The sequence below is a fragment of the Podarcis tiliguerta genome (genome assembly GCF_965153285.1).
Source record: "Podarcis tiliguerta genome assembly, chromosome: 4".
Lineage (NCBI taxonomy): Eukaryota > Metazoa > Chordata > Lepidosauria > Squamata > Lacertidae > Podarcis > Podarcis tiliguerta.
The window spans coordinates 69,732,894-69,875,861 of NC_139537.1; the positions used below are offsets into that span (position 1 = coordinate 69,732,894).

The following is a 142,968-nucleotide window of genomic DNA, read 5'->3' on the forward strand; positions in this document are numbered from 1 at the left end:
AATTAGCCAGCAAGTCGTATTACTGCCAGAAACAGAATACAAATAATGTGCTTTTTTAAACCTGCTATTTATTTAGAATACTCATATTCTGGTCTATTATACCAAGAGTGACTAAAAATCACCTTTCAGAAGATCCTCAAAATAAAAACCACACTCAAATCTAGTACAGGAACAGAAGCATCCATGTAGAACCAAGACTATTCAGGCAGCATTTCATGCCATTTTTGTTCTTCCCTGGTGTCATAGCGAATTGAAGGCCAAATGCTAAGAGCTTCTTTGTTTCCTTTTTGTCTTCTTTCCCCATTTTATTTGGTAATGTTAAGAATGCAGTTGAAGCACTGTTGCAATCTAGTTTAGCTTCCTCAAATATTCATTTTCCTCCCAATTCCTTCAAGGAGAAAAAAGTAAAACTGACTTAGATACTAAATCTAACATTTGTATATTACCATATTACTGCACAGTAAACAAATTGGTAACTTGAAGAATGCAGTTCTTATTGACTTGAAAATGTTCATTCACAGAAAACACTAAACTGACTTGGTGATAGTGTTGGAAACAGATATGAAAACTAGGAGCTAAATGGCACCTTAAACCTAGCTTATGGGTGCAACAATGGAATGTCTAGGCACACTTTTTTATATAGTAAGAATACAAAGCTGAAAATGAATGAACTGCAGCTAAAATATTATGTTTATTTTTCATAAGGTCTAGTCCTCCCCCTGCCCACCCCCCTAATATTCTTAAAGGGGTCTCTTCTCCAGTCTTCAGAGAGTAGCTGGAAGTGGGAAGACAGAAAAAAGTCCTCCTTTCCTTCCACTCTGCATTTTTAATCTGAAATCTTAGGTGCAGTACTGCACCCCAGAGCTCAGAAACTGCTCATGCTAATGAAATTCCCTGTCGCAAAATGTGCCTAGAACAATGGGAGTTTCGAACACTGGTGACAGCAGAATGGTGCCACAGTAAGCCTTGCTCCTTCTGTATAGTCTTAAGAAGCAGTCTGGAATGTTTTGCTTTGTTTGCCATGACATCCAAATTGTGACAAACCATAGTCAACATTAATAATTAATTAATTAATTAATTAATTAATGATAGGGACGCTGGTGGCGCTGTGGGTTAAACCACAGAGCCTAGGACTTGCCGATCAGAAGGTCGGCGGTTCGAATCGCCGCGATGGGGTGAGCTCCCGTTGCTCGGTCCCTGCTCCTGCCAACCTAGCAGTTCAAAAGTATATCAAGTGCAAGTAGATAAATAGGTACCGCTCTGGAGGGAAGGTAAACGGCGTTTCCGTGTGCTGCTCTGGTTCGCCAGAAGCAGCTTAGTCATGCTGGCTACATGACCCGGAAGCTGTACACCGGCTCCCTCGGCCAATAAAGCGAGATGAGCGTCGCAACCCCAGAGTCGGCCACGACTGGACCTAATGGCCAGGGGTCCCTTTACCTTTGGTTTGTTGAAACAAGGCAACTTCAAAGTTGCATCTCTAAACCTTTTCTAAAAGGGATCAACTACATATGCTATTAAACCCAGGTAACATAACTATGTTAAAATAACTATTCAGTTTATTTACTGAATCCCTTATAAAAAAGGAAGTTGATCAGAAAGGGGAAAAAACTCCCCCAAGTCACATCACAGTAGTATTTTTCCTGTAAAATGTTCTATTTATACACTACATGCAGATACATGTACATAATTTTCTGTATTAGACTAGCCCCAAGTGGAACTAAAATTGCACAGAAAGCATACACATATTGCTGGGAACTGTCACACATTTTAGTGCTCTTCTTCTGCCCTGAAATATGCTTTAAAAATGCTTTTAAAAGTGTATTGTGAATGTTGAAATTATAGATAGTCCAGGATTGAGCAAGGCAGGACAAGAAAAGATACAAAGGCAAGTCACGAACTCAGGAATGCCCAGTAATGCTGTTCTCTGTAACTGCACTGCACGAGTGTGTGTGGCCTGTTCAGTCCTGCTCCATTCCATGCTCATATACCAGATATTTTATTTAGCCTTCTGGCAGAGCACAACAGAATTAAAAGAATAGGCAACCAATTAAAAATTATAGCTACAACACCACAAGATCATACTATCTACTGTACTACAAATGGTTTTCTTGTCTCATGTATGAAATGTACCAGTAGGAAACTCTTGAAAAGTGGTTACAGGCAGACTAAAACCTGACCTACTTTCATCTACATTCACACTAGCCCTTCAATAAAGTTAGTTTTAGGAGCTAAAATGACATGAAATTAAGGCTCACCCACACTTGACTTTCTAGCTGTGTTTGAAATATGAAAGTATAGCCAATTTGATTAGAATATATGGTTTGGCATTAGCAAAAGAGCTGCAGTAGGCAGATCAGAATCTACTGGTAGATCTCGCAGGGATCTGTAGAAGATCAGCAAGAGCTACAGACTCCCAATTATTGAACAATGGCTTCAATGTAGTATTTTTATGTAAATTAGGCTGCTGAAATGAAGAAAGCTCACAAGGAGTGGACTTGATTTAAAATCTTAATTTGTTTCTAGATGTTGGTTGGTATCCATCAGTCTCAGGAGACAATAGAAGAGTGTGTCTTCTGGGGTGAAGTCAAACTGTTGTAGAGTTATAGCACCTGCTGTGAGGCATATGAAGGCATCCGGTTGTGCTGTGTACCATGGAGTTTCTTCTTTCTGCGCTCTTCCCAACTCAGTTCCTAGGCTCAGCATGCACTCATAGGCCTGTACAGTGGTACCTCAGGTTACATACGCTTCAGGTTACAGACTCCGCTAACCCAGAAATAGTGCTTCAGGTTAAGAACTTTGCTTCTGGATGAGAACAGAAATCGTGCTCCGGTGGCGTGGCAGCAGCAGGAGGCCCCATTAGCTAAAGTGGTGCTTCAGGTTAAGAACAGTTTCAAGTTAAGAACAGACCTCTGGAACGAATTAAGTACTTAAGCCGAGGTACCACTGTAGTTCTTTAATTCTGATTACATGCCTTCTCCTTATGTCTCTGGTCCCCCACGCCACCCCTGTTCTTAGGGTTCAAGTAAAAAACCAAGTAGATTTGACAAGGCTGGTCTGCTCACTCCTGCTATAGAAGAGCTGGAGAAAATGACACTAGGAAAATTTATACAGAACTAGCCCTGAATTAATGGTGTGTGTGTGTGTGTGTGTGTGTGTGTGTGTGTATATATATATATATATACACATACTACAGAGAGAGAGAGAGATTTTAATTCTCAAAAAGTAGGTCCTCATATAGCCCAAACAGCACCACTTTGCATTTTCAGAGGAAACCATGGTTTGCACAAGTACAAAACGAAAACAAAAACTTTAGGGGAGGGGGCGGAAACCTAAGCAAGCTATGAAAACAACCCAACAAGGCCTAAACAGATTCAGAACATTGCCTGGACACTGAGGTGGGAGAAAGAGTATCTAGAAATTTGAGGTGGAGTATTCTACACAGCAGCATTTGTTGCAGGTCACACCTGTGAAGCATTTATTACAAGTCCTTCTCATCAAGTAGCCTCGTCTGCCTTAATTCCAATCCTCCTCCATCACCATCCGTTTTAAAACATATTAAACTGGTGGCTTTATTTAATCCACTTAAGAGCCTTAGGTGACAAGGGCATTTGGCCATGGTTAAATATAAATATAACCCTTAAATTTAAGTGTGTCAAGTCTGCTGCAGGTAAGTCTGCAATGCTTTAGAATAGTGATAGCACAGGGAATCAGTACAGATTAAATCCTAGGCACTCTCTTTAAAGGAAGGGCTATTCCCTGAAACACATGGGCATTCATATGCTATATGCAGTCTCAGAAAAAGAACAGACAGGCCTAAAGACAAAGGTGGGGAAAGTGTAGTCCTCCAGACGATGCTCGGCTGCACTCCCATAATCCCTGACCACTGTCCATGCTGGCTAGGCCTGTTGTGAGTCCTGCAATATCTAGAGGAGAACAGATTCCCCACCTCTATGCATGCAGGATGGCCGATTTTGGAAAATCAAGCTCAACAATAACTTCAAATGAAATGACATTTGAAATAACACACCAATTAATATTTAACCTGATCACTTCAACAGCATCCTGTATGTTTATTTCAAGGACACTGTCACTCTGAAGAATAGAATAGTGTTTCATTTCTGTATCTACGCTGGGAGACGTTCATACCCTAACATATAAGAGGATTCATCCTATGTAGGACAGTGGTTCCCCAAGGGAGCAGTGGGATGGCTGACGGGAGCAGGCACAAAGAGTCTAGGGCAGACACCCCCAAACTCGGCCCTCCAGATGCTTTGGGACTACATTTCCCATCATCCCTGACCACTGCTCCCGTTCACTAGGGATGATGGGAGTTGTAGTCCCAAAACATCTGGAGGGCCAAGTTTGGGGGCCTGGTCAAGGGGTACCAGGGGTGTAAATGACTAGAGGTGTAAATGACTATCAGACTTTGAAAAGCTGGTATCACTGATTTAAATGCATAAATTATGCTGAATGAAACTAAATAGTTTTAATTGGATTTTGAATACTGTAATTGTGCAAATGATTGTCACTGTTTTGCATTCTACTGTCTAGAGGGTGGCGCTGTGGGTTAAACCACAGAGCCTAGGACTTGCCGATCAGAAGGTCGGCGGTTCGAATTCCTGCAACGGGGTGAGCTCCCGTTGCTCGGTCCCTGCTCCTGCCAACCTAGCAGTTCGAAAGCATGTCAAAGTGCAAGTAGATAAATAGGTACCACTCCGGCGGGAAGGTAAATGGCGTTTCCATGCGCTGCTCTGGTTCACCAGAAGCGGCTTAGTCATGTTGGCCACATGACCCGGAAGCTGTACGTTGGCTCCCTCGGCCAATAAAGCAAGATGAGCGCCGCAACCCTAGAGTCGGTCACGACTGGACCTAATGGTCAGAGGTCCCTTTACCTTACCTTCCTTAGCGGGTCATGCAAAGCACTTTTCTGAATAAAGCTTTTTTTATAGGGCGGGGGGTACAGGGGATGAGTTTATGGAACCAAAGTGACAGTGGACTAAAAAAAATGGTGTCATGCAAAAAAACATTTTAGACTCCTTAGTCTGAGATCTATCAAATTGCAAACTATACTGTTTAAGGGAAGTTCCTTTCATTACCACAAGAGGAAGTTGAGTCAAAAACTACAGAAAAGCTTCCTCAGTTGAAATCACCTCCACCACCCACCAAGCACATGACCATAACATGAGTCAAGTGTTACATTACCTCCAAATTTTGAAATACCCAATGCACAGAACCAACTAAACAAAAAATAATTAGGGAACCAGGAAAATAAAGTGTATGAGACCTCAAAGAGCGGCTTACATAGTGTTGTGGAAAGAATGCAATTAGTTAGCAAACAAGCACAGAATCCTCTGCGGGAAACAGCCTTGGCTACTACCTGCACCCTCATTGCCAATTCACAAGGGGTTGTGATGGGTAGGAGGGATGAAATAAGAGGAAACCATTATGTTTTACAATCAGATACACAAGATTACAACGATTCCCTCTTTGCTCAAAATCCTAGAGCGATAACTGTATCAGCTGCCAAATACAAGCTGTGCTGAGGTACCTCAAAGGCAAATCGATTGGTGACATGATTTGAAATACCCTTCGCAGGATGCTGAGAGTGAAAGTACAAAACAGCTTATTCCACAACCCTTTGTTGTTGTCTTTAGGATCCTGCAACACTTACTATGCATAGTAAGGGCAGATTTAAGGAGTTAGATAACCACCTTCCTTAGGGATAAGAAAGGGATGCGCTAAGCGATGTTGAGCCTGCTCCGTAAGCAGGTAAGAGGATAAGTAAGACGTGCGGGAAAAGGAAGTGTACCCGCAGAGAGGAAGCAAGAGTAACGAAAGACAGAAGACGTGTAAAAAGAAAGGAACTCGGGACGTCAGTAGAGAGGCGCTGAACAGATGATGAGCGACATGGAAGGCTACACGTAGCAGAATTGCTTGCACAACATTAAGGACATTAAGGTACCCGAGCAATGTTGGACCACAACCACCACCCCAGCCTACGGAAGGGTGTCTAAACACAGATTTTTCTGCAAAAACACCCCCCCCCCCCGCTCAGGTCCAAGAAGTGTGACTCCTTCCACCCACCCTCTCCCGAAGAGGCACTTGGAAGAGACGATGGGAGGAAAAACCCAGGCTTCCGCCACCCCAAGCCGACCCGTGTCGAAGGGCGTTCACACGTGCATCCTTGGCAGAAGCAGCGGGGAAGGAAGGAGCCCCAAGGGGAGAAAGGGGCGTCCGAAAGGGAGGATCACGCGTGCAGTCAAGGGAGAAGCAACGGGGGAGGAAGAAAGGGATGGAAGAAGAAGCGCGTGCAGCTGGCCCTGGCGGGGAGTGGGCGGCAGGGCGGAGGGTTACCTTGGCTCGCTGGTCCCAGCTGTACTGCGGCTGCTTCTCGGCCTCCGAGGGCACCGCGACGTCTCCGTCCCCGCTCTCGCCGCCGCCGGGCTTCGGCTCTTTGGCCTGCTTCCTCCGCTTGGAGAAGAAGCAGCCCATGGCGGTTCACCTCCGGCCACACCGCGCAGCCCGCCTCCGGGATCGCGCAAGGCAGCGGCCACCACCCCAGCCGCGGCTCCCGCTAGCCGAATAAGCCTCGCCTAGCCCCGCCCTCCGCTTTAAGCGCCCGCTTCCGGCTTCAACCTCGCCCGTCTCCCAGGGCGACGGAGGAGGCTCCGCCCCCATGGGCGAGCGGCAGCCTATCGGCGGCTCGGGTCAGGGCCGTCAATCGGACTCGTTGACGAATCGGGAGGCTCTCCTCTTCCTCCTCCTCTGCCTGAGCCTGGAGGCAGAGGGAGAAGTGGGTTTTTTTCTTTTCTCAACTAAGAATAATAATGGAGGGAATCACTCGCTCCTCCTGTTCGTCACACTTTGCTGTCTTTCAGGGCGTGAAAATAAATAAATAAATCCCTGTATTGCAAGGGGGTTGGACTAGATGACCCTTGGGGTGCCTTCCAACTCTACAGTTCTATAATTCTAAACAGAAATGCCTTGGGGTCTGAAATATCCCCTGGGGATGGATGTGGGGGGAGTGTACTCTGTACGTGCTCAGATGCATGTGTGTGTTAATTGTAGCCAGGTTTGGCAGAAGGCAGCAGGGCCAATTTCTTGTTCATTTTCTCCCAAAACTTGGCTCTGCCCAATAACTAATGTGCTCTGGGAACTATTTTATGGCCTCTGTTAAGAAAATGTTATTGCATTTATCAGGGTTATAGGTGATGCTGTAAAGTTTATAGCATAAAGAGTCTGCCATTTGGTTGTGTACTAAACAGAGTTTGTGGCCAAGGGAACTACGCCCCATTGCTTCCCTCGATCTCACTAGGTTTTATTTCAAATTAAATGGGAGACAGATTAGAGTGCAATCCTATACACCTTTATTCAAAAGTAAACCCCTTGGGACTTTCTCCCAAGTAAGTGAAGAAAGGACTGCAGCCTTCACATAATAGAACTTACAATGGAATCCTATGCTGCTTCCTCAGAAGCAGGCCTATAAACCTTAAAATACTAGGCTGTCTGTATATTAATAAGGAATAAAGAAGCAGTGGTTGCTTTAGCTGAAAGCTAGAAGCTTCAGTACAGACAAAGAATCTACTTCTTCACAGAGTGTGTACTTAAAACAAAAGAATTTGTGACCACAGGATGTAGTGATGCCACCAACTTCGGATGGTTTTAAAAGGGGATTAAACAAATTCATGGAGGATAAAGCCATCACGGGCTACTAGTCCTGAGGGCTGTGTACTACCACCAGTACCAGAGGTGGTTTGCCTCTGAATACCAGTTGCTTGTGGGCAGTAATTGTATGATGTGTATAATAGTTGTTCTTCTGGAATCATCATTCAGGGATGTGGAAACATGTAATAGTAAGATCAATTTGTAAATGAAGAGCTTATGGGACTGATTCCCTGTGTTCCCATGTTGCAGTGCAGAATTCAGTCTATTGTGCTAGCCACTGGGAAAATGAATTGCTCACTATTTTGTATCCTTCTTCTTTTGCCTGATTTCACACAGGCTTAGGCAAGCCTAAACAAATGGAGTTCAATGGATACACAACCCCATTTTTGTGTGCATACCGGTAGTTAGTGAGAAGTAAGCTCTCCTGTATTCAGTTGACAGACAAGGGGAATATGTTCCCCACATGAACTAGAACTCCTGTCATCTCTGACTATTGGCCATGGTGGCTGGAGCTTCAACATCATTTGATAGGGCCACAGGTTCCTCACCCCTGTTCTGAGTAAACATGTATAGTATTAACATGCTTAACAAATGAATAACCTTGCTTAATATTTACCCAACAGAATATATGGTAAACATTGCAGTTCTCTTTGGGAAATGCTGCTAGTGGACTCCAAGGAATTAATTATCCCAGTTGTTGACAGTACAAAATATCAAGGGACTAAAAGGAGAGGATGTGTGAAAACAGTTACACCATAAATAATAATCTGGCTCAGATTTCCTATAATATTTAGCATTCAGTTAGAAAGCAAAGTGGTCAAATTGACCTATTAGAAAAATGTCAAAACCCACATTACAGCAGTATCTTTATTAAGCCAATGTGGCAGCATGCAAGCTTTTGAATTCTCCACAATGCTTCATTAGGCTAGAAGGTAAACAAAACAAGAGGAAGGGAGGGGTGGAAAATTTTTGCTGATATTGGAGCCAAAGATGGAGTCTGCTTTAAGTCACAGTCTTAAGATGAAATATGGGAGGTGACAGACATTTATATGAAGTTCTGCAATGTACTTTGCTGGCTTGAGGTTGCACCAAAGAGTGCTGGGAAAAAGAAACATATATAGTAATGTTGTGTGCCACCCCAGTCAGATGGGTTGGGTACAAATAATGAAATAATAATAATAAATAATCTCAAAGTGGTGCGAAATTCCAGTGGTTTCAGGTGCTTGCTCAGAATTCGGTTTCTTTGGAATGAGGAATAGTGGAGACTATGGTATCTATGATACATGGTTTTTAAATGAAGGGGCTCACAGCATTAACACCCCAAGATGTCTTGCTTCTCCCATAGTCGCAGCCTTGGATTCAAGCATAAGTCAAGCATGGTCGCACTTTCTGGCTTGTGCCTGCAATCTGCTTCCTAGCCCAGCTCTCTCTCACACTGGCCTCTGTCTTTCTCACTGCCACCCATTTGCCCTCTGGGACAGAGCAATCTTCTTTGCGATACCTTACTTTGGTCACCATGACCCTTGCCTGGCTAATTCAACAATGAAAACCTGTTAGATTTTAACACTTGCTGAATCCAGGAATTAAGAGAGGACTCCGGCATCAGATAGTAAAACTCCCCCGTAAACCCACGATAGGAATTTTTAGAGTTCACATACATTATATCGGTAATCCCTACCGCAACCCTATAAGGCAGGTCTCAGTTTAACTATCCTCATATTGCAGATAAAAGGCTGAAGCTGACTGACTTTGTTAAGGCATCAAGTGAGACAATAGTTGCGGTGGAATTTGATCTGGAATCTTACCTATGTGCAAACATTACTCCACACCAGCTCCTGAAGCACAATCTTATCTAGACTTACCTGGAAAGTACTCAATGGGTGCATTCGAGTTAAGGATGCCTAGTGTTTCTGTACCAGCATACACATTGCTATTTTTCTAGAAAAAGTGGTGCCAGAACTCACCGTGAACGCCTCCATTGTTCTCTTATAATGGCAATGGCACCCACCTGAGAGGTGCCAGAACTGTGTTCCAGCGAGTTCTGGCTGAAAAAAAAACAACCCTGGACAGCAACTTCTTTTTAATTTATTGGTTGCGTTTATATTCCACCTTATCTCCAAGGAGCTGAAGGTGGCGTACATGGTTTTAATCCTCACCCAGCGGGCTTCATGGCTGCGTGAAGATCTGAACCCTGGTCTCCCAGGTACTAGTCCAAGACTGTCACCACAACACCACAAAGGCTCTCTTGTTTTTTTGCTGGAGGGACACTGAGAATGGAACAGGCGTTGCGGCAGCCCCAAACCCCAAGCTTCCCACTAAGCTCTCTTTTCACTTCTAGGTTTGCAATTTCTGAGAGAGCAGCATCGACAAGAACTGGATGCCCACCCTCTAGCAACTCAAGGGACTTTGAGCTTTCTCTACTCAGCTTGTGGTGTACCCTGGCTGCGGAAGGAGGCGGCAGCATGGCCTGCACCACTTCAGGAAGTGGCGGGGGGGGGGGGCGCCTTACATCGAATATGCTTCTTTAACTCTCGCCCAATTAAGCACAACAACAACAGTCAGCAGCAGACCTATTGCCTGCAATGGTACGGCCGTTCTCCCGCCTGGTTGCGCTGCCGGCGCAAATCCCGCCTCAGTGCGGGAGCGCAAGGAGGTGGCGCCGCCGCCGCCGAGCAGCTGGGAGCGTGGCAGGCCTTAAAAGAGGCGGGGCGGCGACGGCAGCGGCGAGAGACGGAGCACAGTAGCAGCAACGCAGCAAGGACTACAGCAGCCGGCAAACTTTGCCTGCCGGGGCCTGCCTGGCGGAGAGGACCCGCGCAGAGGCGGAGTCTGGCGGCGGCGGCGGCGCGCGCGCCACTGGGGATGAAGCTGCTCCTGGCTTGGCGGCCACAGGCTGAGCGAGCGTAAGAGGCTGGCCAGGCATTGCAGAGGCTGCGAGCGGCTCGGTGCGCAGTTGCTGCGGGCCGGGGAAAGAGAGAAACACCGGCGGAGGCGGCCCCAGCACCCCCAGCAGCATGACGCGCCCTCCTCCGCTCCTGCTCCTTTCGCTGCTGCTGCTTCGAATCCCCGGGCCGTGCTCCGGGGAGCGGAGCAGCAGCGCCCTGGAGGAGATCGCCACGGAGAAAGAAGCCGAGGAGAGCCACCGGCAGGACAGCGTGAGCCTCCTGACGTTCATCCTGCTGCTCACGCTCACCATCCTCACCATCTGGCTCTTCAAGCACCGCCGCGTCCGCTTCCTTCACGAGACCGGCCTGGCCATGATCTACGGTGAGGCTGGGGCTGCGCGCGCGCTTGGTTCTTTCTGCTCCTAGAGGAAGGAGGAAGGAGGAGAAGGACAGGGATGGGGAAAGAGATGGGTGTGTGCGCGCGAGATAGAGATCGCCTTTGATGCAAGCGCCTGCCGCGAACAAAGGCTTGTTAGCACACTTGCATCAAATCCTGTAAGCAGAAGAGGGAGTGTGTGCGTTTGTGTGTGTCTTGCAAGGTCTTTCCGTTCCTCGCCTTGCTTTTTCTCTCCTTCATATACGATGACACAAAACTCTTCTGTATGTTGCGCGCGCGTTTGTGTGTGTCTCCCCCGCCCCCCTCCATCGAAACCTTATTTATTTGTGGAAGCGCCATGAATGTCAAGGCGATTTGCTAATTCCACCTGCCCTTGGCTGTGGAGGCGGGAGGAGGAGAAATTGCATTAGATTCCAAAGGGGCGGGAACAGCGACTGTGCCTATGGCAAAAGGATGCTCTATGGAGGTCAGGGTGGGGGGTACATGGTGGGGTATTAGATGGGCGAGGAGGCATTTGCTCTGGTTGCTTGGACACCCCCCCCCCCATCGCTTCTTTGCCTGGTGGATGCGACTCCATTCCTCCTCTGTTTTTTTCTTCAGTGCCTTCAGATATATGGTTGCTTTGTGGTGTCTTGCTGGTATCGTTTTTCTCAAGGCCCAGGGTCTGGATAAATGCAGATGCACATGTGTGAGCCTCTTCTCAAGTCAAACCTGCACCTCCTTGAAGAAGAATGAGCATCCCTCGAAATGTGTGCAAACAGCCTCTGCTGTTTCCTAATTCAGCGTTGCCAAGCTAATGGGGGAACAGAAGGTCAAATTGCTTTGGGCATCATCTGTTTTCTCTCTATATACACACCACCATCACCATATATACCGCTATCATAAGAGGCAAATTATGTAATGTGCATTTCAGAGAGGGCTTTTGGATATGCAAAAGCCCTCTCTGAAATGCACATTACATAATTTGCCTCTTACGATGGTGGTTTGCAGGCTTGTTTAGGGTCATAGGGAGTGGGACAGAGGCCAAATGTCAGTTCCTTTTTACATAATGGAAAAAAAGAGAGATGTAAACTATGTTTTCGTGTCGTTTCCCTTAATGGAGATACATTATTATGACATGCTGAAATGTCCCCTGAGGAAACCTTCAGGCCTTATTTGAATGCTGCTCGCTAATTGAACTGGTAATGTGCATGGTGGTACAGAAGTTAAATTACTGTATGGTAAACATTTCAATTGTAATCTTGACAGCAAGATTCTGTCATGTGCTACTTTTGGATTACCCTTTTGGATTGCCTTATTTTTTTTACTGGGAATAAACTGGGCATAATTTTGTTGTTGTTGTTGTTATCTTGGACTATGTACAGGAAGACTAGACACATCTTTAAACATTCATGCTCTTTAGCTGGAAGCTTGGCTGCCTGCTAGCTTTGTGTTTTTTGTTTTTTTAATCTTTGGCCCTTGATGCTTGCTGGCTCCCTCCTGATTGTGCTGAAACTCTGCACCAGGAAAGGTTACCCAATGCACCTTAAATCCTTCTGTGTGGTCATGTGATGAAATTAAATAAATACTGGTTTGGAGCTGTTCCATTTGCTGCCTCTTTTATATCAGATTTCTAAAATGGTTCAAAGTTGAAATGCACTGATGCCATGATCACTGACTTTAGATCTGATTTTTATATCTCTTGCACTAACTATTATTGTTAAACTATTATTGTTCCCTGTTGTTGTATTTACTTGGGTTTCATTCTGCTGCTGTGCTTTAGTCTGTTAGATGTTACGTTTGTGTTTAATTTGGACGTTGTTATGATCTTAACTTTTCTGTAAGCTGCACAGAGAACTTGTTCTTTGTGGGTTTTTTTGCTAAGTACTGTAATTAAATGAGAAAAGCTTGCCCTTTGAAAGGTTTTGGTGGTGGAAGATCAAAGTAAGAGTACCATACATTTGTTCCTACTATCTGATGTGGCACAGAACTGGGGAATTGTGATCAGCTCAGTAGCCACCAGATTTGATTAATGACTGGTGCAGAGGACTGCATGTGTACCTACACTGACATATATATAACCTTGTGCTATTTTCCTTTTGCATCTTCAATATCATAGCAATTCTTAAGTGTTCAGATTGTGATCATAGGTAGAAGTGTGTTGATTCTCAAACTCTGGGTTTGATTACTGTATTTGGTTCTTCTTTGCTGGTAAAAAATGAAATCTAAAAGGGCATAATGTCCTCTCAACATTCCATGGTGCAGATGTTTATTCTGGTAAGGAAGTGCCCATGAATGTTTGCACTGGGCAAAAAGCAACTGTTTCCTCCACAATAACTGTTCAACAAATCCTTAAAAGTTAAAACAGTTGAAAAGCAATGGGATTTTCTCTGCCGAGGTTTCTCAACCGCTGACAATCTTCTTAGTCATTTGTTCCCTGCTGCAGTGCTGTGCTGTTGTTGTTGTAAGTCTTTTTTTTTTTTAACACCCTGAACACTTGGCAGTAAAGATATGCAAATGTTTCCTGTGTGCTGCAATCTTGTGCATGTCTACGCAGAAGTAAACCTCACTGAGTTTAATAGGAATTGCTCTAAGGAAAGCATGTATAGGATTTCTTTCTTCGCGTAACAGCTTGCATTTGCAGCATTTTCCAGACCATACAAAATCAGTTTCCATAAGTTATGGGTATACATAAGAAACATCCACATACTTGACCTGGATGTGGATGATATGATACACTCTCACCATGGGACATTTATCTCAATAATAGGTTTTATGTTGATTTTGATATTTATATAGAATGTTTGTTTCCTCAATTCTTGAAGCTAAATGCTTGGAATACAAAACAGACCATTATAGGAAGTATAACATATGCTGGTAGGTTGTATGTACTTAAAATCTCAAGAATCTTTTTTTTGCGTGTGTCCGTCAATAAATATAACATGGTGTTTATGCCTGCTAAACTGTATATTTTATTGAGATAAATGGCAGGCTTTTTTTTTTTAGAAAAATTTAAGAAGCAAAGGTCTGTTTTGTTTCACAGAGTGCACATAGTACTGTAAAGTTACATAAGCAAAAACACAGAACCTTTCCCTGAGTTGCTTCCAAACTGAATTGACAGTGAAGAAGACAGCAGAAGGATATAGGAAAGTGAGCTGGTCCAATTATACACACTTAAACTCTGTTCAGTTAAAAAATAGGGATTAAGGGATTAATCTAAAGGCTTGCTTAATTTATGTATTCTTTCCTATGAAGCATCTCGGAAGCAACATTGCAGTACATTAAAAACTCATATGAAACCATAGCGCACGTAAAATAAAAGGGGAAAAAGCTATTGCATATAGAAGCAATTTCATGCCCGGTGTAGATACTGACCGAGATAGAAATCTCCACTTAGAAGGTGTCTTGAAAGAGACATGTCTTCAACAGATGCCAAAAAGACAACAGAGATGCGCCTGTCTGGTATGTAACACATGTGTAGGTGCCTACACACTAAAAGCTTGATTTTTGACATCACATGGAATGGACTTCCTGATAAGATGGTATCTGCAAGATGAGACTTATGTGGCAAAGTTGGGCTTTGAGGGGGGGGTTGAAAGAAAAGAGAGCTGGCGCTATCTATAAGTAGGGGACAAAACTGAAGTGTAAGACACAGCGAAAAAGCAAGGGAGAATGAATGCTGACGAGGAAGACTTACCAATTTGGGTATTAAAAAACTTGCACATCTAGGCTGAAGTCCGGTATTAGCTTACTTGAGAGCAAGCCCATTGAATTGAGTGGGACTTATTTCTGAGTATAGGATTTCGCCGTTAACTAGGATTGTATAGTATTTATCCAATCTTTCATATTGCTCCAGTCTTGTATAAAACAAGATAGTAAATATTTGACTATTTATTTTTGGTAAAACTTTGGCAGTAATGTCGTTTGTAGCGTTTAAGCAATGGCTATACCATTGTTAAGATTTAGACAGGAAGACTTTAGCACTAAGTCAGTCTTCTTTACAGCCATATAACATTTATTGCTGGTGTTTAGTTGTAAGCAGTCTCAGCCGCTCTTTATTTGCATTTCAGGGACTTAACTCTACTTCCAAAAAGCACTGAAAAGCAATACTGAAGACAACCCATTGGCCTTGTTATTTCAGCACTGCGCTAGAAAATCTAGCCTTCGGTGTGGAACATAGAATATGTCAAGCCAGTTTGGGAATAATGTTAGTTCTTTCTGCGTCATGTGTAAATTGCCCAATCACTGTGTGAGAGGAGAAAAGGGGATTTCCGGACTTACTTGAAAGAAATTTTAAAGTAAATTAATTAAACACTCAGTCCCCCACCCCCATTTTTTTTGGTAATCAAATTTAGTAACTGCTGTTAAAGCTGTTTCATGCTCATTTCCCATTGCAGGTGTAACTTACGCATGAAAGAGTATTCATCATTGTAGGTAAAGGAAACACATGTTTGGGAAGGGGGTTGTTTATGAAATGGGACAAGAGTAACTTGTCTCATGTGGTCATTTTGCTTTTACTTCCATGTGAGTCCAGAGTTTATTATTTAAAACGCAACGAACCTGAATGGTGGGAGAATAAGGATGGATGAAAAGAAGTACTTTTTCACACAGCTGGTAGGTAAACTATGGAATCTGTTAGCTTAAGACACGGTGATGATTACCACCAGCCTGGCCAATTTTAAAAGGGGCTTAGACTCAAGGAGGTGAAAGCTATCAATGGCTACCAATCATGATGGCTGTGTACTACCTCCAGGGTCAGAGGCTGCACCCCTCTGAATATCAGTTATTTTATTTATTATATTTTATGTATTTGTTGTTGTTTTCCAAAAGAAGTGTTTCAAAGTGGCTTTACAGTGTGCTGTAAAAACAACATTAACATAACGCAGGGGTCAGCAGCCTAAGGCCCATGGGCCACAAGCGGCCCATGGGGGTTGTTTAACCGGCCCATGGACCCCTGCCATCCGCCCGTGTGCCAGGCTAAACTGGCACGGAGCAGAGCAGGGACCGCCTTCCGCCACTCTGTCCGACTTCCCATTGGCTGCAGGAAGTTCCTGCAGCCAATGGGAAGCTGCACAAGCCTCCTCCATGGCGGAAGAAGCACTGGAAATAGCGTTTGCACATGTGTGTGCGCACACTCTGGCCCACTGCGGCGTCTGCGGGACCATGAATCAGCCCAAGCGACAAAAACTTTGCCAACCCCTGACATAAAGTGTAATACCAAATAAAAATAAACACAGTAAGGCTTCCGTCCCTAACCCAACTTACCTGGGAGGAAGCCTTAAGCACTGCTCACATGCTTGAATTTCAAGCCTATCTATACAGCTTATAAAAGCTAGAATTCAATTTACATTTCTTCATTCTTTTTTAAAATGAACCCTGTGGTTCTTGAGATGCTGGAATGCACATGGAGCTGGCCTATAAGACATCTTGTTTCTATTCTTTTTAAAAATATGTATTCTGCGTTGATCATGGTGCTGAATTCTGTGCCCCATGCAAAATGACCAGTGTAACCCTGCCAGCCCACTTGCTGGGTTCCTTTGAGCCTTTTTATGATGCTGCATCAATAAAACCCCACCCTTGGTTCCTGAGGATCAGTAGTGGAAGGGAACTGTTGCAGTTGAGGTCCCCGCTTGTCGACTTCCCATAGGCCTCTGGTTGGTCACTGTGGTAAACAGATTGCACATTGGGGCAAAATAAATCTTAATTTCACATATACACTCATGAGGGTCAGAACTGTTGGAGCACAACCTTGGGGTTGTAGTGGACAGCTTGAGGAAGATGTTGGTCCAGTGGGCCCCATTGAACCCAGTATGTCTTCTTTTGAGTAAACCCGTTTTGCAGTGCAATCCTACAAAATAATTTGAAGTTTTTCATCTTTAACAGCATTGCCATGGCAACCTTAAATAGTCCTCAGTTCTTAAACTATTTTGCTTGGCAGTTTGATTTTTGTTAACAGTGTTAAAATCCTTGCCTACACTTTTGTAAATGAGATAACTACAAAAGTAGCATTGCCTAGAACAAGGAACTAAAGTTCTGTGCCAGTTCTGAGAACTCTATTAGATAGGTGGCACCAATTTCCAAGAGCTTTAGTTCCTCATGAGGAAATGATCGCAATGAAAACACAGTTTTGGTTTCTTGTGAAGGCATGCCTTAATGTTGCACTCCTTCATCCTCTATCAGAAACTGCATTTATTATTATTTTAATGTTAAAGGTAAAGGTACCCCTGCCCGTACGGGCCAGTCTTGCCAGACTCTAGGGTTGTGCGCTCATCTCACTCTATAGGCCGGGAGCCAGCGCTGTCCGCAGACACTTCCGGGTCACGTGGCCAGTGTGACAAGCTGCATCTGGCAAGCCAGCGCAGCACACGGAACGCCGTTTACCTTCCCGCTAATAAGCGGTCCCTATTTATCTACTTGCACCTGAAGGTGCTTTCGAACTGCTAGGTTGGCAGGCGCTGGGACCGAACGACGGGAGCGCACCCCGCCGCAGGGATTCGAACCGCCGACCTTTTGATCAGCAAGTCCTAGGCGCTGAGGCTTTAACCCACAGCGCCACCCGCGTCCCATTTTAATGTTACCTGTATGAATTAGGGTGGTTTAAGGCAAAAATGATCTGCTAGGGGGTAAGTCTTGTCCCCAGCATCACCACAAAATTTTGTCAAGGTGTGGCAGAAATTCCTTATAGTGTTGCTCTTGAGGAAGACAGGATAAATATTACAAGTTTGAAAAAAATAAATGAAAATATAGTTAGATAAATATCATTTATAATTTTTTTTTAAAAGGCATTTTGTTCTAGAATACATTTCTCCTTGAATTCTCTACTGTGGTTCCAACTTTATTATGAAGTCAAACCGCTTTTAAGCTGATCAACTGATGTGACAAAATATGGTTCTTGAATGATTGTCAGGAGGGTAGAATGGATATTAGAAGTTGGCTTCTTGTGGTTTAAGATAAATGGAAGACAGAAACGATTGGTCTGAATATCTTCCAGTTCTTGTTTGTCTCTTGTCACTAGATATTTGATGCTGGTGCATGGGCGCATTTAAAACTTTTATGGGTAACTGGATACTGAGAAGCTGATGAAATGCCTACGTTTGAGGGACAAGGGAAGACTATTCCAATAGCGGGGTCAGTTTTGTCCAAACCTTTTTGCCTAGGAAACTTCCTAGCTTGCTTATTTGGGATTTCATAAAATTTATGCAACACTTGATTGTAAAAGCGAAACGGAACACCCCTCTCAAAGCAGTTTAAAAACCTCAAAGTGTTTTTTAGCTGACCCCCGACAGCAAAAACTGTATTGATTCCTTACGCTGCATTTTGTTCCCCAATATCGCTAACATCCGCTAGTCATCCTGACTGTAAAGTTTAAAAAGCAGAAGCTTGAAGAAACTAGATAACTAAGTGAGACTGCTGCAGTGTGTGTCTGTGGGGAAGCTACTGATTGTGGTTTGTTGGTGTCGTTGTCAGCTGGAGGAAACATTGAGTGGTGTTCTGTATTTTTCGCTTTGGTGGTTGAATGAATCTCTGCTCGGATAATTATTTGCTCCTTTTTCATTAAAAAAAGCTATTTACAGCCTCTCGGTAAGCAACAACTTATTTTTGTCAGATAGAAAATCAACCATCGGGTTCTCTTAAGCCACTGAGCAAACACCAGTCAGACACCAAATGATCAGCTCTGGTTTCAAAGCTTGAAGTTACTTGTAGTAGAAGTCTTAAAGTTCATATATATATATGGCACATGTTTGCAGAAACATTGACTTTCTGTGGCCATGCCCCTTGAGGAAGTGGTGAATATGTGTACAATAAGATCACAAAACAGTACAGAAAAAGGTTATAGGCTGTTGCTTGCAGGGCCTGTGTTATTGTCAGGGACTGGACTGAGGAGGAATGGTGGGAACCGCGTGCCCCCCTTTATCTGAACTTTCACAAGGGCAAGAGGACAGTACTGAATTAGAACAGTGGTTTGCAGAGGGACGTAGTCCAGAGGGGGAAAGCTGGGAAATACTGGGTGAGGAGCAGCTAGAGGAGGAAACACCAGGAGAGAGACAGCTGGCAGATTCACTGTCCTTGGAAAGCATTCCTGACCCCACCCCACCCCATCGCCTAAGACTAGAAGGGCTCTGAGAGTGATAAAACAGAAAGCGAAGCGGCAACAAGTTCAAATTATCTGACGTAGGAGTGGCGTAGATCAGGGGTCAGCAAACTTTTTCAGCAGGGGGCCGGCCCACTGTCCCTCAGACCTTGTGGAGGGCCAGACTATATTTTGAAGGGAAAAAATGAATGAATTCCTATGCCCCAGAAATAACCCAGAGATTTTAAATAAAAGGACACATTCTACTCATGTAAAAACAGGCTGATTCCCGGACCGTCCCCTGGCCGGATTTAGAAGGCAGTTGGGCCTGATCCAGCCCCCAGGCCTTAGTTTGCCTACCTATGACGTAGATTAATGAGGACGGAGGGGGTGGACCTTTACTGGGAGCAACGCCGTTTCTAGAGAGAGAGGCATTCCTTTGTCTCTTGCTGTGATTATTAAAGAAACTATCTGGTAAGAACACTCCTTTCATTTGATCTGCTAATTTACTGCCACCGCGGGAGGGATCTAGTTCCCCGAAGCCTGACAGTTATTCTGTTTTTTGAGCCCCTTTCAAGTGGGTTGTCTGCCACAGCATGTAAAGCTATACCTGTGTATGAATGGAGTGTGCCTGGTGTGTGTGTGGGAGCTTTAGATTATTCCCTTTTTGTGCAGATTTTGTTTAGCATGTGGACCCTGCACAATGCTATATAGCATAAGCCTTTTCCATAGTGGTTTCATGCTTGTGGAATTCTCTCCTAGCGAGGAGGAGATGATGATGATATTTACATGCCACCCTGGGCGGCTCTCAACAAAGTATTAAAAGCGCAGTAAAACATCAACCTTTAAAAACTTCCCTGAACAGGGCTGCCAATAATAATAATAATTTTGTGTAGCCCCTACTTGAACATATTCTGTAAGCTTCTGGGGAAAAAAATTCAAACTGCCTTTGGCTGATTAATATTCCACAGCCTTTTAAATGTATTTGTGGGAGGGGGTTTATTGTTTTGTTGATTTTCTTTCACTATTTATTTGTGCTTTTACCTTGTACTTTTTTCCTGTGAGCCGCCCTAAGATCTAGTGATGAACGGTGGTATATAAACTACAGAACACCACATTATTATTATTTATTAGGTTTAACTACTGCTATTTTTAATGTTGTGCAGTTTTAGGTTTATATATCTTGCCAGTATTGCTCCACGGAATTGTGTCTTGAATTTTGTCTTGAAAGGTAGCATATAGGTTTTCTAAAAAATAAATAGTGGTTCCCTGCAAAGCTGTGCTGCTTGGCATGATTTCCAAGGATGATTTAGCACATGTGTATGCCTGTTGAGTCAATATAGCTGCCTGCCTGCCTGCTTCCCATGGTTTGTTCTGACAGGCCTATCGGCACAACACTTACTTGAACTGATTTGCTTCCATTTCTCTTTTCGCTGCAGGTCCTCAGTATGCACTTTGCTGGCGATATCACACCCACAATAGACCAATGCACAGAAGCTTGCACGCTTCATATAAGGGTTAGGTAAGTGTGAATCTTTTCGCCAATATTGTATTTTTTTCGCCTGCCTCAATATTCTTATTTTATACTTGGGTCTTATAAAATAAGAATATTTTAAAGGAAAACATGCCATATTGAACAGCAACAAAGACCGTCGTCTTGTGTCCGTGAACAGGCTTTTCTGTCAATTATCCGGAGGGATATGATGTCGCCAGCAGAGTGCATCTGGGCTTGGACTGGCCAATCACTTGACAGCTGAAGGTTATGCCAGGCTGTCACTTTTCCTGGATCTTTTTTTTGGGAAAGAATTTTTTGGGGGTTGGGAAAGGTAAGTAGCTATTCTAAAATGTTGCTGGAACATCAAGCTGCTGGCAGTATGTGTCTCTGCTGGCAATTACTTTGCTATGCATATGTTTGTAATGTGTATATAGTCTGAATGTAATACAGTATCCTGATCTAAGGACATGGAATAGAATTAGACACTCAGTGCAAAAGGCAGGATTCCCAGTCCTCTAACTTGCATAATAGGGACAGGTAGGCACCTGTGTGAGAGAGAGACAGAGAGAGGAAAGGTAGAAGAAAGAGTGGTTAACCATTCTTCTACCACCTTGCTTTCCTCTGCAACATTACCTTTCTTTCCAGGATATGTTTCCTTATTTGTCTAGAAAATCCAGTCCTGCAATCAGATTTGGGGGGAAGTGGTTTGATGGGAGGAGTCGGCAAGGGAAAATAGGTGGATGGCAGGAGGCTTAAGAGCTCTCTGCCTCTACAATGCTGCAGATTCTCCCACCCACACCCTGCTACTGCTGCTTTGCATGTTTGAGGCAGGTGCCCAATGGGGAATTCTTCACCGGTTGCCAAATCATCTAGCCCACGTCTCCATTTAGTTGGAGTATGGACTTGTGCAACTTCTTTTTCTTGAGAAATGTGTCATCAGCATTCAAAGCCTGGGGGAGTTTCAGCAGCAGCTTGGGACATGGAGTATGGTGTTGGCATGCGCAAAGTCAGAGATCCGACCTAGAGACTGGCATAACTGGAAATCGGCAAGAGGACATTTAAGCTTGGCCAAGGATGGGAAACTTGTGGCTTTTCTAGGCGTTGCTAGACTCCCAGAGTACTGAAATATACGCCGTAGCCAGTGTTTGAATTTCGCCAGGTGTATTTTGCACCTGGCTGTCAGCCACTTGCGACCAAGTGAAGATGATCAGGTGCCAGGATGACACATAACGTCTCCACTGTCTGGAGGTGCATGCCTGGAGATCCTTGGATCTTGACTGTTTTCACACACTAGCAACACATCCTGTAGAATTCTACCCGTTGTATTTTATCTGCACAATCAGAATGAATTTCAGGAACCAAAAAGACAAATTGAAAAATATGACTTTTGAGCCGTTTGCCCCAAAATGGCAACTAGGCATAGGCATTCCATTTTGGCGTCTGTAACCCTGGTTTAAGGAGCCATTTGATGCCTAGCTTAAATATCTCAGTTTCTAACACTGACTGCAGCATGTCACCAAGCATCCCTGTCTTTCTTTTGGAATCGGTTTGTGACAGATCGACCAAAACTTTTGCAGCTATTGGATTGCAACAATCACATGTCAGAAACCTTTGGCGAATGGTTGGGGTGTGTGTAAAGGTAGGAAGAAGAGACCACTTAAATGCAGAAGTAACTGGCGTCTTATTACCAGTGAAATTATGGCGTTTACATTCCCACCCCAGCCCAGCCAGAGCACTGGCTATTTTAAGAGTGCTAGTACAGGAAACATCTCTAGAGTGCTGCTCTGAATGGCTGCTTTTCATTGGTTCCATTTGGCCATCTAGGGAAAGAAAGCTTCCATTGATGTGAAGAGCATCTGTGAAGGATGAAGTGCAAGTAGGAATGATGGACTCTGGCGCTAATGAAAGGACAAATTGTCTTGTTGGGCATTTTCATTGGCAATATCTTGGAGTGTGCGTATAGGCATAAAGTGTTGATGATGATCTTGGAAACCATTTGATACAATAAGGAATAATTTTGGTGCATTTTGGAGTTGTTGTTTTTTTAATTTTGCAAGGAAGGGAAAGCCAATTCAGTGTTAGGGTGTGCATGGTATTATATCCCCACCCCCACCCCATTTCCACTGATTTTTGCATTTAGATGACACATGTAAAGCTACAAATAGATTTTGGCTGGTTTCCTAGGAACTGTGTGAAATGCAACATAAATAAGGTCTGCACAAAGCAGAACATGTTATGAAACAGTTATGAATCCTAATACGTGGTACAGATTGAAGCTATGATGTGTATTGGAGAAAACAAATAAACTTTTTTATTTGTTTCTATTTTCATAAGCAGTTAGGAAAGAAATACTAGTTATTATTCCCCCTTTTTCAGTCTGTGTTAGCCAGATGGAAGCATATAGTAACAGTTGTGTGTACAGAGTTGCTATTTCTGTCTCTTAGCGTTACTAGAACAACAACATTTCCCCCATTTTGGAGACTGGCACAGGAAAAGGCTTGAAAATACTGAAAACAACTCCGTGTACAGCGACAATAAGACATTAGCTGGCCTTAATGAAGCTATCTTTTTTAAAATACAGTGGTACTTCTGGTTACGAACTTAATTTGTTCTGGAGGTCCGTTCTTAACCTGAAACCGTTCTTAACCTGAGGTACCACTTTAGCTAATGGGGCCTCCTGCTGCCGCCATGCCACCGGCGCACAATTTCTGTTCTCATCCTGAGGTAAAGTTTTTAAGCCAAGGTTCTACTTCTGGGTTAGCGGAGTCTGTAACCCAAAGTGTTTGTAACCTGAGGTGTTTGTAACCCGAGGTACCACTGTACTGTGTAATAATGGTATCTCTCAAAAAAAGCATCAAGAGGTTCGAGTATCTTGGGTACATCTGAAGATTTCTTTGTTTTTGTCAGCCTGGTGACTAACAGCTTGTAAGCAATTTGCAAAAGAGTGGCTAGAGCGATATCCCTTTGTCTTTCCTCTCTGCCAAGATCAGAATCTTAAGCCATTGCATGGCCTTAACCGGCAAGAGCAAAAACACTCTTTCATTCAGTGAGAACTTGCAGAATTCACTGCCACCAGTTATGGTGGGGTGACCACCATACCTAAATGGCCTTAAAGGGGAATTATATTCTGGTCCTGGGCGGGGTTGTACTAAACATGCCGTTTTGGACTTGGTGCCGCAAATAATGTCAGTGGCCGAAAGTTCAACTGTGGTGTTATCTTTCTTCAGCGGTACATGCTTTGGTAACATCCCGACTAGATGACTGAAGTGCACCCTGTACGGGCCTGCCCTTGAAGACTGTTTGGACACTTTAATTGGAACACAATGTGGCAGCTAGAACATTTGTTAGGAGCTAGGCATTACAACAATATTACAGCTATTCTACATCAGTTTTATGGGTCCTGGACCATTTTAAGGTGCTGTTAGTCTGAAGCACTGCCTCATCTGTAACATTGGCATCTCAGGCCCTGTTCTCAGTTCCACCGATGAGTTCTGTCAGATTGGCAGCTACAAGGGACAGAGCTGTCTCTGTGATGGCCTGTCACTCATGCAACACGCTCCCTGGAGATCTATGTATGGCTACCTCCTCGGTGTTGTGCTTTCATTATTATTTCAGCCTGTATATGGATAATATTTGGGAGCAGAGTCTTAGCAAATGTGCATCTGTTGCTATTTGTTTTATTTATTTGAAGCATGTCTGAGCCGCTTAATATTTTAAAATCTCTGATGCAATATTCAATCATACAACAGAAAAACAGTGAAGCAGCACTGTAAAAAACAGATGCCACGTTAGAAACCAGTAAAGCAAATTGCTATTATTATAGGACCCAGGCCCAGTCCAGTAATGTAACTAGACTAATTTCATATAACACATTGTTTTGGTTTGAGTTAAGATTACTATTTTCAACTACATCCACAGAGCTCCTACTGTTAAAATAGCATTATTTTAACTATGATTATAACACTGGAAGTGCCTTGTAAGTGACTGACACACTCTCTTGGGGGAGAGAACAAGCTCCATTTATACAATGGTGGTGACAGATTTAGGTTATGTTATGTCTGCATACATATAGATGCAATTTGGTAGAGCCTATTAAATACAGGTCAGTGGTTCCTTGCATATTTCCTATAAGGTAAGCTAGTTTAGGACATCTGTCCAAAAGTTTCCATACTGTTATATCTTTTGTGTGATTGAGAGAGATACTGGCAGGCAGAAATCAAGGAAAATATAAATCCTGTTCTGCTCAACAATGATGCCTGATGCTCTTTTAGATATTTTGTCAAGGGAACGGAAATGAGCTGCTTCTGCTGTAGCAGACCAAATCTGACATGAATTCATACCTCACGTTGACATATTATTATGATCCGTTGGCTTCCAGACTCAAACTGTGGCACTGGTACTGGTGGTATTATAGTAAACAATGTCTTACTTCATAAAATATGGATCAGAGAGACATCTAGGAAGATGGAGTTTTTTGTTTTAATTTTGTACAGCATCCCCCACACGTGCCATCTCAATTATCCAAATTCTAGAAACAATTTTCTGAGGCACTATGGGAAAGCTGGTTCTTTTTTTAAAGGATCCCTCCCCCTCATTGCTTGTACACATGAGGAAAGGGACTTTCCGAAGTAGAGCTGCTAATATTAGACCTCTTAAGCAAGTTCTCCTATTCTAAAAGCTCCTTTTTCAAGAGTTGGTTATTTGAAATAAATGAAGCTTAAGTTAGAAGTTTTTTAATGGTTGGATGAGGACCAGAGGAAGCCCTACACAGTCATGAAGCTTAAAGTACAATTTCAGCTGGGTAGCATGTGGTTTTATGGTGGATTATTATTATTAGTTGGAAAATCTGAAATAAATGGCTGGGGATTGGGGGGGGGGAGCAGGCTGCCACTTGGATGAGGACAACGTCTTGTGGACCACATGAGATGCACTGAATCCACTTTAAGCTGCTGCATGTACGCAGCTTGAAGTAGTTGGCAGCACTTCAGGGGATTGTGGTGCTGTTTGAGCCATAGCAATGGCATGGTTGCCTGAGTCATACACCAAAATAGACCCTGGATTCACACATCAGTATAGCCCTATTGACATTGAATGTTGAACATGTGATGGAGAGAGCAGGGTCCTTCCTTCTTGCTGTCCTCATCCGTTCTGTTCCAATTACTCACTCTTTGCTCACTTTACTAGGGAGGGTGGTGGTCTGTGGGGGAGCCTGCTGTTTCAGTCAAAAGATTCTAGAGCCTTTTCATGTTCCAAAGTTTAAAGCTTGGAGATAAAGCAGAATCCTTATCTCTAGCAAACAGCTTTCCTTGAGTCACTGCAACTCTGCAAAATCTGAAGGCCAGGAAAGTGGAATGTCTTCTTTTCTCCCACCATTGCCGCCACTAAGTCTTGTGACGTTCCAATTGTGTTTTAACTCCCTATTAAAAGACATTGCTTCTATTTCCTCAAGCTTTTTTTTTTTTTTTTTTTTTTGCTTCACATTCATCTTTTTCTCTCTTTTTTCTACAGTGATAGGTTGAAAAATGACTACATGTTGCAAAGGAGAAATGGCACAAGGCCATTGTAGTGGATGGCTTGGACCAGAGAGACATGGGTTCAAATCTCTGCTCAGCTTTGAAACTTTCTGGTTGAGCTTTGGTCAGTCACCACCTCACGTACATAACAAGGGTCTTGTAATTAGACATGTGGACAGGGAGCTATGTAAATTTCCCCGAGCTCCATGGAAGACCTCTGATCAATTCAAAGATTCGTGGACTGGCACAGGCGCCAACACCAGTAAACATACCCATTCGTGTGTCATGTGAATTGAGCTTCTGCCCACTCACAGGCATGTGAATACTGCCAATGATGTAGTACTAATGATTCTGTGCTTCAGCGGTAGCCAAATGTGTTGCCCTTTGGATGTTGTTGAACTCTCAGTACCCTAGTCATCATAGCCAATGGTCAGAGATGATGGAAGTTGTAGTCTACTGTCATCAGGAGAGAACCGAAGTCCTATCTAAGTATTTTATTGAAGTTGAGAAATAGGTAACAGCTTTGCGGATGCTTACCAGTGAACATCAGCTTACTGTGCTGAACACCTCAAGAAGACGTTGAGATAGTCATTGGGAATCTACAGGTGGTTATGGGGAACCTGCTGTTTTTATATAATAACAGGACTTTTGCCTATTGCTAAAGTCCTTTTCTCTTCCATACTAGTGGAAGAGAAGTGTGATACCACAAGACACTGTTTGCCCCACAAACCTACACCGATGATTACAACAGCTTCTTTTACCCAAGGAATTTTTAGTCCTGTGTGATGGCTTGAGAGCTTGACAGTTCTTGGTTATGCATGCATTTCACATAGACCAGTGGTGTAGCATCTGCTCAACCCAGGTTGGTTCAAGGTAGGACTGGGAGAGACCCTTATCCAAAACCCTGCAGAGCCATTGCTGGTCAATAGAGACAATACTGAGCTGAATGGACCAGTTGGGCTGACACAGTATAAGGCAGCTTCTTAGGTAGGTAACTTTGGAGAAAGCCATGATTTGTTGTGTAGATGCTCTGTCAGTCACAATCCTTTGCTTCTTTTTGAATGGAACAAGAGCCCTTTGTTCATTCTCACCCGTGTACTTAAACGATTTTGCAAACAGGGGATATAAGACAGTTTGATTAATCACTTGCATGTTTCACTATCCAGTTGTCCTTGTCTCTCCTTTCTTCTCCTCTCCCCATTTGAAAATGTGTGTGGGTACAGCGAAGGCCTGCTAAACAGGTGAGTCATGAACTTGAACAAACCGGCTGTGTTGTATAAAGGAGGAAGAAACAAAATTTCCTCTCACTGAATTATCTTTGCAGCTGGCTGACATGGCCAAGGATTCTGGCACGGCCAACCACAAATATTTTTAAAATAGGCACCAGCCCCTGCATCGTGGGATGGGTTTAGAAGCAAAACACATTGTTGCACTTCCATGTGACATCTGTTTTTTGTCTCAACACCTGTGCTTCAAGCATAATTAATCTTGGTCACAGTAAGGACTAGAACAGCATTTCTCACACTTCTGAGATGCTTGATTTCAACATACTAGCGATGTTTCTGGAGCCACAAGCGATCCCCAAACTTGAAATCGTGCATCCGTGGCTCAGTCTCCCCTTTGAAAGTATAACTTGTGTTCCAGCTTAGTGTCTGTATAAGCTATTACCTAATTATTAGGCAGTGTGCTTGATTATTTTTAGAGGCAGAGCTTTCCTGGATTTATGCTTGCTGTTAATTTGTGTTAGCAGTTTAGCTAGAAAGTGGAGCGAGATTGCACAACACTTGCCTTCAGCAATCCTTAATTTAGCTGCAATGTGCATTGGATTTTTATCTTATTTTATTTTTGCGTGTGGCATTTTGGTTTTTGCTATGTATTCAGAATTAATTTTTAAGTTGCAGGGAAGATGCATGCCCTTTGCAGTAGGCCTTTGAATCTTTGTGTGTGTATATATGTGTGTGTGTGTGTCTTGTTAGGCTTCTTCTTGTTGTTTAGTCGTTTAGTCGTGTCTGACTCTTCGTGACCCCATGGACCAGAGCCACGCCTCCCGCAGTTTGGTCAAACTCATGTTGGTAGCTTTTTCGCTTGGTTATTTGTAATGTGTCATCATGTAACACGTTCTAGTTGCTAAATTTTCTGGGGCGAGAGGGACTCGCCATCTCAAGAGTCACCGTTAACATGCAAATACAGTGAGGTTGTTTACTGTCTGGTCGGAGCAGGTACGTCATGGTCAGAATAACAAAATTCATTGTAGGCACTTTGAAAATAGTCAAAATTTAAGAAATGGGCAAGGATGTACTTGTGACGTTTCTATTTGTGTGTAACTGTATTGTGTAGCAAGTACAAACGCACCAGACTATGCATTCATTTGTATTTTAGTTTCCTCTCCCCCGAGTTGGCAAGACTTGTCTGACAGCAGCAAAAAACCCGAGCTTTTGGTGTCTTCAGCCCAGTCCTGAGGAATATTCTGCCAGTAGAAGTTCAGCAGGCGCCTTCTGCTTTAACCTTGAAACATTCACTGAAAACTTTTCCTTTGTTGTTGGAGATACCTTATCAAAGGACAAATCCATTAGCCCAAGAAGGCAGAACACACCCAACTCTTGGTTAGCACTGAATTCTGCTCTGTTTGCAGTAGTTCTTTACAACTGAACTAAAGTAAGATTGAGGCTGGACTGGTGGCATGCTGGGTCAATGGCTATTGGAGTAGGTGGAAGAGTAAGAGAAGCTTAGGAAAATCAAACAACCCTACTTCTCAAAATGTGTTTTTAGTAGCTTGTGGTGGTGTATAGACTGTGGCCAGTGAGTCACACTTCCATAAGTCAGATTATCCTATGGTTTTGGGTGTTTATTCAGTAACACAAAATAAGAGAGCAGGTGATCATGTTTCAGAGTTGCTGTGACTTATTACTTCTTCTTGATGATCTGATTTTTTTTAATGTGCTATGTTCCTCCTTTGCTATTTCTATCTTCCTCTCTTCCTCTCTTTGCACCTGTGATACCTTCAGCAAGATGGCTCGTTTTTCTTAAGGTATCTTTTAGTGAAATAAATAAGAGGCCCATACTTATATTCAGACTTGTTTTTGTTGCATTGTGTACCCTTTTTTTGTGGGGTGGACAATCTTACTTGATGGCTAGCTTCATTTTATTATATTTCATTGTTTTGATGCCATAAATAATCTGGGAGCATCCAAGCATGCAGCATACAGTATCTGAAATTAAGCAGGTATGGTCCTGGTGTGACCCTGGATGAGAGACCTCACCTCAGGAGACAAGTGTGTGTGTGTGTGTGTGAGAGAGAGAGAGAGAGAGAGAGACAGACAGACAGACAGCTTTGTGAATGTGTGTCAGTGTACCTTTCCAAACAGCTATTTAAATCAGTCAGTAGAGGATGAGACTCTTAATCTCAGAGTTGTGAGTTCGAGTTCCACGTTGGGCAAGAGATTCCTGCATTGCAGGGGGTTGGACTAGACTGCCCTCATGGTCCCTTCCAACTCTACAATTCTTCTAAATGTTAGGTGGGCAGAGGTGGGTTTGGGCTATACTGATAGATTGCTAGCTGACTTGCTGTGGGTTGACAGGAGTTTCTCACTCCTGTTTGTTCGACAACAAGAAGGTTCTGCTCTCCCTCCCTGCTAGATGAAAGCATTATAATCTCTGATCTGTAATAGATTTGTACTTCTAGAATCGGGTCATGCTGGTGTTCAGTAGGTAATTGGTTCTGACTTCTAAGCTGCCACTTTGCACCCGACTCCCATTTGATGGATTTCAGTGGTTCTAGTAAAAATCAAAGAAGGTCCTATAAGCCTGAGGTGTTCTCAGTGCTTTTGTTGTCATAGTACTCACCAACGTGAAGTACCATCACCTTTTTCATTTTCTTTTAACTGCCATTGGCAGCCATTTTGTGCTGCCACCCGCAGCAGATATGAGTTATCACACCTCATTTTTTAACACACCCCCCCCCCCAAAAAAAAGCATCGGTACAGAGAATACTTCTCTAGTTGGGCCACAGGTCTGATACAATATAAAAATCCCTTTAGAAGAACAATGTACTCGTACTCAATTGCCTGCTTCTTTTTCTTTGTGCATGTTTAATATTAAAGCTAAGTGTTCTTTCAGTGTGCCAAGCACACATTGTACCTTTGCATTAGCTACAGAATCAGTCATGTGTCCATCTTTAAAAAACACGGTCAGTTCTAAAATCAACAACAACCTGTTGACATCTGTATATGCCTGATAGGATATAAAACTCAAGATGTAACATCTTCTCTTTCAGGGCTCATTGTTGGAGTGATCTTGAGATATGGCATACCTCCCACCAGTGGTCATGATAAACCGTTAAGCTGTTCCCAGGAGGACCGGGCTTACACAACTTTGTTGGTCAATATCAGCGGGAAATTCTTTGAATACACCTTAAAAGGAGAAATAAGTCCTGGAAAAATACACAATGTGGAACAGAATGACATGTTGCGAAAAGTGAGAGCTACTTTTTTGTTAACTGTGGCTGTTTATGAATGCATTTATTTTTGTGCTGCCCTGTTTTCGCAAGTCTCTTTCAGATCTCAGTACGTGTGATAATATGTGATACTTTCATTGTAAGGTTCTGTACTTTACAATGTTGTTCAGATGTGGTAAGGAGATCCATTCATCTGGATTCCCTTACCCTTAGCATTTAAGAACTTATGCTTACTGGTTCCTCCAAGACAGTTTGGTAGTTCTGAGAAACATCAAACCATTGACACTGGACTATCCAGAATAAACATTCCCCATTCTTCCTCACTCTGGTCCTATAAAGTAGGTTGCTGGTCTCAGTGCAGTGTGGAGCAGAATATCTTGTTGCCCAAGGTTACTTACTCAGTTCAATTCCTTAGAACCTAGATTTTCTTTTTTCTTTTTTGTTCAGTCTGCTGATTTTAAAGCAGCCCTTCACATCCTTAGGTCCCTCAGAACTTGCCACACCCCCAACTACCATGTCTTATTATGACCAGGGATGGCTGGAGTTGTAGTCTGACAACATCTGAGGACCTAAGGTTGGGAAAGACTGCTTTGAAGGTCTGTGAAGGACAACCAAGCTAGTATCTTTGCCTCTTCTGGAACACCTATATGACCACTTTATTATGTGCCAAATATAATCCTGGTTCGAAAACAAACAAACAAATAAATGTCATGAGAGTGATGGTTTTCTGAATGAACCCTAGACCATGGAACACTTAAAAAGAAAAAGAAAAACCTCTCTGCAGGAAACTGAGCATGTTGATAGCTTATTGGAATGAACCTGTGTTCCCTGATCTCTAGGAAATGATTGGTTTAATATAATGGCGAGAGATCGGCATAGGAAATCTGTAGGCAGACTTCAGATGTTTTGAGGATAGCCACCTAGAAACATTGTCTTACAGCTGTTTTTTCTGTGTTTTCTTTAAAGGTAACATTTGATCCAGAAGTGTTTTTCAACATCCTCCTGCCTCCCATTATTTTTCATGCTGGCTATAGTTTGAAAAAGGTAAGCCTGAAACATTTTCTGAACAATATTGCTCTGCCAGTGTGGACTTTGGTCCCGAGAGTAGAATACTCAGCTGTTAAAATCTGCCGTATTTTGAGGCAGAGTTAAGTAACTCCTACTGGCTTGAATCCAGTGGACCATTCAAGCAAGACCATTCCTGCAGCAGCAGACCATCTATTCTTCCTCCACAAATGCTGAACTGTAGATTTTCATTCTGTGCTGTAGGTCGTTCCTATAGGTCCCCCCAAGAGATTTGTGAAGTTTGTTGGGTTGCATGGAGGAAGGCTGTCTGCAGGGAGCCTTTGTTCTATGCCAGGGATGTCCAAGAGGTAGATCATGATCTACTGGTAGATCACGGTGTGTCCATGGTAGATTCCCCCCCCCGAAAGCTCAAGAACTTTGGCTCCCTGAAAAAAAGCTCAACACCGCCAGGTTTTTTATAGTGGGAGTAGATCTCAGTCTCTTGAAAGTTGGACATGCCTGTTCTATGCCACGTAGTTTGCATAATACTCCCTGTTCAGCCTTTGGCATAAACCCCTATAGGGTTGTGCACCAAAAAAATACACCAGACAGACCTATCTGAGGATGATATTCCATAGATGAGGGGACACTATTAAAGACACTTCCCCTTGTTGCCACACACCATAGCTTTGCTACTAGGGGCACTATGAGAAGGGCCCCGTTAATCACATCAGGGCATGGGTTGGTATCCCAAACCATGTCAGTAAATTATACACACAACCCAGATGGATACAACCTGATCTTCTAACAATCCACATACTCCTATGATCTTTGTTTTCCCCTTAAGAAATAACATGAGCAGATGGGACTCATTAACCTGGGAAGGTAGCCCATCCAAGAGAAGGAAAACTCTGGTCCTAAACCTCAGCTGCCTTGTGGGATACCTTTGGGAGAACAAGATGCTAAGGAGTAAACCCTACACAAATCCAGAATGGAGTTCCTAAGATGGATGGATGGCACCTTGTACGCCTCCTTCCAGCAACTCCCGCGGCTAAGCTGGTGCCAAATGTATCACACTGATTTCCTTTGGACCACATCAGAGTAGCCAAGGGGGGGTCTTGTTGTCTGGGCAGCCCAGGACCTCCATACACACTTCTCGGGCTTGCTCCCCAGGAAGGTCACTTCTCTGCTGCTACTGCAGTGGTTTGATTTCACCCGCAGAGGCACACTCCATTGTCTCTTTGTGCCAACAATCTGTGTTCAGGTAAGCAAGCTCCTCAAGCATTTATGGTACTGTAAGACTAAACAACAACAACAAAAATAGATGCACTAAGTTGCTGATTGTTTTGAGAGCTCACTATAGTTAATGGTTGCTGAAGCCTTAATGGCTGCATTTAGTTCATGTTGGAAATTGGCTGTGGGCGACACATTACAAGCCAAGCAGGGTGTGAGAGGAGTTGAAGGAATAGGTTTCTTGTTCTGTTGCACCAAGGCATTCTTATGGATTTGCTCTGGTGAATTTGAGCCAGGTAGACCTTCATTCAAATCCCCTTTCACTCAGTTGAGTAGTTTCATGGAGAATTAGGAATGTAGCTCACTGAATTACAGCAATTGTATCTTATGCTGAATGGGGCTAACTGCCTCCCATGTCCAAGGTATATGTCCGTGTTGCTATCTGCTTCACCCAGCCCAGCATTGGGTCTCCTTAACGTCCTTTCTGATGGAACCATTTCTAAACAAAGTTATTTCCTCTAGTCAGTTTCATAGCATGGATCTCACTTTCACACACTTGCTCTCAACCAAATCTTTTTCTTAGAAATTCTCAGTCTGTAGCTAGCAGAAACTATTCTCCCTGGAGTACATGCTACATCTTCTTCTGCTCAGAAGGCTTAGGCAGTGGTTCTCAACCTGTGCGTCCCCAGATGTTGTTGGACTACAACTCCCATCATCCCTGAGCTCTGGCCTTGCTAGCTAGGGGTGATGGAAGTTGTAGTTCAACAACATCTGGGGACCCACAGGTTGAGAAAGGCTGGCATAGAGGGACCTAGATGATGTCCTCAAAAACTGCTGCCTTTTGTTATGGATTGTTTATTATCCACTGAAACATGCACCTGAAAAAGCAACCTTTTTGTTCCTTTTATTTATTTGACTGTGATTCTTTGCATTGCTTACGCTTATTGACTTCTTGGTTAAATAAACCTGTGAGCTGGAGGGAGCCGTGATTAATCTTGCCCTTATTAACCTCCGCCCTCTTAACCAAGTCCCTGAGAGGTAATATGCTAGCCCTCCAGGCTCCTTGGGTGGTTAGAGATGGGAGTCTGGCAGAGTTTCACTGGGTACCCCAATTAAATCTCTTTCCCATGCACCCACATACTTAAAAACCAAACGTGCTGTTTAGCCTAGGGGATGGTGACAGTTACTCTATTGTGTTTGTCCAGCTTGGTGAAGTGGTAGGCCTGATCCGCAGTAGATGACTCCATGTGGGCTTTAACTATCAACCCACTGAGTGTTGCTTAGGTTATTAGCTGAGGGTGTGTTGCAGCAACCTGTAATCACATAGGGGCTGCCCTTTCCAAGTTGAGCTGCGGGTGCCCCTCTTTCCCTGCAAGAGCTAAAGAACCTGTTCTTGGAAAGCTAGGAGAGAAGAATTAAGCTTCCTCTAAGAGTGGTCTCTTGCTAAGGAAGCTTTTCAAAGCACTGCTTGGGCCAGATGGATCCTGTCTGGAGAGTTGTCTGATGGAGCAACGAAGAAGTTCTCCACCAAACTTCTTCCTGCTCTTGCTCAAGCCCAAGGCATTTAAACAACGCCTTTGTAAATCCACACTGTTCAGAATGGCACAGCTTCACTACTTGCTTGTCTCTTCCACACCTCTGTCTGGGGTTCTGTTCATGATTCCCTAAGGCACTGGGGTTTTGAGCCTTGATTTGATGGCCAGCCTGAGCCATTTATACCAGGCCGTCCCAAAGTACGTGGAATCAAAATATGACTCGGACAAGACTAATAACAATCTCCCCAATACTTATTTATTAAAAAATTATGCCACTTGCTGTAACAAAAATCTCTAAGCTGCTCACAATAAAAACACAACATCCAGTGAATTTTCCTAAAAATGAGATAAAAAGAAAATGCAGCTGTATCCCATAAATAAAATTAAACAGTACAGGAAAGAAATTTGTTAAGAGGCGTTTAAGGATCATTACTGACTTTGCCTTGTGAATTGCTCAAAGGAGAGTGTTCCATAGAGTGGGTGCTATTATTAAGAAAGCCCAATTATTCATTGTCACCAAGTAACAAACTGTTTGTTGTGGAACAATGAGCAGGATCTCCTCAGAAGATCAGCTTAGTTTTTGAAATGTTCCCTATATTTCAGAAGGATTGCACAGTAGAGCTGAAATTTTTCTGTTCTCAGAATAGAATGTGACTTAACTAGAGCACTGAGAGTGTTGCATTCTTTGGAGTTATAGAAGCATTGCTTCTATATAGTTGTTCCTAACCCATTTTTTCCCTCTACAGAGGCACTTCTTCAGAAACTTGGGGTCTATTCTGGTTTATGCTTTCCTAGGAACTGCAGTCTCTTGTTTCATCATTGGGTAAGTTGAGTTTTGAGATACCATTTAGTCTCGTGGGATATAATTTTGGCATCTCTTTATCACCCATTGTTGTGCCTTAGCTCGTCCAGCAAGATCAGTGAGAATATGTTGGACGCATAGAGATGCTGTAATCTCTTACCTCTCAAATAATCACGCATACACTGGGTTGCGTGTTTGTCATCAGTAATAAAGTCAGTTCAAAGAGAAACTCATGCTATTCTCTTGACAGCAATGTATTTTTAAACTTATTTTAATATTTTATTTTAAAATTTGTCATGATGAAGGGCAGGTAATTTTTAAAAATGATAAATTAAAATATTGTACATTTTTATAAATAAATATAATCCAGAACAACCTGGTTTAAATGCTTCACTGAATTCTTCTTTCTTTTTCCTCCCAGGAATCTTATGTATGGTGTTGTAAAACTAATGAAGCTTGTGGGGCAGCTCTCTGATAAGTTTTACTACACAGATTGTCTCCTTTTTGGAGCCATTATATCTGCTACTGATCCAGGTATAGACTTCAGCTTTAAAAAAATCATTGGGTTTTTTATGACACCTTTTTTCCTTTTTACTGTTGTTGTTTATCGGATGAGAAGAAATAGTGTTAGGCAATTATGTCTGATCTTTCCCCGTGTCACAGAAATGTCTTTTCCCCTTCTATAAGGGGTAAGAATTGGAAGATTAAAGTATAAACATTACAAAAATCTATAGGAGAAGTGTGGTTGATGGCATTATTATTTTTAAATGCAGTATGAATTTCCTGTCTGGGAGCCTTAAAAATGGGGTAAAATGGCTAAGAAAAATGAAAAATGCACAAGGAGTTTTGCAGTGTGGCTGTCTGCCAAAAACAGTCCTGCAGTGGTAGTGATACAAGTATTTCCTTATCTCTCCCCAACCTTGGTTGGATAGACCTGGGTGGAGGGGGAGCTCTTCTGTATCCCTAACAATGTGGGAATCTGCTTGTATGGATTCTTTCCACACTGTCAGACAAGCATGAGGAGACCTATGCAGGAGGAGCCAGTGGCATTCATGGCCCTTTGTGGAAACTGAGGCAATTTATAAATAACCTCGTCATGGCCTCCTCTGACACTTGTTCTGGGGCTTCTTATGGGCTGCGGGAGAGGATTGGAGGGGGGGGGAAGGAGGAGGAACATTATCTTTCCCCCTCATATTTGTGCCAATATTCTAGGGTGCATTGTGCATCGAATTATGCCTGCTACAATGCCTGCATTCCATTCTAAGACAAAATTGCAGACTTTGGGGAGGGGGCAATGTTATCTTGTCTTGTCCCCTCCCCCATTACCATCACCCCCTACCATGCCATTGGGTTTAACACAGAACTTTGTGACGGATTCTGGAGAACTCAAACGTTTGTTCATGGCTTTTTGGTTGGTCCTAATAAGGCCTTGGGACACGGTTAGTGCTGTGGGTTAAACCACAGAGCCTAGGACTTGCCGATCAGAAGGGCGGCGGTTTGAATCCCCGCGATGGGGTGAGCTCCCGTTGCTCGGTCCCTGCTCCTGCTCACCTAGCAGTTCGAAAGCACGTCAAAGTGCAAGTAGATAAATAGGTACTTCTCCGGCGGGAAGGTAAATGGTGTTTCCGTGCGCTGCTCTGGTTCGCCAGAAGCGGCTTAGTCATGCTGGCCACATGACCTGGAAGCTGTACACCGGCTCCCTTGGCCAATAAAGCGAGATGAGTGCCACAACCCCAGAGTCGGCCACGACTGGACTGAATGATCAAGGGTCCCTTTACCTTTAATAAGGCCTTAGTGTAGTTTTTGGGGTGTCCCGACCCCCTCTGCAATGAACCAACATGGCTATGCACATTTTAAATCTGGGGCAGAGGAAAGGTGCACTGTTGCAGAGGCAATACCCCCTTGTGGCAACAGTAAGTGTTTACCATGTACTCGGTGAGATAATGCCAGATGTCTCCACATGAGGTCATTTGCTGACTAAATGTTCCCCATGTGGGAACTGAGAAGGTACTGAGTTGCCTTGTGATAACTTGAGCACATGCAAAATGAATGTAGGAACTAGGCCTTGGATAGATGTTTAGGAGACCTGGTACTTTTGTGTGTGTGACTGTACTCATGAGTAGTGATGTTAAATTCTTGAGAATAATCTTTTGGAGAATATTCTCGAATATTTTCAATTAATGAGATGTGTACATTTAAAGCAGCTTTGTGGACGACTCAGAATTTACAGTTTGTGGAGGATATTCTCCGGAGAATTTTCTAGCAGAGAATATTCTCACCTCACGTCACTACTCATGAGTAATTGAGTGCTATCACTTCCTTTTCTGCTGCCCATAGCAGCCATTTTGTGCTGACATTCGCAGCACCTACAGCAAGATAAAAATACTGGGGCCTCTTTTTTTTTAAAAAAAGTACTGATTAGACCTTTCACCAACTGCCAACCTGTATTAAACACCTTTGGTTTCATGGTTCTGTTATAGCTTGATAACATTCACTGCATACAAAGTCAGCAGAGAGCTGTTTCTTTCCTGCTCAAAATCACATATACAATAAGACCAATTTGTAGTGCCTTGCTCTTCTCTTTTCCCAATTATAGTCACTGTACTGGCAATTTTTAACGAACTTCATGCTGATGTTGACCTCTATGCACTGCTGTTTGGAGAGAGCGTTCTGAACGATGCTGTTGCTATTGTACTATCTTCGTAAGTAAAAAAAAAATTAAGAGTTTTTGATGTGTTATGTGAAAGACCATTAATACAAAATGAACCAATTCCTGATAGTCTTGTAAATCAGATTTGGAAAGACTGCTGTTTTTGCATTTGCCTTGAGATCATTTGCGTGTGGTTGGGATGATAGATGGGAAAGATGCAGCTCCTAAGATAACTAAAGGAGGAAGAATTATGTGGGATAAATATTTTGCTCATTGCTGCTTCTTGTCCCCTCTGTTGCAGTTCTATTGTAGCATATCAGCCTACGGGAGGAAACATCCATGCTTTTGATGCAGCTGCCTTTTTCAAATCTGTTGGTGTTTTCCTTGGAATCTTTAGCGGCTCGTTCATGATGGGAGTAGTGACAGGAGTTGTGACAGCTCTGATATCCTTTTTCTGTTGAATGCTCCCAGTTTTTGTGTGTGTGTTTTTTTTTTGCAGATGCCCACTCACTTTTGACTTCATTCTCTAGTGAAAGCAGCATTTCGTCTTATCTGCTACAATCTTCAGGTCTTCTGCCTGTAGAATCATAGAGGGCGTCATGCTATTAAAAAAATAAAAAACACTGTACTAGAAAACTGCACTGAAATATAGACAACTTTGTTTTACAGGTAGATCAGTTTTTAGGTACAGTAGTCAGTTGCAGGTGAGGTCCCCCATCCTAAGAAAGCTGGAATAGGGAATAAAAAGAAAGGCAAGCAGGCAAACTGTGAAGCAAGACAGCCGTGAGATCGGAAGCCAGGAAGGTTGACAAGCAGAAACTCCCTAGAGCAGTGATGGCCAAACTTGGCCCTCCAGCTGTTTTGGGACTACAACTCCCATCATCCCTAGCTAACAGGACCAGTGGTCAGGGATGATGGGAATTGTAGTCCCAAAACAGTTGGAGGGCCAAGTTTGACCATCACTGCCCTAGAGGGAGACAAGGAAGCCAAATTGATGTGATCAGAATTTGGCTGCTGCCTAGATCAGGTGTGGGGAGTCATTGGCCTTCCATATGTTACTGAACTACAACTTGCAGGAGCCCCAGCAAGCACAGTCGGGGCCAGGTATGATACGAGTTGTAGTATCATCTAGCAGTATTTGGAGAGAGCCAAACGTTCCTTACACCCGGCTTAGGTGAATACCCAGCTCCGACTTTATAAGCATTTATAACTTGGCCAGGTCAGGGAGAACCTGTGGTCTACATTTGGAGCTACAGTACCGTCACATGAGTACTAACTCATCACATTCAACCCTTTGGGAAGAGTTCTAATAGCTGTAGAAAATACCTAATGCTGTAATTTTTGTGATTCCTTAACACAATAATCACGTAACAAAGTTCACAAAACTGCATTGCTTCCCCTTACTGGAGACTGCACTCTTTTTTCTGATGTCTTGGAGTACGTTCTTGCTGGCTGAAGCTTGTGGCTTTACAGGTAAGATGTTTTGATATATTAACATGCTCTGGAATGAATAGATTTTGTGCTTATACAGCAATTGGTATTATTGGGAACATATTGGGTACTCATGTTGTCACCTTTCAAATTACACTTGTGCTGATGTTACGAAGTTGCATAATATGCATAATATAAATGCATAATATGAATTTGATTTCTGGCTTAATCTGTTTGGCAAAATGTAACATGGAAACGAGTGATGAACAGTTGTTTTATCTTTTGGCCCTTGAAACTAGATTGCCTTCACATTGTAGATGTTCTGACATATATCTCCTTGTAGAAGTCGTGCGTTTTTCCTGGACATGGAACTCCTTTTAATGACTGGAGCTGCTACATGTCCTCTTTGTAGATCTTTGTAAATGCCTTTTCTAATGTATTTTGCAATGTGAAGACTTCATTCCTGCAATGTCAACAGATGACTGGGTGGTTGGAGTGCTCTTTATTTATTTTTATTTAATATAGGATTTTTATAGGTCCACACCGGGTTTGGATCCAGTGGATTTTTGACTTTGTGGTATGGCATGGGGATCTGTTCTTCAGTCTGCTTTTGATACCCCCCATCAGTTTAAAAAAGGATTGCAATGTTGTATGGAGTCAGGGGACTGCTTTTCACAAAACACTGGGTGGCAAAGAGCAATACCACGGCTTTTTGGATTCCCAGCTGTAGATTTTATTCTCATTGCCTTTATAGCGGAGAGATTCACAACACATAAACCTTAAGAGGAGCCAAGGGAGTGGATGCCTTGTGTTCATTGTTGTTGAAAGGAGCAGAAAGCCTAGCAGAAAACAGACTTGTGTTTTCATAGAATTGTAGATTTGGAAGGGACCCTGAGGATCATCTAGTCCAACCCCTGCAATGCAGGAATATGCAGCAGTCCCATACAGGGATTGAACCTGCAACCTTGACATTCTCCGCACCATGCTCTAACCAACCAAGCCTTCCAGGTTTTACTCGCATTTCTCCAATATAAATAGCTGATTTGCTGACCATCCAGTTCTTGGCCAGTGCTAATAAAGCTCATGCCAAGCCTATTTTGGGTTGATCTCTCCATATAAACACACCCAAGAGAGACTCTTTTAATCTTGCAAACCCTTAAGAAATATGAGGCACAACCCTGGGATTTGTTCCTGGAAGCAGGACTGAATCATGGAGTATATATCTGCCTGCCTGCCTTTGGAAGAGTGCAGAATGATTTCCTTCACCTAAAAATTAACAGAACCTGGTCCCTGAACCCATGGGATTATGGGACTACCTTTCCAGTATAGACGGCAAAGTGTTGATGCAGAATTAAGCCCCGTTACTTCTCATTGGAACACAGGGCAGGCTCACTGGAAAAGATAACCCACAAAGATAGCAAGTATATATCAGAATGTAATGCTTCAGGATTTAAAGAAGATTGATATGAATACTAAGCCAGAAAAGAGATGATGTCTGCATTTAACCTAATGCTTCTTGTTGTTCTGTTTCTCTTGGTAGGCGTGGTATCTGTCCTGTTCTGTGGAATCACACAAGCTCACTATACGTACAATAATCTGTCTGTTGAATCAAGAAGCCGAACCAAGCAGGTGAAAGAATGTCTTCTTAGTTTTGCTTTCTCTCTCTCTCTATATATATATAATAAGGCATGCTCCTCTTCATTCATTTTGAATGAAGGCTGCTGATACCTGATAGAAATGGTTAATCTCACAGTTGATGAATGCTTGATTAGGTGAAATGCACAATTGGGAGGGTCTTATGTACTCCTGCACTTGCAAGTCTGATTAGTACAATCTAGAAAAAGTATTCTGGACAGTAATATGAAAAGTGTATGTCGAGAAATTACGGTAGTTGCTTTCATTGCTTTTTCACCACGCTAATAAGAGTGCATTAAAAGCTTGGTGGCGGCTTCTTCTTCTTCTTCTTTAAAATCTTTTAGTACCTTAGATTTGCTCCCAAACCAGAAAACTACACAAGCAAATTTACAATTGCCTGTCTCTGTGCTTTCGCACACTTCTTGGGCAGAGAAATTGTTTTTTTAAAAACAAGGTGTGCCCACAGCTATCTGCATGCATGCCCCTTTGGTATTTAATTGGGAACTGTAGTTTACTGCCAAGTTGCAATTCCCAGCACCCTCAGCAAACTACCATTTCCATGATTTTATGGCAGAGGGGGTGAAAGGTGCTTTACAATGTATGTAGTGCATGCTGCTTTAGATGGTTTGTTCAGAATAGGCTGCTCTGAAAAGCAAGTGTTCCTCTTGATAAGACATGTATATTGCGTTGAATTCAGTTGGCAGACTTCATGTTTTTTCTCCCTTCCCTAACTTCTTTTCTAGCTCTTTGAAGTGCTACACTTCCTGGCTGAGAACTTCATATTTTCTTATATGGGCTTAGCACTCTTCACTTTCCAGAAGCATATATTCAGCCCCATTTTCATCATTGGAGCTTTCGTATCCTTTATTGGGTTCTATAACATATTTCTCGGCGGTGTTGCACTTCTGAGAAGCCGGTCTTGAAAGGGGAGGGGGCAGATCTTTGGAGCAGCTGAGCTAAAGGAACTAAAACTGGATGAGAAAGGGGGAAGCCCTGTTTCCCCCAACAGGTGCCTGTGCACCTATAGGGAGAAAACAGGCCTTTAACACCTTGTGTGTCTAGTAGTACTTTCCTGCAAATGCCATGGTAAGAATACTGCTCTCTCAACTGGGCTGACTTCTGGGGCTTAGAGCCAGGGATCCTGAGGTGCAAATAACGAGTAAGAATTAGACATTTGCAGAGGAAAATGGGAAGGTGAGGGAAGAGGTAAGACCCTCCCATTAGCCAGTTCTCACTGCACTTGAGGAACAAACACATTCACAGAAACCATGTCTTCCTTGTAACCCGAAGCTCTTCTCTCTGAGGTAACTGCAACCTAATTCCTCTTGACAGTACTTTCCACCCAACCTTCCACTGATTTGGTGGCACACCTGAGACTTCTCTGTTGGCCCGTGTTATAACGTTACAAGAATATTATGTGGAAACCTTATGTTAGGCTTTTTTTTTCAAAAAACCCGTCTCAGTACGATGATAACTTAAAATCCTTTAAGTTGTACAGTGAATGTTAATAACAGTGGAATATCCTAACATACTGAATTTTCCCTGAGCAAACAACCAAGGCTCTTGTTTGTTTTTGCTGGCATTCTTAAGAAATGGAAAGCAGCTTTATCCATGTGGTGTGTGTGAAACGGGCAAGCGGTCTCAAGTTCAGTCCCTGGCCTCTCCAGGTACGAACTGGGAGAGAACCATGTCTAAAACCCTGGTGAGCTATAACCAGCCACTGTAGGCCATGCTGGGACTATATGGAGCAATGGGCCTGACTCACTATAAGGCAGCTTCCAAAGGTAAGAAGTGAAGAGGATCCTGGTAAGGTTCACACATATGTGCACAGTTCATGAGTAAGAATCATAGAATTGCAGAGTTGGAAGAAGGGACCCTGCAAAGCAGCTGTCTCATACGGGGATCGAACCTGCAACCTTGGCGTTATCAGCACCACACTCTTAACTGAGCTATCCGGGCTGAGCAAGAATTTTCCTTGTTTTTGAAGAGACCACTCCAGTTCTTCCTCTTCCGTTTTATCTCCTCTAAGTACCGTTTGTTTGGCCTTACGGAACAGCTCAAAAGCTGCCTGTGTGAAGGTTTAAGAGGAAGAAAGTGCCCACATGAGAAATTTTGCCCTGTAGGAGTGAGCGTTTCTACCCCTCAAATGAATGCTAATGTGACACAGACTCTGTTCAATATGAATGCAATGCTAATACAGTGGTACCTCGGGTTACAAACACCTTGGGTTACAAACTCCGCTAACCTGGAAGTAGTACCTCGGGTTAACAACTTTACCTCAGGATGAGAACAGAAATTGCACAGTGGTTCAGCAGGTCCCATTAGCTGAAGTGGTACATCAGGTTAAGAATGACTTTCACTTGAGTGTGTTTGACTCAGCAGTGAGGGAAAGCCATGTGGGAGTTAAGTGCACTCTTAACTCTCTCTCTTTAGGATGCCTCAAACAGAATAGCAGCAAACAAGCTTCTCTGTACTGGAGGGTTGTTAAGCAAGGGCTGCCCTCCCCCCCTTTCTTAAAAACACACACACAAAAACAGCTGTAAGGGAGCAATAGTTACAGTATAGAGATACTGGCTTTACCTGTTCGGAGCCACATAACAGCAGGTTTCGAAAGAACTGGAAAAAAGGTATTTCCTGGGTTGGAACAGAACACTTAAGTTTAAAAAAACTACCTGATCATAGTGTGGCGTAGATAACAATATTGGATCCTTAACCAAAAGGTGCTGTTAGATAGCTGTTTTCCTGGGAAGAGCTGCACACATCTACCCTCTTTCATTCTTCTTGAATCTGGGCAGAAGGCACAAGATCAGCTGGAATTTCCAGCACATGCTGATGTTTTCAGGTAAGATGATAAGATCAAGCTTGTAATCTTATCTCATCTACAACACAAGGTTCCCATCTGTAGATACAGGTATCATAGATATATAGCCAGGGTTTTTGTGGGAGGGGGGCAGGATTTTTTTTGGGGGGGAGAACCTCAGTTTGCTGTGTATTTTTATTTATTTTTATTGATTTGGACCTGTCTCCTCCTACCTAGCATGCCCCTCAAGGGCCTCCTCTTCTCTCTCTCTCTCTCTCTCTCTCACACACACACACACACACCAAACTTCACAAAGGGTGACTATTTTTTCAATAAGTAACTTCAGTGTTTCATGTGAAGTCCATCAGAGTTATTTATACCCCCCACTTCTTGAGAAGTGCTGTAGGGACAGAAAGGTTTGAAGAGGTGTGGGGGGGAGCCAGAGCAGGCCTTGAATACAGTTGTAATGCTACTTGCCACCTTGTATGGATATCTAAAATAATAAAAAGAAATAAATGCCTTATAGTGGCTCAGGACAGGGAGGACGGGTTTTGCGTTTCTCTACCCTGTGGCTCTTGTGATGTTGTATCAACTGCTCTTTGTCGAGGTTTCCAAACTCTGCAAAAACCTGGAAGCAGACTAAGTTGCACATGTCTTGTCGCTCCACCGATTAACAACCTCTCTCAAGAGACTTGAGCAGAAACCTGCTTCCTTTGCATAACATAATTAGTTACTCAGAGAGCATATTTTAGGGCATCTTAATGGGGAACTGACAGCTTATTTTTGGAATGGAATGCCAACAGCCCTTAACACTTAGCTGAAGAGACATATCCTCTTGGGGAAGGGCCATAGTTCAGCGGTAGAATATCTGTGTTGCTTGCAGAATGTCCCAGCGTCTGCAGCTAAGACTCTGCTTGATGAAGACCTGGAGAGAGAGATGGCTGGTCCATGTGATTCATACTGGACTAGATGTGCTTCTTAGGTTTACTGCTTCCCCCCCCCCCCCCAAGTCTATATGACTTGGGACGAAAACACCTTAGCGTTCCAACTCTATGTTTGAGGGGGAAGTATCATACAAAACAGCTCTTGTGTTGTCAGGTTTTACATCCCTCTCACTTGTTTATCTACAGGACTTCGAGGAGCCATGGCATTTGCTCTAGCCATACGAGACACTGCAACTTATTCTCATCAGATGATGTTCTCCACCACACTCCTCATTGTCTTCTTCACTGTTTGGATCATTGGCGGAGGCACAACGCCCATGCTCTCATGGCTAAATATAAGGTGCCCATGTTGAATCTAAACTCTACCTTTTTCAGCGTCACGTTTACATTTTTTAAATAACAAATAACGCGAACTGCTTGATAAATACAAAATCAGTGTCATATGCATTCGATGTTTGGCTTTGCATCATAGGAGAATAACTGCTTATAACAGAATTGCAAAACACCAAAATCTTGCTGTTCATTCAGGGGTTGAGCATTTTTCTTGCTTCTTAATACCTAGTCATGTTTGAAGTCTGTGTGGGGTTTTTGCAGGGTTAGGTTACCAAGATCGTGGTAGCTCACAATAAGTGGCCACAGTTAAATAGCAGAACTCTATCCTCTGTTATAACTTGTGGGATGCTGGTGCCTATCAAATAACATGAGAAGCTCATATATCCTACAAGGGGTGCGGGGCATTTAAGAACCTTCCTCTGCAATCAGTAGACCAACACATTTATTTCCTGTTTGCCTGGCACAGTTCAGATACGTTTCTGTAAGGCGATACATACAAGCAGAACATTTGTACAAGGGGTGGAGTCTGTTTTACTCTTCTATTGCAAGCTAATTATTTATGGGCTTTGTACTTTCCCGACATACAGCTTCTGGCGTGGGAGCAATATGTAGTCAGATGCTGGGAAATTGGCAAATTTGCCTGTAGTTTGTAGTGTACTTCTTGTGATCCTGTTTGATCTTAATTTATCATCTAGTAATTTCCCATTTTCATAAGTTTCCAATGAGGTCAATAGGGGTTGTGGAAGCCCATTGACAAGAAGAGGACTCTGGTTCTGTACTGTGCTAAATGGCTTTTCATAACAAGAAGTGTTTGGATTTGATATCCCGCTTTATCACTACCCGAAGGAGTCTCAAAGCGGCTAACATTCTCCTTTCCCTTCCTCCCCCACAACAAACACTCTGTGAGGTGCGTGGGGCTGAGAGACTTCAGAGAAGTGTGACTGGCCCAAGGTCACTCAGCAGCTGCATGTGGAGGAGTGGGGACGCGAACCCGGTTCACCAGATTATGAGTCTACCGCTCTTAACCACTACACCACACTGGCTCTCCTACAAGCCTACTGCTATATAAATAGAACTGTTCGGTTTTCTGTATTCTTGCCAGTGTATCATAAACAAAGATGTTGCATAAGTGCCATTTCCTTCCCTCACCCCTTTGCCTAACCCAGCAATGTTTTTGAATGTTTCCTGGCTCTCTCTTACAAGTTCACCATTAGTTATGCACCAGGTTGTGCCCAAGCATCCATCTGGATGGGAAGCAAAAAACAAAACAAAACACTTAGTGGGAAAAACGGCTTAGCTTTGCAGTTACAGATATGGATGTGTCTGTCCATGCTGTAGGAAACTGGAATGTGAGCTCTTCCTTGAGTGTGCTAGGTAGGCTTTCTTGACATTGACTGGTTTACCAGGTCTGACACTTATTTGTTGCTGTATTTGCTCTTAGCACGCTGAATAGGAAATATTTAAGTCAGGATTGATCGCTGTGCTGAATTGAAGGAGTGAGAGGCTGGGCCACTGATTTCAAACTTAATATTGGTACCCTTCCTGGAAACAAGTGTCACAGTCCTTTCGTTTGTGCCACAGGCATGGGAATGTACTTCAATATTGGACGAGCATTCTGGAGCTCTGTATACAGTTCAGTGTAACATAGCTTCCTTTTGATTAGGTCTGCTAACCTCAGTGTGCTAAATTTGACCTTAGAGCTGCAGAAAAAATAATTGCAAGCCCCCATCTGCATTATCATACCACTTTTAAACAGCCATGCTTTCCTGCAAAGTGCAGATGAGGCTGCATGAGATGAAACCTTCAGTCCAGGAGATGGCAGTCATGCGCAACATTAAAATACCATGCGAAAGAAAGTTGGCTGTTCATCGAGATCCTGCTGCAGAAAATGTCTCTCTGTACATTGCAAGAGAGTGGGATAGTGGCTGATAGCTGAGGATTAGACGCTCAGGACTCTGCACAGTAGGAATTGGAAGGTTGGTCTTGACTTTGCATGCCTGGCAGTTTGCTGCAGAGGTACACAACCTGTAGCCCTTTAGATGCTGTTGGACTAAACTCTTATCATCCCTGACCATTGGGTGTGCTGGCTGAGACTGATGGGAGTTGGACAGCAACATTATCTGGGGATGTGCAGGTTCCCCAACGCTGGGGTACTGTAATGTTATGTCTGGCTGAAGGTGCAGTGTCTGTTTCAAACTATCGCTAGCAAGAACAAATGTGGAAGCTACAGATAGCACTTCCATGAGACATAGTGCCAATGCACTGCTACAGTCCTACCCACACTAAGCAGTTTGACCTCTGGGGGACTTAGAATGGTAAAGTTGGAAAGGACCAGGAAAGTCATCTAGTCCAAACCCCCTGCGATGCAGGAAGCTTTTGCCCAACATGGGGCTCAAACCCACGACCCTGAGATTAAGAATCTCATGCTCTACCGACTGAACTATCCCAGCTTCTAAATAAATGCATGACATCAAGCGGCTATTGTGACATGGCTATCTGTAACGAGGTTATAACTGTCTGTTGTGACCCACTAGTCTGTATGCAGTGAGTGCAGTTACATTTTAAGTAATGCCTGAATAGGAGAGCTTAAAATCCGGTTGTCTTCAAAACCTTTTGCAGTTCACCCATCTTCAGAGAGAAGGGGCTTGAGCCAGGAAACCAAAAAACCGCTGGCAGCGTTTTCTTCTGCAGAAAACAGCTGACTAAGCTAGTTTTCCTGGTAGTTCTCAGAAGAAATTAAACTAGACTGCAGCTAAATTCTGGTGTTCATTATGACCTAACGAAAATGAACTTTCGTTTTTAAAACGATTGCTTTTGGAAACAAGCAGTTGCCTTAAACATCTATTATATGTTTGGTCTTTTTAGAGGGTGGGGGGACATATTGGGGTATGGAAAGGAAATGGATACATTTGAAGTGTCTGTAATTTCCTCCATTTTCAATGTTTACACTGTGAATTCCATTGCTTATATAGTCAAAACAGCACCACACATACACACATGGAGGGTGTATCAGTAATGTTGAGGAAACTCCAAGGTTTGCAGAAGTACAGTTTTTTAAAAGAGAAAAAAAAATCCCATAGAGGCTGGGGAACTCCAAAAACAGCCCAATGAGTAGCGCATGAGACCCTTAATCTCAGGAGCCCCACATAGGGCAAAAGACTTCTACATTGCAGGGGTTGGACTACAGTTCTATGATTCTCTATGAATATGCTCATTGGCCATGGGCACTGTTTCTCTGAAGGCCGCTGGAGACTGGAGTGCTGAGCCCTTGGAGGGGGAAGCTGGCAAGTTGTTCTAAACCATGTTTTGCCTGTTTATTCGGGTTCGTTTTGCTGTTTTGAGGCAATTGCACATGCCAAGATTCTGCTTGTGCAACTAACTGAACCCAAGTCCCATGAACACAAGGGTTTCAGTCTCCTGCATTTTTTGCGTGAGCCAAATACTTCCCTTTGCATATAAGAGGTCAGGGAAGCTGCAGCACAATATACAATTAGGACACTTTGGGGTCAAGGAATGCGTTAGAAGGGCAGTTGCACCCTTTCTCTGTCTTTGCTGATGACACTGCTATGCTCTCGAGTCCTTATTAGTTATTAGTTACTAAGAAACTCCTATTGTGTTTAAGTATACACCATCATTTGAAGCTATATGACCTGGCTGCTACGGTCTGTCTGTGCCATAACAGTTCACATCTAAATCTAGTCCATCCATAATGAGCATGGGGATCTTAGCATGTAAGAAGATACATTATCAGAATCTAGTTCTGCTTATCAGAACATTCTTAGAATCTTCAGCTATCTAGCTGAACTTTCTTCCCCAGGAAGCGTCAGTTTCTGAATGTGTCAGTTTAACCAGCAGGAAGGTTAGGGCATATGTCTGTATAGATATATATTGGGTTTTCTTTGCGGTTTGTTTTTCCCCACCTTGTTTTGCCACTAAGCTATGGTCACGTGGCAGTACTGAGCAGGAACGGGGAAGTTAAACTGGAAAATCAGAGTTGGGGTTTACAACACGGGAAGGAAACCTGAGAAAGAGGACCTTGAGGGGAGTGACAAATGGGGACAGGCAAGAAGCAAAGGGCATTTGAGAGAACGTGCGGAGAACACGCAGGAGTCAAGAAAGGAGATTGCAACCAGGAAAATAAGGAGGGGGTGGAAGGAGAAGACTCTGTTCCACATAAATTGGCAGAGAAGCACCGAGGGAAGAGTCAGGAGGGAAGGAGTTACAAGCAGAGGGCTTGAGTGAAGAGGAACCTAAGAAGACTGTAGAACAGGCACAGGCAAACTCCAGCCCTCCAGATGTTTGGGACTACAATTCCCATCACCCCTAGCTAACAGGACCAGTGGTCAGGGATGATGGGAATTGTAGTCCTAAACATCTGGAGGGCCAGAGTTTGCCTATGCCTGCTGTAGAATATAGGAATTGCAGCCATAGGCGTCTGGTTTGCTGCATTGTCCTTACTTTCTGGCTTTCCTTTTAAGTGTATAACACTTGTATTTTTTATGTTTGTGTTTGCAAATGTGCTGAGGCCCTAGGGAGGGGCTTGCTTGAGTGGCAACGAGAGAGAGAGAGAGAGAGAGAGAGAGAGAGAGCGCATATTTGTTGTTGCACCCTGGAGTGTTGCCTGCTGCGTATGCCTAAAACATTTATTATTTCCGCAAGAATGATGGAATTGGTATTACACTAGCATTTCTCTTCTGATTTTATTGAGGTGTTTTGTTTTGTTTTTTAACATTTTAGTATTATGGTTGGGTGTGTGTGTGTGTGTGTGTGTGTGTGTGCATAAAGCTGCCCTAAGAAACTTTTTGGGAGGGGTGGGGTGGAAGGCAGGGTAAAAATCTATAATTAAATAAATTCCATTCTTGTGCTGTACTAGAGTTGGCGAACATGTTCCATCGGTGGAAGAGATGAATGAAAGCCGCTGGCTGTACTTCAGGTGACAAATAATAGTTCCATTGGTAATGAGCTTTACCTGACGCTTGGCTTTCTTCATCTTTCTAACCTAAGGTGTATGCACTCTCTGTCTGCTGTTGCATGTCTTGCCTCTTAATGCTGCAGGATTCCTGGATTTTCTGCAAACCTTGCTTCATGTGGGTTGAAAGAATGCAGTAGCTGTTATCTACAGTCTCTTAACCTATAAGTTAAAAGGAGTGCAAAGATTTAGAATGTAAACATGCATTCTAGGGAAGTCTTGCAATTCAGATAGAAATCGTGGCGCGTACTTTGGCTAAATTAGAACTTTCTGAATTAATACCTGAGCTTTTGCTGTGCTATTCTTGTGAAGCACCAAGAATTTTATCCTTCATTATAGCGTATTAAAGCAAGCCAGTCTGATCTGGAAAATTGACATTTGTTTCTTAAGCACAGGGTGCACAAAAGATGCCCATAATGGTTGACTACCTAGTAACTGTCCTAATAACATCCTTCCGGAACATCAATTCTAAGCAAACGCAAATATTTGCATTAAGAGATTTTTTTTGTATGAACGTTATACTGGGGTGCAACCTGCTTGTTTTGTTTTTTTACTTAAAATTGAACACAAAAGGCTATTATTATTATTATTATTATTATTATTACTACTACTACTACAATATAAAAACACAACAATACATAACATGGTACCAAACAAAAACAATACCCCCCTACAGTTTAAAAGGCCATAGGTTGTTTAATTAGCCAAGGCCAGGGAGAAGAGGAATGTTTTTGCATGGTGCCTAAAGATATGTAACAAAGGTGCCAGATGAGCCTCCCTGGGGAGAGCATTCCACAAATGGGGAGCCACCACAGACAAGGCCTGTTTTCATGTTGCCACCCTCTGGACCTCTCTTGGAGGAGGCACGTGAAGAAGGGCCTCAGATGATGACTGCAGGGTCTGGGTCACTTCATATGAGGAGAGGCAGCCCTTGAAGGTATTGCAGCCCTGAGTCATTACGCACTGAGGAGTCGGTGCATAAGATTGTACTGTAAAGGTTTTTGGAAGATCTAGTTAGGGTGGTATTTAGCTGGTATTTGATGCAATACCCAGTTCCATTTTCAAAGGACAAACATGGGGAGGGAATTGTTATTTAAATTTGCATTTAATTAAGGACTTCCAGGCACCTAAAAGTAAAAGGGTTGGTTGCAGCGTTCTCCTTCCATGAATGGAGGATCTCCTTCTTTTTGTGGAAGGTGGAGGTTCCTGCTGTAAGAACAACAAGATAAAGTGATTTTTACAAATCCCTGCTTTTCCTCTGCTGTTCTGAAGATTTCCTCAACCTTCCGAAGCAGATTTCTGTGAGTGGAAGGTCATCCGAAAAGGGGTTAGATAGGTTTTGCTTGGGAAGCAGTTCTAGAGTTTAGAAGCTGCCACACCAAGAAGCACCTTGATTTGGCATCCACCAAGTTTGCGTCAAGCTTTGGTGGGACAGGAAAAGGAGTTTCTCTCAAACACCTGAAAACCTGGACAGGCTGATGTGGGGAGATGACCATATTTATAACCAAGTAGACTATTCCCAAGTCTTGAAGGGCTTTGTAGTTCCTTATCAGTACTTTGAGTTATCCCCAGAAACAGACTGGTAGCCGGCGAAGCTGTTGTAACAAGGTAGTTGTGTGCTTCCAAGAAATAGCAGTTGCGTAATGGAAAGGGATGTGAAAGTAAGTTGAGAAGATACTTTTTCAGGCAACGAAAGAATTGTGGGAAATAGGGGGGAAATTGGAGATGTGACCATGTGCAAAAGTGAGGGCTTCTTCCCCCTTTTCTTTTTGGAAATACAAACTGTTGTTTGAAGGGATTTTACTCTATTGGGTACGCTAAGAAAAGCATCAACACGAGGAGCTTGCCATAGTGATTTTAGCAAGTGTGTACCCTTGCCTCTTTCCCTCAAATGCAGTATGGGAGCATCCAGTTCTCTATGGACCAGTACTGACAGGACTAAAGAAAACGAAAATGAAGACTACCATCTTCAGTTGGGACTTGCAGGGGGTGAAGATGTTCTTGCTTGACTCACTGGCAATTGCCCAGCGAAGCTCAAGAACTGCTGTGCCAAAGGCTTAACCTCTTTGTATTCTATATATTAAAAAACTGCTCTCTTTTGGTCTTGCCACTTGAGAACCTTCAACTGGAGAAATCAAGAACTGTAACTGTTCCTATTCTGTCTTTCTGGGACATGTGGTTGATTGAACATTATCCAGCAGGGGAACTGACACCATAATTGCCCTATACTTGGATTTGCTGTGTTCCGCTTGGTCACTGATGGCTTTGTCTTTCCATGCTTTAAAAATGTGTGCTGTTTTGAAAAACAACTTCCTCGTGGTCTGCTCTCTTGTAACCTTCTGCGAACTGATCTCTTCTTGGGTTTCTAAGCAACGGGATCTTAACTCTCTGCTTCTGCCCTGCGGCTCCTTTCACCCAAAGTATCTGAACCTTCAAAACTGTCGCAAACCAGCTGTTTTGGGGCTACAATTCCCATCATCCCTGACCACTTGCCCTGCTAGCTAGGGATGATGGGAGTTGTAGTCCAAAAACAGCTGGAGACCCAAGTTTGAGAAACCCTGATTTTATAACGATGTCCCATAGTCTCACTGGCCAAAAAAAAGAAGAAGGCATATGAAGCTTAAGTACATCTTGCTGAAACTAAGCAGATCTGGGTCTGGTCAGTACCTGGATGGGTGACTACCTGGGAGATAGATATAGATAGATAGATAGGAGATAGATAGATAGATAGATATAGATAGATGATAGATAGATAGATAGATAGATAGATAGATAGATAGATAGATAGATGATAGATAGATAGATAGATAGATGATAGATAGATAGATATAGATATGGTTTTATGTCAGAAGAAACATGTGATATAAATATAAGAAAATAAATATGTCGTGAACCCATCATAACATAACAGAGGAATTGTAATCTACCTATTACATCATATAAGGAAAACAAGCTGATGTGATGCTCCAAGCTACTGGACATGACAATCAGCATTCTCCCTCTCCAAAATACTGCAGCTTTATAAAGTGATTCCTTGCCCAGAGTTTTGAAGTCTGGCAGCAGTGTTCAACTTGCAGTAGTTGGTGTGATGGGGCTTATCCTGACAGTGGCTGCACAGAATCCTGTAGATTACAATAATCTTTCTGAAACTTCTTGCACTGCAAACAAAGTGTTCAGCCACCATTTTACAACGGCGCCAAGCCCAGTTTAAAGGGCATTTCAAGTTCACTTAAGCACATAGTATTCTGCATCCTCCCCTTGATGTTGTTTTGTTTTGTTCTTTGGCAGAGTTGGAGTTGATCCAGATCAAGACCCGCCACCCACCAACGACAGCTTTCAAGTCCTTCAAGGAGTGAGTAGCTACCTTTCTCCATAGGTTAATGAGATGCTGGAATCGTACTTTGACAAATCATGAGTGCTAATTGCATGCAAGAGGCCAAAGTCCATAAGGTCTCTTATTACTTTCTTTTATCACATGAAAATCAGAGCAAAAGTTGCAATTACTGGAAACCTGAGCTCATTCAAACCAGTTCTTCTTAGTTACTAAAGGGGCATAGCAAATGCCTATATAGAAGAGACTCAAAAGTAGCAAAAAGGATGCGGAGTCTTTGGGGTTTTTCTACTGCTAGGATTTGGGACAACCCTGGGGGGTATTTAAGAAAACGAAACAATGCTCAGGTCAATTAGGGGCAAGCCTAGACCAAATAGGGAGGTATGGCATTCAGATTTAGGCAAATCGTGCTAAAGGATTCCTCTCTGTAACAATTCTGGTGCTTTTGTCCTTTCTAGCATTCTATTCATCATCACAATAAACAGAGTTCTATTGCATTCAAAATATGCTCAGTAATCTTTTTGCTAATTTCCCCCCTTGATAGTTAAAATGCAATGCAATTTCCTCCTGGAGCACCATGATTCCAGGCCCAAGGTAGATAACACATATCGCACCTCTAGGTACATATGTTACAATGCAGGTTGGCATATGACATGTGATCGGGGACATGTGTAGGCTTGGAAACATAGCATGAAGGAGAGCATAAGGGACAGAGCTAATGTCCAGTACAGAAACATCCTATATCTGTTCCTCCTTTGCGTAGGTCCATATGGCCATGGTCACCATCTCTTCCATTCTCCATGCCAAGCAAAAGTGAAGACTACCATCTTCACTTGGGGGCGAAGCTGTTCTTGCTTGACTCACTGGCAATTGCTCAGCGAAGCTCAAGAACTGCTGTGCCAAAGGGTTCACCTCTTTGTATTTCTATATATAAAACTGGTCTTCTTCTTCTTCTTGACAGGAGGGTCCAGATGCCGAAAGAAGGAACCGGACAAAAAAGGAAAGTGTTTGGATCTTCAGGCTGTGGTACAGCTTTGACCACAAGTATCCTTTTCGAGGTGTTAGAAACCGCTTCGAACAAAAGGTAGCCACTGGCTCTTTATAGCTGGTCTCTAGGATGAGAGTGGACAGCTAGGATGAGAGCGCTCCAGCAAGAGCAATGGGCAAATAGCTCAGTTGGTTAGAGGGTGGCGCTGAGTTGGGACTAGATGACCCACAGGATCCCTTCCAACGCAATGGTTCCATGAAACGAAGGCACCACTTAACTCACAAATGGCCTAATCAGCAGCAGTTCCCAGCAATAGGAAACTCCAAGAAATGGAGGGAGGGTGTAAGTTGCCAGAGCCCAGCATCAAGAAAAAGATTACTTCCCAGAAGGCCAGTCAGCCAGGAAGAATTTGGGTAACCAGAAGAGCCAGGTGGCTTTCCCGATCCCAACCTTTTTACCCTTTACCTCTCTCCCTAACCTTCCCCAGTCACACGATCATCTTCACATGTGGAACGAAATCTGGAAAGAGCCTTCCTCTGATGGCTTCATGAAGCCAGTGTCGCAACGCAGAGTATGACACATCGTCTCGTTCTTCAGGGCATATGAAGGGTGAGGTTGATGCTAGCCAATGCCAGGAACAGACTAGCGTTGCACAACCCGGCACCCTGATCTGTGTGTTGCAACAGTGGCGAGGAAAAGCTGTGGCCCAGGTGCCATGTCCAGCTTTTTCTACATGAACACGCCGGCAGACTCTAAGCCCCCTGATCAGGCAGCTTTGAAATAATGGCATGCGACACGGGGACAAATAGAAGAAATAGCTTCACCCCGGTATGGCTCCCCTTTATCGCATACACAGCCCAACAAGACAACGACAAGAATCCACCAACAGCATACGAATCAATATAGCTAACCTAATTCAAAAACACACACCCACCCCACTCACACACAAAAACAAAGTTCACCACAGCCAATCACAAACAAGCAACCACACCCTAGGCCAACCCCAATGTCTCTTACCACCAAAGGAACACAAGCGAATAGCAGAGAACCCACACAAACAACGCTGACACAAAACCCCACACATACATTAAGCAAATTAGAAACATCGCCTCCCGACCCCAGCCCAACTCGCCTTTCCCCCCTCCACCTCTCCCCCCTTTTCTTCCTAACGTCTCAACAAATGAAACTGACCTATGGAAAATGTAACTTGAAAAAAGAGACATTGCGCTACCTTTGTAAACCGAGAAAACTTTAACTAAAAAAAAACTTGTTTACAAAAGCAATTTAAAAAAATGAATATGGCCGTGATGAATCGGGGTAGAAGTATTTTTTTAAAATCGTTTTTACTTAAGCGTGTTTCTTTTCCTTAACAACGCATTAAAAGTTACCTCAAGCCCATTCTCACACACAGTGGCCCTCCGCTCGTTACGACTCTTCCAAGTTGGTGCGGCTTGATAGCGCGTTGCTTAACGACTCCCCAGGTTTATGAGGTCAGTGTGTTTTCCCTGTTCAGTTAACAAAAGTGTTTTCTTTAGCTAGAGTAAAAAAAAACTTGGGTGCACACTGCAGTGCTCCTCTATTTTTGAAATGCAGTAGAAGCAACATGTATTCTGATACATTCCGATAAATGCTATATGAGATGTTGCTGTTGGTATATTTGTGACCGTAGGAACACCTGGGTGCAGTAGGTTTTTAGAGGATATCAGAACATGGATTTCCATTCTTTTGGGTGGATATGGAAATCATTCAGAATGCTGGCGTCATAAGACTGGCTGGATGAAGAGGAGTGGTGGGAGACACCCACAAGGGATGAAGGCTCAGACCAGGGGACTGGTGGTGGGACAAGTGGTCAGAGGGAGAAGGAGCAGACAGGAAGGTGGGGAGGTATCGGGAACAGGAGAGGCGACAGGGTTTAGTGAGCGGGGAGAGGCTGGAGAGGAGGGGGGGTCAAGAGGCTGTGGAAGAAAACGGGGAGTCTCCCCCTCCTGTTGCAACCAGCTCCCCACTCCCCAGTCTCCCAGAACACTGAGAGGAATGATGAGGGCAGAGGAACAAGAGGAAAAAGGCAAAGCCTTAGTCTCCTGAGGTAGCGTTAGAAAGCCTTTGATCCTTACAACTGCTTCATTGGGGCAAGTTCTCCTGGAAAGAGTTTCTGAGACGTTCCCTTGAATAAAGAGTCAACTGCACAGGCCTCAGTTGCTTTATTGTTTTATTGCTGACCTGCACCTGACTCCAGCCCTGACAGTTGGGTCCTCTGTGGCACCTCCTTATTAAGAGTGGACCATTTTCAGCAGATGCTCTGTGCAATTTGCACAGTGACACGAGAGAAACTTTGGAATAAGCGACTCTGTTAACTTTTTAGGAGTTCCACATCATCCCTGTGTTGGAGGTCTTGCTGTTTTTAAGGTCCTCAGTTGGATTTGAGAGACAATCGGTGTAAATATTTGCGATCGGGATTCAGCCATGTAGCATACCCGTGGCTATGTGTTTAGCTTTTAAAAAGCGACTTAATTGGTGAGCTGTTCCGGGCGAGGTTCAAAGTTTGCTGAGAACTCAAGAGTTGGGGAAGGAGACTCCACTTGCTCTGTGAAGGGCAGGCGAGGCAGATTCTTCCCCTCCCACCCGTCCTCTGGTATGTTTCAGGTGGGTGGGAGGCAGCCTCTCTCACTTGCCGGGATTTGAAGGCACTTGAAAGCGCTGAGAATCTTTCTTGCTGCCTTGGAAAGCGTTCAAAGCATGGCAAATTCCCCTTTGTAACTGTGCTTTTGAAAGCTTTCCCAAGCAGCAAGGTGGATTCTGATCACCTGCAGATCTGAATGCAAAGCGAGAGGCTTGGGGGAGTGGAGAAGATAGCAGTCAATAATGTCTGGCTACCAAGGCCAGCCAAAATCTGTGGTCTCGTGCTGAGGTTTGTTTGTGTACATGCACAAAACTAACAGGAAGCTGGGGAAACTCTGCAAGAGCTTTAAATTGCACAGGTAGTATTTAGCTTGGACTGCGTTCCACAGACTGGGAACTGAGTTGCATGAGTCGATTTCATTAGTCCCGAAAATGGCACAGGTTTCAATCCTTCGTTAACTGCGGGGTTCCTGTAATATTGACTTGCACTGCAGCCCCTGCTTTTCTTCTTTAATGAGGAAGATTAAGTACTTGAAAAATTACATTGAAGGGTCAGTTCTGCTAAAACACTTCTCTTTCACTGAGGGCTTACCCTGAGGAGTTAACATATGAAAATATAAAGGAAAATGTCCATGCGGCTACTGTAGCATACCCAGTTTCAGGAATGCCTCCATCCTGGGGGTGGGTATATTTAAATATATATTTAACAGGATGAGTAAAAGTTGAACCCAAACACATTCTTGCAGATAGCATATCTTAAACTCACTCGAGAAGTAAGGAATCGAGAGGCCGTTTTAGGGTTATTTTTGGAAGATTTTCAAGTCCCCGGGGATCCATGTTTTGGCCTCTTTCAAAAGAATGTTTCAGATTACTTGAGCTCCATCTGAAGTATTCGCTTGTCCCTTCCGCCTCAAGACAGCATAATCCTGAGCAACGCTGTCAGTTATGGTGTATTGGTGATAGCTGGGGGTGTGTTTTTTGTAAGTGGTATTTGTGTCCCCCTTGGCTGCAGTTTTATAGCTTGCTCTAGGATAAACCAAACTTAGCAAAGGAAATGTTTGGTGAAGAACATGGGTTGAGGTAAAGTCCTGTTTATTGCAAAGTACTCCTGGCGGGGAGGAACCATGTGTTCATAGAGTTTTGGAGTTGCAAAGGGACCCGGAGGATCATCTAGTCTAGCCCAGGAAAATGCAACTGCCCCTTCAGCAGAAGGACTAGGACTTCTCTTTGTGCAGTGGCACTCCCCCCCCCCTCGCCCCCCCCCAAAAAATTGGCTCTGGGGGGGCAGTCAGAAGAACCCCCGGCAACAGCATTCAGGGGGAGGAATGTTTTATCTGGCAAGCCAAAATGTGTGAAAGTCTCCCCAAATCTCTCTTCGGAAAAGGAAATAATTGTTCAGGAAACAACTTATCTCCTAACTTGACTCCTTTTTTTACCTGGAACTGCATTGGCGCCGCTAGTCTGCAAGCTACCTTTGCAAATGGTTCCCCCTTCCCTTTGCTCCATACGCCATTAGATCCCTTTCATCTCACTGTCAGAATCTCCAGCGTGGGCACTAGAAACAATTTCATTTAAACTCGATAACGTGGAAAAGCCCTGAGGTGTGGAAGGAGGCTGGAGCTGCCGACATGTTTGTCACTGTTGACAAAGAGCTCTGTCTTCAGCTGCTTTTAAACTGGGCTTTGCTAGCTATTAAGAGCATGGTGCTGATAACGCCAAGGCTGCAGGTTTGATCCCTGTATGGGATAGCTACGTATTCCTGCATTGCAGGGGGTTGAACTAGATGATCTTTAGGGTCCCTTCCAACTCTACAATTCAGCAAAGCTGGATGTACTCTGCATTATCAGATTGTTGATAAGTTGTCAGACTCTGCATACCAGTGGCAGGCATGAGAGTAAAGGATAAATGGGCAGGCTATAGCTTTCTAGCTGACACATGTGACCCCTCTCCCCCCAATATCTTTGCATTAAAACTGCTGCTTTCTAGAGCTATTGAATGTGAAGATACTTCTAAAAGAATACAGCTGATTGCTTATAACTGGTGTGTTAGTTGTGCTCAGGATTTCAGTCACAATCTTGTTTGTCTTAAATCCGCAGCATTTTTGGTTTTGCTTTTTAGTAACTTGCACCGACTTACACTGGGAAATCTGTGTGGTTTTTCTTCTGCAGAACCAAGAGCAGCTTAGAGACGAAGACTCTGACTTTATCCTTAATGATAGCGACCTGACGCTGACGTACGGGGACACGACAATAACTGCTAATGGGTCCTCAGGCTCACATGCTGCTGTTACCAGCCTTGATGGCAGGAAGACAAAAAGCAGCTCAGAGGAGGCCCTGGAACGTGATCTGGGAACAGAAGCGCCTGAGGTGATGAGCAGAGGCACCCGGCTAGTGTTTCCCCTGGATGCATGATGACTGGCTTGGTAAAAATGCAGCAATAGACCCCCAACACCCAAAGATCAAAGATGCCTGCAGGCCTCGCAGCTGGCAGAGAGGCTTATCAAACTGAATTCATGCCTGTTGTCCAAGTGGTTTTATTAAGGTCTGAAGATGCCCTTGCCCCCCCAACCCCACCTCTTCTCTTTAATTTCTTTCAAGATGCCGGCAAATGTCTAGAAGATACCTGACCAGTGAAAAAGTGGTCAGGTTATTGTTAAAAAGAATACTTGAAATGAAAAGTAGCACGTTTTAAGAGCCTTGTTCTACTGAGCCACACCTCGTGAGAAGAGGCATTAATGGTAATGGTGGTTTAAACTAATTGAGAAACCACTAAAAGCTTTTCAGCCTGGAAAGCGCAGGAGATGTTGAGGTCGGTCATCACTGAGAGAGGGTGCAATGTTTGACTTATACTTGAAGAAATGTAGGTGCAAAGGTGTACGTTTTATGTTGTGACCACATCCACAAATGTTGTTTTATTTCCTGAGACTTGTTGAAAAACAAAGCTCCGTGACATTTCAAGGGATATTTAAAAAGAAAGAAAGAAATTATAATCGTCCTTGCAAGTAAAGTTTGCTATTAAATTATTCTGTGTCTAAAAGGGGAAAGAAGCAGTCTGTGCGTTTCTCTTAATCTCTTATTGAGAATTTCTGTTAAGAGTCCTCTGGCTGTATTACAAGCAAAAAGTCCGATCTGTTCGCCACCTAATTTTTAAAATTTAACTCTTAGTTCTATAAACTCTTAGACTTTACTTGGAGGAAAGCATCAGTCAACCAGTGGTGACATTCCTCTAACTATGAAGACAGTGTTGAATGAATGCAATGCAGCTTAAGAAGTATTGATGGAATCTGTTTTGGGTTCCTGTCCTCCAGGGCCCATCAACCCCAAACATTATGGCCAGTGGTCAGGGGCGATAGGTGTTGCAAGCTCACAGATGCTCCATCCTTGCTGTATGGTGTCTGGATTTAAGCTACGATTCTCTTAACCAAGGAGGATGAATGAGCCTGCCATAAGTGAAAGCTCGTCATGTGATGCTTGCATCAGAACAAAAAGTGTTTCTCTTTCTCTGTTAGGAAGTCCATTCGTTCATGTGCGTGTGTGTGTGTGTTAGTGGCATAGTGCACTATGAACCTGATCTATTAAAAACAGTGCAGTGCCTTTTCTGTAAAAAAAGAAAAGAAATCATGTTGTAACCTGAAAAGGGAAGACTTTGCTTAAGGCACAGAGATGCTCGTTTGCAAATAGAACACAGGCAGTCCTAATTGTGAATGAGTGGCACCCATGACACAATTAGGTGGTTCCTTGCTGCTTCCCTCAAAAGAAGCTTTGCTGATAAAAACAGGTTTTAAAAAAATAATAATGTAATGTTTCGACTCTTAATGGGTAGGCTGTTTTGTTTTTTAACTGACTACCCTGGTAATTGAAACATAAGAAAAATGCTTAGGAAAATTTAAAAAAATGTTTGTTCTTTTCTTCTTACCATGAGGACAATTTTTTACTTGCTGTTTTCTTTTAGTCTGCTTGTGAAGCAGAAATGAAATTTGAACCCAGTCTATGTAATAAAAAGTCTGTAACTCTTCTGCTTCTCTGTTGTGATTATGCACACTCATTTCCAGATAAGAAGGTTGATCGTCATGGTGTTTTTAAAGAAAGCTATTCCGTTTCTATCAATGGCACTACCTGTACATACAAGCAATCTGGACTACAGTACATTCAGGCTTTTATTTACACCCTGTGAACTAGTGTGGCCTGGCGGGATGCATGTTTACTCAAGACAAGTTTTGCTGACTTCAATGGGGCTCAGATCCATAAAAAACACCTTTAAAACCAGATCTCATTTATCCCTTCTGTGATGGTATGTGTCTCTCATCCTTAGAAGCATGTGGTCCTTCCCAAACATCCTTGAAAAAATAATCCAATAGTAACACAGTGCTTTTCTCAAAGCAAGTCCATGAGCCACAAGCAGAAGCAACAGATGTTCCTACAGAACAAGGGGGAAAGGGTTGGGGGGTTTTAATAGCGTTATTGCGTAAATAGCAGTAAAGGTAAAGGGACCCCTGACCATTAGATCCATTCATGGCCAACTCTGGGGTTGCGGTGCTCATCTCGCTTTATTGGCCAAGGGAGCGGGCGTACAGCTTCTGGGTCATGTGGCCGGCATGACTAAGCCGCTTCTGGCGAACCAGAGCAGCGCACAGAAATGCCGTTTACCTTCCCGCAGCAGCGGTACCTATTTATCTACTTGCACTTTGACGTGCTTTCGAACTGCTAGGTTGGCAGGAGCAGGGACCAAGCAACGGAAGCTCACCCCGTTGTGGGGATTCGAACCGCCAACTTTCTGATCGGCAGGTCCTAGGCTCTGTGGTTTAACCCACAGTGCCACCCACGTTCTTTGCACTTAAAACTAGCCTTTCCTTAGTTTTCGTATCTCAAGTTACTTAACGCTGCAATCCTAAATGCAATTAGCTGGTAGCAAGTCTCATTGGTTACGTCTGAGTAGACATGCCTAGGATTTCACTGTAAGTTTCAGTAAGAGAAAGTTGCCCACGTAATGCATTTAAGTGCAATTACTCTTTTAAGAGCTGATATTTGAGGCTGCTATACCCCTTTTGGTGCATAGTTGCATAGTCTGGCCATCATCGCACATGGAGAAAAAGGTGTGAGAACTTGGTGATGGGTCTTCAGCAATTACTGTGTTTATGGCAGCTGTGAACAGCTGCAGCAACTGCTGTACACTTCAGCCACAATCCTATGTGGAACTCAGGTGTCATGGAAAGCAGTGCCCACCTTAACGTGTGCTGATTTTAAGGTGAGTTAATATCTTGCATTTGAAAAAGCAGCTTTGGTTTGTTTGTTTTTTAACAGTGGAGGTGTGAAACCTGAAGGCCTCCAGTTCATTTTATGTAGCCCCCAGTGCTTCTGAAGCTGGGGATTTTAAGTGCATGTTTTCTCTTTCCCTGTAGCTTCAGCTGTTTGATAAAAATAAACTGAATGGTTTTGCAAAACTGGACTAGAGAAAATAAATTGGGTTTTCTTTTTGTTTTGTTGACCTAACTAATGTGAGTAGGTTTCTGTCATATATGCATGCGCATAGCCAGTAAAGTATTCAATTTTCTTTCAAAAATGGCATCTATATTGGTCTGTTGTACAGTGGTACCTCTGGTTAAGAACTTAATTTGTTCTGGAGGTCCGCTCTTAACCCCAAAACTGTTCTTAACCGGAGGTACCACTTTAGCTAATGGGGCCTCCTGCTGCTGCCGCACAATTTCTGTTCTCATCCTGAAGCAAAGTTCTTAACCCGAGGTACTATTTCTGGGTTAGCGGAGTCTGTAACCTGAAGCGTCTGTAACTTGAAGCACCTGTAACCTGAGGTACTACTGTACTAGAAAAATCCTCTCTAAGCTTGTTTGAAAATAACCACATCAAACCAAAAGGAGCTTGCTTCTGAGTAGACAGGGATAGGATTGGGAATGCTAGTCTGAGGTAGCCATCATGAAAAACACTGAAGCAGGGTAACCTTTATTCTGAAGAAGTTAACCCAAAATGCTTGTGTCTGCCTTTTCTTATCACTGGCTCTGTGCAGTGTTTTATAGGCCCTTGCAAGTTGCCCTCAAAGAAATGTGGCCCACACCAGAAAAAATTCCCAGTGTGAGGTGTGGGTTCCGCAATTACAACCAGAAGGAACAAGGCTATCCAGCAGACTTGAAGGAAAACCACTCCAAGGTTGCCTATGTGCTGTAGCGAGCCTTAAAACCCACTATCTCAAGTACTTTAGGTTTGCCGTGTGCTTACAAGAAAGTTAGCAGCCACAATTTAAGAAGGATGTTGACAAGCTGGAACGTGTGTGCAGAGGAGGGCGACCAAGATGATCAAGGCTCTGGAAACCAGGCCTTATGAGGAAAGATTGAAGGAGCTGCGTTCTGTTTAGCCTGGAAAAGAGGAGACTGAGATGAGATTATGATAGCCATCTTCAAATATCTCAAGGGCTGTCACATGGAAGGAGGGAACCAGCTTGTTTTTTCCTGCTCTGGAGGGTAACTGGCTTCAAGTTACAAGAAAGGAGATTCCGACTAAACATCAGTAAAAACTTTCTGACAGTAAGAACTGATCGACAGTGGAACTGTCTCCCTTGTGGGGAGGTGGACTCTCCTTCCTTGGAGGTTTTTAAGCAGAGGTTGGATGGCCATCTGTCATGGATACTTTAGCTGAGATTCCTGCATTGCAAGGGTTTGGACTAAATGACCTTTGGGGGGGGGTCCCTTCCAACTCTGATTCTATGAGTTTTAAAGTAGTTTTGCTCCTCTCCCTCCCCCGTGTACACTCTTGTGTTCTTTATGCTAAGATGCACGTTCACCGAAAGCCAGGAACTGAACCAATTATCTCTTGTAAACATTTTTATGACTATAGCAGCAAAACGCCTCCACAGACAGAAAGCAGTCATGTCTTACAAGGCTAGCGGCAAGAATTGTCGTATTTGACAGCGAGAGCCCTGTACAAGCCCTTTATTCGTGCTTATTCTATTTCAGTGTACATTTTGTGCCACATAACATTGCTTTCAAACAAGACTAGGGTCTTAATACAAGTTGAGTTTCCCTGCATGTGATAGTGCAAGTCTGAAACGCTCAGTTCCTCTTTTAAGGTAATCCAGAGATCAAGTGGTTCAAGAATTCACAAAAATGGACCCTTTAAATTACACTGTGCTATTTACATATAGAAATATGGGCAGAGCAATCCAAAGGGGTTGAGGGTGAGAGAATGAAAAGGCAGAGGAACCATCAAATTCAGAGTCCTATCATGCTTGTTCTGGCAAGGCAGAAGGTGGTGGTCTATTTTTCTTTCCTTTTTCAGTTTTTCTTTGGCTTATTTTTTATGATTGTCTTTCTAATTGGTTGCAGTGGGGAGAAAACAAGCCAGTTCCAAAGCTAGTTTACTTACTGCATTGCATGTAAATACAGTCATACATTGGATCCCGAACGCACTGGAACTCAGACGTTTTGGCTCCCAAGCGCCGCAAACCCAGAAGTGATTATTCCGGTTTGCAAACGTTCTTGTGGAACCTGAACGTCTGATGGGGCTTCGTGGCTTCTGATTGGCTGCAGGAGCTTCCAAGGTACGGCTGTAGTCAAAAAGCTGCTCTGTTAAAGTGCAGTTTGACTTTTGCAAAGTGCCTTTTTAATCATTTATCAGGTGTTCGGGGGGGGGGCAACAACAACACTTGACCTGCTCTTTTCATATTTGAATGGTTTCCCGCAAACTCGATTTCCCCCCATCCAGCCAAGCCTTGCCCATAATGTGCTCTGTGTAAAAAGCCCCATATACGAACCATTTTTTCGTATTTGAACTTGGAAAAAGAGTTCCCATGCAATTTGTTCATCAGTGAGATAGTGCAGTGAGAGGTTCGTTTGCATTTTTAGAAGCTGTAAGCGCCTTGGAAAAGCTATTGTGTTTGCTACTGACTTGACTGGCCTATGAGGCTGGCCTATGAGGGCCAAACTGGACGCTCTAATCAAAGTGTAGCTACTGCCCCAAATAACAACCTTGCATCAAGTTCCCCTTCTGATACCCTGTACCGTGTATTAATGGAAACGCATATGATGTGGCATGTGGTGTTAGTTCCCCTGCCCACCCACTAGTAGCTAATGATACAGCATGGGAGGGTGAAGAAATACATGCAATGTTAAATGCACTAGCAGAAAATCATGAAGTATTTCCACTGTTTCCCTCCCTTAGTGCCAGGCAGCTCTGGGTTCTCCCCATCCAATTTCCAGCCCTCCCAACAACTCTGTGAGGTAGACTACCCAGCAAGTTGTACTGATGAACAGGGATTTTGTCTTATATGGAGTCTGCCCTCTGCCCCATCTAGTTCAGTATTGTCTACACTGAGTGGCAGCTGCTCCCCAGGGTTTCAGTCTGTCTTGGACTGAATGTGGGACTTTCTGCGTGCAAAGCAGATGCTCTTCCAACTTGGCCATGACCCTTCCTCAAACCTGGCTTCCCATGGTCCCGAGGCTGATGCAACACCACACAGCCATAGTTACAGCTGCGTGGAAGGGAAACGCCACATGGTGGTGTAGCCTTAGGTTCTTCATTGCCTCCCAGTTTCCTTCATTCACTGTCCTCCTAACTCTAGCAGAGAGAATTAAATGCCATGTTCTTAAATGAATGTTCATCTGTCTTTATATGTTTTACTCCTATTCAGACAAGGCTCTACTGGTGAGGGCCACATGAACTATCCTGCATTGGTTTTAAGTCAGAAGCTAATGTGCATTGAAAGCACATTCAAAACTCATTATAATGTAAGACGGAACTAAGCTATGTTGTTGTAATATGTGGCATGTGCTATAAATGAGGCGCTCCCAGTTGGAGAACAAGCACCGCTTGAGCCCATCTGTCAAATAGCTTAAGATTCCCCGTGTATGGGTTTGAAATACGGGTTTGCTTAATATCTGTTGCACCCTTACATAGCACAAGTCTAAGGCTGCAATCGTAAACACACTTACTTTGAAGTAAGCTCTGTTAAACAAAGTGGTGCTTTCTATAAAGAACAGCTGCAGCTGTAAATATGCAGGACTCACAGCTAAAGCTATCCTTCCAGCCCAAATCCTAATTCATTTTGTCCTGTGCCTCCACATTGTGCAAAGATTCCTGCATTGCAGGGGGTTGGAGTAGAGGACCCTTGTGGTCTCTTCCAGCTCTACAATTCTGTACTTCTTCTGCTCTGTTAAAAGGTTGCTGGTTACCACTATTTTTAAACAGTGTTGTGAATAAAGTGAAAAGGCTAGTCATGAGGTTGTGAGGCTCAGGTGCCATATATCTACTGCGGCCTGGTCCTGACTTTAAATCTGTTTTGCGCAAGTTGGCTCAAAACACTTCTACAATGAAGCTGGGGAAAGTGAGAAAAGATGCCCTCTTCTACGCCTCCATATTAAAAACTACTTTTTGCACCTTACAACCCCAAACCAAGATCCTTGGCGAGAACGGAACAGGCAGAGAGGCAAAGTTAGTATACTGCAAACTAATCTTCTGAAGAAAGCTGTACTTAATATTCTGAGCAGCATACCTGTGTTTGCACAAATCAAGCACTAAATATATGCTTCAAACAAAAAGGTTTCTCAATATTGGATTAGAATGTTGGCCCTCTAACTTGAAAGTCTATTTATAAAGTTCACTTATGGGTCAGTTCAAACACAATCTACACCTCTCATCTCCAATTACTTGTAGTAATGGCATTCTTTCATAGGCACGCAGCCTAGTAACAATCACCACAATGTTTCAGTTCCTACCACCCAAAGTTCCTCTAATGTTTCTTAAAGTTAAAAATAAGCATGTCGGGAAATATTGTGTGTTTTGGCAGTTCGATCACAGCCTAATATTTTGTTCTCAAAATAAATTAAGTTCCTGTATCTTATATATAGCCTGAATGAAACAATGCATGTGTGTAGTTTTTTCAGATCACTGGCAATCTTCACTTCCTGGGTGACCAGCCCCATTTTTAATGTTAAATCTTTTTAACAAAATGAGACAGTCAAATAAAAAGAGCACGAGAGTCAGAAAAAAAAGGAGTGGTAGATACATTGGCCTCCACATCTGAATAGGTCGAAAGCTACTACCTTATTTCAACAGTCTACCATAGGCAGGACTCTTGAATGTCAACCTCAGTCTAGAACAGGGTTTCCCAAACGTGGGTCTTCAGTTGTTGTTGGACTACAATTCCCATCATCCCTGACCACTGGTCCTGCGAGCTAGGGGTGATGGGAGCTGTAGTCCAACAACAACTGAAGACCCAAGTTGGTCTATATACTTGATTGGATTTAGACTTACTCATCATGCTTGAAGTAGATCTAATGAAAGGTCTAAGTTGGTCACTCATGACAAACTTGTTACACTGATTTCAGAGGTTTGCTCTAATCATGAATAAACCTGGATCCAACCCACTGAGCTAAAGTTTTCCCTCTATGAAATGATCAGGACACTTAGGATTCTAAAAACAGTACCAGAGACCCTAAGCAAAACACCACTCGTTTGTATTTTAACTTCATGTAAACAGTAGTCCAAGTACTGACAGTTTTTTAAAAAAGTAGTCTCTTGGAGGAAACAGTAGCACTTACGATCGGCAACACACGGGGAGACGGAAGAAAGAAGTTGAGGCACTCCACAAATGGAGGGCTACAGTTATTCATATTGCACCATGTAACCTTCCGTATGGAGGTCCTCATCACAATAACGTCCATTTCGTTAAAGCTAGCCAGTATTCATTCTGCCAGGCAGAAGCTACAGTAGAAACTGCATTTCACTGAAGTTTCCAGTGTCCGTGGAATACACAGCTGCTCTTCCATGTCCTCTGTCACGGGGCTGGCCAGTTAGCCTGAGGAGTTGAGAAAAAACAACAACCCCAATGTTTGGGTTAGAAGATAACTTCAGCAGCAAAGTGCATAAATTTTAAATAAACCGGTGCAAGCACATACCTACTCAGTTCCTTACATTCTCCCGAGCCTAACCTGTATTATATCCCAACAGGCAAACGGGTTTTCCATCATTAACTAATGCCTGCCAGGGCTAAATAACATCAGCAAAACTATTTTTGTTGTTTTTTTATTGGCTTAAGGCAACAATATAGCAGCAGACAACAATATAGGCAGAGTTACTACAATTTAGTAAGTTCTACTTAGAGCAGAACCAGTGAAATTAATGGACCTAAGTTGGTCATGGTAATTAATCTCAATGTGTGTACACTGTACACTAGCAAAGACTTAATCTACTTGTCAGTCCTTCTATAGTTGCAGTCAGCTGAGAACCACTTATGAGGTGCTATTGTCTCCAGAAGAGGGGCGGAAAACCTTGCCTCTACCCCTCACAATTCCCTTGTGTGACGGTGGTGTTGTTCATGGGCTGCATACCAGTGGGTGGATGGGGCCAAACACCCACACACCTTGGCGCCCCCCTTGCTCTGCACTTAAGAAAAGACAGAAGCTGGCCATACAAGGGGGGGGGGGGAATCTCTCCCTGTATCTCCCAACTCCATTTGTGTCCTCACTGTGGGGTGGGAGGCATCGGGAGGTTATTTCTCAGTGCACAGAGAAGAAATGCAGTGGTAGTAGTATGAAGGCATGGCAGAAGAGATTGTTAGGAAGCGGGGTGGCTTAGGAAGAGTGATGGGGTGAGATCAAGAGGCCTGGTGGGCAGACTCAAAGCTCCCTACTGTTGCTTTAGTACAAGACTCGGTTTAGGTGAAATCACTCCCCAAAGCAGACAGCTACGATCAGATCATCAATACTGTGGTACCTTGGGTTAAGAACTTAATTCGTTCTCAAGGTCCGTTCCTAACCTGAAACTGTTCTTAACCTGAGGTACCACTTTAGCTAATGGGGCCTCCTGCTGCCGCCGCATGATTTCTGTTCTCATCCTGAAGCAAAGTTCTTAACCCGAGGTACTATTCCTGGGTTAGTGGAGAAGTAACCTGAAGTGTCTGTAACCCGAGGTACCACTGTATAACTTATCAAACAGTAATGCTCAACAAGAGAAACTATTATTTCCAATAATGATTTTTCCCCCCACCCTAGGTTTTGCCAGCTATTATCTTTTCTATTCTCATAAACTGTTTAGAATAAAGTTGTTTGCCTTCTCATTGCAATATTAAAGGGCCCTGGGCCCTGGGATGGCTTAGATTAAAATTAACGGTAGGTCGGGGTACCAAGGAGTTTGCCTGTGTGAAATCATACATATTTTCATGACCTCATGCTCACCTATTTCCCACCACAACCACTGAGTTAAACAGAGCCTGAACAAACTTAGCCGTTTTATCTGAGAAACCACCATCAAGGCTAGTTCAGATAATGTAACACTTTTCTTAGACTTACGTTTCATGAAAGATGATACTGCGAAAATAAGAACTGAGGAAGATTGAATTAAGCTGAGCAAACCCCAAAGACTTAAATATTTATTTTTATCAAAGATGTTTGATCCATATGGAAGAAGGGAACGTCTTAGTTTGGTAAGGTTATTTCAAATGGAAACCATATTGGACAAAACACAGCTGTCAGAGCTGGCTCCGGGTCCCAGCTCACCAAGGACCAACGCTAGCAGGTAGTACAGTATCAAAGTCTTTATTGAAGAATAGTCTCCATTTACAAGTCTCAGCGTCCCAGCTCTACGTCTGAGCTTTAGACCGGCGAAGCTCTATCTGGATCTCCGCCCCCTGTGCACCAGCTTAACACTCTAATCTTACTCCACCTCTTCCTTCTCTCTCTCTTCCTCTGGGTCTTACTACCCCCCGGTGTCTCTTCCCTCCTGGACTCTTCTGACGCAGAGCTTGACCCCTCTGACTCCTCCCCCTCTCTTCGGCGGGCTTTAGGACCTGGCTCCTTACCCGGGCTGCCCACCTTGCCGCCCTCCTGTACATTTGAACTTGGCGCGCGCGCGCGTTTAACTTTCCTGATGACCGTTTCCTCGCTCCCTGACGAGGGTGTGGCCACTCCTGCCTCACGTTCTCCCTCTGCCTGCGCGCTCCCTGATCCCGATGTCTTGGACTCCTCCCCCCTACTGCACTCTGGGGGGGAAGCTGGTCCGGATTTCCAGCTGTTACTCTCTGAGTCCCCTCTGGCCCCTTCTTCCCGAGGTTTCCCCCTTGCCCTGACCATGGGGGCCCCTTTCTGTGAATCCTCCGAGTCACTGGAGAGACTCAGAGACCTCGGACTACTGTCGTCGCTGACATTTCCTTCAGACTCCTCCCCCTCGCTCTCCGTTTCCTGCCTCTCCTGCGACTCTTCTCCTGAACCCCTGACAACAGCTGATTCTTGTTTATGGTTAGTGAGGCACAATGGACTTCTTTAAGTGCGTTGTTATAGGTAAACGCTCCTCGTTTTCTTTTCCCCCAGGTCATATACTATATTAAAGAGAGAAAGCTTTTAAAAATTCATGCTATGGCAGTCCATTTGGCTACTTTTCCACATTAATTTTGCACACTGTGCAGCTAGCTCTGGCAGCTTCCAGTAAGGAGTGAGTTTATCTAAGTTCTCCAAAAGCAGCAGAATCAGCAAGAATGCAGAGACGAAAAGGAGAAGGGAAAGAACCGTTTCCATAACTTTTCTTGTTGAACTGCTAGGCCAGCCCTACCCTTAGGCAGTATGAGAAAGAGAGGAAGCTGCTTTATACTGAATCAGACCACCTAGCATTGCCTGCACTGTCTGTCAGCAGCTCTCCTGGGCTTCAGGCTGGGAATGTCTCCCAGCCCTACCTGAAAATACCAGGCATTGAACCTGGGCCTTCTGCATGCCAGGCAGACGTTCTGGAACTGAGGTATGACCCTTTTGCTCTATCTCAGGCAGTCGATGCTAGAGGGCAATGGCCAGCAGCCTCCCTGGCCATTCCTTTCCATTGGAGGTCAGAGCCACACAGCCTGTCTAGTTTTAAAGATACAACATCAGCAGCAGCAGCAGCAGCCAGGACCTTTGGGACTGCCCATCAATGGTTAGCATCTTGATATCAGACTGAGCAAGAACACGTGTGTCTCATCACAGTCTTCCCCACTGCAGTGAAATGCACTGAATTCCTGTTTGCATTATGGAAATGATTTCCAAATTTGCATTTCTGCCTATATATATATCAGCATATGCAAATTCGTACAAATCTATATCATCTTTCGTCCTCTGTGTTTGGTGATGTGTAACCCGTGATCTTAAAGGGAGGATGTAAATAAATTTAAAAGCCAAGCACTGTGGGACAAATGCAGGCTCTGTGCTCTTGCTGAAGAGGGATGTTAAAGCCTATACTGCACACACACACCCTGTGGAAATTAACCAACTTAGATATCTGCTTGGTATGAAATTCTTATTGGCGGAAGATAGCCCTCTGCTCATACATGTAAATTCTGTATTTTTATTCAGTGCACAGAAACCAAAGAACTGGACAATTTATTTTCAGCTAGGAAACAGATGAAAGGTATGCTCAGCCTCGCTCAGTCTTGCTGGGGGACTGGGTGAATATAGGTCACCGTCAGAGCTTAACACTTCAGTGGTTTCCTGGCGCTAAATACCTTGCTAGACACTCTCAACAGTATGAGGTTAATCAGGCTGACCTGTTGTGAAACCAGGGGCACAAGACACAGCTTGAAATTTCTTTCAGACACACCAAACCAGCCAAGGAACTATCCAAAGCACATATACAATTATATGATAGGAGGAAAGGTTTGAGCACTCTGGCAATATAAGTAAGGATTTTAAGTTTTGGGTTTTTTTCTTCTTGGTGGTTTCAAGGTGGATATAGTTTTACAGTTTTTTGCTCCTGTGGCACTGATTCCCAGCTCCTTAAAAACACACACACCCCACCCCTTTCACTATCACCTGTTCTCAGTCTTTATCCAGAAGCTGATTGTATGAAAAACCAGAATTTAAACCACCATGCATTTAAGTAAATCTGATTTATTCATTTTATTTTGCTCATCATATGTTGGGTGATATGAGAGCCTAACCGCAGAATCATAAAAGCCTACATTTAAGTTGGGTGGGGCTTACTTTCAGGTAAGGGTTGCAGTTTTAAGTTTTACAATCCTAATTCCGCCTACCTGCCAGCAAGCCCTATTGAATTCAATAGGAATTCCTGAGTAGGCATAGTTAGGATTGTGCTGTGAGGCATTTTGTACTCTGTGCTTAAGCTAATTCCACAATAATCAAGTGGCTGAAAATTTGTGTTGCGGGGCTGGAGGGCATTAATCCACTCCAATGTTTTGCAATAAGGAAAGCACTTTCTTCCCATTAGCTTTCCTTTCCACAAAGCCAATGCAGAGCCCCTGATGAACGCATCTGCCTAGCAAATTCTAAAGTGGGGCAATTAAAAATTGAAAGCAGAGATAGAGAGCCTGCTATGCTTTCTGACTGTTGCACTGTGAACAAGCGGACTCTTAGTTATTTAGACCCCACCTTTCCCCCCCTCAGAGTTCAAGATGGGTATTCCCACCCCCTCCTTTCCGCACAATTCTGAGAGGCAATGACTGGCTGAGCAGAGATTTGAACCCTGATCTCCCAGGTCCTAGTCTGACCAACCAACCCAACTCTGCTCTCTTAAGTCTTTCTCCGCTGAGCTGCTAAGTAAAAGGCAAGCTCTAGGAATGCTCTTTGCCTCTTTACTTACGCTGTTTAACATTAGTAAATTTGTGTGCAAGGTGGTTAAGATTTTGCTCTTATTAGCCACCAGGAGTTTAATTATTTTTCCCTCTGTGTGTATGTTTGTGTTGGATAAGGGATTTCCTCCTCCTCCTCCATCCAGCTCAGTTACACCTAGTTAAACCCTTTAAAGGCAAAGGATTTGCATGAGTGTCAAGGGGCACAGGCTGACCCACATTAATGCCTGAAGAGGAAATAGCCTAGTTGGACTAATCTGTCATCATTCTTAAGTTCGGCAGCACTGACAGCTACTGCAGCAGAGCAGCGGGGAGAGGAGTTTATCTATAAAAGACTAACAGGGACCATCCTGCAAACCTTAAAGCACTTCCAAGTCTCATTTATTTCATCAGCAGAGGTTTAAGCATGAGCCTACATAATATTCCCTTTTTTTAAGGTTATTGATAACTATCATCAAGTGAAGTAGCCTATGGGCAGCAGCCAAATGGCTTAAGGTGATATATGGGAAATATCATTACATTGCCAAGTCAAAAGCATGAGCAGTATTGAAAATGTTAAGAACACTCATTACTTTAAGGAGTGGAGAATGAAAACATGGCACTAGATTACAATGACTAAAGGACTTAATGGAAAGAATATTAATGGACATTAAGGAATCAACTAATGGGAAAGACCTATTACCATTATTATTATTATTACCATTATTATTACCCCCTCTTTATGCGTATATGACTCTTTCAGAATAATGACTAGCAATAGGTCACTTTCTCTGCATAACTGCATGCTTGGGCACATCAAAAAGTGCATCCAATTAGTTCAATACTGTGACGTTGTTAGGGGGAGCATGCAGATCCAGACATACATCTATATGAAGAACATGCACAGAACTTTGTTTCATATACATACTGGGGCAAGCATTATCCTTTTAGTAATGCAGTGCCAAATTACAGCATCCTGTTTTGTTTGCTGTTATGAAATGCACTAGCCACTTCTCAGAATTTAATAAGTAATAAGGCCGGCAAGACTGAACAGCTACATTAAGCTCAACCCTAGAAACCAAAAGGCACATTCAAACAGTTAGGGTGTTTTCAGGACAGCCCTACGGGTCTAAGGTATGTATGTGAGCCCTGTCCAGGATGCAGTAACCTCATCTGAAGTTGAACAGGAACAGGAACGGATCTGTTTCTAGATTTTACCTCTCTGATTCAATCACTCTCATCCTGACATTACCATTTGCACAAGAGTAATATTGGTAGGACTACATCCACGTATGAGAGGCGGATGTGCTAATATGCTTTTGAGATTCTTTTCATGCAGCTGCCTCACCTGTGTTTAAGATCTTTCATCATTATTGTTATCACAGCAATTACCTGAAGCAAAAATGTAGGAAGCAGCACATTCGGCTGACAGCTGCTGCTGCTCCATCTCTCTGTACGGGTCTGCCTTAAGAGGAGTATTATTTTATTTCTCTTGCTTTCAGAAAGCTTTTCCTGGTGATTATTTCAAGACATTTGAGGCAATGGAAACATGTTGAGCCAAATTTCTGCCTAAGCAGCTAAATATGCCCTATTCTTGGCACTAATCTATAGTTTCAAGACTCAGGGGTGTTGATGCTTGTGTCCTGAATCCCAATTTATATGGCGCAATCTCCTTTGTCTCTCAACCCTTAAATACAAGCTTTGTGGGTCACGCCCCTGGGATTTTATGGTTTTTTCCTGCAGCTGTTCTTAAAACTCCGCACTTCCCACTCTTGCAAAGGGGCTGCTTTTGCTTAAGCTCTGAGGTCATTAGAAGTTCTAGCTGCAAATGTATTCTTAGCCCCTCACATCACAGTAGGCCACCTCCCAATAGTCTCTTGGCACCACACCACCACCATTCTGGGCACTTCCCAAAAACAAAACAAAAGGAGTTTGCTCTCCAAACAATGCATACTGCAAATAAACAAAAAAATCTTGATGGCAAAATGCCTTTATGTGGAAAAACTGGGACCATTCATTTGTTGTTAGCAAATGAAGAAATTGAGTTTCTTGGGGATTTTTTAATGCCAATGTAGAGACCGCATGTGAAACATGCTATGTTTATGGGTGTTTTGTTTCTTAATTAAAAAAAGAAGCCTAGCAAATTCCAAGGCAGGAACATTGTTGGCTTGGACATAGCTGTATTGTGACAACCCTGCAAAGCTTTCTCTTTTCTCAGAGCCCCAAAATTATCACTTGAATGATTTACAGTGCATTTATTGTTTCAAGCATGTAAATAGGGCCCTTTCAGCTACTTGCCATAATCCCTCTTCAGTAATTGCTTCTCTCCCCCTCCCCAGCAAAAAAAACCCTCCTTAATGTGCTTTGCATAATTGCCACTTTATACACCAGCTTCTCATTATTATTTTGTAGAAATCTTCCTTCTGGGGGGGGGGGAAGTGGCTATCACTAATACCCAATTGTTCGAGATATATTATATGCTTGCATTGCAGGAAACACATTGAAAGACTGAGGTCCAAAATATAATTATACTACACAAGAAAGGAAGGGGAAGTTTCCCACTATGAATGGCAACTCCCATCTTTCAAGCATAGCCTTTTGCATTACATTAAATGGCTACGGGTGATATAAACAACTTGTCTGGCCACCACTGCAATGGAATAAATAAATGTCTTCTCGCTGCCATACCACGGCAAACACAGATGCCTTCTTTGGAGGAACTTAAGTTACACACCAGTGTTTTCAGAAAACGTGACTCTGTAGCAGGATCAGATTAAAGTAAAGGAAGGAAGGAAGCCAGAATGCTACCGATCATCTATATGCAAGTGTTCAAGCAGATGTTGCCTGAAGGGCAAAATTCTCCTCCTCCTCCTCCTTGTCCTCTGGTAGTAGCTAGAAGAGCTTTGTATGAGGGAGAACAGAAGCAGCTTCAAATATGTTATAACCATTTATAAGATGGAAAGCTACTGCCCTGTTTTTCTCAAATCATACCAAAGTGAAAAATAATAGGGATGTTTCTATCCTTCTTAATGCTTCTACTATCTGTCAAAGTGAGGGCCAGGGGGGACCTCCAGCTGTTGTTAAGACTCCTGTACCAGGCATGCCAGATGCTGTTGGACTTTAATTTATTCATTCAAAGCCCCATCAGATTCAGCCAGCAAGGGCAGTGTTCAGGTTTTATTGCGGGAGCTGTCGTCCTAACGACATCTGGGGCAACACAGATTCCTCACCCACAATGCCTGCATTTGTGACGAGGATATCTATCTATCTATCTATCTATCTATCTATCTATCTATCTATGGCTGTCAATGAATTATAGGATTTTTAGTTCATCATATGAGATGCTCTTCAGCTGTGTTTATGATTTTAGCCTAACTTGACTAACGTTGCAATCCTATACACACACCTTACTGGGAATCCGTGATACTCAATTTGATGAGGTCTTTCTTCCGAGTAGATATTGATCGAGGATTGGGCTGTGAAATTTGCAGCCCTTAACTGCAATCCTGCCTCAGTACACCAGCTCGGAGACAAACTCCACACAGATCAAGAGATGGGTGAGCTGACCCTATGCAAGTCCCACTGAGTTTAACGTGGCTCACTTCTACGTGCGCATGTAACTGCAGATTTCTAAATAAGCATGCGCAGAATTGGATCGTCAAAAGTCATAACTAGATCTACTGATGTTCTCTGTAGTATAGCATGCAATACCATAATAATCAAAAACTACAGTCGGGTTCCAAAGCTTCTTTCTACGATGGTGGCAATAGTGATTTCTCAGCTATTTTTCTTCCCAGCAATTTTAATGCATTGGCTGATTCTTGATCCGGGGTAATTCCTTATTTGAGGTTCCTGGTCTCATTTCTGTAACAAAGTAGCAGCTATATAAAATGGGTTTGTAACCTTAAATGCCCTCTGCAGGTTTATTAGAATGTCCCCCCAAAAAACCCTAGGGTTTCACCCAGAAAAACTGCATCAATTCAAATTTTAGCCTGCAATAGTTACACAAATGGAAAAGCTTTCTCACCAAGCTTGCCAAGGTTAATTTGAAACTGTTAGGAAGCATTTGGATTTGTTTGTATGCCAGCCAGCATTTAAAATCTGTGAGGATGTTGTTGTAGCAATGGGATGCAAATCTCTGCATCAGTCAGGAAGCTGGGGAAGTTAGCTCTATCCCCTTGAGGGTCCATGGATCCCCTGAAAACAAGCCTATTCTGAAGGAAATGAATCATGGCCACCAGCTTCACTGATACTCTGTTTCTCAGTAGTCTTTACAATTCATTCAATATGATGTTACTTACTTATATCTATTTATTTAATGGGGCTTATATACCACCAAATCACCAACATCTCTAAGTAGTTTACTTAATTATACATTAAAATATATGCTCTCTCTGACAAATTCATACTGGGTAGGACTCTATGAAACAAACGAAACTCCTACAATCTTTACTTTTCCAAAGAAACTAGGTTTTTTTAAAAAACAATAACCAAAAACATAAATCCCACAGATGTTTTATTAACTGCCAAGTTCCTTCCAAACCTCAATGTAACCAAATGTTAACTGACGGTCTACACAAGCAAAAGTTTCCCTGTCCCTTATCTGACTGTTTCATAGCCTACACAGTTTTATACTGTCTTATGCTATACCACCTACACCAATGGGTAGAAAAAGTGTCACAGGTGAAAGCACCAGTTTCACATTACAAATGTCACCAGCAGCATAAATTTGTTTCCAAAAGGAACAATCAGTTCAGTGTGAGCTTTACTGCTCATTTCAATAGGATCAGCGTATCTGCCTTTTATAGACTTTTTCTTTACACTGTTTCTCTCCTACTCAGTTGCACCAACCAATCCAGCAGTATGGTTTTCAACTTTTCGGAAACAGATACGCGTTAGTTTGCTTTTTGCTGTATTGTTCTCAAAACTTCAAAGTGTGATCTGCATTCCCCCCTCCCCAAGTGAATTCAGCCTGCAATATGATGCATGAACACTTATGAGTCACACTGAAACCCGTGGGACTTACTTCCCTGCACAGCATGAACTAGTTTCAGACACTGCACTAATCAGTTATGGAGCTATGGACACAAGCCCTTTTCTCTTAAAACAACCTTTGATCTTTCTTCTCAAACATCTGCCTTAACTATCAGACTGAGGAGCATATTGTGCTCCTCCCAATCTTCTCATTTACTGTGCTCAGTCTGCATCCTAATGATGAGTATTTACTTCTAAGTGAACGTGCATAAGGATTGGGCTTGGGGCAGCATGTCTGAGAGTTAAGGATGTAATCCCAACTCCATTTACCTGGGAAAACTCAACTTGCTTCTGAGTAGGCATGGCTAGGATTGCCCGGTTAGTTCTGACACGTATATACAATAATAAACAGTCTCTCCCTCTGTGCAGGTGCAAAGTGCTTCCCCCTCACTAATGAATGCTGATTTGCATATAATTCTGCCTGGATTACTGCAAAATGAATTATATGTGGGTCGGCTTTTAAAGACAGACTTGAAGCTTCGTTTACTACAGAATATAATTCTGGCAAGTGTAAGTGACTCTTGTGTCACCACCATCAAAAGAGCTGCATTAGTTTGCGTCCAAGCTCATTTCAAAGCCTGACTTTTAAAACCTTATAAAGCTTGTGACCCAGTTAACTGAACCATCCTGCCCATACCTTTAACTCATCTCTCTCTCTCTCTCTCTCTCTCTCTCTCTCTCTCTCCTGCTCCCTCTCCCTCTCTGTTCCATCTTTGCTGATGGCAAAGCAGCTGCAAACCAAAAAGAGAGGTGATGTTTTGCACACATCTCAACAGGGAGGCTTGCCTGGTACCAGGACTGCTTTCTTTCAAGATTCAGGTTAAAAAAAAAACCCACCCTTTTCATTCTCAGGCTCTTAAACTCTATACATTTTTAGATTTTGCTGATGGTCATGTTTCATCTTCCAGCTGTTTTGTTGTGTGTTTTTGTTGCTGTGACATTTTAATGGTGCTCTCAGATCAGTTTTATTGAACGGTGGTATGGAAATACTTTAAACAAGAAATAAAGCCAGTATGTTACGGAGCAGCAAATCCAATGTATGGCGTACATACATCCCTTGTCAGACAACATCACATTGGCTGCTCCTGGTGCGACCACCTGTGATGAATGGCTGGTGCGCAGCACTGTCCAATTATCTCTCAGGTCACGTGACTTGCCTTATAGCCAGTATCATTTCCTTGCAGCCTAAGTGGAACTGCGTTCAGTGGACTTAACTTCTGGTGCGAACGGAAAAAGAACAAGGCAGCTCACAAAAAGCAGAGATCAAGGGTGGCGGTGTGCATTTCATCAATTTTAAGAGTCTACCAATGCCAGTCCTTTTAGTGAACCTTACTGCAGGTAAAGAGGCCTGGATGCACACTACTGTTACAGAGTTTTAACAGGAAAGGAGATATTCCTGCACTTAGACAAATGTTTGGAGTGGCACAGTTCCTCCCTTTTTCTGCAGAGTGGGATTAACCCTCTTCCTTAAGTGGATGGGACCAAATCCAGACATCAGCAATGAAAATCTGGACCACACAGGTCCCGCCTAGATCACACACCGCTCTCCCCATGCCAGGAGCGTCAGCTTGGCCCCGCGACCGTGGGCGACATGCAGCATGCATGGCCCTGGCACTGAAATCTGTGGGTGCCCGGCCCCTTCATGGGGCATTTTGTGGGTGCTTGGGCACCCAGGTCCCCAGGGAGTTGGCACCTATGCCCCATGGCCCAACAGGGGCAGCTATCCTTTCCCCCTGGCAATTCTCCTGTGGCCTTAATGCCTGCCTGCTAGAGAACCACAAACTCAAGTAGCAAACCGCCTCACTCTCTTCGCCCCTTGGGGAGAAAGATGCCCAAGGCAGGGTCAAAGGGACCGGAGGTGGGTCGGAGGCTACCTGGATGAGGAGGGCTGGGGCGCCCCCTGGAGGCCTCCTGCCGGTCGCCGTCCTCCTGGCCGCTGAGCGGGTAGGCGAGCAGGCGCATGGGCTCCCAGCAGGCCGCCTCCACCTCGCGCACCTGCTCGCGGCTGAGGCGCTCCCGCCAGGCGTGGATGGCTTCGCGCGCGTCGCGGGCGGAGATGAGGAAGGGGCGCTCGGAGGAGTAGGCGGCACCGCGCGTCATGTTGAGCACGAAGTCCTCGAGCGCGGGCGGCGACGGCAGGTCGGCGAAGCGCAGCAGCCGGCGCAGCTGGGCGCGCGGCTCCAGCACCAGGTCCTCGTAGCGCAGCTGCGTGTAGCGCGCGCGCAGCCAGGCCGGCGCGCGGCGGGAGAAGAGCAGGTCGCGCAGCCAGGCCTGGCAGATCACCTCGAGGGCGCCGCCCAGGAAGAACTCGGCGCGGTGCTGCTGGCGAGGGTGGACCCTGGCCAGAGCCGCCGCGGCGGCGCCGCCGGCGAAGGGGGGCAGCAGAGGGTGGCGGCGGGGGAGTCCCCGGGGCTCGGGGGCGCGGTGGCGGCTCCGCAGCACCTGGATGCTCTCCCGCAGCAGCGCCTGCTTGGCCTTGAGGCGCGAGTTGTGGACGGCGCGCGGGTCGCGGAAGAGCTGCACCACGCGCAGGTCCAGCTCCGGGTCGCGCAGCAGCGGCAGCAGCGCGCCCAGTTCCAGCAGCCTCACGTCCTTGATCACCATCACCGGGTACTTTCGGCACTCGGCCTCCAAGTCCCGCAGCGCCCGCGGAGGGCAGCTGCGCTCGCAAGCCGCGCCGTCCACCAGGCCCACGTCGGAGCGGGCCCGGGGCGCCGCGGGGCACAGCGGCGCGGAGCAGATCACCTTGTTGGTCCTCCAGCCGAAGATGCTGGCCGTGCTGAGGTTGACGCCGCCTCCGCCGCCTCCGCCGGGCAACAAGGGCGCCAGCGGGTCTCGGGGCCCCGGCGGCGCGGCGTAAAGGCGCAGGACCGAGAAGTCGCATCGGAAGAGCGAGCGCACCATGTCTCGCAGCGCGCCCTGCAGGCTCAGCGCGTCGCCCGGGTACAGCGCCTGCCACATGTGCCACATGGGCTCGTACAGGTAGAAGACGTCCGGGTGCTGGTTGAACAGCTCGCCCAGGAACGACGAGCCCGTGCGCCAGGTGGCGTGCAAGTAGATGTGGCGCTTCCCGCCCGCCCGGCTCCCCGGGCCGGCTTCGTCGGGGTCCTCAGACTCGTTCTTCTTCGCTTCGTGCCTGGGCGCGGGCGGAGCGGCGGCTTCTCCCGGTGGCGGCGGCGGCTGCCCTTCCCACGCCCAGTCCCCGAGCGCCTCCTCGAGGTCGGGGCAGCGGTGGGGCGGCTGCTGCTCCTTCTTTCCCGCGCGCCCTCTCCTGGCGCCGTAGTCCAGCATGTAAGACACCAGCAGCAGGAGCAGCAGCGTGTAGAGCGCCAAGCCCAGCGCGAAGCCGCGGTGCTCCCAGCGCCACCTCCAGCGCCGCCGGCTCTTCATGGCGCTCTCCGGCCACGCCTGAGGGGAACAACCCAGGGCGCTGCCGCCGCCGCTTGCTGCTGAGGCGGGACTCGAGCGAGGAGGCTGCTGCCTGTTTGAAAAACAGCCACAAACTTGGAGAGGCGGAGGAAAGCGAAGGAGGCGGCGGCCCAGAAACACGCCCACACGCCGGCGAGTGTGAGGAGAAAGCGGCAGCCAGCCTTGCTTTCAAGTCGATCCCGCCGCCGCCGCTGATGGGGTCGGTCTGGAAGCGGGTCGGTGCCCAAACACTCTTCCTCCTGAGCGCATGTGCGCTTTCGCTCCCGAGAACCTGCAGGCTGCTAAGCCTGCGCGCTTCCAAACTTGATCCTAGACAAAGGCGCGCAGGGTCCGGGTGAGTGTTGACACTTCCTGAGGACTCGAAGATTCAATGGCGGAGCCCTTAACTAGTCCTCGTGATTTAACATTGAGGCTCCTGTCTACATTTTTTTTTTGCAAAATAACTGTCAGCCGTCGCGGTACCTCTGCAGTGGAAAGCATCAGGAGCGAGTTTGACATTTTGTACGCACGTTTTCCCTTTACGGCTCCATATGCCCATTCAAAACAAAACAGAAAAAGGAGGGAAGTGCCTAGAGCAGCGCCTGGAGAGAATGGTCGCCACAGTCTCCTCCCATGTTGTGCTCTTTCATTCATTCAACCTCCTTTCCGCCCCATAAGGAATGCTCAATGCAGATTCCGTTGTTTAAAAACAATATACCATAAAATCATAACAGGTAAGAGCCAGTGGTTGTGTGTGTGTGCTGACCAGACCCGGGTTCAAAGCACTGCTTGTGGATGTGACTTTGGGCTCCTCACACTCTCTGAAGGTGACCTCCTACCTTGTATGGACAGCGGTGCGGTGGTAAGTTCTGCAATGTAGGAATTTGCCGTGACACAGTGCCAGGGAATGCCCCAAAATGCAGGCTACTCTTGCAATCTACACTCACATATATACACCCCAAAGAGCAAAAACACCAATGAGATGTTTCCCTTGCAGTGTTCTGCTGACCAGGAGTACCTCTGTCTTGTCTGGATTAAGTTTCAGTTTGTTTGGTCGCATTTATCCTATTACTTGCTCTAATCTGTTCAAAACCTCCAGTGTCCCTAGTTTGAGATGGAAGTAAGTGTGTGTGTGTGTGTGTGTGTGTGAGAGAGAGAGAGAGAGAGAGAGATTGGGAGATGCACCATGATGTCTGCATAGTAATGACAAAAAGCTCAAAATATTTGGGCAGCCTCCACAACAGTTTCCCGTGGCTGTTGAGAAGCATAGTTGACAACAGGAAAATGCTGAGAGACATGAAAGGCATCATGCAGGAGTTCTCCAACACCACCTACAGAAATCTGACCTGTAGGAAGGACTGGAACCACCATAAAACAGTACCTCCAATGGCACCTGTCTAAACCAGGAGTGGACAGGAGGTAGCTAGCAGGGTGATCTGAAGTAGATCAGCAAGAATTTATGGCTCGAAATAGATTATTAATAGCAGCAACGAAATGACGCTTCCCTGACCTAAAATAAGCTGCTGAAACGAGGACAGCTCAGGGTAAGCAAGAGTGGCCTTTTTATACAGAATAATTTTGAGCTCCGTTCAGTTATGAGACTCAGAACAAATTTATCTAGGCTCAGGATTATTAATTCCTTAGTTAGCATGTGTCTTCTGCCCCAAGCCCTCTTAGCTGACGGGTCTCGGAGTTATGACAGAACTAACACTAGATCTTAGCAGCCCAAAGCCTAGACCTATGTTTCCCAAACTTGGGTCTCCAGCTGTTTTGGGACTACAACTCCCATTATCCTCAGCTAGCAGGACCAGTGGTCAGGGACAGGGCCGTCTTAAGCATATCCAGTGCCTTCGTGCAAAGCACCCCCCGCCAGTTTCCCAGAGATTTTAGGGAGGATGGCGCTGCCGGCGGGGCTGGAGGAGGCAGGCAGCGGCTGGAGGGCAGCTCCTCTGGTGGGGAAGAGGCAGAGACTGGACGCGGCGCCTCCTGGCTCAGCTGGCCACTTCGTGCCACGGTGGCCATGGCAGATGGAGGCTCTGGGTGCGGCGCTGCTTCAGCGTGGCATGGCAGAGGTGGGCGAGGGTGACAAGCTGATGCCAGGAGGCGCTGCATCCAGCCTTTGCCTCTTCCCTGGTGCCCTCCAGAACTTGGCGCACCACACCACTAGCCTCTATGGGTAAGATGCCCCTGGTGAGGGAATCATGGGAAACTGTAGTCCATGGGAACTGTAGTTTCCCAACTTGGGAAACATTGCTCTAGACAATCCAGAAGAATACCATGGTCAGTGAGTGGTATTAAGTCTGCTGAGAAGTCCAGGAGAACTAAAAAAGAATGTACACTCATATTGCCCAATTCCCAGCATAACTTATCTACCAGGACTTCTTAGGGCTCTGGCCATGTGCCAGTGCCAATTAGTTGGAATAATGGGCACACACATCCCTTAAATGCCTTGGAGAAGAGAATGCAGGTTCTCCCATATGTCGGCATAAGTCAGATCTCGTTACGTAATAACTAATAAGCACAACAGTCGCGTATTTATCCGGAAACCGTTGCTTTCTAAAGCTTCAGCATGGATTGAGCGAAGGTTTTTATTTTGGTATGTGTGAAAAACAGTTTTATACGTTTATTGCGTTGCTTTGAGGTTGTGTGGGATGAAATCCTGGCCCTATTGAAATCCGTGGGAGTTTTTGGCCAGCACCCCTCAGTGCGAGCAGCATGTAACAGTTTTACACGTAGACGTCTGTCTCTCTTTAAACTAGGAACAGATTTTATTCCCTTGGATTTGCCCCATTTGGATCTGCCTCATCCCAAGGGGTCAACCAAAAAGCTCACACATGCCTAATAGCATCTTAAATTCCAGTTTTAAAGAAACCCAACAACTCTGGAGGTTCTTTGAACTGTTTTTCAGCCAATAAGACTATCAGAGGTACGAATGAAAAGAGTATGCACAGTTAACATCATACATTAATTCTGGCCTTTTTGTACAGTGAGTTTCTCCCATGCATTGTGAATTTTCTCAAATAATAAGTATTTTGTGTGTGGAATATCATACTTGTGTGATAGCCAGCAGGGTGTGAACGCTTATATCAGCCATAGGCAAACTTGGCCCTCCAGATGTTTTTGGGACTACAACTCCCATCATCCCTAGCTAACAGGACCAGTGGTCAGGGATGGTGGAAATTGTAGTCTCAAACAATCTGGAGGGCTGACTTTGCCTATGCCTGGCTTATATGAGCATCTCGTATTTTGATTTTTGAGATCTAGAACCCATATTGTAGGAGTGAGGGTGTTTTTCAGCCTGAGTGGTATTCCTGCATCAGTAACCTTCCATGGACCACATGTCCATCAGCAATGGGCAGGGCCAGAGGCAGAAAGTAGGAGTGACTAAATGTGAGTGGTTTCTTTGTCCCATGTAGCGGTAACCTGAGACCTGCGTAGCACCTAGTATAGCGGGGGGTTGCCAGCCTTTTGGGGTCTGTGGGGCGCGTTTCTAAACCAGAGAAACTGCCATAGGAACCACACATACCACAACCAAACACACAGTGCAACCGATTCTGTTGGCTATAATAGAATGCTTCTTTCAAGTCCCCATTTCAGCAGAGGGAAGGGGAGGAGAGACCCTTGCAGGCACAAGGGAAGGTCTCTGTGGGCGTGAGATCCCTGTAGTACAGTCTAATCCAATTAAGCCTGCCATCTCCTCCTCCGCTCTTATCTCAAGACTCTGACTAAAAGCAGACTTTGTGGCCTTGGTATCAAGACAGTTTCCTCTCCTTTCACCATTTAGTTCGCCATCCAGTCTGATGAAGGGTTTGGTGAATTCAAAAGCCTGGTCGCTTCTTTTGTGACGTTTTGGCTGGTCTTAATAAAAAAAAATTGCCCAGCTGTGGGTTTTGAAATTATAATACATGAAAACCAAAAGAGCGGAGCTTTGAAATGAAATTGAGCTTATGATCTCTCTCGGCGGTGACCTAGAAAGAATTTCTCCTGACTTGCGGAGATGAAATGTTACGGACATCTTGTCCTTGTGAATGGCAGGGCTGCAACTGCTAAAATTCCCAGGCCTCGGAGAAATAAATGAATATATAACCACTGCCAAAGTCTAGACAAAATTGTTTTAGTTACCAGTAAATATCCATTTATCTCCACGGTTGGTTCAGGAGAAATTAATTTTAATTTAATTAACTCTATGCATAAAATATTATGAATTTCAAAAATAATTCTGTTGACAGTGGACTGTATCCAACAAAGTCAGTCAGAGTAGATGCACTGAAATTAATTAATCCAAGTTAGGCCTGGGAGTCTTGTCCATTAGGTTTACTGTGTTTACTCTGAGTAGGATTAGCATTTAATACAACCCATCACTATATATTATTAATAATGCAATGTTTCAGTAAATAATTCTGCATCTGTCTCAAAGGTAACAAAGTTTTACCTGGAAGTGAATTCTATTTTTTTATATATTTTTTGCTGAATTATCCCAAATCTAATGTTTTCAGCAGTCTCATCCTTTTACTTGCTGTGCCTCTTAAGCACAAAACCAAGAGTAGACATTTTCACCTTGACCCAAAGCAATGTAAATCACATCGCCCTGGATGAGGGTCCAACAAACTGCACAACTCAAAGCAGTTTGGGCTGTCTTGAACAACACCTGCTCAGGCTACATAGCAAACTTCTTCTGAAAGCATGAGGAATTTCAGAAGCAGCTTGTAATGTAGCCTATGGGGGTGCCATTCAAAAAGGGAAAACCTGGAAAACACCAATTACAAGCATGTTAAAATTGCTTCGGTTACTAATACTAAGAGGGCAGCTTCAAATGTTCCACTTGCCACAAGTGAAGTATCAATTCTTACTTCCATGGGGTTTGTTTTGCAGACCTTCTGCCACAACGACCAGGTCATTATCTTCTTAAGTCTGCTTTGGGTTTCTTTGCTCATTTCTTGACTGCATTCACGATCCCTTTCCATCTTGAGTGCTACCAATGAGGACACAGAGATTTTTTTCGTGCTTTCTTCCTCCACATAAACGACAAAGGCACTTTCTACATAGAAACTTTGCCATTCTCTCTCTGCACACTGCTAAGCTGCTTAAACCCCACAAAAGTGACCTGTGGTACAGCAGCTGGCATCAAGAAATAGGGCTGGAGACAGCCAAGTTCCAATATCCACCAAGCAAGGCTACTCATTGGCTGAGCTCGTATCAGTCCCTCCCTCTCAGCGTAACTACCTCATTTATTTATTTAATATCAAGGTTTACACCCTGCCCTTCAGTCAAATTATTAGGCCATCTTAAAATAAAACATTACAATGAAATATTAAAACTGAAATTGAAAAAAACAGTAAATCCATAAAAGCTACATTAAAAAGAAAAATACAAACCAGAATAACAGGGAAAGGAAAAAATAAAAGTGTAAAAGCCTGGGGAAACAATAAGGTTGGGGAGAGCATTCCACATCCAGGATGCCAGCACTGGAGAAAAAATAATAATACCTTTGCTGGGTACCTCAGGCTTGAGAAAAGAGTCTCTGAGAATGACTCACAAGCAGGCATATGTGGAGAATCTGGTCCTAAGCCATAAAGGTCTCGCAGGGTAGTCGTGAGCATGAAAAGCACTGGGAGAAATATATATGGCCCCATGAATTCCTTCAAGGAACGACAGAATAAAAAGGAAACAAATTCTACAACCCCACCCAACAAGGTCCTCAGCTCTCTCCCTATACTTTTTTATTCTCTTTGATTCCTCTTGCAGTTCACTGTCCACTGATGTTATCCCCCAGCCACTGGCCTTCTGAGCTGCTTGCCTCTAACCTAAGGCTACCAGATGTCCCCGTTTCCCAGGGACAACCCCCAGATTTACAAATCAGTCCCCATACAAAATCCACTGAAGTTGAAAAGTGTCCCCGGATTAATTGAAAAAAATCTGGTAGCCTTACTCTAACCCCACCTCACTGCTTCTGGGAAACCTCTCATTGGCTGGTAGTACTTGTCCCTGAGTGTCTCTTTGCCTGGTAGTGCTAGTTTCTGAGTGCAGAATGACACCTCTTGTCTGCTGCTGCAAGACACGTGCTGTTGGCTGACCTTGCAGAGTGTGGTGTATAAATAAATAAAACACCCAGTGTATTAAATAAATAAATTAGCAAGCAAGCAGCAAGCAAGCAGGGTTTTCTCTGATCCAGGCTCATATTGTGGTACTTCTATGCACTTCTATCACTCACAGTTGGCATTATGTAGAGCCTTGCTGGATTAGACCAAAGGCCTACCCAGTTCAGCATCCTGTTCTCATGGTGGCCGAGTCAATGCCTATGGGAAGCCCACAAGCAGGACTTTAATGCAATAGCAGCATTCTCCCCACTTATGATTCCCAGAAATTGGTATACAGAGACACGTTGCACCCAGTTGTGGAGGTAGGACATAGAGCCATCATAGCCTTTGATAGCTAGTAGACACTGTAGGTTAAACCACAGTGCTTGCAGGGTTTGCCGATCATAAGGTCGGAGGTTCAAATCCCTGTGATGGGGTGAGCTCCCGTTGCTCGGTCCGTACTCCTGCCAACCTAGCAGTTTGAAAGCATGCAGTGCAAGTAGATACATAGGTACTGCTCCAGAGGGAAGGTAAACGGCGTTTCCGTGCGCTGCTCTGGTTCACCAGAAGCGACTTAGTCATGCTGGCCACGTGACCCGGAAGCTACACTGGCTCCCTTGGTCAGTAAAGCAAGATGAGCGCCGCAACCCCAGAGTCGTCCGCGACTGGACCTAACGGTCGGGGTCCCTTTACCTAGACATTGATAGCCTTATCCTCTATGAATTTGTCTTCACACACACACACACACACGTAATAGTATCTTAACCTATTATTGTGGGTTTTTAAAAAAAGTTTTCAATACCACTGGTGCTGAAAGTAGTGACCAAAATAAAGCACATCCTCACCAGATGTTTCCACCATCGCCTACCCAAGATCTTAATTCTCCTTATTTCTCTTCCTGGGCATTGAATGGCACGCGAAGAAATCAGTTTTATCAGCAGGAACCATTCATATCTATTCTCTTTCCTTCAATTGTCACAAACTGCTTCTGTTGAGTTATTATGGCAGCTCATTCAAAACAAACACTACAACTGTTAACCCTGCAGGCAGTTAAAAATGCAATCTTCAAATGATAGGTTGCTCACTCTGCAGAAGCTCCACACAGAAAAGAAAGCATGGTAAGCTACAGTTTGGGGGGGGGGGAATTCCCTCTGTAATCTTCTATAATGTAACAGCCCCTTCCTGCTCCCCCCCAGCCAATGCATGTGAAATCTGCATTTTATGTGACTTAAATTAGTGGAAAACTAATGCAGACAAAGCTTTTTTGGCCTTAATTTGAGCCTGGACTTAGCAGGACACCCTTCAGCCCTGTCTACAATATAAACTTACATAGATTACATAACTTTAGCTGCCATTACATTCCAGGATTTGTTGCAGATCTGCAGTGTGGATCTTATTATTCACCGTATTTTTAAATGTCCTTTCTCTCATTTGGAAGCTTAGAGCAGCATACAATTAAAACAAATTCTGGTTGTAAATACATAATTAAAATACAGTCTGGTTATATTAAAAAAATCTGGACAAAAGTATTGCAGGAGATGGATAAGTCCATGCACACAGATATTCCCTGTGATCCCAGTTTATGTTTGCTTGCCTTGTTTCCTGACCCAGTAACACACATCTGAAATAGCTATACAGTTGGTAGCTTCAAGAGAGACCATAACAGAGAACGGGAAAGACACGAAACACTTGAATTCAGACATGTGGCATAAGAAACTATTATTTGTCTCTGTTTCTGAAAAGCTCACACATCATCTAAAATGCAGTGTTTATGATGGTTCGAATGGAGGAGGTTTAGACCTAGTACATTGAGTGCAAGGGCATATGATAGTAACGGAGAGTGGCCAAAGCAGCAGACAGTTAAACACACGTGCTAAAGACACTTGGGGAGAAAGACCATTTGAAGGTGTTTCCAAGCCAAGATGGGTGAGCTGCAGTGCTTGGTCTTAGAGATATTGTCGGTGTAATGGAAGTCTGGTGGAAGGGAGACATCCAGTGGGGCATGGCTATCTCTGGATACAAATTCTGTAGGAAGAACAGGGAAAGGCATACTGGAGGTGGTGTCCTCAATTTCATTAATTTAATGCGCAACACCGGAACGTTTCTGCTACACTATTTCTGTTTTTGACTGCTATTCCTTTCCCTAGGCTAGTTGAGTGGTTCTTACTTGTGTTTCAGTAGTGAGTGCCTTTGGCTTTGAGGTTTGCAGTCTGTTGTGTCTGTTATCGCATCATATCAAGCTGTCTTTGCCACAATCCTTTTCCTTTTGCACTAAAAACTCCTGTCCCGATTCAGCAAGAGGGAAGCAAAGATGTGGAGACAGTTGATGCTTGCAGGCTCCTTAGTGAATCAGTAGCCGAAGTGCAAGTACAGTGGTACCTCAGGTTACAGACGCTTCAGGTTACAGACTCCGCTAACCCAGAAATAGTACCTCGGGTTAAGAACTTTGCTTCAGGATGAGAACAGAAATTGTGCGGCGACAGTGGGAGCCCCATTAGCTAAAGTGGTACCTCAGGTTAAGAACAGTTTCAGGTTAAGAACGGACCTCCAGAACGAATTAAGTTCTTAAACTGAGGTACCACTGTAACACATTTGGATGTGATTGAGGACATATAGGTCAAAGAATAATATGCCAACATGGTTAATGAGGCAAGTCAAAGATGCTATTAGAGGCAAGACATGTTCCTTCAGAAAATGGAAATTTTATCCAAATGAGAACAAAAAAGGAACACAGGCTTTGGCAAAAGACACGCAAGAAGATAACAGATGCAAAAACCCACACAGAGCCCATTGCTAAAAACATAAATGCCACAGGACATCTTCTTTTTTTGCAGCCGGAACTCACCAGAATTCAGTTCCGGCTCCTCTCAAATGGGCACCATTGCCATTCCAAGAGGACAAAGGAGGCATTCGTGTTGAGTCCCGGCACCTCTTTTTATAGAAAAATAGTGCTGAATACCAGTACCGCCACACACATACATAGGAGACTGGCTAGAGGGGCAGTTAAAACCTTTGTATGACAAGGAAGTCAAAGGTGTGCTAAATGAGGAACACAAGGTTGCAGATAATTCTTTTTGATCCTCTTCACAGAAGATGTAGATCCTGTGTTTTAAACTTTCTCAAGAAGGGGATCTGAGGAACTGAGGCAAACAGAGGTGACAAAGTCAGGGTCAAGGAACCTGCAGCTGTCCAAATGTTTGGGTTCATTTTCCACAATCCCTAATCATTTGCAATGCTGGTTGTAGCTGATGGGAGCTGGAGTCCAGAAGCTTCAAGAGGACATACAGAGTTCTCATCTCTGTTTTAAAGTGCTGTTTGAATAAAAAGCAGTTTAGATCTAAAATGAACACTTTCTCATAATTGGTGCATGCTTTAACACGCCATATAAGTTTCCAGTCCAAATACCTTTATTACGTTTGGATCAGTACATTTCTAGGTCTCTACTCCAAGGTGTCAATCACTTGCATAACATGTAGCTATCATTCACCCTGCTCACAGCTTTCCTGATTTTCTGCATGGCAGGACAGACATATTGGCTGAACTGTATTCTGCCAGTTCCAAAGCAAGCAATTTAACTCTAGGCAGAGATAGCACATTATTTGGAAGACACAGCTTAAGATATATGACTGCTGCAATATAATGTTGGCTTTTAAAATCTCAAAATGAATAAATAGCTTTGTTCACTTTTCTATTCCTTTATGCTTTTGCTATTAGGAATAAATATTAGGGGCTGACCATTTATACAGACAGGTTTTGTGTGTCTAAAAAGATAATGTTCCCCACAGAGCACTCAAATTGTATGGGTGTTCCCTTGATGTTAAAAGTGAGCAATAAATCTTGTGACAGGGACAGTTGCCATCTTAGCCCAGTTCAGCCCATTTTTGGTAGCTTGGAGACAAAAGCCATCATTCAAAGAAATATACCAGCTCTTTGCCCAAGGACTTGTCCACACTCACTTGCCTTTTTATGAAGTGATCCACAAGCAATAGCATTTCCTCTGTTTCCAATTCAGGTCATCCCATATACCGTATGTAGCTGGAAGTGCATCACCCCATGTACAAGGAAAGACAGAGGTATCAGCAGACTTGGGGTAATCCTAAGGTTTGCATGGGTACAAAAATCTTCAGAAAACAATCCTAAGGCATGGAAGAAACCTCAAAATGTCCAACAAGGACTCAGTGGCCACAAAATTCTGAATGATGGTGGGAAAAAAACAGACAACCAGTTGGCTGGAAGTAAGATAAGCAAAGGAAACATAGGCAGATGCCTTATACTTCCGTCTAGCTCAGAACAGTATTGTTTATGTAGTGGCTCTCCAAGGTTTCATAACTTTATTTCTAGATGGGCTAGACTGTCTCACCTTCTTTTCTTTTTTTGATAGGTCAGAGTTTTGCAACCTGTTCAGCGGCACCAATAAAGGCCTTCACAGGCACCAGGCTGGTGACTCCGCAGCCTAGTGGACCAGCCTCCACTGATTCTAATTGGGGAGTAGGAGAAATAAAGGTTGGAAACGATGCAACAAACTAAGATTCTAGAATTCAGCAATAGCCATTCATTGTTTATAGTCATGTTTCAAAGGTATCCTCTCAGTTAACAATGTATACTAATAACTTGAGGGTGCCCTAATTTTTTGCACACTTCATATACCTATAAATCCACCACTACCCCCACTCCCAGCTGATGTGCGTGGCTGTTTCCCATGTATGTTCATGAGTCTGGAGTGGCCTCACCCACCGCTGGCATGGCCTCCCAGAGGTTAGCTAGCACTGAACTGGAGAGAAACCCCTCACCTTTTTGTGAGGGTGATTAAGCCTCGCAGGAGAAAGTCATGGTAGTGATGGACAAATGGGACGGAGAGCCATCCTCCTTCTGGGCTATGTTTCCTCCTTTGTGTACGAAGACAAGTGTTTAAACACTCTCAGCTTGTAGAACCATCTAACCCATTGACCCAGCTTGGCAGAAAGGTGGGATATAAATACATTACATAAACAATAAATAAAACAAATAATCCTACTTGCCTTATATCCGGTATTGCATATGATGCTCTGCTTCTGGTAAGATAAAGGCCTACTGCTCAGACATTGGACTTATTTCAAATACTGTCTGATACAACTACCTTATCTAACGCTTACTTCACAATTTTTTTCACAAATTCTTATCAGTATTAGCCAGCTTATTTTTAGGAGTCAACACACGCAGCAAAGTACCTTTAATATGTTCTCTTTAAATCTTCCCCTCAAAGTTCCCCTTTGCTCTGCAGGTCAATTTGTACACAAAACTCCAAGCCATTAAATATAACACATGCATACACATACACAAACACACACACACATCAAATAATGGAAGCTGCTCTGGAAATTTCTATATTTCAGACATTGCAAGATCATGGAGGTTCTATGTTTAAAAGGATATTTCCAAACATCACACAAGGAACTTGTGCTTCTGGTTGAACTTGTGCTTCTGGTTGACCTATGAGCATGCTGGCATTAGCCCTGGTGTAGTGGCGACATTATCCCTGGTGTAGTGGTGTAGTGGGGATGCGGGTGGTGCTGTGGGTTAAACCACAGAGCCTAGGACTTGCTGATCAGAAGGTCGGCAGTTCGAATCCCCGCGACAGGGTGAGCTCCCGTTGCTCTGTCCCTGCTCCTGCCAACCTAGCAGTTCGAAAGCACGTCAAAGTGCAAGTAGATAAATAGGTACCGCTCCGGCAGGAAGGTAAACGGTGTTTCCGTGCGCTGCTCTGGTTCGCCAGAAAGACTTAGTCATGCTGGCCACATGACCTGGAAGCTGTACGCCGGCTCCCACGGCCAATAAAGCGAGATGAGCGCCACAACCCCAGAGTCATCCGAAACTGGACCTAATGGTCAGGGGTCCCTTTACCTAGTGGCAACATGGAGTACCAGGACCATAGGAACAACCTGAAAGTAATAGATAAATGAAGTGTTTATTCAGTTCTCCAAACGCACTGATAACTTATTTTTAACCTAGTTTGATGCTTGGAGTGCTTAGGATGCTAGAAGGCAAGCTATTCAGACATTGTTCCTGCAAATCAACTCACAAGGACATTGCTAGAGAATTTAGCTCCCTGCTGATTCAGAGGTAAGCATCAGTCCCCTACCCCCACTGCTCGTTCCTAACAGTGACCTACTTTGTATCTGCCATACTCAGCCTTTGTTGTTTGATGGGGGTGGGGAAGATAGATGTCAAGGAAATTGCAAGAAACGCATTCCCAGGCAGCTACTGGCAATTTTCTTTTTATTACCTTGAGCACTCTTTTTACAAAGAGGTTAGCGCTAACAGTTCAGAAGGAAAGCATTGTCTCCGACAGCTAGTCTGTATCCTGTGTCAAGCCAACATCTTACAAACCGCTCAAATGGTCCATACACCAAGTGATGCAGAAACCCATTTGCAAGTCAGTGCGATCTTTTCACTGTTCACACTCGCTGTAGTCCAGAGCATAAACCTAAATCTATCTAACTCTTGACACACCTGTTAATCTTTAACATGTTTGCTATTTTCAGCAATTGTTAGAATATTCATAATGTTGTTCTCAGCTTTAGGGGACTTCTAAGTTGGAAACGAGGAATTAGCAATAAGGAATGAGGCGCAGTGGTAGAATATACGCTTTGTATCTCCTCTCCCCTTCTGTATTGTAGTTTCTCTGAAACATTCAGACCGGGCGGTTGTCAAAGGCAAAATACGAAGCTAGACTAATCATTGTTCTGGCCTAGGAAGGTTGTTCTTATTACAGGATGCATCTGACTGGAAGCTCAGCAGCAGCAGTCGGCAAGGGTCTAGCTGTATAGCATTTCATTTGTGCCAGGAAATTCAATCCTAAACATCTACTTGGAAACAAGCCCCACGTGATTCAATTTAACTTGTATCCACACCATCTTTGGGACTAGCAGTGTGCTGTGTTTTTGTGGGTGTGGAGGGGAGAATCATTTTAATGTGTTATATGTGGAACTGAGTTAAATGACTTCTCACGGAGGAATGGAGAGTTGACTCACCGTTTATACGGCTTTTGTTCACATTGACACTATTATTCATAGCAACTGAGATATTAAAATTACTAAATCAGTTGCCAGGTTTTCCACTGAGCATCACAGCTGTCAAAGAGGGTTTTCATGCTCTATAGAACACATTCTATTGTGCAAAAAGATATTTGTAGCATTGTCCTCTAGCAGCTGCAGTAGGCAGCGTATTCAGAAAGGCTAGACAACTTCAGTATCAAAGGCTCCTAGACTGGAAAGTCTCCTACCTCTGTAGCTAGCAAAATATCTAACTGTAAAAATGCAGAGTTATTTTTATTTGATTGTTCTACTTCTCAAAAAAAACAAAGCAACAACAACACCAAAAAAGAAACAAGTGTACAGTAATCAAGAACTACCTTTATTTTTAATGGAATGTTTTCTCAGCCATGTAAATGGAAAATAAAACAGGCCATTTATTAATTGTCCTTTACCTCCCCCCCCCCCGGAACATTACTTTAAATCTTCAGGTGTAATTACCGCAATCAATTCAGGAACATTTCAGAGAATCAGCTCAAGGGGGGGGGGGGAGACAATAATTGAAGCAGTAAACATGCTGCGGCTTCTGATAAGAGCTACACAGCTGTTTTCTACAGAGAAAAGACTTTGCCGCTTGCCTCTGATAATTTTCTTCATCCTTTTGTTGGTTTCCTAGTACAGTGTGTACATTGTTGGGTTTCTTCTCCATTCCACCCTGTATCAGTGTAATGCTAGTGGCAGGGATAAAATTAGCCCCCCAAACTAAATAATAACAACCTATGTTTTTAAAAAGAGTTCTATGTCTTACCTATTGTGAAGAAAATAGTCTACAGTGATTGGAAAACAATTAATAAATTCACAGTAGGGCAATACATTCATTAGGACCTACTAAAATATTGCTTACTACTTTGTGGCATTTTACTTGGGTCATTTAAAATGTGTTGCCTTTATTTATTACTATTATCGTTCAAGATTATTTTATTAATTAAGAGAGCAGGCCTTTTCTGTGGTAGTTTCTTGACTGGAATGTCTCCCCAATGCAGTTCACTTAGTGCTGTCTTTGTCATACAGTATTTCTGGTGCCAAGCAAAGACATTTTCCCAGACATTTGGACAGCACTGATTATCAGGCTTTTGGTGGTCTTGTGTGAATGGAGGGAGTATTTTGTACTGTCTCAGATGACTTTTTCTTTGAAGGAACATGGTTGGCATTTTGTGTTTGTGTTATTTTATTGAATTTGTTATGTATTTTAGTATTGTAAATAGTTTCTGGATGTGTAAAGCGATATATAAATATAATAAACTAATTATTGTTGCAGCATTATGGACAAAGATCATTATGAACAAAGACAAACTGATTGTTATTTCGCTTAATTCTGGAGACACTTGTAAACCACAATGTTGGAAAATTAGTCAGAGAAAGCCCTGCTCGATGGTACAGCTGATATGAGGTTCCCTACATGATAAAATGGAAAAATAAAAACTGTGCCAATTGCAAGACATTCAGCACAGATGAGTGTATTTCCTTTGCAAATCTTGCATTTTGTTGTTTAATTCTAGCCAAATACAGCCATGCTGTCCCTTGCCAGATGCCACTACTCTCATCTACTTGCTTTAGCAGTAATGCTATTTTCAATGAGATCAAAGTATTAGAAAAATGAGTAAACTTCATTCTCTGAGTAATGAAGTGATAAAATGCATTCAGACTGAATGGATTCCAGCGACATAATTTCAGAAACATCTCTTTTCTAAATGGACAAGGCAATTCATTAACGATTAATTGTAACCAATGGTATTACACCAATGTTAAGAGCCAGCAACGTTTTATATTTATATTTGTATTATGTTTGTATTACTTTTTAAACTATATAAACAGTGATCAACCATTGGTGGTGTTGTTTTCAATCCATTAAAGATCATTCTAAGTCATTGTCTGTGCAGAGGATAGAGTGTGGGACAGTAATGTCCTGTGTGCCATGAGAAGTAAAGGCTTCTGCAGTCCAAAGGACACCCCATTTAGGAAGCTGCCTGTTGCCTCTCTGAAATAATTACTGTTGGATAATTCAGTCACTGCCGCTAGAGACAGCATTCAAAATACCACCCATGGAGGAGGGTGCTCCCCTGAATTGGAATTAGTCACTGTTCTGGGTTTTACATCATTTTTAGGCAGATATTATATCCCCTGACAACATAAAATTCTGGAATTTCTTAGGGAGCTTGAGCAAAATGTTTCTCCAATTTTAATTTGGAAATAATCCCACAACTGTTACAGCTATTTTCTTTGTGCAATGGAACCATCTTCCTTTTATCCTCCCGCCATCTATTCCTCCAACCCTCCAAAGCAGATTTGGGAATGGTGTGAGGCATGCAGGGGAGGAGAGGGGGAAATCACACTGCACTGGCGGGAATCTTTGTGATGGAATCCTGTGGCACAACAATTTTGTTGAATATGGTCCTCATCTTCCCTTCTCACTCCCAGCAGTCACTTCTTGGTGGGAGAATTTGGAACTGTAGGGCAGGGATAGGGAACCTGTGGCCCTCCAAATGGAACTATGACTCCCAGCATTCTTGACCATGCAGGCTGGGGCTAATGAGAGGTGGAGTCAACCGCATTCAAAGCACCACAGGTTTCCTGTGCCTGCTGTAGGAGGAAATTTCACTACCTTGTCAGCAGAACCAGGACCTCATCTCCTCTTTCTCCTTCCGCCTCTCTCTCTAGGATAGGATGCCACTGGTGGATTGTGAACTTTGATTCTGTTCATCTGCCCTAAGCCAAGCATGGACTGGATGGCAGGTAATACCTGGTCTGTATTGGCCACACCCTTAGGCATCCCATTTATTTATCTTCTGCACAAAAAAAGATTGAGTAGAGCTCATGTCTGAAAATGAGTTTATTTTAACAAACCTGTATTTAAAATAGTTATTCCTCCCCCCCCCCTCCCTTATTCTGGAACAATTTCTTCAGTAGAAATGGATGTGCATTGAGGATGGGAACTCTGAAATTCCAGCTAAATGTTAAGCACAGCTGAGCAAGAATAAAAACATTTTGCCATTCGATTTTCTGCTGTCACAACTTGGCATCAAAAACGTCTCCACAGCAATAGACAATACATTTTTTCACACTTGCATAGTATCTGAACGGGGTTCATTTTTTGTCGACTGGCAACGTCTCAAAGAGAAAATAGCACAAGCATTTCTCTGCTCATAGTTTCTGAGGGGTTTAGAGCTGTGCAGCTTCCCCTGTGAGCTGTAAGATATATCCTTTGAGACAGTACCATATGGGAAAAGAATGAAAAACTTCTGATGTTGTTATTGCAGAGTTGTAGGAAACCAACAGCTGGGGATGAGGAAGAGAGACAGCTGTTTGTTATTCTGAAGCATTTGCTTTCCTTACCAAAGAGTTCAATGTTAGTTTTAATTTTACTTGTAAATAATCTCTGGCTTTCCTTTTCCATGGTTAAATCCTTGATCTTATGTGAACGATAGATTTCAGAAATAAGGAAGTATCCAGTCTCTTCATGCCAAATGCAGTCAACAGACCCTACTTAAGATATAAATAGAACTAAACTAGGTGGGGCTTCTGGCCACCAGGACAACATTAAAACTCTCTAAGGGATTTTTTGTTGTGCTGATTTCAATTAACTAGCACAGTGATTCCCAAGTGAGGGGGAAGGCCTCATGTTCTGAAGGGATACCATTACAGCACGTTCCAAGTATTGTAAACACAGCATCGAAAATGCATCGAATGCATTTTTACATATGATAAACCAGAGACAGTGAACCTTTGGCCCTTCAGATGTTCATGGACTCCAGCCCCCATCAGCTTCTGCTACCATGGCCAGTGCTCAGGGAGGGTGAGAACTGTAGTCCCGCATGATTGTGATAAACCATGGCTTATCACAATGGGAGTGAGCCTCGGGGAGCCTAAGCAGAGAAGACTAGGAGCTGGTGCTTTTGTTTTTTATTTACCAGAGCTCAATGATGTCCAAATCCTAAACTGTAACTAATTTTAAATACAGTTGTTGAAACAAGCCAGTTTCATAACCCATGGCATGAGGTTGGCTAGTTTCAAACAAAGCATAGCTGAGATTAAGGAGAGTTTGTGCCAAGCTATGGTGCCCTGCTCTGTTTCAGGGCTTACTCCTGGCAAGCTATCTGTCTGCTAGAGCACAGCTGGGACCTCTGCTGTTCTGGAGTCCCTTTCCCCAGCAGTGTTCCTCTGCTAGCAAAGGGGCTTTTACTCACATCCTAACCCACTCAGGCATTAACATCTGGGTAGAAGTGGGACCACACTCTTAGACTGCAATCAGGGGGCCTGGCTTGATAGACTACAGTATAGTATAAACTTAACTTTTATATACACTGGGAAACCTAAAAGACTGTGTGTCTTGCTTTATTGTGATACTGTATTTGCTTTATTGTGGTGGTTTGGAACCAAACCCACAATATCTCTGAGGTATGTATGTATTGGTCCCAAGCTAAAAGGGGGTTTGTACACCAGTGCAGTAACAGGACAATAGCACCCAGTTTGGCTTGAGTGTTAGGTGAAAACTGGGCCTCTGGAAGTATTGAGACTTCTTGGTGCTTATTGAATATCCCTGATGAGCACACATCCCTCTCCCTTCCTGTGAGCCGGGAAATGGCAGGGGTTCCAGCACACCTTACTGTTGTGCTGGGCCTTAGTATGAAATCAAAACCTCACCCCACCTTCTTGAGCTTCCCCGCAAACTTGGGCTCGTCTACCAGTCAAACTTTTGAGGAAGCCTATGTTTGTAGCACAATTTATAACTTTAATCTCTTGGAATAAAGCTCAACAGACATCTAGAAGAAAAAGGAAGGTCTGGAGAAGAACACTTTTGACACAGTGTTATTAAAGAAAAAGATACTTATCTAAGAAAATTCCAGTTATTACCGTTTGCATTTAACAGGAAACATGCAAACAGTACTAATATAGTAATCTTGGGAAACTTTCAGTGAAGCAAGACATTCTTGAAAGCTCTATTGGAAAAAGCAATGAAAGCAAAATGAATATAGATGAACGTGACAGGCTATGCAAGGAGAATGCTCATTAGCATTTGTAAAGGTCAGGCCTGGTTCCCAACATGGATTAAAAGCACTATTCCTCAACTTAATCCTCAACAGGTAAAAGGAACTGAGACTTGCAACGATATCCCTTTGGAAATATGTTACTGCATAAAACGTATTTGATTAGAATAAAAGGGCAGAATAAGTGTTTCCAGGCTCAGCCAGTGGCGTAGCGTGGGAGGTGCAGGGGGGGGGGGCCGGCCGCACCGGGCGCAACATCTGGGGGGGGGGCGCGCTCGCACTCGCAGCTCTCTGCCCCTACCTGGCTCACTCACTCTCTCTCACTGCAGTGCTGGCTGTGCGAATCCGATCCGAGCCGCTGGGTCGCCGCCCACTGTGGAGGGGAGGGTGCCAGGCGTGCGGTGCGGTGCGGAGAGAGAGCGAGGGACTATCTGGGGGAGGGACAGTGCAGCGGGGGGGGGGGCGCAAATTACTTGCCTTGCCCCGGGTTAGGGGGCGCAAATTACTTGCCTTGCCCCGGGTGCTGACAACCCACGCTACGCCACTGGTCTCAGCTATATCATTTTCATTCAACTACCATCCAGCTGCGATCCCATCTATACAACTCTAAGACTGCAATTCTATGCATATTTTCCTGAGTGTACGCCCCATTGAACACAGTGGGATTTACTTATGAACGAACATGCATAGGAGTATAAGCATAATATTATAAAACTTACTAGGTGCAGCAAACAACATTTCATGTTTTGAAGTTCACCTGAACTGAAAAATGATCACACATTCTGTTTCAGTATAAAAACACAGACAAAAAATATAATTTTAGTCGAAATGAAAATCTGGTTTCCGAAACCAGATTAAGGTGCACAAAATCTCAGGAGTGTAACACAGTAACATCTAGCAACCCCAAGCAAAAGTGGGCTGCCAATAAGTTTTGTTTACTAGAACTGTTTTTGCCAGTACACCGTCAACCCAGGCCTGCTGTTGGGGAAAGAAGGTCTATGTCCCACAAGCTCTGAAGAGACTCTCCTCCCACTTCAGGAAAGGTGCTCTTCTGTCATTGACTGAAGTTAATGTAAAGGAGTGTGGGGTTGGGCAAAAGTAATAAATGCTTCAGAAGAGAAAGGCATGTGGATGAAGACAAACTTAAGAATCTGCTTTAGCTGGGCTTTCTCATGTCTTCTACATGGAAAGGATCCCAATGTCTCTTTAGAAGCTGCAGAAGTAGTTTTTGGGTAGCGCGATTAGTGCGGCCACACTGGGTACCCATTGCAGGCAGCACCACAACAATGCTGTACAATGGAGCGTGAGACGCAGGGGGAGGGCAAAATTTTTAGCGATATACAGGGAGCCGCTGAAATTTTGAGAGCCCAAATTCTGCCACTGGATGTTGACAATGATTAAGGCAACACCACTAAACTACTACTAGTTTCTACCACAGACACCAAACTATTCCTGCTAATATTAACACGACTAAGGGCTTCACCATAGTTATATAAATGGGGAAAAGCTGTTGGTTGAAAATAGCTGGAAAACAAAGTTTTGCAGTGTAATCTTAGGCATGCTTACACAGAAGTAAATTCCACAGCGTGGATGGGACTGTTTCTAAATAAGTATGCACAGGATTGCAGCTGCAGAAACTGAAGAGTGAGATTTGATTCCTTCCTATTTTCGAGCCAAAAAACTGAGAATAAATCACGATGCTTTACACAAATGTTGAATCCTTGTGTTTTCAATAGGAGATTTCAAATCCCGATACAGCTTTTCTGACGCAGACATTACGGGGGTACATTGAAAGTTTTACTTTTTTTTTTTTAAGCTGCAAATTAACATCCAAGAAGCTGCTTGCCAAAACACAACCCTCTAATAAATAAAACCTCCAGAGTTTTAATAAGCAAGCGAAAGGCGCATGCGTAGAAGATGGGGAGGAAAGAGCCTCCTTCTCCCTCTCCCTCCTCCTGGAGAATCGGGGAACGGAAACCTCGCGGTACTTGCCGCGAGATGTTATGTGGACGATGGCGACCGAAAACAAACGGAAGCGCCGAAAGGTGACCACATAGGAGGGGGAGGAGGGCGGGAAAAAAAATCCGCTCAGCTTCTTGCCTCGCTCAGGAGGCCTGTTTGGCGATGGCGGCAGCAGCGACGACACCCCCCGCGCACTGGAGCCGCTTCGAGCAGGAGCAAGACGTGACGTTGCGGGAGCTGATCCGGAGGGTAACCGGCCTGAGCGGGCAAAGCAAGGAAGAGGCCGCCCACTTCCAGGCGGCGCTGAACTTCTCCTGGTCCAACTTCAGGTCCGTTACCTGGGGGGCGTGGCGTGGCTCGCGCCCAGAGCGGCGGTTGGTGAGGGGAGGGGCGGGAGACTGGAGAGGCGCGCGACCAGTTTCACCTGTTACCGGTTGGAAGTCTCCGCCTTGGCCTCCCATTGGCCACCTATGTGGGTTAAGGAAGGGGGGGTGGAAGAGAGCCCCATCCTGACCAGTGACCGCAGTAGAGGAATGGGTTGATGGGTGGGATCCAGGCTTAGTCACACTTCAGAGAAGGCCCACTGGTTTCATTGGGTTTACCCCCCTAAGTCTGGCTAAGACTGGATCCAGCCCCGAGTTGTTTAGTACATTTGTAGCCAACCTTCCTAATACCCTCCAACAGATCTCCCATGAAAATAGGGATGTCCTATTCCATAATAATAATAATAATATTCTATGACACCCTTTGACTTTTTAAAATGTGGCTCCTTTTTTTGGAGAGGGGTGTTATTGGGTTGTTGTTTTTATTTTGATTATACTGTGTGTATGTGTGTGTGTATATGTGTGTGTGTGTATGTATATATGTGTGTGTGTATATGTGTGTGTGTATGTATATATATGTGTGTGTGTATATGTGTGTGTGTATGTATATATATGTGTGTGTATATGTGTGTGTGTGTGTGTATATATATATATATAGTAGTTTTGTATTTCAGTTTTGTTCTGTGAACCACCCTGAGACCTCCAGATATGGGGGAGGGGGTATATAAATTCCATCCATCCATCAGGGTACAGGGTTCATTCATTCAATAATAAATAAATAAAATAAAATAATAAACTTTTATTATTTACCCCACCCAACTGACTAGGTTTCCCCAGCCACTCTGGGCAACTTGCAACATATATAAAAACATAATAAAACATGAAAGGTTGAAAAAAACACATCCCTATATGGGTCTGCTTTCCAGTGTCTTCTAAAGGTTGTATAGTGACATCTACTTGGCTCGCGTAACTCCATACCCTCCGTTTCTCCAATGAAAATAGGGACGTTATATGGTCTCGGTAGCTACTTCCAGTCACCAGTCTAGCTGCCGCATTCGGGATTAGTTGTACAGTGGTACCTCGGGTTAAGAACTTAATTTGTTCTGAAGGTCCGTTCGTAACCTGAAACTGTTCTTAACCTGAGGTACCACTTTAGCTAATGGGGCCTCCCTCGCAATTTCTGTTCTCATCCTGAAGCAAAGTTCTTAACCTAAGGTACTATTTCTGAGTTAGTGGAGTCTGTAACCTGAAGCGTCTGTAACCTGAGGTACCACTGTAGTTTCCAGGTCATCTTCAAAGTTAGCCCCACATAGAGCGCATTGCAGTAGTTCAAGGTGGGAGATAACTAGAGCATGCACCACAATACTGAGACAATACTGAGCTAAATAGACCAATGTTCTAACTACATAAGGCAACTTCCTATGCTGCTGTATAAGTGCGTATAGAATTTTTTGTTTTTTTCTAGAAGTAGAATGTAGCTTAGAAGTAGAACATCTGATTTTTATGCACAAGATCCTAGTTGCAACCCCTGGCAACTCTAGTTAAGAATGGGAATGTCCCTTTCTGAAACCTGGAGGAGTTGCTTCTGGTCATTGCAGACAATACTGACTTGGATATGCGGGGGTCTGACTTTTTATAAGGCAGCTTCCTGCACTCTTAGAATACAACTCCTATTAACTGCAGCCACCATGGTCAATGGTTAGGAATAGTGGCATTTTACTTCCAATTCATGCTTGAGAGATATAAAATATTCAGGCTGTGAATGCCATTGCTTCTGTAGCCAAAACTCCACCACTCACTTACAAGAGAGGGGTATGAAAAGATACAAGGTTAGTAGACATAAAAAATCGGTAGAAGTTAAGCACTAAGGAGGAACCCCAAAAATAAATCTATTGAGGACTGGGCATGATCACTGGTCGTGGAATGCTAACTGACAGGGTTGGGGAGAAAGGAAAAATCTGGGTGGAATGAGCAGCAGAATGGAGTATCCTAGAAAAGGGGCTGGCTGGCTGGAATAGTCAACAGGAGTCCTCCACACTGCAACATTTTGTTGCAAGTCTTACTTGCATACTTGCAAAACTTTTGAAAAATTAAACTATGTGGTGCAATTGATATTTTATTATTTTTTCTTTAGGTTTCATCAATTTCTTGATGTCAGCCAGCACAAAGTGGACAAAATAATAGAGGGGTAAGACATTTCTATTTTTATGACATTGGATTAGTTGTTTTCTGTTGACAGATTTACTTATAAGCACTGAACTTTTTGATACAGGATTTATGAAAAGCTGATAGTTCATTCAGACCTTGTTAAAGCCGCAAGCTGGAAGAGTTTAACAGAAGAGTTTCTGAATTCTCCGCTTCCAACCACTGAAGGAACAAAGGTATGCAGTTTAGAAAACAGATTTCAGTTGTGTTGTATTCTTTCTTTCTAAATAAGGAATATACCATGGAGAACAAGTAGTCTATATTTACAGAGTCCTTATAGTTCTAATTTCCTGTTCTAACTTAACTGTATTAACTGCTTCATAATATATATTCTAGCTCTTATATATATAATTTACTTATTAATTTATCAACACAGCAAACATTTTGTGCTTAGCAGCATTTTAAATATCTGTACTAAGAACTTGAATTGTTCAAACAGTTGGGGGTTTACCATGAAGGCAGTAAATTCCAGTTTTAGTAATGTTTCTCTGACCAATTTGTGCAGATTAAAAGCTATTATTATGAAATACGGACTTCAGCTAATTGAAATGCACTGTTATGTAGCCTAGTGTCTTGTTTTTCATGTGATTCTGCATCGTGATCCTTTTACTGCTGTATTGAGATGTGTGATAAACTGAAGCTTTTATTTTGCATTTCGAAATATATTGTTGTATTAGAAGGCCAGTCTATTCATTTCCATAACTATTGACAAATACATTTCCTCCACTGAATTATTTGTTTGTCTTCCGTTTAAGACAGATGCCCATTATGCCATACTCTCTCTTCTGTTGTGCTTGTCTGATTCTCCTTCCAACACCAGTTATGCAGAAAAACCAAGAGAGAAAGAAGTGGGTAGGTTTTCATATATTACACATAATTCAGGAACCAAATGGGAAAACTGGACGTTTCATCCCTTTTGAAACCTTTATATAACATGATTGTTAATCTCATACCAATTTCTTTTTATTTTGTGAGTTATTAGTATTAGATTGTCCATGTATATTGAAATATAATTATGTATAATAAATAATGTATACTATTATTTAGCTTTTCCATATCTCTCTGCATTGTAGTAGTTCAGACTACTTACATAGTTGTCATGTTCTTGGAAGAAATGGGATTATTAATTTTTTGATTTCTTACCTGTTTGCTATGCTAAGAGGTGACTTGAGCCTTCAGTGACAATGTTGGATCCAGGAGTATCCCAAAACTACAGACCTGCTTTTTTGTTTTAATCTAGAAAAAGAAGAATTTGATTGGAGGAAATACTTGATGGAAGGTGAAGAATTTGACTATGGTCCTGATTTAGAAACACCAGTAAGTAATACATAGAGCTGCATTATAAAGTCACAGGATACATTGGAAAACTGGGGAACTATTTCTGCAGACCAAAGACTTCTGTAAATCCATCTGCTTTTTATTATTTTTATTATGACTTACTTACATAGTAAGAAACAAAAACAACTCCCCGCCCCCCTTTAAAAGACCATGGATTGTTTAATTAGCCAAAGGTCTGGGAGAAGAGGAATTTTTTTGCTTGGCACTTAAAGCACACAACAAATATGCAGTTGAGCCTCTCTGGGGAGAGCATTCCATTATTATGCTCTGCTGAAAAGCTTTTCTGTGGCATTTGACTGGCCAGTGTTGAAAGAGGAGTGGCGAGCTAGATAGATTTTTTAATCTAAATTAATGAGGCAGTGATTATGCTTTTAGGGTGTTTGGTGATGGAACTTGTGAAGAAAGGCATTGTTAATAGGTTGAAGGGGGATCTGATTTATCTGTTAAGACATACAGTAATACATTTTCTAAACTTGATTGTGTTTCTTGTCCAACAAAATGTTCATTTTATTTTGTAAAAATGCATTGTAAGGTTCCCACCTGTCTTGAATTAAAATATACTTTGTATGCTTATGTTTTACAGGAGTGGTCTGACGTAAGTGATGATGATGAAGATACTGAACCATTGAGTAGAGAAGACTCTGGCATTCAGGTGGACAGGACTCCCCAAGAAGATCAGGATCAAAACAAGAAGTCATCACATGTCACATGGAAAGGTTTGTTCTTCAAGACTTGCTTCATTTGGCTAGAGTTTTTACCTTTTGTGAAGCATATTGCTGTCATCTGGCTAATTGCTTTGAACTTTATGAAAGTTTGTATAGTTAATATTGAAACTTGAGCTGGCAAGTCTCAATACTCCACAAAGCAGGAAAACTAGAGTTTATGTTTTGGCAACAAACCAGAATGTTTGGTGGCCTCTCTTTGGTTGAACTCCATAGTAGGAGGGGCCCTCAGTTAAGCTATAGCCAAATTCCCTTTTGAGAGAGTTGCTAGGCACCAAGGCACTATGAGGTAGGTTCCAGCCTATCATTGGACACTTCCCCCTCTAATATGCTCTTACCACTACATGTTTGTATTTTGTTTTCAGGCAGTTTCATGGTAGGAGAGTTGTTAGGCTCTTGCTCAGTATAGAAGAGATGCCGTTTTTGAGTCCAGCTTCCTGGTCAACCAATAATCTTAGTGACCATGGGTCTAAATTGTTTTTCTGCTTCTGAAAACATCTGTTTCTAGTTTGTGAATTTTCAAATTGACACCTATTTCAGTTTGCCTTATTGCTCCTGAGATTTAGGATCCTGTAAACTTACCTGAGATGAAACCATGTTAAACTCAGTGTGGCATTATTCTCCATAGTCATGTTAGGATTGCTCTTGTTATTTACCTTATAAAGTTTTCTATGTAAATGGAAACTGGAGTGAAATATCTTTTATGCAGGTGAACCTGATGCACGTACCTGGCTAGAGCAACATGTAGTTGCTCAATACTGGACTGGCAGAGGAGTTCGTTTCCCCCATAGTTTGCATTTTCATTCCAATTTAGCGGCTGTATGGTAAGTAGTTAATTTTGTGTTGGGAGGATATAATTTATGATCAGCTGACTACTATTTTACGATAATTTCTAAAAAACCCATTGCAGATGCCATTGCATGCTATGAAATGCTATATTGGGTTGATTCCTGCCCTACACTCCCCTCTCTGGTTATTTTGTATATATGTGTACTAATGATAAAACTGAATTTAATATGTATGAAGAAATGCTTAGATTCCTGAAACTGTCACGAATATCTCTGATGGATTACAAAACGTCTTGGGACTGTGTTATTCTTATGTCATAATGGTGTCAGAAATTATGTAGGCAGTTTGCAATTTAAGCATAGCATGCAACTCTTGAAAGGAAGTGATGCATTTAAAATATTCAAAGAGCTTTTCAAGCTAGAAACAGAGTAGTTCATATGCATTAAAAATAGAAATAAAGCAGAAATGATTCATTTGATTCCCTAAGTACATTGGATCTGCAGGAGAGGAGCAAATAAAAGGAATAACATTTGATACTGGTTACCAGCAATTTTGGTTGTAAAAAATAATGATGATTTTTCCTTCTAGGGAGCAGCACTTATATACTAGTGATCCCTTGTACATGCCGGAAGAAAAAATTATTGTTACTGAAACACAAGTCATTCGTGAAACAATTTGGTAAGTAGCAGGACTAAAGAAATTACCACTTGAAATCTGTTTAATGTTCTTTCATGGAATACTCTCAACATTCAGACTCATGTGGTTATGCTATTCCTTTACTTCAACACCATCACTCATGATGACAATTCTGGTATTGCAATAGCTTTAGAAGGAGCAGCTTTAGAAGGAATTTAATGCTTTGCATTGCACTTGAAATACAATAATTCTAAATGTGATCTCAAAAGACCTTGCTACCTTTCTTCTGTAAATTTAATGCATTTTAGCATGCCTCTTGTCAGTGAGAGATACAATGAAAATTGTGTTACTCAAAATCAAGCTGTTTTCCCCCCTCAAGCATTAACAATATGAATATCACAACTTTGAAAAATAAGCAGCTTCTTAATGCAGTCTTCAAATCATTTTCTTGTGGCATACTCTGTCAAGTTGGGCCTGCCTCATGAAAATTTGATGGAGAAAATGACTACAATTTCCCCAAAATTAATTGTGGGCTATTACAAAACTACTTATCCATGCCACCATTTCACCAACACATAGATCTAATCCAAAGGTATGTCCAAATCAGTCAAACTTGTAAGACCTAATATTTGTCTGGGGTCCTTTTGAATATATCATATATTTTGTATATATAATGATGTTTCTGCAGTCTTAAAAAATTGTAGTATGTTGAACTGTGTTTTGTACATGCTAAGTCAGTTCTTCTTACTTTTACAGGCTGCTTTCAGGCGTAAAAAATCTGTTTATATTTCAACTGAATGATGGAAAGATTACTGTGAGAAATGACATCATGGTGACTCATTTGACCCACGTAAGTTCAGTGATCAATCTAGATCAGTAATCAAGGTGCAAAGAAAGCCTTATATTGGCACATGGAAGAAGGATTGCTTGCAAAAGATGATATCTTACCCTCTGAGTTTTCTATATTGGAGTGTTAATACTAAAGACTAAACGAAACCACATTTGTTTTGCAGAACTCGTTAAGATCAATGTTGGAGCGGATAGCAGCATATGGGCAAGTTGTATTTAGGCTGCAGAAGTTTATTGATGAAATAATGGGTCACAGCTCAGAAAGTGGAATACATGGAATCATTTCTACTCCCAAGAAATCGGCAGAAGCCCCATTTAGAACCTATCAAGCTTTCATGAGAGCCCTCTATAAATATTTCATAAGTTTCAAAGAAGAACTTACCGAAATTGAGAGGAGCATAATCAACAAAGGTAATATACTTTGGATTAAGTAGAAGAGTTTCCATAAGTCTGTTGTGAAAGTACAAGATGTGAATTAATAACCACGCATTATGAAACATCACTATATTTCTGTTCTACAGATGCAACAATCACTCTTTCCATAGTCATGGATAAGTTATCACATCGATTAGCTCAGCTCAATATACTTCATAAGGTTTTTAGCACTGGAGTAGCAGAAGTACCTCCTGACACTCGCAATGTTGTAAGAGCATCTCATTTGCTCAATACCCTGTACAAAGCAATTCTTGACTATGATAATGTTGGGGAAGCCTCTGAACAAACGGTATGTAGAAGCTGTTCATCATGATTTCTTTAGGAGAAAAATAAGTTATTACATCAGTCAACTGATGACTAGGCGTAAATTATAAATGCTTTAATATACAAGAGGCACTTGTAGTGTCTTTCTATGCTCAAACAATATGTTCTGCAAAACTATAAATGTACAGCTGATTGTGATAGTTAGGATTCGAAATTCATTGTATGCTGTTTGCAGAAAAGATAAAATGCTTTCTATATGTGCATATCGTTTTCCTTGACTCTATACTGTAAACACATTGGAGAGGCTATATATGCTTTACTCGTGAATTCATGAAATATTTATAAATCACCCAATAATCCTGTTTAAAATTTCATTGCAGGTATCCCTCTTGTTTTCTCTCTGGGTTGAAACAGTGAGGCCATATTTACAGACAGTGGATGAATGGATTGTCCATGGTAACTTATTTGATCCTGCAAAAGAATTTATTATTCAGAGGTAGGGATAATGAACTTGTCTTTTGGATATACTGGTGTTTCTTAGGGCAGAGAACACTTCCTATATGGCAGTATCTGAACCCAAAAGCAGTACTGTACATGTGAGACTTTTCCCCCTTGCTAACTACCAGCTTCCTGTGCAGTCATAGGGTTTCGTCTCCCTTGACCATAAGAGACCCCATGTAAAAATGCAGCTGACTTGTAATCTTCATCTTCTGCAAGGCTGAGACAGGCCAGGACAATTGAATTAACCTGGGTGATTGTAATTAATAAAATGACAAGCAAGCTATATTTAGGATAATTTTTTTAATGAAAAATATTATAGTGGTGCACCTTGTATTGGAACTTAAGTTTAATTTTGTGAGAATATTATTCACTGAATGTTAATTGTAGAAAGTGAGCTTGGGATTTTTAAATCATGAATATGTGGGTTGAAGGAAACTCAGAGGCATATTTGCTACAAGTGCTTATGCTTGCAGTTCCTTTTGTTCAGTGTTCCTGCTTAAGACGTTTGTAATGCCATGGCCAGTTTGTGCTTTATAACATCATTTAACTACTGTTATGTGTTCAGTAAAGCCTTGACGCAGATATGTGTTGCGATATCTAAGAGCCTTATCCTGTTGATCTGTAAATCTTAGTTCTAAAAACTTAGTATTTTCTCAATCAGAATGTTTGCATTACAGTTCAAAGCTGTTTCTGTGGATTCTGAACCTTAACAAGACCCCCCAAATATTTAAACTTGTGGTTGAATGTTTTTCTTTATCTTGATCACCTGCTTCAGGCTATTTTCAATCATTGTCATGATATAAAGAATAAGGAAGTGTTATAGTTTCCTAAGGAAGAACTAATGGTTGCATGTCTGTCTTTGCAGAAACAAAAATGTTCCAGTTAACCATAGGGATTTCTGGTATGCTACCTACACTTTGTATAGTGTGTCGGAAAAGACAGAGAATGAAGAAAAAATGAGTGATAATGCTAGTGCCAGTTCTGGCAGTGATCAGGCACCCTCAAGTAGACAGCATACCATGGTCTCTTTTCTGAAACCTGTATTAAAACAGATCATTATGGCTGGAAAGTCCATGCAGTTGTTGAAGAACTTGCAATGCACAGATGGTTCTCCACAGCAGGCTGCATCAAGAGGTGATAAAACCCTATTTTACTGTGTAAATGTTATTATTATCCCTGGTTTTAGTGGCATCCAGCACTTCATATTGCATGTGAAAATGCAGGCCACATAGTAATGGAATAGCATTGAAAAATTAGCTTTGGTATATTGGTTGGTATTTAATATTTCCGATATAGCTCCCTCTATTTTCCACTGAATTTTACCCGTTTAATTGTTAAAAATCTTAAAAATCAATTATTAGACTACTGATAGATTATATTTGAATTTAAATGATTTTTCATTATTGTTAATTTTTAGCCAGCCCAGAAAATAGTATCATAACAGTGTAAAATACCAAGATAAATGCTATTTTCTGGTATCTGTTTTCTTTTTTCCTTAAAGGATGTTTTACAAACCTAACTTTTCCATTTTGTGGAGGCAAATGTTTGTTTAAATTGCCATCGCCACACAATTGTTTTCATGTGAAACTTTTATCTTGTGAAAATATCCCAGTATGCATTGCGCAGTCAATGGTTTGTAATCGTAAGACTCAAGTGCGCTATCAAACATGCACCAAGGGGTCTACTCTGACAGATGGACTATTGTTTCTTTATTGAACATTACTGGAGCATTAGAAGCAATAAGGAGCGCAAGTGTTATGTGTTAAATAGGATTACAGTGTTTGAGAATCCTACCTTGAAGCACCTCCTAATTTTTTTTTCTGAACTCAGTTGAGAGATAAAAATAGTTCATTTCTTCTTTTGTCTTTCTTTTTTTATTGTGGCTTACAACAAACAGCTATTTCTGAAAAGTAAATAATAACCTACATATCTCTGCCCTATTCAGATGCAGAGAGGAAGAGCTTGTACACATTATTTCTGGAGTCTGTGCAGTCACGCCTACGGCACGGGGAGGAACCTGTTCAAGATATCATTACAGAACAGCAGGCCACCAAGCAAAGTCTAATAAAGATGCAGTCTATTGCAGCAAGACACTTAGAGCTGGATGATGTTCACGATCCCTTGCTGGCTATTAATTTTGCAAGGTAATAGAAGAGATTCAAAATAATTGATTCTCCCTACTGTGTCACTGTCCAAAGTCAGATTCTACCAAGCGCATATTGGGGAATTCCTGCTGTTCAGGCAGCTGGCGTGTGACTTGAAATCCAAGTTGCTGAGAGGCAGCTTGTCACAGTACAGTATAGCCTTCAGAAGCCATACATCATTAATCTTTATTGCCTTGTCTGGATCTAAAATGTAAAAACACAGCAGCAAAACCTGTTGCTGATTTTAGGTAGGTATTTTCCCTCTTAGAGATACACTGTGTCTGAGGAAGTACACGATGAGTTGGTTAGATTGTGTGTCTGTTTTCCAGTTTGTGAGAGAATCATGAGAGTCTGGGGGGTGAGGAAGAGGGTAAATAGTCACAAATTTCTGAATAATATGAATCTGTCAAAGCTTGATTATAATGTTGCGCCTTGTAGCTTGGTTTTAATGATATGTTTTGCTTATCACCAGCCCAAAGATTACTGTTCATAGAAATAAACTACTGTGGTACCTTGGTTCTCGAACAGCTTGGCTCCTGAACAAATTGGATCCTGAGCACCACAAACCCAGAGTGTTCCGGTTTGCAAACTTTTTTCGGAAGCCAAACATCCAATGTGGCTTCCGATTGAGTGTGGAATCTTCTGCAGTCAGTTGGAAGCCACACCTTGGTTGTCAAACCGTTTGGGGAATTGAACGGACTCCTGGAATGGATTAAGTTCAAGAACCAAGGCACCACTGAATTAGAATTGGGCTGGGGTTTTTTAAGTGGGGGAGAGGGAAATTCTGATAAGTTCCAGAAGGTCATCTAGCACCTAAAGATTGTTAGGGTCTGTCCAGAAGGCTGTGGGATTGGTAAGAGGGCCCAATCTGCAAAGGCAGGTTTCATCCTACACTGAAATTTTGTACTAGTAGGTGCTGGTGACAGGTTTCTAGATGCCAGCATGTGTTGCTGTAAAAGTTGCAAGGCCCACAGAAGCTAGAAAATATGCCAAATAAATTTTGTCTCTCTCCTCCCCACAATTCACAGTATTCCAGACAGAATCCTGCTATAGAGCTAGAAACCCTGTGGCAAACTGTCTCCCTGCTTTGGGGTGGAACTTCATGGGATTTCTACAGTAGATTTTGCTCATCACAAAACATCTCTAGTATTAAAAGAAGATTCTTAAGACATTTCATGTCAAATATTATTATTATTATTATTTTATTTTGTAGGTTGTACTTGGAACAAGGCAGTTTTCATGAGACGCTTACTGGTGATGATGTTTGCGTGGATAGATCATCTGAATCAGTTACATGCCAGACATTTGAACTGACATTGAGGTCATGTCTTTATCCTCACATAGACAAACAGTATCTGGAGTGCTGTGGAAACTTAATGCAAACGTTGAAGAAAGATTACAGGTAAGAATTAAAATAGTTATGCACTGAAGACTTTATTAGTTCTTGTAATATGCTTAAGGCAGTAGTAGATCAGATTTCGAGCCATTAGTGATTGATACTACTTCACTCACTCAGCTTAGGGACCCAGCCTTTCTTGATTCCTTATGGAGAAAGCATCTGGGTCACTCTTGTTGCAAAAGGGGCAACAGCAGAGTGGGACAAAAGTATCACAGAATTCAACAATAGAAAGGGTGGGTACATGGTTGTCAGAAAAAGTTAGTGCTCTGACAGAAGAATATTGGCAAGCACAGTGCTATAGTGAAAATAGAGTTTAAGGCAAGATGCAGCTTTCTTACTGCAGGAGTTGGGTCTTCTGAGCCATAAAGTTTATTAGTATTAGTGTGTGTGTGTGTGTGTGTGTATATATATATATATAGAGTAAATTTTTTTGAGCTCGGTGTCCTTAATGGTTCACATTTGGAAGGTTTCCTAGCATAGCTTAAGTATTAAAGGTATGATGAAGTGAAATTTGAATAAATGTGTGTTTTTGTTTCTTAGGCTGGTAGAGTACTTGCAGGCTATGAGAAACTTTTTCTTGCTTGAGGCTGGTGATACTATGTATGACTTCTATACATCCATTTTTGATAAAATAAGAGAGAAAGACACATGGCAGAGTGAACCATTCCTTAATGTCCAGCTCCAAGAGGCAGTTGGACAGCGTTATCCAGAGGATAGTTTAAGGTAATAAGCATGCAGAATATATGTACAATGTACATTTGGGCAGGAGGGGAGAGCCTGGTACGACTAGGAAAAGATTAAGAAAAAGTGTTTATTTGGCTGTATTTGGAGAGTAAAGGATGCCTTGCACATCTTGCTAACCATGGCACTTGAAATATAGCCTTTCCCCCCATAATTTGGAAAAGCCAAGGCTGTTTAAAAGACATACATTTTATTGTTGCATTTGCATTCTACCCAGTTTGAGAGTATTAAAGTTTCTCTGTCTTATTTAGACTGTAGCTATTTCTGTGAGCATAGATACCTAATACCCTTTTACAAAGTTTGCAGCGGAAGTAATTGTAGCTGTGTTGATTTTATCTGATTTTGCATTTGTTTTGTTTGCCTAGTAGTTGCCTAGCTCCCAGAGCAAAACAATGGTAACGAGTATATGTTTCTGTATGCAGGTTGTCTATATTGTGTGAAAATATAGATATAGCAAAGAAGAAGCTTCCTGTTCATACCTTGGATGGCTTAATATTGAGCTACAAGGTAATACTAGTTTAAATTAAAGAACTGAAATACAATAATGGTTTAATTATAAGGTAATATATAGATTGGGGGGAAATGAAATAATGTTTTCAATAATGTTTTCCCTCCTTAGGTCCCCTGGCCCGTGGATATAGTTATAAGTGTGGAGTGTCAAAAAATCTATAACCAAGTGTTTCTTCTGTTGTTACAAATAAAGTGGGCCAAATATAGTCTGGATGTATTACGATTTCATGGTAAGGTAATTCAAGGACACTTCTTTTATTCTGTATAACTGAAACTATAACACTGATAATTGGTGAACTGTAGTTACACTGCTTCCAGCTTCTGGAAGAGCACAATACTTTCTGGGAAGATAGGGCAAAGGACAAAAAAGAATGTAAAAGGTAAAGGAACCCCTGACCGTTAGGTCCAGTCGCGGATGACTCTGGGGTTGCAGCACTCATCTCGCTTTACTGGCTGAGGGAGCTAGCGTACAGCTTCCAGGTCAAGTGGCCAGCATGACTAAGCCGCTTCTGGCAAACCAGAGCATGTAAAGGGAAGGAATTATGGAAAAGAAGGTATTGTGGCAAAGTATAAGTAGATAGTGGCTGGTTATCAGAAGGACAGGTGGGAGCTGTCACAAGATGTTGCAGTGTACCATGTACCTGTTTAGGATTCTAGTCAGCCATGACCTTTTTGAGAAGACTCCATTTCATTCTCACTCTCCAACAGTCAGTGAGCACTCCATGCCCACTGAACATTCTCACTTCTCATTTGACTTATTGTGGGGGGTAGGTGGGGAAATTGCCACTTTTACAGTTTTCCGCTAAAGTTTTTTGTACTCCTGCAAAACTTGGTGTACTGTGGAGTTGCTGCTATCTCCTTGAGCCTCCTTTCACCCTTCTCTTGTGTGTGAATGTTGTCATTCTCCAACTGTGAATTCTTCACTGTTTGTTTATAATAAGAGCAAGCAGATTGCTTTGAACTATATCTGATCTGGAGTAGATGTGGTTAGCTGTTTATCTGCAATACAGAGCTGTGTGTGCTCTGCCAAAAATAGTCTGTACTGAGAAAAACTGAATTTTGTCACTTGACTCGCCACCCAAATTGTTCTTTGTGCAAAAAGAATATTGTAGCACTTTTTTACAAAAACTTACCACAAGACCCTTCATTCATTTTTACTTCAACAGACTGTTAGTGTCAGGGCTGGTTCTGTTAGGTTATGCAAGTTTGCCTTTTTGTGTACCTTCTGTAGTTTATTCTGTATAGTCATAGGAACTAGCAGGCAGGGCACTAAAGTTCTTTGTTTTTTTTCAACTCAAACAAAAATTCAAGCCGTAGGAAACTCCCTACCTCTTTTCTTCATGAAATCCTATAAAGCTTAATGCTTTATTTTTGCATTTCTTGATTTTATAAAATGTTGTATAGCTTACTTATAATAAAAATGTATCTTAATACTTAGTTTTAACTCTTCCCTGTTTATAGTGATTTTACTAAAATGTGGATCCTGTGCATTTGATTGATATCCTGATTTATGTTTGTTGTCTTTACATCAAAGAAACCCTGCCCTCTGCTGTTTGAACAGTTTATTGGCATCAGTAGATTTTTTTTCTACTGAAGAATTTAAGGGCACCTGAACTGTTCAGATGCTGATGATGGCAGAATTGTAGTTGCGGTCGTGCCATTTCCTGTAATATCTTATTCTGTTGTCTTTAACTCTTTTAAGAACTAGTCAGGGCTGCAGAAAAGCCCCAGAACAAAGGAGGAGCTGTACTTGAACAAGAGACATTTCTTCACTTTGGATCACAGTTGGAGCCCATTAAGCAACAAACTCATCGGATGTTCCTTTTGAGGATGAAACTAATGCATTTTGTTAACAGCCTGCATAACTACATCATGACTAGAGTATGTGATGCATTATAATTTCATTAATAATATACTACTTTCCTTAACAGTCCAGGATGACTTCTGACATATGTACACGTAGTTTGACCTTCACTTTGTATGGCAGAAGTACATCTCCTTCATTTAGGTTTTAGCTAATTTCTGGAATATGCTTAAAATAGCAGTGGCTGTTCAGATGCTGAATAACCCAATTCTACTAAGTCACAATGCTTTTGGAACATGTGATAGATCCTTCCATATTACTGTATTCTTGCCAGACCTCTTAATTCTGTGTACTGCAAACAGAAGCCCTTTGTAGAACATAAAATGTTTAATAGCCAGCTCAGCTTGTGATCTTGAAGAAAAATTAGAGGTGTAAAACATTGTTCATAGAAGTGTGCTAAAGACAACATTTAAGCATAAAGTTTAATCACTATTTATGCACTCTGTTTTTTCTAAAGATTCTTCATAGTACAGGTTTAGAATTTCAACATCAAGTAGAAGAAGCCAAAGATTTAGACCAGCTGATTAAAATTCATTACAGATACCTTTCTACAATCCATGATCGCTGCCTGCTGAGAGAAAAGGTACATCAAGTTAGACTACTATGGTGTATTTAGTTTGCACAACAAATACCTATAACACTTGCACTCTATTCAGGGGTTTTATATCATATATAACTGCTATAGCAAAAAATTATCTGTTGGGTCATTGTGAGGGTAAGCAGAGCTCCTTAACCTTCTTAAAATAGCATTTTCATTGTTTGTCCAGGAGACTTAGAATATTTTATTTGCCCAATATTTTGATTTAATTGTTTGCATAAATTGTTGAAACACTTATCTGAATGAGCGTTTATTATATTTACAAAAGCTCTTGAAACAACTGTTTTAAAACATTGAGAAGGCTTCGTTCATTCACAATTGATAGAGGGTGTATGTTCTCTATCAGTAGGTAGAAGAGGAAGGACTATAATGATTCTGCAGTGCAATACTGCTGTGGATGTCAGGATCAAAGCCTGGGGGTAGGGCTTAAACTTGTGGAGGTGTGTGCTAAGCTGAATGGAAGCAGTTCCTCCTTCTCAACCACTGAAACTCCTAGCCTTACCTGACTAGGAGTTAGCACTTACATCCTGCTATTTTGCTGTCGGAGAGCCATGGGGATGGGACACATGCACAACCCTCAGCCCATGCTAGTTTTGGGTGGACAGCTTTTACATTGGGTAGAGCAGTGGAACCACTTGGGAGAGCTGGAAAAAATGGAAAATGCACTAGGGAAGTGGAACTGCCTTGAACTTCAGTATGGAACTATGATCACAGCTGCTACTTTTAAAATGTCATTTACAGGTTAGTTTTGTGAAAGAAGCTATAATGAAAGTGCTGAACCTAGTACTCATGTTTGCAGACCGTTGGCAAGCTGGTTTGGGAGCTTGGAAGTAAGCACACACAAAATAATTTGGATTGTAATAATTTCACTGCATTAGGCTTTTAAATGGCATTAATCCCTTACATGAAATATTGGCTAGGATGCAGTGGAACAGGCAAGAGACTAATCACGTGGCCAAGAATGAAATGGATTTAAGATAGATCTCATCAGCTCTGGGCACACGTTGCCTTGAAATCAGCATGCTTTTTAAAGATAAGGTTGTAAATCATACATTCATAAAATAAATTATAACCTTTAGATGCTTAACAGTAGAAAGTATTAAGTTAATGTAGCCTTAACTTGGTGTAAGTACCAAACAGGATCAGTATGGTCTGAATAATTTTTCTTTGATTGGTGCTACTGGGAAATATTGAATGCATTGAAGTTTTGTTTGAAGAGCTTTTATGGTGTGAGAATCATGAGTTTCTCAGCCAGTGACTTAATTTGATCTTTTGAAGATGCAAAGCTATCTTTAAAAGGGGTTACAACAGTTGTGTTGTGTAGACCCCTATATCTTTTTTTTTAATTTCAAACAGCTTGATATCTGGATATATTTTCTGCATATTCATGCATCTCCTTTAGAGTAAAGAACAGTAATGAGGAAAAACTAGTCATAGAGGCCACATCAAGAACAAACCCTTCCATTTGCTAGGTACCTGTGCATTTACAATAAAAAATTTGGCTAAGACATTCTAATGTCAAAATGATTTGGGTTTAATCCAGTTCAATTTTTGCTGATTTCCACCAAAAGCCCCTGAAAATAGGTGGGGACCCCCCAGAATAGTATGGAAAGGAGCAGGTAGAAGTGAAAATAGCCTACTGAAAAGAGGAACCCTTTTTGTTCTCAAAACGAATTTTATTATATTTTTTACTACCACTTTATTTTTGTCTACTTAAAATATTCTGCCCTGTTGTCAGGATGGAATCAATAACGAAGATGGAATCTGACTTTAAAAACTGCCACATGTTTCTTGTGACAGTACTGAACAAAGCAGTCTGCAGAGGTTCCTTCCCACATTGTAAGTATTTAGAAAATAAAGGTAACATTTGATTTTTCATACCGTTAGGCATTTACTGCAAAGTGCATTGTGCTGCTTTCTTAGCGCTTTCAGTCTCTAAATAATTTTAAAGCATAGTTATCTGCTGATAATTATAGGGGGAGATTTTTGTGTGTATTAACAAGGATTCTTTAGAAATCTATGTACTTCATAACCAGTTTGTTCAACATGCTATTTTTCTTCTCTTCTGAGACTATGCAAAATACAAATGCCAGACATTAAAATATTTCACTTTGTGTTTTGGTTCACAGTGGAGTCTTTAGCCTTGTCTCTCATGGCTGGAATGGAACAAAGTTAGTAAAATGCAGATGTGATAAAACTACTCAAACGCCTGCAACATCTTCTGTGTAATATTGTAATCGTCCAATGCTGATTGCTTGCATGAAGTATATTTTGAACTGTGTGGCAGGGTTTTCATTTTGAGTGATCCCAGGATTGCAGTATTATTTTTAGGATGTACATATTTGTGCTTGAAACTGTAAAAAACAACAACACATTCATCTGTAAATAAAACACTGAATGCAATTATTTATACAGTATACCATTTATTTTATATATTAGGAAATATTTAATCCGATCAGGTCATTCTTTTGTTTTCCTCTGTGAGGAACAGTTACTAAAATGCATACTGTATAGGAAAAATTTTAAAAGAATTTCTGTGAACTTTGCTCCTGTGCATAGCTTGCAGGCTGTCCCTGAATGCAGTGGCAGAAATGTTTTATTCAGAAACCTTTATTTATTTAATAAGCATACCACCCTTCATCTGGAGATCACAGAGTGGTTCACAACATAACAATGCAAAATAAGAACGCAAAATACATAATAAAACATAAACAAACCAATAACCCCCTCCCACAAACACATAAAAGGCCATAGAATGTTTCATCAACCAAAGGCCTGGTTATAGAGAAACTTTTTCACCTGGTGCCTAAAGATATGTAATGAGGGCATGAGGTGAGCCTTCCTGGGGAGAGCTTTCCACAAACGGAGCCATTGGATGCCTTCCTTTTTCCTTTTCCCAAGATAAATTGTCACATGCTCTCAAAATATAAAATGTCACCTGCAACTGAAATCCCAGCAGCTGTAGTGCTATGGCAAATGATACTATTTTGTTGAATTGTGTTTTTTTTGTGTTGTTTTTTTTTGTGTGGAAATGAATAGCACAGGTAAGGCACTTTATGCCACCATTAACTTACTGCACATCACAACATTCCAACATTTGTTTTGGCATTCCTAGCAGCTTCAAAATGTTCATTTTTAAGCTTTGTAATCTTAACTGCTAGCAACATTACTGGTGCATTAGGATGGACTATGTTTGCATTATCTGCTTACATAATGTGTAAGGATAATACTTCCTTCTCTATACTGCTAATGCATTTCTAGTGTAACTGCCTTTTATGAAACCTGATAGCAAGTGATTTGATTCTGGAAGGAATTTCATGGGAAATATATCATGAAGATTGTAGAAGATTGTGTAACTCGACCTTCACGTGACCATAAATATATTACTGTCTGAAAACTGGCTGTTGTAACTCTTGCTGCTTTTATAAGGTACCGGTAGTTTCCCTTTTATATTGTTGGGTGTGTGTGTGAAGCTTTTGGTTAATTCTTTATTAAGGCAATACCAAGCTTGCTATAAAAAAAAAATGACACTGTGCCTCTTACTGTAGTTGAGAACACAACTCTTTACCAACTTTAGTAAGTACTATTTATTTTATTTATATATATGCTACAGGGATTGCCCGCAGTGGCTCATACAAGCCAGAAATTTTCTTTTAAGTTTTTTTTAATGGCAGCCATGCCCTTGACCTGTGGAAAGGCTTTTTTAAAGAAACTTTGAGGAGGGGGATGCTCAAGTATTTGTGGGTGTGTGTGTGTGTGTGTGTGTGTGTGAGAGAGAGAGAGAGAGAGAGAGAGAGAGAGAGATGCATGTTGAAACACACAAACACAGAGAGAAAGAATTCTGGTCTGTTTGTATTTATGGTCTGTGACCTGGACAGAGAGAGTGAAATATGTATGTGTGGCTTGAATGTGAGAAGTGCATGAGTGTGTGTGAGAGAGAGGTGTGGTTTGATCCACTTGAATATTTTTTGTGGTACTGGGGATTTCTCTCTGTTACTATTATCTGGGTAGGAATTAATATTATGTGATCTGCATAATTAGGAGCAGCAAGGCATAGGTGATTCCCATGACAAGCATGAGGTTGTCTGGATGTGGAAAGAGTACTGTACCATTACTAATTTTGTGTGAAGCCATCCCCACGGAGTCATGTTGTGTTATGCCATTTCCTTCTTTCTCACAACAACCGTTTTGTATTATGTTATACCTTCATACCAACTACTTTGTGAGTGGCATCCACAGCACTTCCTCAAAATGTGCCCACTGGCCCAGTAAGATTGACAGTTTGTAAAACGAAATATTTAACCTGGTTTTTAATAAGATTTCAAAATAATGAAAGCATCTAATAATCCCAGTAAACAACCAAAGCAGTATAATGAACAAAGCAAGAATGGACAACATGAAAACAGGTGTTATCTTGAAGAAAACAGTCTTCAGCTGTCTTTGGAAGTAGAATGGGTCTAAATATGCTTCATTTAGACTGGTTTGCCTGCTCCTTTCAGAGGTTCTATAGAAGATCAGAACAGGATCAGGATGTCTTTAGAATATTTTAACTTTTATGTGTCTGTCTCCTTCAGAAGCTCCTTTTAGGGATTTGATATCCAAAGCCTTGAATTGGAGCTGGAAAGAAATGAGTCTGTACATTCTGCTCTGGAATAGGTGAAATATGAGAGAACTAGTCTTCACCTCTCAAGAAGCATGTTGTTGATTACTGCACTAGCTGATGCTTCTGAACCATTTTCAAAGGCATCCAGAAAAGGAATGACTGGCCAGGTCTCTTCCAGCAACCTGGGGACTGTGTATCACAGTTTTATAAATGCTTGTGTGGAATGAAAATTATACGGAACAGTGCTAACAATGTGGCTTCATTTGGGGGGTGGGGTGACTGCACAACTTTTAAATCATGGATTATATAAAATCTTGTGGCCGGCCTTTTTTGGAAAATGTTCCTTCTGAATGGGATACCGCTGATGCTGCTGTATAGTAGCTGATTACTTAAAAGCTGTTTCACATTTCAGACCTTACAGAGCAAGTCCACTCTGTGGTGCTGGAGAGTTTGGATGTGACCCTTTGGCCACCAAAATTGTGGGTGGGCTGAAGCTACTGCCAGTAGGACCCAGAGGACACTCCTCTCCCAAACCTGAGTGTTTCTAGGGTGAGGTAGGGAAAGGCAGAACTGGGCATGGAAGGGATTTGCTGGGTTGAAAACCAGTCCAGCTACTACCAGTGAGCCTCACCAAGCCCCTTTGCTGTGGGAACCTAGAGCAAAAAAGGAGTGAACCAACCACCAACTTTTGTCCATGCAGCTCTCATTCCCAGATAGGATTTAGGATTCTTTCCTTCAAGATTTAAAGCTGTATTAATCCAACGTATGCATTAGTTCCAGATTGCTTTATGAGGGTAGATAATTTTTTTTTAAAAAAAGACAAAAGCACAAGCCGAGGTATAAAATGGGCGTTGTTCTTTACAAAAAGGATGTACTCGGTTTGTCCCTATAAATTCCAGGCGGAACGTTTGTGACCTTAAGAATCGTTCTGAAATTAACTCAGCTGGATGCTGGGATGAGAGGACGCTGGAAGATTTAGAAAGGGTATATGCCACGAAATCCCTAAATTTGCAATGAAAGAAGGCACGATGTGTGCAGCCAAAATCGTTCAACAGTTTTTGTGCGGGGTGCCTAACTTCACAGCGATCCGGGCTGTGAGCTGAGCGCTCGCCGCCTCCAACCTCCCTCCTTCCCTCCCTCTGCAAACCGGACCCCTTTCGACGGCTGTGTGAGCAAGATGTGGGAGGAGAATCGCTGGCTGGGAGGAAGGAGGAGCCGGAGGCTGGCTGGCTGGCTGGGCCAGGGTAGCTTCGCCTTGGAGAGGAATGGCTGCGGGTTTGGGACGGGACGGGGGAGGAGCTGCAGGAAAGGGTGTTTCCTGGCACGGTTTCCTTGTTTGAGTGACTCAGACAGGAAACTCCCTGCTTCGTGCGGCCCTGGGAAAAGGAAAGCGGCCCTGGCGAGGACCCCTCCGCCGACGCACAGGCACCCTCTCGCCGTCGCGCTCGAGGGGGGAAGCGGCGCTTCAGGGAGAGCAGTGCCGGGGGCTCCGCGGGCTCCAAGCCGAGGTAAGCCGCGGGCCTTTTTCGCCCTTGGAGGCTGCGCGAGAGAAACTTTCCTTGAGGCGCGCCCTTATCCGCCCGGGGAGGAACTTGCCCTCTGCTAAGCTGCTCCTCTTTGCCTCTCTTGCAACAAAATGCCGGGCATTTAGAGCTTCGGCTGCATTCAAGAGACCCGAGCCCTCCTTCCCCCGCTATATGGCCTAACCAGAGGGGCGGACGTCAGTGTCTCCCCGTGGATTTTGGGGCGGGCCTCGGCGCTTCGTTCCAAACTTCCTGGGAAGTTTCGCTGCCTGTGAAACGTCCCCGTTTCTGTCCCCCGAGCCGAGCCTCATTTTGGAAGGAGACCGAGGGCCGGAGCAGCCAAGGGGGTGAGGGGAGGAAGCCCTGGGTGGCTTGGGGAGGGCAAGGCTCGGTTCAGTGGCGGGCTTTTGCGGGTGTCGTTTTGCTGCCCGTGGTTAGCAGCGGCCTCGGGCAGCTTGCTCAGGTCGTGGAGAAGGTGTAAAAACAGGAATTTGGAAAGCACTTCCGCGCACCAGCTCTCCTAACATGCGCGCAAGATCTCCCTGCATCGCTTGGTAAACACTCAAGGTGGTATGTTCGCCCTGCACAACTTGACCTAAGATAAATTTCATTGTGGAGTCGTATAGCCTACACAGTATGCAGAGTTTTAAGTCTCTTCAGCATAGTAAAGACGCCCAGACATATTGCTAGCACATAGGTTTTGTTGGTTGATTGTGGGTCTTAGGTGACCAGAGAGAGAGACCAGCCCTCTCTTTTGAGAATATTCACAGAAAGCGTGGGGAAACTTGAAGGTATCATAACTTGCTATGGGCTAATTTGCAGGAGACTTTGGATATGTACTAATACACATTGAAAGAGTGAGAAAGTTAATCTTTGGTAAAAAAAAACCCTTAATCTGAAAGGTAGTGGAGTTTGACTAATCCATTGCAGACCTACTCAAAGTTAATGGGACTTACCTTATTTAAGAATAAACATGCATAGAGGATAGATAGCAGCTGAAGTCATTAAATAGCAACTAATCATTAAAAACAATGAACTTGTTTTATAGTGGCCAGGCCTAAGACTGGCAGGCTTTTCCAGAAATGTGTGCCTTTCTCTTGTAGTTTTCTGAATTTCTGCAGTAAGCAGTTTATATAGTGTAGGTTTCAGGTGTTCCAAAATCAGTGTTTTTCATTGAGAGGCACTCACATTTCACTACCCTAATACAAAAGTTGAACTTGCAAAACACTGAAATATGACACGGGGTTTTGGAATAGTTGCATTTTAGGCTGATTTTTGTAGCCTCAATTCTAGGGATGGGTTAGAGCATTCAGGCATAACTAACTACATTATGAACCCTTTGGTTGGGTTTTGGGGTAGTGAACATAATTTACATTAATGTTCCGGCCACAGCATTATGCAAAATTATTTTACAATGTCTACTGGCTATGTTTAGCTCTATTCTTAATTTTACTCTTCCCAGTGTTTTCTATATTTAGGATACTGTGTTTCACATATTTTTCACATGGTCATTCAGGAGTGGAGATCAAGAACAGGTTAACTCCTGTGTACAAACTATGTAATTAACACCCTACACAAAATCACTTAACTCTCACCTGCTCATGTTTTTCTGTTTTAAGCAATCTGTTTGGATGCCAGTGAACTTTCTTGCTTTTATTTCGATTTCTTTTTCACATTTTACAAATATTTTAAAAACAAATCTACAGATCCACTTTACATTCCCTTCGGCTTCCCTCCCCTTCTTTCTGCAGTTATTTATTTTATGTATTTTTATTACTGCATTTCCAATTCAAATCTTTTTACCAATTTCCCCTAGGTTATCTCTTACTGCACATGTTTATATCAGTCCTGCTAATGTTTTGATTTGTTTACAATGCATCTTCAGATAATAAGTTTTCCCCGCTCTATTTTTAAAAGTTTCTTCTTGGTTTCTTACTCTTCTGGTAAGTTTTGCCATTTTTGTGTATTCCCATTAGTTTTAATTGCTAATCTTGTCAGAACTGTTTTGAACTTTCTTGCTTTTAAATGGGATGTGCCGCTGTGGAAAACAAGATGCTAGAATAGCATGTGGCTTTCACTCTGATTCAGTAGGGCTGCTCTTACAATATGATATTTTTTATTCATTAATGAAGTCCACCTTTGTACTGCAAGGGATTCTCAAGAGAATATTGAACAATCAAACTTATTAAGTAGCCCAGAGTATTGCAGTTAAATCCTGATAATGCAGTTGGACGAAAAAGGAGCTGAAGAAAATACTCTAATGGAATATAAAAATTGAACCCGAGCTTAGTCTCATGTGGCTTGGAAGGGACATGGTTGTAAGACGGAATTCAGGAGGATTTGTCATGTTCTCGACTTCCATCCCTCAAGGTCCAACGTATAGCCATGAATACGTGATAGCTTCCTGAAAGTGACTACCAGGAACACCTTGTGTTTTCCTGCCATTCACATGAGGAGTTCCATGGAGTGGTCACACTAAGAGGATAGGGCTATGGATGACTCAGTGACTGTTTTTCCATTGGCGAAGGCAGTAGGCCTCTGAATTTGGGAACTTGTAGTTGGGGACAGCACATGCCCTGGTTGCAGGCTTTCCATAGGCATCTGGTTGACCGCTGTAAGAACAGGACTAAATGGAACTTGGGCCTCATCCAGCTGCGCTTTACTTGTGTTTTTTAGATCTAGTTCTCAGTGGGATCTAAACTTTTTGGTCTGCACAACTCTAGGCTGTAACACAATGCCCTCTCTTGTTTGTGAGGCATCCATTCATTTCAATCTATCTGCACTCTTTAACATGGTTGGATATCACTGCAAGATGACTTAAGGAAGAATAAGGCATTTGGTGTAATACAGATACCAGGATATGTAGCATTTATTTGGCTATTAGAAGTGAAAAACAATGAGATAGATTGTAGGAAGCTGATAAGCATGCACATACATATACACACACAATGTGACTAGTGACTGTGTTGCAGGTTACATTGACTCTTTTAACTAATATAGAAACAAGAAGTTTTTGGGTGTGCACGCACTGTACTCCGTTGGAATTATTGGTGGTTTGGTGGCTTTTCTTCCACACCTGTGTTCTCTTCAGATCAGGGGTAGCTAATGTGGTGCCCTCTCATCAACTTTAGCCAGCATGGACAATGGTTTGAATTGTATTCCAGCAACATCTGGAAAGCACTACGTTGGCTAACCCCGGTTAAAATAGTGATAGGGAAATGTCCCATCAGGAAAGAAATAGTGGAATATGACATGCAGTTTTTGCAGTGTACACTGTAGTTTTCACTTTCCTCAGGGTTCCCCTCCGCCCTCTGCCACTCAAGATTTTTGTCTCCAAGCATCCATAGACTTCTCTTGGTTTCTTCCAGTACATTCCAACTCTGTAATTCTAAGGTTCTCTGAATGGATTCACTGCATCTGTCCTTGGATAGGAATTTTTTGAGCAGAAGTAAAAAGGAGGAAGTTGTGCAGATGGTGCTTCATGCATGGAGTAGCTATTTTTTGTATTTCTCTAAGCTGCATATGAAATTTGCATGTGAAAAAGGAATCTTCATCTAAAGATCTTAGATGTGCAAGTTATGTGCCCGGTTTTAGCCAGCTGTAAATATACTTTGCACAAGATAACTGTGTGCAGAACTGCATGACTGCTATTTCATAGAATCAGAGCTGCAAGGTACCTCAAAGTCCAACCCTCTGATGGTTCAGGTGATCTTCTACTTGTCACGTACTGGGGCTTTTTGCTCTTAGGTTTTCTTGCTGGTTTCTGTTGAGAAGTTTCAGCTTTGTTGGGACCATAATTGCCTTCATTATGGTGGAAATAATTTTTTCAGGGTCTTTGAGAACTTGTTTATAGTATTAAAAAAAGTGCTTTCAGAAGAGAACTCAACATGTTTGTATGTACATGGCAAATCCTATTGCAGAATTCTTCTGTGATGCCTTTTTATTTGTTTGAAACATTTAGGCCCCTTCTTTCCCAACTAAAAGTTTTTCAGGTTTGTTTACAGCAATAAAAAAAACACTATAAAACAATTTATGATGGACTTAAAACATCACAGCCAAAAGGCCACAGTAACAAATATTAAATAAAAAGCCCTCCAGAATAATCAAGTTTTCAGTGGAAGGTGGGCAGTGATGGAGCCACCTTCAGGAAGAACATTCTACAGCCTTGAGTTCAACTATTTGTGAATTATATCCGTAGTTTCATTGCATGCTAGAGTAGGGGCAAAGTACCCTGTCCCTCCTTTCAGCAGTTTCTTGTGTTTCTGTGTTGGGCCTGGAGGGGAACACTTTGCCTCATCCACCCACAGCTTAGAAACCTGAATAAGCTAAAAAATACTGAATAGGTCTGCAATGTTGACAAGGCGTAGCTTTGTGACAATCTGCTGATTTCTTTCTTTTTTTGAATCACAGTATTTTGTGCTGATGAGCGCTCTTCCTGTTGTTTCTCTATCAGTCAAATGCTGATTTTTCTCGCTTGCTTAGAGTTAAAATAAGGAAGTCTAAGATGTTTGCACATCTCTTGAAGAGAAACTACAAAAGGTTTGTTCCATTCACCCCACTTCCAGTCTATGTGCCCAGACAAACCAAAGAGAAAATCCATAGTGGTCTTAGTAATGCAAGACATGCTTCTGACTATGTTTAAATGAGGCATGCAAGAATAAATTAACTTTAAAACCAATTGATAATTCAGTGAAGGCTGCAATCCTAACCCCATTTACCAGAGTAAAATCCATTGAATCCCATAGGACTTCTTTATAAGTAGATATGGTTAGGATTGAGCTGTAAATGACTTTGAAGCAGATTTGGTCCCACTTGAAGTCAGGTACAGCACAATATTTGAGAGGCTTTGCTTCAGATATTTATAACATCATGTATCTTGGGCCATTTCCACCTTTGCCATTAGAAAAGGGAGCAGGGATCAAACTGGGCATTGAACTTTAAGCAGAGAACTATGATGGAAAAATGTGTACCAAGTTTAGTTGGTTATATCAGTCTTTAGTTGGTGATCTCAAACCATATTGAGAACCCCAGTGTGGTTTCCTCACAACTTTCCTTAACCACCATTGAAAAATAATGGAGAGAGTTTGATCTGGAGTTTGAAATTGAAGCACAGAATGGAATGCTGAGTATGCACATATGTTTTCATTCTGATATCTCTCTCTCCCAAGCAGTTACTGAATTGCAGTGTGTTTTGTTTTTTCATCCCCATTTTAAAAATGGGGTCAGGGCGGTCACGGACAATTATGCCCTAAAAATGCTTACAAGATTAAAATTTGAATTTCTCAGTATTTACCTGAAAGCAACACCCAAGCTTATAAGAGTTGCTTGGTGAGTTAAAATTTTGCCTGTTGAATTAAAATTGAATTTGTTCTAATGTAGGAAATAGCCAGGGTACTGGCCTGCCTCTTGCCAATGAAACAACAACAATAGCTCTTACTGGCTGAATTTGTACATATATTGAGAGTTTATGATGTTGATGATGAATAGGTGCTGTTTTTCTATGAGTGGGGTCATCCTTTGTTTTTCTTCCAGTATGTCGGCACAAGTACAGGCAAACCCATTTGAAAGTGAGTCACTATTTCTAAATTAGTGAGTTTATGCAGTTTGTAGGTTGGCAGTAACCCGGCTGACTAAATTTAGCCCTGCTTACTCAGTGACAGAACTGAAGAGTCATGTCAAGGTATAATGGCACAATATTGAATGCTGGCGATGAAAGGATTCTGTAGAGGCTATACAGTGGTACCTCAGGTTAAGAACTTAATTCATTCTGGAGGTCCATTCTTAACCTGAAACTGTTCTTAACCAGAGGTACCACTTTAGCTAATGGGGCCTCCCTCTGCCGCCGCACAATTTCTGTTCTCATCCTGAGGTAAAGTTCTTAACCTGAGGTGGAGTCTGTAACCCGAAGTGTTTGTAACCCGAGGTGTTTGTAACCCGAGGTACCACTGTAGTAAAGTAGAAATCATGTTGCTAGGTTTGTCATTGCAAGAGGCATAAGAAATAATTCATCATGCACAGTTTGGCAACATAACAGGCAAGAAGCCACGATGTGGGAATTGTAGAAGGTTTTAAGTTGAGCTCTAGAACTTAACTTGAGAATCCCTTTGCATTTCCAGGATTCAGCAGTGAGATAGGAATTATGTAGCAATGGGTCTCCTTGCTTCAGAAGGAGATTGGGTTAGATGACCTTTGAGGTCACTACCAGTTCTAAGAATAACAATAAATGAGGAACTGTAGCGGATCCCACCACATCTGCATTTCCAGGGCAAAGGAGGTGACTTGGAAGCAGACTTCTAGTCACCTAGAACTTAAATACTGGGTTCTTTTAGCTGGACCAGGGATGGGGAACATTTTTCAGCCCAGGGACCACATTCACTTATGAATGATCTTCTGGGGGCCACATTTCAGTTGTGGGGCAGGGTCAGAGGGGCTACTGGGTTTTATCCACCTATAAACCCCTCTCCAGCCTCCTTTCAAGGAAGCAAGAGGCTGTGTAATGATACATTTATAGTGAGGAGCATCACTTCTAAGGGTGTGGCTTTGGGAAGAGTTTTCCCCTTCCTTGAGATAGACAGTGTGTGGTGTGCGAAGCAAGAACCTTTCAATTGTTTTTGTTGTTGTGATAGCTACTAATGTTATGACTTCTGCCTGTCATCTTTGGTGAATGTTTCTTCCGAACGTTTCCTACATGTGGTAAACTTATGAGTGAAAGCTCCCCAGGATGTGGTACTCCTCACATCTCGGTCGTTCTTTACGAGTGTGACAGGCCGAAGTTATGTCACGTTGACTGTTCTTTGCGAAATACGAACGCAAGGACAGCCTTGTAAATATGCCCACAGGAGCCACTATACTGCATATTATTTATTTGGTTATTTGTTTTACAAGACTCCTGAAGGCTGGCAGAGGAAGGGAGGAGGCCTGTATTTCTATGCTTGTTGTGGAAGATAGGGCTACATTCCTCTAGGATCTCACACGGTTTTATGCTCAATACAGAGGAGAGATAGTGCTGCATCCTTCTCCACCAACCTACTCACTTCCGGCCAATGAATTCCTCTTTGCCTGTGGCTTCCAGACTAATGCTTAAACTCAAAAGGAATTTGATCCCATTATTTCCTTTTTTGCACACACCAGACACCTTTATGTCCAGAATATTGGGGGGGGGGGGGCGTGCCTATCCTGCAGGATCTGAACTCTCTGAGAGGGTTTTTTTCTGCCCCTTTTTAGTACTGCTGCCAAAATGTTTTTTGTGCCCCTTCCCCATTGTTTCCATGTCTTTTTTTTTTTTTAATCATTTCAATTTTCTTTTACTGACTACTCTGCTGTGATACTGTGACGGCAGAAACCATTTGTACCACCACAAAGATTCCCCTCAGATTTGTTGGGTTTAAAGGAAATGAAGTGGTTTCATCCATCTGGCCACAACTGCTTTTGCTGTGCCCTCTTTTACATGCTGTTCCTTGACGGCTGGGCCCATGGGTCAAAATGGCCCTTAGCCTGAAAAAGATTAACCATTCCTGGTCTACAGCATGCTGCAGGTGATCTCTACCTGTTATGGATTTTGCCAGTTGTTTAAAGTTATGTTTTCTCTTTATAGAACCAAAATGACTGCCCAAGTTACCTTGGAGGACGCTTTGTCCAATGTAGATCTCTTGGAAGAATTGCCACTGCCAGACCAACAACCATGCATTGAGCCCCCTCCATCATCCTTGCTTTATCAGGTATGGCATCTGCAAAATGAAATATTTGTTGACCTGTTTAAGACCACCATTTGAATAAACTTCTTCAAGACCTTTGATCATTTTGGTGTCTCATTTCTTTTCATGCAGCCAAATTTCAACACCAATTTTGAAGACAGAAATGCATTTGTCACAGGCATTGCAAGATACATCGAACAGGCAACTGTTCATTCTAATATGGTAAATATTTTTCTTACGTTTTTCTTCCGTTTTTACAGTGACAACATAAAAAAATACGGGCAAGTGAGGGAAGGGTAGCATGGTAAAAACTGAACAATTTCCTCTTGTCAGGATCTGATTACAGTAGAAGGAAATGGGAAATTATGTTAGTGCGTTTATTTCAAGCTGGAAAATTCTTTTTTTTTAAAAAAAAAAAAAAGTGTTAAACTATATGTGTATATTCTGCATGTGTTCTGGATAATTTTCAGTACTTTCACCTGTTCTGTGGTAGAAACTTTGGCTTAATTTCATTCTTTTATTTTGTGTGTTTGTGTGTGTGTGTATTTTCTCAGTTTGTAGCACTGTGATTATTTAGGTCCAACAAAACAAAAAAAAGGGTCATGAGAAGTTCTGTAAATGTAAGTTTTAGGAAGAGGCACCAGAGGAAGCTTAAAGGGAGTTAAAAATTCTGAGAAATGCTGACTTAGACTGTCTCAAGTGATCCTTGATTCTGCTAAAATAAGCCATCTGGTGTTACATTATTCCTTAGTTATATACTGGATTGGCAGGTTTCACTGCTTAGCCTTCCTTTTTTACGATTTAAAGGGGAAGGCTTTGATGGCTAGAGCTGATGGGTATTGCCATCCAAAAACACCTGGAAGACACCAGGCTAGGGAAGGTTGCTCGAGGATGCTCACTTAGGATGCTAGAGGTCCCAGGTTCTTTGTCTTTAAGGGAAGGGCCATGTTCTGTGACGGAGCAAATGATTTGCATGTGGAAGTTCCACGGCTCAGTCCCTGGCATCTCCAGTTTTGAAAGGATTGGGTAGCAAGCAATGTGAAAGGCCCTTTGTGTAGGACCCTAAAGAGCCACTGCGAGTCAGAGGAGACAGTTGGCTCGATGGACTAACAGTCTGACCTGGTATAAATAACACAGCACCTTATGTTCCTGCAGTTGGACTGTTCTATGATTCTGCTCAAATGTGAGAGTTTAGTATTGGGCACATACCAATTAACCATCCCAAGAAACTTTTTCTTCAACCGTTTGTTAGGGGATATGATTCATTCAGTGATTTGTTGAAGCCGTAACCATTATTGTTGAAAAGGAAAGATTTGGCTATGTTCCTAAGCACAATTACTTGGAAAAACCAGGGCTTAGAATTCCCAGTTGGCGATGTTCAGAGCTGGAGAAATAGTCAAAGCAAAATTCTGGTCAGTGTTCTGATGAAAGCTTTTAGCTTATCTCTTCTGAGATGCCAGGCAGATGTTTTATTTCTTTCCTTACATCACTGCTAGCTCCAGTAAACTTCCCTTTGTGTTCATCTCTGCATCTTCTTCATCGAAATAACAGCTTTTATTTTTACGACAGAACGAAATGTTGGAAGAAGGGCAAGAATATGCTGTCATGCTGTATACATGGAGAAGCTGCTCAAGAGCCATTCCTCAGGTAATGCTATCATTTTGGCTTCTTACAAAGGTGTTGTGTCTCCCATTCCATACAGCTGGCTCCTGGGACAGCTGCCTTCTCAGCACCTGTCTACCTGCCTGAAGGGTGTGTGCACATGTCTCAGTGTACAGGAACCACTTCCCATCTTTTTCTTGGACGCTTTCTCATTCTTGCAGCACACATATTTTTTACTGCAATAGAGGACAACGTTAGAAAATTAATGAGGAAGTGCTGTACAGTGGAAAGAGGGCAGGTGCTGACATTGGAGATGATCTTCCTCTATTTTAGTAGTACTAGAGGCAGAACCAATGTGAAACTCTACTCACCCCCTCTCGATCTTTGTAAGAGACACCACCAACCTGTTATTGAACTGCTAGGCAAGCCCTTTCCAGCACTTGACTCAAGTGTGTTGCATTTGGTAGAATAGTTATTGAATCAAGTGCTCAATAAGAAGGTGTGTTATGTGGCATAGTGTAGCTTGCATGTTTTGAGATAGATATTTTTGTGTGCAGAAGTTTTGTTCTGTGAACTGCCCTGGGTCCTCCGGGTATAGGGCAGTATATAAATTAAATAAATAAAAATGTTACAACTAGGTGAGGAAGATGTGTGTGAAGGGTATATAATCTGACAAATTCTTCCCTCTCCTTTTCAGGTGAAATGTAATGAGCAGCCAAACAGAGTGGAAATTTATGAAAAAACCGTGGAAGTGCTGGAGCCGGAGGTCACAAAACTGATGAATTTTATGTACTTTCAGGTAAATGAATATTGCTTGCTAACTTGATGGCTGTTCTTCTTTCCCAGTGCTTTTCATGATTGAAGCTTTCTCCAGCACCCTTCCTTCCTCATCTGCCTTGTCTGTTCCATGGTAGATATGTGTGGTATTTATTACTTAATGAATGGTTCACGTGGAGAGTCATTTTGTGTACCAGCAGTGTATGGACAAATCTGATCACTACAACCTGTGGGTAGCACTCTTACTTTAAACAACAACAACACAGAGATTTGTTTTTACCAACAGAGAAATGCAATCGAAAGATTCTGTGGAGAGGTGAAGCGTTTGTGTCATGCTGAGAGGAGGAAGGACTTTGTGTCTGAAGCATATCTGATCACTCTTGGAAAGTTTATCAACATGTTTGCTGTTTTGGATGAGCTGAAAAATATGAAGTGCAGTGTGAAGAATGACCATTCGGCCTACAAACGGTGAGATGCTCTGTGGGGATGTGGGGCCGGGGGCAGCGTTTTCTATAGTTGGTTTATGTTGTTACTGTGAATCATGCCAACTAGTACAGAGTTTTAGTATCGTGTTTGCTGTTTTATCAGTGCAACGTCTCTTCTAGTCTTCTGCGTCTGAGCTGCTTGGAACTAATGGATCACTGTAACCCTATGTCAGGTGCGACAAGCCTTTGACTCTTCAGATGTTGCTGAAGTACAACTCCCATCATTCCTAGCTATTGGTCATGTTTCCTGGGGCTGATGTTGGAGTTCATCAACATCTGGAGGGCCAAAGGTTCTCCACACCTGCCCTGCACAGTTGCTGAGTGTCATACCCAGGCACAGGCAAACTCGGCAACTCCAGATGTTTTGAGACTACAGTTCCCATCATCCCTGACCACTGGTCCTGTTAGCCAGGGATGATGGGAGTTGTAGTCCCAAAACATCTGGAGGGCCGAGTTTGCCTATGCCTTGTCATACCTGTTGGATTAAGGCTATTTCACAGATTGCGTGGTGGCAAACATGTTTTCATCTCCAAATACCTCTGTGGCAGCTTGCTGCGAGACATACTAGCTTCCTAGCATACATGCCTATAGGAATGTGTGTCTAGAAAAATGCAGTCATTGTGTGCACATATTTTGTGTATCATCAAAAAAAGTATAATATGTCAGACAACCCTCAGGGTGTTTATATACTGGAAACATACATCTGTTGTTTTCAAACCTCTGTTTGATAGGGGCACATTCTCTGCAAGGAGTTTCAGATTAAGTCTTCTGGCAGCATTTACCCCTATGGAAAAGGAAGCATTCTTTTTCTCTTGGCATATGAAGTTGCCTATAGCACCACAGGACAGTGTGGCCACAAGATGGCACTAGTTGTTTGCTATATGCTATGTTCACATTTTGTGTATACTTGTAAAATATATATCTTCCCCCCCACCCCCCCCCCAAAAGGTATAAAATGTGTCCTGGAAAATACTCTCACAGTGAGTTGAAACAAGACCTGGACTCAGGTTAGAAACTGCACAGGATTGGGGACTAGTGTCAATGTGACATGCTTCTTACCTGTTTCTCCAGGAAATGTGCATGAGGCAGATAAGAGATGACTTTTGTGCGTGGATATCTTTTTCCTGGAGGGGTAGAATACAAATGGGCTGCCCGTTTTGAAATTGCATTTCTGTTACAATATGCCTCCATGAGCATCTTTGCAAAAGCACTCCCAACGGTGATAACTGTTGAAGAAAGGTTGAAGAAAAATGTTGTTGCACTGGAAAATGCATTAATTCTGGTGGAACTTACTTAGAGCTGGGGCTCAGCCTCGGAACAATTTCAGTGCCCATATCCGGTTCTGAACCATGAGAGCCTCCGAAGCATGCTTGTTGGGGTTCTGATGCACCACAATCTGAAGCTTTGGGGCAGAACCCAGTATCTCATGGCCAGATTTTGAGAGTTTTGTTGGGGGGGGGGGGAGAGGGCATGGAATGCAGAAGACATTCCATTGCATGTAAGTGGCGTTCCATTCTGCTCATGGTGGGACCTTGCCAGGTCTGATTTTATTTATTTATCACCATTTTTTATAAACTGCTGAACATCACAATAGTACCATAGGTAAAGGTAAAGGTACCCCTGCCCGTACGGGCCAGTCTTGACAGACTCTAGGGTTGTGCGCCCATCTCACTCAAAGAGGCCGGGGGCCAGCGCTGTCCGCAGACACTTCCGGGTCACGTGGCCAGCGTGACATCGCTGCTCTGGCGAGCCAGAGCCGCACACGGAAACGCCGTTTACCTTCCCGCTATTAAGCGGTCCCTATTTATCTACTTGCACCCAGGGGTGCTTTCGAACTGCTAGGTTGGCAGGCGCTGGGACCGAACAGCGGGAGCGCACCCCGCCGCGGGGATTCGAACCGCCGACCTTTCGATCGGCAAGCCCTAGGCACTGAGGCTTTACCCCACAGCGCCACCCGCGTCCCATAATAGTACCATAGCAGTATACAAAAAAACAACAACCCCTCTGTAAATAAAATAGATGACAACATAGATTACCTGCTCTTTGGTAAACTCATCATTCTGTGGTAGCTTATAAAAAACTCCGAGAAATTAAAGTTAGCAACCTGTTAAATGTAATCCGTGTCAGGGCCTTTCTAACTTCAGTGGGAAGTGTGTTCTGCCACTGCAATGAGGAACCTAGTCCCAGCTACAATGGGATGGACCTTTGGCACACTGCAGCATCACAAGGAAGCAATCTTATTTGTAAGGAGGTTTTAGCACCAGCATGGCTTTAAAAATAAAAAAAATCAAGCTCTGGGTTCATCTCATGCAATCCCATGTTTGACCTGCAATCTTCCAAGTGTGTTATCTCTATGTTCTGTGCCTTAATGCTGCAGTCACCTGCAGTTCATCCCTTAAGACTTGCTTCTGTAAAAAAGTGCATAGGCTTGGGTTCCTAGAGAATCTTGTAGGCAACAAGCGGCTGTTCCTCTGAGATAACACCTGCAAAACAATGCCCCACGGAAATGTGCCGGGTGGTTGATTATGATGTTAATTATGATGAATAGCTTCATTAATCCCACACTGCTCCTTTCAGAAAAATCCCATTCTGTGCAGCGGGGAAGACAACCACCTAGTGTCTTAGTATAAAACCACTTGCAATTCAGGCCCTGCTGTTGCTTTTGGACTTCTGAAGGGTAGTGTGTGAGTGAGAGGGGGTGGGGAAGCAAAGAGAGAAGGCAGTTTTCTAAGAGCTCTGTCTTCAGATGGCAGCTGAAAACAACACACCCAGCTAACTCCCACTTTAATGATTTGTTAAAAATTGGTAGTTTGGATCTGCACCCCTTATGGGTGTATACTAAGTTCTAGGAGGTTTCTTTATGCTCTTGCCTGCATGGTTTGACTTGTTGTCTTAAGTGAGATACCATTCAGTCATTGAGTGTTATATCGCAACCTTTTCCCTTTGTTACCTGTATGACGTCAATCTAATAACTTCCAACCATAAACGAGGTCCTTGCCTCTCGGTATATTTTTATATTGGTGCATGTCTTAAAATTTGTTGTCCACTCAAGAGGGGTAAATTAGAAATATAAAATAAGCAAAGATTTTTGCCTAAAAAGGAAGGTGGAAAAAAGGGAAAGGTTCAGGAAGGAAAAAATTAAGTTGATTTTGGGTGCTGTTCTTGACACACACCTGTTTTGCATTGCGTGGTGAGTTCCCGCCCCCCACCAGGATAAATAAAGACACAAGACACCATAATTTAAAGGTTAAAATGGGCGAATTAGGCCACAACTTTATTGAATTCAGGAATGAGAGGCATTGGCTTAGGCATTGGTCCTATCGACTATCCGGCTCCAGCCCATTTGCTGGAGACACGGGAAGGGTTAACACCATAGAGGGGGAGTCTCCTGCTGAGGCACATCAACTAGGAGCTCCCCCGGGTCACCGCTGGCTGGGGGGGGGGGGTCATCGCTGGCTGGGGGCTGGCTGGGGGGGGGGGAGACGTGGCCGGGATTCCCCTGCTCTCGTGGGGTCTGAAACCAGCCCCCGCTCATGTGGGGGTGGGCGTGAAGCCCGCAACCCCACCTCCTGGGCAGGCCGGAAGTGGCTTTCTCAAAGAACGATTTAAAAATTAGATAGTTACTGCTGAAAGTTGATTCCAAAGTAGTAGTGGCTCCGCCTAATTACCCTGTCAGAACTGATCCTTATGGAAAGCCACTGTTGCAGGATCGGTCTCCATGAATGCGCCAGTTGCCCTTATGCCGGCAACCACAAGTCAGTTGCATCACAAATTATTGCTGCTGGAAAATAATGACAGAACAGAGTGTGTCGGGACAACAACCTGAGTCTCCTGCCCACTGCACTCGCATTTATTGGATTCTACATTGCTCATCAAGGTGTGACATTGGATCCCATAGTGTGCAGGCATGTGCACACGTGTGTGCTGGCTTCTTCTCTAGCAGCAGAAAAGCTAGTGGAGGCCAGCAGAGTCGTCTTTATCCGGCGACAACAAATCATTAAGATATAGCAAATGTCCTTCATTCATACCCTTGGCTTTGCAGTAATGTGCTTTCTTGCAGGGGCCAGTGGCATAGCTATAGTGATGATAGATATGTCTATCATTCTTGCAAGATTTAACTTTTTCTCCTGTTTCCTTTGAAGGGCTGCCCAATTTCTGCGTAAAATGGCCGACCCTCAGTCTATCCAAGAATCCCAGAACCTCTCCATGTTTCTTGCTAATCACAATAAGATTACGCAGGTATGTTTTTAAGTAAACAAAACTATGGTGTCATTGTTCCCTTCTTATTCTTGTACAGAGCACGGTATCTTACGTGCTGAATAATATAATAAAATCCAGCTATTTCCATACATATGATTTCCACAAATATTCTCTCTTGATTCCCCACCCCCTGTTGCCATATACAAAGTTAAGCTGGTTTCTGTTCTAGTCTTTACAGCAACAACTTGAGGTGATTCCTGGCTATGAAGAGCTGCTTGCTGATATTGTGAATTTATGCGTGGATTACTATGAAAACAAAATGTATCTAACGCCCAGTGAGAAGCACATGCTCCTAAAAGTAAGATATGCTGCTTGAAGCATTTCAGCATTGGGGGGGGGGGGGGGTTGGAGGGGAGGAATGCTGGGTGAGCACTGAAAATACTCTTGAAATGTTAGAGGTTCGTTGTCAAGTAACTTGGAATAATTGGTATGCTCTTTGAAGTATTTTCAGCCTCTCTTTTATGTATGTGAATTCCCTCCCTCCACACTTCTATATTCACAGGGACTAAATGATTTTAATGAAGGGGGTAGAGAAAAGGCAAAAATGGAATTAGGCTGTTTTTGTGTCATTTTGTCATATCGGGTAAAAGATATGCAGAGGCAAATCTATCATTTGCAATGCTTAGAGGAACTAAATTGCTCGGCATTCATTATATTGGCTTTTAGCTAAAGGAATATAGTAATGTTGAAAAAAGCAATGTATTTGTGCCCAGGAATTTTTCGGCACTGTTCCTCCAAATGGCTCTGTATGCATTCATTCCATTGGTTTTTAGCCAAATGAATATAGTAATTTTAAATTTTTTGAAAAGGCTAGTTTATTTGTGCCTAGGAATCTCTTTGCAGTATATCCAGCACTGCACAGGAAAGCTAGTTTAACAGCTTTCAAATCTGATTACCATACTTGAATAATTAGAAGCATTTATCCTTCAGATGCTTATAGCTCTGAAATGTAGCAGGTAAATTTGGCTGGGATATTCTAAGGATTCCAGAGCTTATTATGCTTATTCTTAACATATTTGACTGTGTTTTATTTTAAAAATCCAGGTGCCTGCTTCTATGGCCTCTGGTGAAGCACAGTCTTACTCTGTGTTTAGAGTTAATGATTGATTTTAATATTTTAGAAAGGATAGTTTTGTAATTCACTTGCTTCTGATATCTCCCAAATATATTACAATTATGAAAACTTGAAATTAGAAACTGGGCACTTTTCTTGAGAGAAGCTTCAAGATTTCTGCATGAACAATTTCCAGATGACTAGGTCTCAGAACAATGTATATGTACAGAGTGTCATGCATAAACCCATCTGCATTTTCATGGTTGTAAAAATGATCAAAATTTTATCTTGGGAAGACTTGGTGACCTCAGTGTTTTGTTCTGGACATCAATGGTTGCCATATTTGGGATTGAATGAAATCTCCCCCAAGTCTGAATGGTGAGTCACCTGGGATATATTTTGGTCCTCCAGCACCGAGAAGCAATTTATGTCAGCACTAGCTGATTGATTCTTGGGGGAAGAAAATACCCCCATTGAGTTGCCATCACGAAGAAGGCTGTGTCATATCTCCATGGGCTTCTGCTGATGGTGGGACCATAAGAAAGCCCTGTTGCAGATCTTAACACACAGCCAGGCTGATAACGGAAAGAGGTGCTCCTTCAGATTCCAAGCTGATTAGGGCTTTTATGCGTTAATGCTAACTGATTGTACTGAGTTTGGTAGCCTATATGCCACTCATGCAAAGTCTTCAAAATAGATGTGCTATGGTCTCATCTCAATGATCCATCACATTTTGCACTAGTTGCAGCTTCTAAACCACCATCAAATAAAGATCATAGATAGCTTTGGCCAGGTTATATTGGACCAGGAACAGGCATAGCTGGTACTCTAACTCTGACTTTGGGGGTGCTTAAATAATATAAATTTACGTGCATATGCATGATTAGAAAGGAGAGTTTGGTCAATGGTATAAAAATAAAATGGTGAATCATATTTATGATGCTTGTGCCATTATGTTCTAATAAACTTTATTTTGAGGAAGGTTTACAAGGTTTTATTGCTTTCAGCATTGATCAAGTTAAGAATCAGGCAACAGGTCTTAATGTTATTTTATTCTCTTTTCAGGTAATGGGTTTTGGATTGTATCTGATGGATGGCAGCGTCAGTAACATCTATAAGCTGGATGCCAAGAAAAGGATAAATCTGAACAAGATTGACAAGTTTTTTAAGGTTGGTTAAGAAGGTTGTCTGTCTTTTGAAAAGGGAGTGGTTATATATTACTTAGGTACGTGGGTGGGTGGTCACCTGAGTGACTAGGCATGCGAACTTTCCTGGCTCTGATTACATCATGAAGGTGGTTTCCTACCTATGATTCTTAAAATACATAGGTTTGAATCCATTGAAGTCATCCTTTTTGCACAATGATTTCTGCTTGTGCAGTGCAACTTCCCCTCCCTGTTCTTACCTTCTGCCCCTCCAGATCTGTTCTCAAGTGTTTGGAGGACCTCCAGAACCAGATGGGGAGAGGGGAGAGGATGTTTTATTGTGCAAGTATATGTCGTTGGGTGCAACCCACTATATTTCAAGTCGACAGCATGTCCAGATGACAAATTCCCCAATGCTTAGTGTTATCCTGATGTTTCAAGCCAGATGTGTGTGTGCTGAAGGCCCTATTGCCAGCAGAAGATGTTGGTTCTGCTGGGAATGTTGTACCGTATTTTTCGCTCTATAACACACACTTTTTCCCTTCTAAAAAGTAAGGGAAAATGTGTGTGCGTCTTATGGAGCGAATGCAGGCTGCGCGGCTAAGCCCAAAGCCAGAACAGGGAGACGGAGCGCTGCGCAGCGCTCCATCTCGCTGTTCTAGCTTGGGGTTAGCTGTGCAAAGCCTCCACAGGGCAGCGGGGTGCCTTAACCCCGCTGCCCTGCGGAGGCTTCAAAGGCTGTCCGTGAAGCCAGAACAACAAGAGGCTATCCCAGAAGCCAGATCCCTCTTGCTGTTCTGGCTTCTGGGGTTCAGAATTTTTTTCTTCTTGTCCCCCCCCCCCCCAATTGGGTGCGTCTTATCATCCGGTGCGTCCTATAGAGCGAAAAATACGGTAATTTTCCAGTACAAAGCACAGGGGATTTCTTTTTTGGTACCTTTACAAATTAATATTCTTTCCACGGAGAGTCATGACTGCATATCATAGAATTGCAGAGTTAGCTTATGTATTTGCTGATTGTGTGGCTAAGTCCTGAATGAAAGCAGAAGGTGCACATAATTAACTTTGTTTAATTTGTTTTCTCTTGAGTCCAGCAGCTGCAAGTAGTTCCACTGTTTGGCGACATGCAGATCGAACTGGCGAGATACATTAAGACTAGTGCTCACTATGAAGAAAATAAATCTAGGTAAGAACTGAAAAGACACGCTAGCTTGCTTTTTCCAAGAACTACGAAATTGCTCCAAGTCATTCTTGCAGTTCACTTAAAGAAAATTCATCTGTGGGGCATGGATCTCCTTGCAATGGGAATGTATAATTTTTTTATAGTAATTTCATGCTTTCTTTTCTCTTTTTCCCCTACCCTAGGTGGACATGCACTTCTTCCAGCAGCAGTCCCCAGTACAATATCTGTGAGCAAATGATCCAGATAAGAGACGACCACATGCGTTTTATTTCGGAACTGGCTCGTTACAGCAATAGTGAGGTGTGTAGATTAATACAGGACATGAGTCTTTGGATGGAATCAGGTTTTATATGCACCCAACCTGTTACGTTAGCAGTCCTAAACATAAAAATGTGCCCCTGTTTCTCGTACAGACTAAGTAGCGTTAGTCTTACACTTGCGTGGTGTCAGTAAAATATTTGCACCCTTTTGAGTGGCAAAGTACTATTAGTGAATTCTGAATTTGTGTGTGTCAGTTTTCTAACAAGTTCCATACCAGGTTTTTTTTAAATACTTCTTTAAAAACAACAAGTTTATTTATGAAAATATATAGCCTGAAAAGGCCGCAAGGCATATGATGTTCATTAAAAAGGTAAAGGTACCCCTGCCCGTACGGGCCGGTCTTGACAGACTCAAGGGTTGTGTGCCCATCTCACTCAAGAGGCCGGGGGCCAGCGCTGTCCGGAGACACTTCCGGGTCACGTGGCCAGCGTGACATTGCTGCTCTGGCGAGCCAGAGCTGCACACGGAAGCGCCGTTTACCTTCCTGCTAGTAAGCGGTCCCTATTTATCTACTTGCACCCGAGAGTGCTTTCGAACTGCTAGGTTGGCAGGCGCTGGGACCGAACGACGGGAGCGCACCCCGCCGTGGGGATTCGAACCGCTGACCTTTCGATCAGCAAGCCCTAGGCGCTGAGGCTTTTACCCACAGCGCCACCCGCGTCCCTTATGATGTTCATTACCCAGGACTTAATTTGATCACAGGGTTCATTTCTTAAGTATATTTCAGCCTCAGTTCTAAAATACGTGAAGTAAGGTGGAGAAAGAGCACATTGGTATATTTAACTATGGGTCTTTCCGTTCCCTACCCTCTTATTAAGGGGAAAGAGTTCCAGACCAGAGTCAGCTTGACCAGTGGGGAAAATAGTGGTGTAAATGCTTGTTCATCGTAAATTAAAACACTACTCAATTAAAGCACATGTCTCCCCCACAAAGAATTCTGCGAATTGTAGCTTGTTATGGGTGCTGAGTAAAAGGTAAAGGACCCCTGGACAGTTAAATCCAGTCAAAGGCAGTTATGGGGTTGCAGCGCTCATCTCACTTTCAGGCCAAGGGAGCCAGCATTTGTCCACAGACAACTTTCTGGGTCATGTTGCCAGAATGACTTTACCACTTCTGGTGCAATGGGACACTGTGACGGAAACCAGAGTGCACAGAAACCTCCCCGCTGCAGCGGTACCTATTTATCTACTTGCACTGGTGTGCTTTTGAAGTGCTAGGTTGGCAGGAGCTGGGGCAGAGCAACGGGAGCTCATCCCGTCGTGGGGATTCAAACTGCCGAACTTCTGATTGGCAAATCCAAGAGGCTCAGTGGTTTAGACCACAGTGCCACCCACGTCTGTGGGTGCTGAGTGGACCAGCATGGGGCTACACTATGGGGAAGTGGCTCCAATATTGTAATATGGAAAATGAGCCTCAGCATGTTTTTTTTACAAAAGTTTGAAACCCGAAAAGCACACACAGATGATTTTGTTCTGCACTCTAAAACAATTCATGTTTAGCCATATATGCACTGCATGTTTTAACAAGCATGCTTTTCATTACAGGTAGTGACTGGATCAGGCCGCCAAGAAGCTCAGAAGACTGATGCTGAATATCGGAAGCTCTTTGACCTGTCTCTCCAAGGTCTTCAACTTCTGTCTCAGTGGAGTGCACATGTTATGGAAGTGGTATGTGCAGGGCAGGCTGTGGAAAGTTCTAAAGAGCAGCAACTGTGAGGGGGAGTGGAAATGTTTTGTTTCACTGTAATCTTTAGATGGCATATTATAGAGCAGCATGTGATATTCTGTTTGCACCCTTACTTGGATGAGTTAAAGATCTCAAATAGACTCAAAGCTATTATGTGGAGCAAGGGACGCGGGTGGCGCTGTGGGTAAAAGCCTCAGTGCCTAGGGCTTGCCGATCGCATGGTCGGCGGTTCGAATCCCCGCGGCGGGGTGCGCTCCCGTTGTTCGGTCCCAGCGCCTGCCAACCTAGCAGTTCGAAAGCACTCTTGGGTGCAAGTAGATAAATAGGGACCGCTTACTGGCGGGAAGGTAAACGGCGTTTCCGTGTGCGGCTCTGGCTCGCCAGAGCAGCGATGTCACTCTGGCCACGTGACCCGGAAGTGTCTCAGGACAGCGCTGGCCCCCGGCCTCTTGAGTGAGATGGGCGCACAACCCTAGAGTCTGTCAAGACTGGCCCGTACGGGCAGGGGTACCTTTACCTT

General features: G+C 42.9%; 5 protein-coding genes and 2 long non-coding RNA genes across 11 annotated transcripts in view; 3 read left to right on the forward strand and 4 right to left on the reverse strand.

Annotated features, from left to right (window-relative positions):
• RP2 (RP2 activator of ARL3 GTPase) overlaps nt 1-8,482 on the reverse strand; it is a 14,629-nt gene extending 6,147 nt beyond the window's left edge. The window contains exon 1 of the mRNA XM_083438027.1: nt 6,355-8,482. Coding sequence (XP_083294153.1) covers nt 6,355-6,492 — 138 coding nt within the window. The 5' untranslated portion in view covers nt 6,493-8,482. The remainder of the gene's footprint in view (nt 1-6,354) is intronic.
• A 1,748-nt stretch (nt 8,483-10,230) lies between these two features.
• SLC9A7 (solute carrier family 9 member A7) lies at nt 10,231-60,747 on the forward strand. 4 transcript variants are annotated; one of them, XM_083437815.1, is made up of 18 exons: nt 10,306-10,932; nt 20,437-20,823; nt 30,279-30,478; nt 31,425-31,502; nt 34,978-35,054; nt 35,455-35,567; nt 37,630-37,735; nt 37,985-38,126; nt 39,051-39,156; nt 40,655-40,743; nt 41,493-41,606; nt 43,480-43,591; nt 44,680-44,833; nt 49,700-49,759; nt 53,084-53,147; nt 54,088-54,170; nt 55,499-55,604; nt 58,902-60,747. In XM_083437815.1, exons 2-18 carry the CDS (start codon nt 20,760-20,762, stop codon nt 59,142-59,144), a joined length of 1,911 nt encoding a protein of 636 aa, XP_083293941.1. In that variant the 5' UTR covers nt 10,306-10,932; nt 20,437-20,759; the 3' UTR covers nt 59,145-60,747. The 4 variants fall into 4 exon arrangements, with proteins under 4 accessions (XP_083293940.1, XP_083293939.1, XP_083293941.1 ...); XM_083437813.1 differs by lacking the exon at nt 20,437-20,823 and having other exon boundaries at nt 10,305-10,932; XM_083437816.1 differs by lacking the exon at nt 49,700-49,759.
• On the reverse strand, nt 45,251-49,693 carry LOC310676417. Its single transcript, XR_014510553.1, has 2 exons — nt 49,221-49,693; nt 45,251-49,076 (listed from the first exon to the last, which is right to left on the reverse strand). It is a non-coding gene; the product is annotated as an uncharacterized lncRNA (long non-coding RNA).
• A 2,894-nt stretch (nt 60,748-63,641) lies between the features above and the next one.
• CHST7 (carbohydrate sulfotransferase 7) lies at nt 63,642-82,546 on the reverse strand. The gene is made up of 3 exons (XM_083437913.1): nt 79,170-82,546; nt 64,838-67,533; nt 63,642-64,661 (listed from the first exon to the last, which is right to left on the reverse strand). The coding sequence occupies exons 1-2, from the start codon at nt 80,683-80,685 to the stop codon at nt 67,529-67,531; spliced, it is 1,521 nt and encodes a 506-aa protein (XP_083294039.1). The 5' UTR covers nt 80,686-82,546; the 3' UTR covers nt 63,642-64,661; nt 64,838-67,528.
• A 5,797-nt stretch (nt 82,547-88,343) lies between these two features.
• LOC310676428 lies at nt 88,344-91,392 on the reverse strand. Its single transcript, XR_014510564.1, has 2 exons — nt 90,737-91,392; nt 88,344-89,920 (listed from the first exon to the last, which is right to left on the reverse strand). It is a non-coding gene; the product is annotated as an uncharacterized lncRNA (long non-coding RNA).
• Nucleotides 91,393-99,413: 8,021 nt separating this feature from the next.
• Nucleotides 99,414-119,512, forward strand: TUBGCP5 (tubulin gamma complex component 5). Of its 2 annotated transcripts, none has more exons than XM_083437709.1 (23): nt 99,414-101,126; nt 103,255-103,308; nt 103,393-103,501; nt 104,081-104,177; nt 104,566-104,642; nt 105,247-105,379; nt 106,095-106,209; nt 106,763-106,852; nt 107,567-107,660; nt 107,824-108,070; nt 108,181-108,383; nt 108,739-108,854; nt 109,725-109,993; nt 110,805-111,003; nt 112,217-112,405; nt 112,943-113,125; nt 113,566-113,650; nt 113,763-113,883; nt 115,356-115,534; nt 115,975-116,100; nt 116,857-116,945; nt 117,854-117,954; nt 118,245-119,512. In XM_083437709.1, exons 1-23 carry the CDS (start codon nt 100,960-100,962, stop codon nt 118,289-118,291), a joined length of 3,090 nt encoding a protein of 1,029 aa, XP_083293835.1. In that variant the 5' UTR covers nt 99,414-100,959; the 3' UTR covers nt 118,292-119,512. The 2 variants fall into 2 exon arrangements, with proteins under 2 accessions (XP_083293835.1, XP_083293836.1); XM_083437710.1 differs by having other exon boundaries at nt 99,557-101,126; nt 104,085-104,177.
• Nucleotides 119,513-121,904: 2,392 nt separating this feature from the next.
• Nucleotides 121,905-142,968, forward strand: part of CYFIP1 (cytoplasmic FMR1 interacting protein 1) — a 59,523-nt gene continuing 38,459 nt past the window's right edge. The window contains exons 1-12 of the mRNA XM_083439058.1: nt 121,905-122,226; nt 129,836-129,959; nt 130,068-130,157; nt 131,505-131,582; nt 132,235-132,336; nt 132,601-132,782; nt 136,942-137,038; nt 137,229-137,357; nt 139,179-139,283; nt 140,353-140,444; nt 140,624-140,741; nt 142,307-142,429. Of these exons, the coding sequence (XP_083295184.1) occupies nt 129,843-129,959; nt 130,068-130,157; nt 131,505-131,582; nt 132,235-132,336; nt 132,601-132,782; nt 136,942-137,038; nt 137,229-137,357; nt 139,179-139,283; nt 140,353-140,444; nt 140,624-140,741; nt 142,307-142,429 (1,233 nt within the window). The 5' untranslated portion in view covers nt 121,905-122,226; nt 129,836-129,842. The remainder of the gene's footprint in view (nt 122,227-129,835; nt 129,960-130,067; nt 130,158-131,504; nt 131,583-132,234; nt 132,337-132,600; nt 132,783-136,941; nt 137,039-137,228; nt 137,358-139,178; nt 139,284-140,352; nt 140,445-140,623; nt 140,742-142,306; nt 142,430-142,968) is intronic.

Bases quoted from the DNA above. Each gene is read 5' to 3' on its own strand.
- SLC9A7 (XM_083437813.1), top strand. From the start codon at position 10,680: ATGACGCGCCCTCCTCCGCTCCTGCTCCTTTCGCTGCTGCTGCTTCGA. The intron at 10,933-30,278 runs GTGAGGCTGGGG...CTTCTCTTTCAG, and splicing joins CGGCCTGGCCATGATCTACG to GGCTCATTGTTGGAGTGATC. The intron at 55,605-58,901 runs GTCAGTGTGTTT...TTTCTTCTGCAG, and splicing joins CGACTCCCCAGGTTTATGAG to AACCAAGAGCAGCTTAGAGA.
- CHST7 (XM_083437913.1), bottom strand. From the start codon at position 80,685: ATGAAGAGCCGGCGGCGCTGGAGGTGGCGCTGGGAGCACCGCGGCTTC.
- TUBGCP5 (XM_083437709.1), top strand. From the start codon at position 100,960: ATGGCGGCAGCAGCGACGACACCCCCCGCGCACTGGAGCCGCTTCGAG. The intron at 106,210-106,762 runs GTAAGTAGTTAA...TTTTCCTTCTAG, and splicing joins TCCAATTTAGCGGCTGTATG to GGAGCAGCACTTATATACTA. The intron at 108,071-108,180 runs GTAATATACTTT...TCTGTTCTACAG, and splicing joins GAGGAGCATAATCAACAAAG to ATGCAACAATCACTCTTTCC.